We start from the raw sequence: 115,365 nt of genomic DNA, 5'->3' as shown, positions 1-115,365 counted from the left end.
ACCAATAGTTTGGTGGTTCGAGCCCACCCGGGAGCGGTGTTGTGGGATCTCAAATGTAACGTAAAAAGCCAAAGTTTTTCCACAATACCTGACGACCCTCTAATTTTTGGGCTTCTTTGGCGCAATGGTAAGCGCGTTCGGCTGTTAATTAATAGGTTGGTGGTTAGAGCCCACCCGGGAGAGGTGTAGTGGGGTCTCAGATGTAGCGTGAAAAGTCATAACTTTTCCACAATACCTGACAACCATTTATTTTCTGAGCTTCCGTGGCTCAATGGTTAGCGCGTTCGGCTGTTAACCAATAGGTTGGTTGTTCGAGCCCACCCGGGAGCGGTGTAGTGGGGTCTCAGATGTAGCGTGAAAAGTCATAACTTTTCCACAATACGTGACAAACATTTATTTTCTGAGCTTCCGTGGCTCAATGGTTAGCGCGTTCGGCTTGTTAACCAATAAGTTGGTGGTTCGAGCCCACCCGGGAGCGGTGTTATGGGATCTCAAATGTAACGTAAAAAGTCAGAGTTTTTCCACAATACCTGACGAACATTTAATTTTTGGGCTTCCGTGGCACAATGGTTAGCGCGTTCAGCTGTTAACCGAAAGGTTGGTGTTTCGAGCCCACCCGGGAGAGGTGTTGTGGGGTCTCAGATGTAGCGTGAAAAGTCATAACTTTTCCACAATACATGACAACCATTTAATTTCTGATCTCCGGTGGCTCAATGGTTATCGCGTTCGGCTGTTAACCAATAGTTTGGTGGTTCGAGCCCACCCGGGAGCGGTGTTGTGGGATCTCAAATGTAACGTAAAAAGCCAAAGTTTTTCCACAATACCTGACGACCATCTAATTTTTGGGCTTCCGTGGCGCAATGGTAAGCGCGTTCGGCTGTTAACCAATAGGTTGGTGGTTAGAGCCCACCCGGGAGAGGTGTAGTGGGGTCTCAGATGTAGCGTGAAAAGTCATAACTTTTCCACAATACCTGACAACCATTTATTTTCTCAGCTTCCGTGGCTCAATGGTTAGCGCGTTCGGCTGCTAACCAATAGGTTGGTTGTTCGAGCCCACCCGGGAGCGGTGTTATGGGATCTCAAATGTAACGTAGAAAGTCAGAGTTTTTCCACAATACCTGACGAACATTTAATTTTTGGGCTTCCGTGGCGCAATGGTTAGCGCGTTCAGCTGTTAACCGAAAGGTTGGTGGTTCGAGCCCACCCGGGAGAGGTGTTATGGGGTCTCAGATGTAGCGTGAAAAGTCATAACTTTTCCACAATACCTGACGACCATTTTTATTTTTGGGCTTCCGTGGCGCAATGGTTAGCACGTTCGGCTGTTAACCGAAAGGTTGGTGGTTCGAGCCCACCCGGGAGCGGTGTTAAGGGACCTCAAATGTAACGTAAAAAGTCAGAGGTTTTCCACAATACCTGACGAACATTTAATTTCTGATCTCCCTTGGCTCAATGGTTGTCGCGTTCGGCTGTTAACCAATAGGTTGGTGGTTCGAGCCCACCCGGGAGAGGTGACGTGGGGTCTCAGATGTAGCGTGAAAAGTCATAACTTTTTCACAATACCTGACATCCATTTAATTTCTGAGCTTCCGTGGCTCAATTGTTAGCGCGTTCGGCTGTTAACCAATAGGTTGGTGGTTCGAGCCCACCCGGGAGCGGTGTTATGGGATCTCAAATGTAACGTAAAAAGTCAGAGTTTTTCCACAATACCTGACGAACATTTAATTTTTGGGCTTCCGTGGCGCAATGGTTAGCGCGTTCAGCTGTTAACCGAAAGGTTGGTGGTTCGAGCCCACCCGGGAGAGGTGTTATGGGATCTCGAATGTAACGTAAAAAGTCAGAGTTTTTCCACAATACCTGACGAACATTTAATTTTTGGGCTTCCGTGGCACAATGGTTAGCGCGTTCAGCTGTTAACCGTAAGGTTGGTGTTTCGAGCCCACCCGGGAGAGGTGTTGTTGGGTCTCAGATGTAGCGTGAAAAGTCATAACTTTTCCACAATACATGACAACCATTTAATTTCTGATCTCCGGTGGCAAAATGGTTATCGCGTTCGGCTGTTAACCAATAGTTTGGTGGTTCGAGCCCACCCGGGAGCGGTGTTGTGGGATCTCAAATGTAACGTAAAAAGCCAAAGTTTTTCCACAATACCTGACGACCCTCTAATTTTTGGGCTTCTTTGGCGCAATGGTAAGCGCGTTCGGCTGTTAATTAATAGGTTGGTGGTTAGAGCCCACCCGGGAGAGGTGTAGTGGGGTCTCAGATGTAGCGTGAAAAGTCATAACTTTTCCACAATACCTGACAACCATTTATTTTCTGAGCTTCCGTGGCTCAATGGTTAGCGCGTTCGGCTGTTAACCAATAGGTTGGTTGTTCGAGCCCACCCGGGAGCGGTGTAGTGGGGTCTCAGATGTAGCGTGAAAAGTCATAACTTTTCCACAATACGTGACAAACATTTATTTTCTGAGCTTCCGTGGCTCAATGGTTAGCGCGTTCGGCTTGTTAACCAATAAGTTGGTGGTTCGAGCCCACCCGGGAGCGGTGTTATGGGATCTCAAATGTAACGTAAAAAGTCAGAGTTTTTCCACAATACCTGACGAACATTTAATTTTTGGGCTTCCGTGGCACAATGGTTAGCGCGTTCAGCTGTTAACCGAAAGGTTGGTGTTTCGAGCCCACCCGGGAGAGGTGTTGTGGGGTCTCAGATGTAGCGTGAAAAGTCATAACTTTTCCACAATACATGACAACCATTTAATTTCTGATCTCCGGTGGCTCAATGGTTATCGCGTTCGGCTGTTAACCAATAGTTTGGTGGTTCGAGCCCACCCGGGAGCGGTGTTGTGGGATCTCAAATGTAACGTAAAAAGCCAAAGTTTTTCCACAATACCTGACGACCATCTAATTTTTGGGCTTCCGTGGCGCAATGGTAAGCGCGTTCGGCTGTTAACCAATAGGTTGGTGGTTAGAGCCCACCCGGGAGAGGTGTAGTGGGGTCTCAGATGTAGCGTGAAAAGTCATAACTTTTCCACAATACCTGACAACCATTTATTTTCTCAGCTTCCGTGGCTCAATGGTTAGCGCGTTCGGCTGCTAACCAATAGGTTGGTTGTTCGAGCCCACCCGGGAGCGGTGTTATGGGATCTCAAATGTAACGTAGAAAGTCAGAGTTTTTCCACAATACCTGACGAACATTTAATTTTTGGGCTTCCGTGGCGCAATGGTTAGCGCGTTCAGCTGTTAACCGAAAGGTTGGTGGTTCGAGCCCACCCGGGAGAGGTGTTATGGGGTCTCAGATGTAGCGTGAAAAGTCATAACTTTTCCACAATACCTGACGACCATTTTTATTTTTGGGCTTCCGTGGCGCAATGGTTAGCACGTTCGGCTGTTAACCGAAAGGTTGGTGGTTCGAGCCCACCCGGGAGCGGTGTTAAGGGACCTCAAATGTAACGTAAAAAGTCAGAGGTTTTCCACAATACCTGACGAACATTTAATTTCTGATCTCCCTTGGCTCAATGGTTGTCGCGTTCGGCTGTTAACCAATAGGTTGGTGGTTCGAGCCCACCCGGGAGAGGTGACGTGGGGTCTCAGATGTAGCGTGAAAAGTCATAACTTTTTCACAATACCTGACATCCATTTAATTTCTGAGCTTCCGTGGCTCAATTGTTAGCGCGTTCGGCTGTTAACCAATAGGTTGGTGGTTCGAGCCCACCCGGGAGCGGTGTTATGGGATCTCAAATGTAACGTAAAAAGTCAGAGTTTTTCCACAATACCTGACGAACATTTAATTTTTGGGCTTCCGTGGCGCAATGGTTAGCGCGTTCAGCTGTTAACCGAAAGGTTGGTGGTTCGAGCCCACCCGGGAGAGGTGTTATGGGATCTCGAATGTAACGTAAAAAGTCAGAGTTTTTCCACAATACCTGACGAACATTTAATTTTTGGGCTTCCGTGGCACAATGGTTAGCGCGTTCAGCTGTTAACCGTAAGGTTGGTGTTTCGAGCCCACCCGGGAGAGGTGTTGTTGGGTCTCAGATGTAGCGTGAAAAGTCATAACTTTTCCACAATACATGACAACCATTTAATTTCTGATCTCCGGTGGCAAAATGGTTATCGCGTTCGGCTGTTAACCAATAGTTTGGTGGTTCGAGCCCACCCGGGAGCGGTGTTGTGGGATCTCAAATGTAACGTAAAAAGCCAAAGTTTTTCCACAATACCTGACGACCCTCTAATTTTTGGGCTTCTTTGGCGCAATGGTAAGCGCGTTCGGCTGTTAACCAATAGGTTGGTGGTTAGAGCCCACCCGGGAGAGATGTAGTGGGGTCTCAGATGTAGCGTGAAAAGTCATAACTTTTCCACAATACCTGACAACCATTTATTTTCTGAGCTTCCGTGGCTCAATGGTTAGCGCGTTCGGCTGTTAACCAATAGGTTGGTTGTTCGAGCCCACCCGGGAGCGGTGTAGTGGGGTCTCAGATGTAGCGTGAAAAGTCATAACTTTTCCACAATACGTGACAAACATTTATTTTCTGAGCTTCCGTGGCTCAATGGTTAGCGCGTTCGGCTTGTTAACCAATAAGTTGGTGGTTCGAGCCCACCCGGGAGCGGTGATATGGGATCTCAAATGTAACGTAAAAAGTCAGAGTTTTTCCACAATACCTGACGAACATTTAATTTTTGGGCTTCCGTGGCACAATGGTTAGCGCGTTCAGCTGTTAACCGAAAGGTTGGTGTTTCGAGCCCACCCGGGAGAGGTGTTGTGGGGTCTCAGATGTAGCGTGAAAAGTCATAACTTTTCCACAATACATGACAACCATTTAATTTCTGATCTCCGGTGGCTCAATGGTTATCGCGTTCGGCTGTTAACCAATAGTTTGGTGGTTCGAGCCCACCCGGGAGCGGTGTTGTGGGATCTCAAATGTAACGTAAAAAGCCAAAGTTTTTCCACAATACCTGACGACCATCTAATTTTTGGGCTTCCGTGGCGCAATGGTAAGCGCGTTCGGCTGTTAACCAATAGGTTGGTGGTTAGAGCCCACCCGGGAGAGGTGTAGTGGGGTCTCAGATGTAGCGTGAAAAGTCATAACTTTTCCACAATACCTGACAACCATTTATTTTCTCAGCTTCCGTGGCTCAATGGTTAGCGCGTTCGGCTGCTAACCAATAGGTTGGTTGTTCGAGCCCACCCGGGAGCGGTGTTATGGGATCTCAAATGTAACGTAGAAAGTCAGAGTTTTTCCACAATACCTGACGAACATTTAATTTTTGGGCTTCCGTGGCGCAATGGTTAGCGCGTTCAGCTGTTAACCGAAAGGTTGGTGGTTCGAGCCCACCCGGGAGAGGTGTTATGGGGTCTCAGATGTAGCGTGAAAAGTCATAACTTTTCCACAATACCTGACGACCATTTTTATTTTTGGGCTTCCGTGGCGCAATGGTTAGCACGTTCGGCTGTTAACCGAAAGGTTGGTGGTTCGAGCCCACCCGGGAGCGGTGTTAAGGGACCTCAAATGTAACGTAAAAAGTCAGAGGTTTTCCACAATACCTGACGAACATTTAATTTCTGATCTCCCTTGGCTCAATGGTTGTCGCGTTCGGCTGTTAACCAATAGGTTGGTGGTTCGAGCCCACCCGGGAGAGGTGACGTGGGGTCTCAGATGTAGCGTGAAAAGTCATAACTTTTTCACAATACCTGACATCCATTTAATTTCTGAGCTTCCGTGGCTCAATTGTTAGCGCGTTCGGCTGTTAACCAATAGGTTGGTGGTTCGAGCCCACCCGGGAGCGGTGTTATGGGATCTCAAATGTAACGTAAAAAGTCAGAGTTTTTCCACAATACCTGACGAACATTTAATTTTTGGGCTTCCGTGGCGCAATGGTTAGCGCGTTCAGCTGTTAACCGAAAGGTTGGTGGTTCGAGCCCACCCGGGAGAGGTGTTATGGGATCTCGAATGTAACGTAAAAAGTCAGAGTTTTTCCACAATACCTGACGAACATTTAATTTTTGGGCTTCCGTGGCACAATGGTTAGCGCGTTCAGCTGTTAACCGTAAGGTTGGTGTTTCGAGCCCACCCGGGAGAGGTGTTGTTGGGTCTCAGATGTAGCGTGAAAAGTCATAACTTTTCCACAATACATGACAACCATTTAATTTCTGATCTCCGGTGGCAAAATGGTTATCGCGTTCGGCTGTTAACCAATAGTTTGGTGGTTCGAGCCCACCCGGGAGCGGTGTTGTGGGATCTCAAATGTAACGTAAAAAGCCAAAGTTTTTCCACAATACCTGACGACCCTCTAATTTTTGGGCTTCTTTGGCGCAATGGTAAGCGCGTTCGGCTGTTAACCAATAGGTTGGTGGTTAGAGCCCACCCGGGAGAGGTGTAGTGGGGTCTCAGATGTAGCGTGAAAAGTCATAACTTTTCCACAATACCTGACAACCATTTATTTTCTGAGCTTCCGTGGCTCAATGGTTAGCGCGTTCGGCTGTTAACCAATAGGTTGGTTGTTCGAGCCCACCCGGGAGCGGTGTAGTGGGGTCTCAGATGTAGCGTGAAAAGTCATAACTTTTCCACAATACGTGACAAACATTTATTTTCTGAGCTTCCGTGGCTCAATGGTTAGCGCGTTCGGCTTGTTAACCAATAAGTTGGTGGTTCGAGCCCACCCGGGAGCGGTGATATGGGATCTCAAATGTAACGTAAAAAGTCAGAGTTTTTCCACAATACCTGACGAACATTTAATTTTTGGGCTTCCGTGGCACAATGGTTAGCGCGTTCAGCTGTTAACCGAAAGGTTGGTGTTTCGAGCCCACCCGGGAGAGGTGTTGTGGGGTCTCAGATGTAGCGTGAAAAGTCATAACTTTTCCACAATACATGACAACCATTTAATTTCTGATCTCCGGTGGCTCAATGGTTATCGCGTTCGGCTGTTAACCAATAGTTTGGTGGTTCGAGCCCACCCGGGAGCGGTGTTGTGGGATCTCAAATGTAACGTAAAAAGCCAAAGTTTTTCCACAATACCTGACGACCATCTAATTTTTGGGCTTCCGTGGCGCAATGGTAAGCGCGTTCGGCTGTTAACCAATAGGTTGGTGGTTAGAGCCCACCCGGGAGAGGTGTAGTGGGGTCTCAGATGTAGCGTGAAAAGTCATAACTTTTCCACAATACCTGACAACCATTTATTTTCTCAGCTTCCGTGGCTCAATGGTTAGCGCGTTCGGCTGCTAACCAATAGGTTGGTTGTTCGAGCCCACCCGGGAGCGGTGTTATGGGATCTCAAATGTAACGTAGAAAGTCAGAGTTTTTCCACAATACCTGACGAACATTTAATTTTTGGGCTTCCGTGGCGCAATGGTTAGCGCGTTCAGCTGTTAACCGAAAGGTTGGTGGTTCGAGCCCACCCGGGAGAGGTGTTATGGGGTCACAGATGTAGCGTGAAAAGTCATAACTTTTCCACAATACCTGACGACCATTTTTATTTTTGGGCTTCCGTGGCGCAATGGTTAGCACGTTCGGCTGTTAACCGAAAGGTTGGTGGTTCGAGCCCACCCGGGAGCGGTGTTGTGTAGTCTCAAAGGTTACGTAAAAAGAAAAGTTTTTCCACAATACCTGACGACCATTTATTTTTTGGGCTTCCTTGGCGCAATGGTTAGCTTGTTCGGCTGTTAACCGAAAGGTTGGTGGTTCGAGCCCACCCGAGAGAGGTGTTGTGGGGTCTCAGATGTAGCGTAAAAAGTCAAAACTTTTCCACAATACATGACAAACATTTATTTTCTGAGCTTCCGTGGCTCAATGGTTAGCGCGTTCGGCTTGTTAACCAATAAGTTGGTGGTTCGAGCCCACCCGGGAGCGGTGTTATGGGATCTCAAATGTAACGTAAAAAGTCAGAGTTTTTCCACAATACCTGACGAACATATAATTTTTGGGCTTCCGTGGCGCAATGGTTAGCGCGTTCAGCTGTTAACCGAAAGGTTGGTGGTTCGAGCCCACCCGGGAGAGGTGTTGTGGGGTCTCAGATGTAGCGTGAAAAGTCATAACTTTTCCACAATACCTGACAACCATTTAATTTTTGAGATTCCGTGGCTCAATGGTTAGCGCGTTCGGCTGTTAACCAATAGGTTGGTGGTTCGACCCACCCGGGAGCGGTGTTATGGGATCTCAAATGTAACGTAAAAAGACAGAGTTTTTCCACAATACCTGACGAACATTTAATTTTTGGGCTTCCGTGGCGCAATGGTTAGCGCGTTCAGCTGTTAACCCAAAGGTTGGTGGTTCTAACCCACCCGGGACAGGTGTTGTGGGGTCTCAGATGTAGCGTAAAAAGTCAAAACTTTTAAACAATACGTGACAAATATTTAATTTCTGAGCTTCCGTGGCTCAATGGTTAGCGCGTTCGGCTCTTAACCAATAGGTTGGTGGTTCGAGCCCACCCGGGAGCGGTGTTATGGGATCTCAAATGTAACGTAAAAAGTCAGAGTTTTCCTTAATACCTGACGACCATTTAATTTTTGGGCTTCCTTGGCGCAATGGTTAGCACGTTCAGCTGTTAACCGAAAGGTTGGTGGTTCGAGCCCACCCGGGAGCGGTGTTGTGTAGTCTCAAATTTTACGTAAAAGAAAAGTTTTTCCACAATACCTGACGACCATTTATTTTTTGGGCTTCCTTGGTGCAATGGTTAGCGCGTTCGGCTGTTAACCGAAAGGTTGGTGGTTCGAGCATACCCGGGAGAGGTGCTGTGGGGTCTCAGATGTAGCGTAAAAAGTCAAAACTTTTCCACAATACTTGACAAACATTTAATTTCTGAGCTACCTAGGCTCAATGGTTAGCGCGTTCGGCTGTTAAGCAATAGGTTAGTGGTTCGAGCCCACCCGGGAGCGGTGTTATGGGATCTCAAATGTAACGTAAAAAGTCTGAGTTTTTCCACAATACCTGCCGAGCATTTAATTTTTGGGCTTCGGTGGCGCAATGTTTAGCGCGTTCAGCTGTTAACCGAAAGGTTGGTGGTTCGAGCCCACCCGGGAGAGGTGTTGTGGGGTCTCAGATGTAGCGTGAAAAGTCATAACTTTTCCACAATACCTGACAACCATTAAATTTCTGAGCTTCCGTGGCTCAATGGTTAGCGCGTTCGGCTGTTAACCAATAGGTAGGTTGTTCGAGCCCACCCGGGAGCGGTGTTATGGGATATCAAATGTAACGTAGAAAGTCAGAGTTTTTCCACAATACCTGACGAACATTTAATTTTTGGGCTTCCGTGGCGCAATGGTTAGCGCGTTCAGCTGTTAACCGAAACGTTGGTGGTTCGAGCCCACCCGGGATAGGTGTTGTGGGGTCTCAGATGTAGCGTGAAAAGTCATAACTTTTCCACAATACCTGACAACCATTTAATATCTGAGCTTCCGTGGCTCAATGGTTAGCGCGTTCGGCTGTTAACCAATAGGTTGGTGGTTCGAGCCCACCCGGGAGCGGTGTTATGGTATCTCAAATGTAACGTAAAAAGTCATAATTTTTCCACATTACCTGACAACCATTTAATTTCTGAGCTTCCGTGGCTCAATGGTTAGCGCGTTCGGCTGATAACCGAAAGGTTGGTGGTTCGAGCCCACCCGGGAGCGGTGTTGTGTAGTCTCAAATGTAACGTAAAAAGAAAAGTTTTTCCACAATACCTGACGACCATTTAATTTTTGGCTTCCGTGGCGCAATGGTAAGCGCGTTCGGCTGTTAACCAATAGGATGGTGGTTCGAGCCCACCCGGGAGAGGTGTAGTGGGGTCTCAGATGTAGCGTGAAAAGTCATAACTTTTCCACAATACCTGACAACCATTTCATTTTTGAGCTTCCGTGGCTCATTGGTTAGCGCGTTCGGCTGTTAACCAATAGGTTGGTGGTTCGAGCCCACCCGGGAGCGGTGTTATGGTATCTCAAATGTAACGTAAAAAGTCATAATTTTTCCACATTACCTGACAACCATTTAATTTCTGAGCTTCCGTGGCTCAATGGTTAGCGCGTTCGGCTGATAACCGAAAGGTTGGTGGTTCGAGCCCACCCGGGAGCGGTGTTGTGTAGTCTCAAATGTAACGTAAAAAGAAAAGTTTTTCCACAATGCCTGACGACCATTTATTTTTTGGACTTCCTTAGCGCAATGGTTAGTGCGTTCGGCTGTTAACCGAAAGGTTGGTGGTTCGAGCCCACCCGGGAGAGGTGTTGTGGGGTCTCAGATGTAGCGTGAAAAGTCATAATTTTTCCACAATACCTGACAACCATTTCATTTCTGAGCTTCCGTGGCTCAATGGTTAGCGAGTTCGGCTGTTTACCAATATGTTGGTGTATCGAGCCCACCCGGGAGCGGTGTTATGGGATCTCAAATGTAACGTAAAAAGCAAAGTTTTTCCACAATACCTGACGACCATTTATTTTTTGGGCTTCCTTGGCGCAATGGTTAGCGCGTTCGGCTGTTAACCGAAAGGTTGGTGGTTCGAGCCCACCCGGGAGAGGTGTAGTGGGGTCTCAGATGTAGCGTAAAAAGTCAAAACTTTTCCACAATACTTGACAAACATTTAATTTCTGAGCTACCTAGGCTCAATGGTTAGCGCGTTCGGCTGTTAAGCAATAGGTTAGTGGTTCGAGCCCACCCGGGAGCGGTGTTATGGGATCTCAAATGTAACGTAAAAAGTCTGAGTTTTTCCACAATACCTGCCGAGCATTTAATTTTTGGGCTTCGGTGGCGCAATGTTTAGCGCGTTCAGCTGTTAACCGAAAGGTTGGTGGTTCGAGCCCACCCGGGAGAGGTGTTGTGGGGTCTCAGATGTAGCGTGAAAAGTCATAACTTTTCCACAATACCTGACAACCATTAAATTTCTGAGCTTCCGTGGCTCAATGGTTAGCGCGTTCGGCTGTTAACCAATAGGTAGGTTGTTCGAGCCCACCCGGGAGCGGTGTTATGGGATATCAAATGTAACGTAGAAAGTCAGAGTTTTTCCACAATACCTGACGAACATTTAATTTTTGGGCTTCCGTGGCGCAATGGGTAGCGCGTTCAGCTGTTAACCGAAACGTTGGTGGTTCGAGCCCACCCGGGATAGGTGTTGTGGGGTCTCAGATGTAGCGTGAAAAGTCATAACTTTTCCACAATACCTGACAACCATTTCATTTTTGAGCTTCCGTGGCTCATTGGTTAGCACGTTCGGCTGTTAACCAATAGGTTGGTGGTTCGAGCCCACCCGGGAGCGTTGTTAAGGGATCTCAAATGTAACGTAAAAAGTCAGTGTTTTTCCACAATACCTGACGAACATTTAATTTTTGGGCTTCCGTGGCGCAATGGTTAGCGCGTTCAGCTGTTAACCGAAAGGTTGGTGGTTCGAGCCCACCCGGGAGCGGTGTTATGGGATCTCAAATGTAACGTAAAAAGCAAAGTTTTTCCACAATACCTGACGACCATTTATTTTTTGGGCTTCCTTGGCGCAATGGTTAGCGCGTTCGGCTGTTAACCGAAAGGTTGGTGGTTCGAGCCCACCCGGGAGAGGTGATGTGGGGTCTCAGATGTAGTGTAAAAAGTCAAAACTTTTCCACAATACGTGACAATTATTTAATTTCTGAGCTTCCGTGGCTCAATGGTTAGCGCGTTCGGCTGTTTACCAATATGTTGGTGGTTCGAGCAAACCCGGGAGCGGTGTTATGGGATCTCAAATGTAACGTAAAAAGTCAGAGTTTTTCCACAGTACCTGACGAACATTTAATTTTTGGGCTTCCGTGGCGCAATGGTTAGCGCGTTCGGCTGATAACCGAAAGGTTGGTGGTTCGAGCCCACCCGGGAGCGGTGTTGTGTAGTCTCAAATGTAATGTAAAAAGAAAAGTTTTTCCACAATACCTGACGACCATTTAATTTTTGGGCTTCCGTGGCGCAATGGTAAGCGCGTTCGGCTGTTAACCAACAGGTTGGTGGTTCGAGCCCACCCGGGAGAGGTGTAGTGGGGTCTCAGATGTAGCGTGAAAAGTCATAACTTTTCCACAATACCTGACAAACATCTATTTTCTGTGTTTCCGTGGCTCAATGGTTAGCGCGTTCGGCTGTTAACCGAAAGGTTTGTGGTTCGAACAAACCCAGGAGCGGTGTTGTGTAGTCTCAAATGTAACGTAAAAAGAAAAGTTTTTCCACAATGCCTGACGACCATTTATTTTTTGGACTTCCTTGGCGCAATGGTTAGTGCGTTCGGCTGTTAACCGAAAGGTTGGTGGTTCGAGCCCACCCGGGAGAGAAGTTGTGGGGTCTCAGATGTAGCGTAAAAAGTCAAAACTTCAAATTCAAAAATTCAAAATTCAAATTCAAAAAATGTTTATTTTTTACTTTTCATTACATATACAGTTTGCTACGGGGCTAAGTCACATTGTGACTTGTAAGCCCCGTGCCTATCTGCTTAATTTAATATAACAATTTAATTTAATCAAATAAAAAATAGATTTAACAATGGTGTCTTATAATAATTCGTGTTAAAGATTCATGAAAAAAGAATTAATGAATATATGTTATATCCACTTAAAATTGAACAGTGGCATGGTATAATATAAAATATTTAACAATTGGTTATGCCAAAAGTGGCTTTATAAAAACAAATTAAATAAAAAAGTAAAGGTTTTACTATTTTTTTCTAATATTAGTGATTTAATAGTCTTTTTAAATCTAGTTAAAGTCGGTTTTGCTTGAATTTCAGGTGATATTGTGTTATATAATTTTATTCCCGTATAAAAGATAGACGTGAATTTTTTTGAGGTGTTACATTTAGGTAAATCTAATAGCTCTAGTGATCTAGTATGTCTATTTTACTGAGACCCCACAACACCTCTCCCGGGTGGGCTCGAACCACCAACCTTTCGGTTAACAGCTGAACGCGCTAACCATTGCGCCACGGAAGCCCAAAAATTAAATGTTCGTCAGGTATTGTGGAAAAACTCTGACTTTCTACGTTACATTTGAGATCCCATAACACCGCTCCCGGGTGGGCTCGAACAACCAACCTATTGGTTAACAGCCGAACGCGCTAACCATTGAGCCACGGAAGCTCAGAAATTAAATGGTTGTCAGGTATTGTGGAAAGATTATGACTTTTCACGCTACATCTGAGACCCCACAACACCTCTCCCGGGTGGGCTCGAACCACCAACCTTTCGGTTGGGCCACGGAAGCCCAAAAATTAAATGTTCGTCAGGTATTGTGGAAAAACACTGACTTTTTACGTTACATTTGAGATCCAATAACAACGCTCCCGGGTGGGCTCGAACAACCAACCTATTGGTTAACAGCCGAACGCGCTAACCATTGAGCCACGGAAGCTCAGAAATTAAATGGTTGTCAGGTATTGTGAGCATATAAATTATCTTTGCAAAAAATTATCTAACACATCCTATCTTATCAAACAAAGTAGTATGTTATTCCCAAGATGTATTCTATTCGAACTATACTATAGTATGTTCTATTCCTTATTGATATACGGCTTGGTCGCGTGGGGTAATACCTCTCAACACAACTTAAACAGAATCAATATCCTGCAAAAAAAATTCTCAGAAGTATTTATAACGTGAACTGGTTATCACATACAAAATATTACATGCAAAAAGTAAAACGTTAGACATATTTCAAATTATTAAGTATAATTATCTAATATTTATTCATAAAAATATTAATGGTGTACATAAACTATTTAATACAACATCCTCTAACATATTAACAAGAACAAACAATATTTTAGAATGCCCCCAATGCAAAACTTCAAAAAAGCTAAACTCAATCTTTTATGTAGGAGTAAAACTATACAACCAAGTTTATTTACTTATATGTGATACCAAATCCTTTGCTTTAGTTAAAAAAAACTTAAAGTTCATATACTTAATGGCAGTGTGTAATCATCTTTGATCTATTTGTTTATTTATTTTTTTATTTATATATTTATTTATTCCTGATTTTGATTGTTTTATTTAAAGAAAAACAATAACTCTTTTATATTTTATATTAAACGAAGTAAAAAAGTCATGCTTTACAAAAGATATTAAACTATATTCATGTATTTGCAAAACTTTATTTAAATTTTAATTTATATTTTTTTATGGTTATTCTCTTTCAATGTTCTTTATCTAATTTTGTTGTCCAATTGACGTTAATCTGAAGAAATTTAAGGAGGGCAATAAGTCGCTTGAAGACATGGTCCCTCCTCATGAGCTTTTGTACTAAACTATGCCAAATAAACTTTGAAACTTTGAAGTTATGACTTTTCACGCTTCATCTGAGACCCCACAACACCTCTCCCGGGTGGGCTCGAACCTTCAACCTTTCGGTTAACAGCCGAACGCGCTAACCATTGCGCCAAGGAAGCCCAAAAAATAAATGGTCGTCAGGTATTGTGGAAAAACTTTTCTTTTTACGTAACATTTGAGACTACACAACACCGCTCCCGGGTGGGCTCGAACCACCAACCTTTCGGTTAACAGCCGAACGCGCTAACCATTGCGACGGAAGCCCAAAAATTAAATGGTCGTCAGGTATTGTGGAAAAACTTTGACTTTTTACGCTACATCTGAGATCCCATAACACCGCTCCCGGGTGGGCTCGAACCACCAACCTATTAGTTAACAGCCGAACGCGCTAAACATTGAGCCACGGAAGTTCAGAAATTAAATGTTTGTCACGTATTGTGGAAAAATTTTGACTTTTTACGCTACATCTGAGACCCCACAACACCTCTCCCGCGTGGGCTCGAACCACCAACCTTTCGGTTAACAGCCGAACGCGCTAACCATTGCGCCGAGGAAGCCCAAAAAATAAATGGTCGTCAGGTATTGTGGAAAAACTTTTCTTTTTACGTTACATTTGAGATCCCATAACACCGCTCCCGGGTGGGCTCGGACCACCAACATATTGGTAAACAGCCGAACGCGCTAACCATTGAGCCACGGAAGCTCAGAAATTAAATGGTTGTCAGGTATTGTGGAAAAATTATGACTTTTCACGCTACATCTGAGACCCCCACAACACCTCTCCCGGGTGGGCTCGAACCACCAACCTTTCGGTTAACAGCCGAACGCGCTAACCATTGCGACGGAAGCCCAAAAATTAAATGGTCGTCAGGTATTGCGGAAAAACTCTGACTTTTTACGTTACATTTGAGATCCCATAACACCGCTCCCGGGTGGGCTCGAACCACCAACCTATTGGTTAACAGCCGAACGCGCTAACCATTGAGCCACGGAAGCTCAGAAAATAAATGTTCGTCAGGTATTGTGGAAAAACACTGACTTTTCACGCTACATCTGAGACCCCACAACACCTCTCCCGGGTGGGCTCGAACCACCAACCTTTCGGTTAACAGCTGAACGCGCTAACCATTGCGCCACGGAAGACCAAAAATTAAACGTCCGTCAGGTATTGTGGAAAAACTCTGACTTTTTACGTTACATTTGAGATCCCATAACACCGCTCCCGGGTTGGCTCGAACCACCAACCTATTGGTTAACAGCCGAACGCGCTAACCATTGAGCCACGGAAGCTCAGAAATTAAATGTTTGTCACATATTGTGGAAAAGTTTTGACTTTTTACGCTACATCTGAGACCCCACAACACCTCTACCGGGTGGGCTCGAACCACCAACCTTTCGGTTAACAGCCGAACGCGCTAACCATTGCGCCAAGGAAGCCCAAAAAATAAATGTTCGTCAGGTATTGTGGAAAAACTCTGACTTTCTACGTTACATTTGAGATCCCATAACACCGCTCCCGGGTGGGCTCGAACAACCAACCTATTGGTTAACAGCCGAACGCGCTAACCATTGAGCCACGGAAGCTCAGAAATTTAATGGTTGTCAGGTATTGTGGAAAAGTTATGACTTTTCACGCTACATCTGAGACCCCACAACACCTCACCCGGGTGGGCTCGAACCACCAACCTTTCGGTTAACAGCTGAACGCGCTAACCATTGCGCCACCGAAGCCCAAAAATTAAAGGCTCGGCAGGTATTGTGGAAAAACTTTTCTTTTTACGTAACCTTTGAGACTACACAACACCGCTCCCGGGTGGGCTCGAACCACCAACCTTTCGGTTAACAGCCGAACGCGCTAACCTTTGCGCCACAGAAGCCCAAAAATTAAATGGTCGTCAGGTATTGTGGAAAAACTCTGACTTTTTACGTTACATTTGAGATCCCACAACACCTCTCCCGGGTGGAATGGAACCACCAACCTTTCGGTTAACAGATGAACGCGATAACCATTGCGCCACGGAAGCACTCGTTTAGCCAACCCACCCTGTCGCACTCGTTTAGCTAACCCACCCTGTCGCACTCGTTTAGCTAACCCACCCTGTCGCACTCGTTTAGCTAACCCACCCTGTCGCACTCGTTTAGCTAACCCACCCTGTCGCACTCGTTTAGCTAACCCACCCTCTCACACTCCCTTAGCTAACCCACCCTGTCGCACTCGTTTAGCTAACCCACCCTGTCACACTCGTTTAGCTAACACACCCTGTCGCACTCGTTTAGCTAACCCAACCTGTCGCACTCGTTTAGCTAACCCACCCTGTCGCACTCGTTTAGCTAACCCACCCTTTCGCACTCGTTTAGCTAACCCACCCTTTCGCACTCGTTTAGCTAACCCACCCTGTCGCACTCGTTTAGCTAACCCACCCTGTCGCACTCGTTTAGCTAACCCACCCTTTCGCACTCGTTTAGCTAACCCACCCTGTCGCACTCGTTTAGCTAACCCACCCTGCCGCAATCGTTTAGCTAACCCACCCTGTCGCACTCGTTTAGCTAACCCACCCTGTCGCACTCGTTTACCCTCTGGTTCTACAAGAGATACAGGGATACCCTTTGAGTGTGTTATAGTCCAATTTGTCCGCCCATCCAACCATACTATAAACTTAGGGCTACGACAAGCATGGGCCGAGTAATTTAGCGAAATGTTCAAAAACATGCCATAACTCAGGTTCTACTAGAGATACGGGGATGTCCTTTGAGTATGTTATAGTCCAATTTGTTCCCCATCCAATGATACTAAAAACTTAGGGCGACGAAAAACTGGAGCCAAGTTATTAAGGAAAACGGTCAACTTAGTTTATCGTCTCACTTATTGTTATTATTTTAGCTATGATTTTTAACACTGCCCTTTGAAGGCCCATTACTCTTGTTCTATTAGAGATACGGGGATCTCCTTTGAATATGTTATAGCCCTTTTCGCTCCCCATACAATGGCTCTTTAAACTTGAGGCTACGTCAATGTCTTCGTCAACTTTTGTTAGTGTCTCACTTATTGTTATTAGGTTACTTTTCATTTTTAACAATAAATTTGGAGGCTCGTAACTCTAGTTTTACTAGAGATACGGGGATGTCCTTTGAGTATGTTATAGTCCAACTTGTCCCCCATCCAACCATACTAAAAACTTAGGGCTACGACAAACTATACAAACAAGGGATCAGAGGAACTGCAAGTGCGTGGCTAAAAAGCTACCTAGAAAATTGACAATGCTACACTAGAGTGGGAAGGGATTTATCTGCGCCAAGTCAATTAATGTCTGGAGTTCCGCAGGGCTCTATAATATCACCACTCTTATTTAATCTATTTATAAATGACCTCATAAAACAGGCACCGTCTGGTTACATGTTCATGTACGCAGATGACGCGCTCCTTTTATATAAATCGGCAAACCCAATAAATGCAATAGATCAATCAAACCACTACCTAGATAAGATATTGAAGTGGATCACAGATAATGGGCTTCTCCTTAATACAAAAAAGACGGAATGCATAATATTCCATAATTCTAGGAGAGCGATAGCTCTCTTAGATAAGACCTCATACCGACTTTAATGTATAAGGATGGTTTTTTGATTGGTTATAACTTTTTTTGTATCGTATTAACTGCTTTGAAAAAAATCCACAGAACTACAATTCGGGCCCTCAATATGTGGTTAAAATTTCAAGAAGATCCACCCATTAGTTTATTGTATAAAAAATAAAGTTGCTAAGGGTGGTTTTCATTTCCATAAAATTAATCAGCCCTTTTGGTGAAAAAGTTAAATTTTCCCATAGAAATAACATGGAGTTTTTTTCAAATTTAGCCATTTTGTCGCCACCTTTTTGAAATGAAATATTCGTTTGTTACGTTTGGGAACGGTTTTATATCAAAATTTAAACCTTTTTCTAGGACCATTTTTAAGGTTTTTGAGAAAAATTAATTTTAAGTATGTTTAATTTTAAATTTTAAAAACTACCCCAATCTGCGATATTTTAGCATGGATACGCTGTTTTATTGGTAATTATCAGCGCGACCAATATTGGCCTTTTTTTACGTATAGTTGCGTCATAATAATCCGATTGTTTTTTCTTAATGCCTTTTGGTTGAAATGGCCTATCGATAGTGAGATAAGACTGCTTTAATATTGCCGCCGTGACAAATTACCCCGTTTGTGGCCGCCATTTTTTTAAGGGGAAAAAAATTTGAGAGTGGGTCCTTTTTCGTTGCCATTTTCATATTTTTTGAGGATTTGCTCATGGATGGATTTTAAATATAATATAAAGTAGGTTTCAAGCTTTAATATAAGCCTAATTTCATAATTTTCCACCTTTTTATTGTCCCACAATCTATTTCTAAACTTGGCACTTTCTTTAAGGCGGTGAAATTGCGCTAAGCCTTGGCTTACCTTTAATTTTTGCCATTTATAAAAATGTTTACCTCTTGTTGTTACTTCGCCTTCTCGTATCGTCGTGTTTTCGCTCGTTCAGCCCTGAAAACAGCTGTAGTGACTCTGTTTGAGTCTGTTATTTACCAAAAATGTATGCGGTCAGTGTGTTGTTTTTGCATTTTAATGCTTCTAATCGTGGTGCACGTCGAGGTTTACGAATCCAACGTGTGTTGCGTAATGAAAATCAAGGGTGGATACTATATGATCTAATGATCTATGCTTTAAAAGGAATTTGACGGCGACAGTCATGCAAAAACGGTATTAGGCCTTGCCAAAAGTTGACTAAGCTGCTATAGTGAGCCTTCGTCAGTCAATGATATAAGAAATTGACCCTCGGATATCCTCTGACTAGGAGATGGTTATAAAGTTACTAACTCTCGATTTTGGAGGTAGATACTGTCTAGTGACACTTAAAGTAACGACTTAATCTTATAAACAGACTAACATCATAAGCCCATATCGTAAATTCACCGATGTTCATATCTAAGCTTACTTGAAATACCAATACCAATTTTTTTAACTCAATGAATCTTGAATATCAACATCAAAAATTATCTTCTGAAAGAGATATCTACTTATATTCCATTCAAATTTCTCGCAACATTTCAAATTAACGAATAGAAATGTGCAAATGAAGTTCTAACTGATTAATTGGGCAAATTGCTATATTGGTCACCATTACCGATCACAGATAGATTTGCGCCCTTCAGTAGTGTTTATTATGCTTGTGAAATGGTAAGCGAAATCTGTGATTAAAGTTTAAAATAGACATGAGCAAAAAGTGCTTCAAGTCATATCAACTCGATTACCGGATATCTAAATTTGACTAAAATTAACCAAATATTCTATTCATGGTTAAAAATCTTGTTTGAAGCAGCAAGCCATCTAATCCTTATTTACCTTCTTTTGAAAAAATAATAGGTTGATACCTCTTTCTGTAGATTATTCATTGATATTTCAGTTTCATTGAGTTTAAAAAAAATTAGTTCCACCATTGGTTAATTTTCAATATTGACCAATCAATAATCACAAATTTTAATAACTAAATTACAAAGACCAGTTCAAAACCATATTAGTTTTGAAACGATTAAATTATAATTTTAAACATATATACTAGTTAATTCCTCGTAGGTAATTAGTTTATTTCCTTAGTGAAATTAATGCTGAATATTATATACACAAAGTAAATAATAAATTAACTTCTAAAATTTAAATGTAAAGTGTGTGCATTATTTCCCAATTAATAAAAGATATCCACCTATTTTCATTCAAATTAATTACTAATTTTTGGATAATGGAGAGAAAATGTCGAGCTCTAATAGCGATATAGCTAAAATCAATCCCACTGGCTATTTATAATACAATATAACCTTTGCCCTATGTTTACTGTTTTGAATTTTATTTGTAAAATTTAAAACATAAAATAGTATTACAATTTTTTTAATTAAATAATTATTAATAAATTTCAATAAAATAAATACTGGTTAAATACATAACACTACTTTTTATTAAGTTTCTGAAATTATCAGAGCTAAATATCAAAGACACATATTTAATTGCTCTCATTTCGACACAACTGCAACCGTATAGATTCATTCATTTAATAACATTTCTCATTTCTAATTATTTAAATTCAAAGGGCTGTATTAACTTTTAAAGGTGAAAACCCAGCTGACTTAGAAGTAAAAAAATACCAGGCTGCCAGGCTGTCTCTTTACACAACAGAGTTGGCCATTCTCGCTTATGAGAAATGAATCCTTGTCATATGCATCTCTGGACTATAATAATAATAATAATGTTTATTGACGGGTAAAAAGAAAGCCAGAGGCTTATTGTGGCCCGACTCAGTTACAAACAAATTGAAAAAAAAAGTAATAAAAATAATAAATACATAAGAACGGAACAATGAGGTGAACAAAAGAAATAATAATAATAATAAAAAAAAAACAAATAAATTAAAAAACAAAACAAGTGTCGAACAACAGAACAGAGTGAAAAATAAATAAAAAACCAAAACACAAAAAAATACAATGATGCGACTCAGTGGACGAATTTGTCCAACCGGGCCTTGAACGCTTGTACGGACGAGTTCCGCTTCACCTCACTAGGGAGACCATTCCACGAGTTAATTACCCGTTGCGTGAAAAAGACACGCCGAGGTAGGGACGTACAGCGGAACTTGGAAAGAGTGGGCGCTCTCCTCCCAGTCCAGCGAACGGTAAAGAACGCATTGGCATCCACGTCGTAGTGGCCATGGACCAATTTGAAGGTTTCCACCAAATCCTGACGCAGCCGCCTATCAGCTAGGGACATAAGGCCCAGCCGTCTGAGGCGCTCCGGATAGGGCAAAGTTCGTAGGCCAGAAACAAGTTTTGTGGCCCTGCGCTGGACCCGTTCAACATTTTCAATGTCCCTGACGAGGTGGGGAGACCATATGCTTGAACAGTAGTCAAGATGAGGGCGGATGTAAGTTTTATATAGGACGCCGAATGACCTGACGCTAAAATGCGAAAAGGAGCGTTTTAAAATGTAAAGAGCACGGGAGCCACGGGCCGCCGCTACCCTACTATGGGTATCCCCCAGCATACCACCAGCCAACATAACCCCGAGGTCCCTCACAACAGACTGAGCCGCAATTGGCCTACCCGCCAAACGTTACTGAAAGCGAGGGTTATTTTTTCCGCAATGCAGGACCACGGATTTGGTGGGGTTGAAACTCATGCCGTTCGAGCTGGCCCACACCTCGAGAGCATCCACGTCCCGCTGCAGTGCGAGAGAGTCAGCAGTCGTGCGAATGCCGCGTCCAACCTTGGAATCGTCCGCAAACAGGCTCACAAACGAGTGTCGGATAGCACGCGGGAGGTCGTTGATGTAAACAATAAAGAGCGTGGGCCCCAGTACCGAACCCTGAGGCACACCACTGGCCACTTCACACCACGAGGAGTAAACACCCCGAAGAGCCACGCGCTGAAGCCGATGGCGGAGAAAGGCCGCAATCCAGGTCACAAGCGTGAAGGGCACGCCAAGCCATTCTAGTTTCCGAAGCAACAACGAATGCGGGACCGTGTCAAAAGCTTTGCGCAAATCAAGGTAGATTAAGTCGACCGAGGCTCCCGAATCGAGGCAACGGGAGGCGTTCTCAAGGGTGCTCAACAAGTTTGTGAAACACGACCGTTTCATCAAAAAACCAGGAGCTCCAGGACTCCCAACTGAATCAGGGTGGGAAATAGGGATTTTTTTAAAACTAGACATTGGGCCAGCGACCCCCTGCCCAGGAATAAATGAACTGGTCCATGACCATTGACCAGGGCGCGGCGTCTGCTAAACTAAAGAAGTGGGTAATTAAAATAGTTGAGATAATGTCTGGACCCTGGTTACCCTAGAATTTCCTTAGTGGTCCTGTGCTCACCCTTCGATTTAATTTTTAAACTGGTCATTTTCCCTGTGCCACCGCGTTATTTGCAACGCTGAACTGAAGATTTCTTTTGACCGGACCATAGCCTACTCAATCACGCGCAACACGTCGCAAGCTGCTTGCGCTATAGCGCGAGTCAGGGTGGGAAATAAGGATTTTTTTAAACTGGACATTAGGCCAGAGACCCTCCTGACTTGGAATAAATAAACTGGTCCGTGACAATTGGCCAGAGCACGTCGTCTGCTAAGCTAAGGAAGTGGATAATTAAAATATTAGAATTTTAATGTGTGGACTCTGGTTACCCTTGAATTTTTTAGTAGTCTCGTGGACCACTGACCCCCCTCCGATTTAATTTTTGAACTGTACCAGGCAATTTTTAAACTCGTCATTTGCCCTGTGTTACCGCCTCATTTCCCACGCTGGCGCGAGTTGCTTTGCGTTGTCGAGTGCGTGATGGAGCGGGCTATGCCTGGAGTCCCAACCCCCGTTACTTACTACCAAAATACCCACTAGCATAGCCCACTCGATCACGCTCTCTTTTCCCGGCTACATATTTTGAAGAGGGCACTTTTTAGGCGTATTTATTAACAATCTTGGATCACTTTTGTGGACTTTTAGGGTAGCCCTTATAAACTGAGTCGGCATTGCCCTGACTATTTTGTGTTTAAGGTTTTTAAGCTTAATATCAAACAGACGTTAGTTAATGCTACAAAAAAAGTTCGAAATTGATAATCTCGAAAATGCACTAATTTTAACTGTGCAGTTAAAATTAGTGCATTTTTGAAAATTTTGCACTATTAACCCTTGAACAGGAAAATTCCGACATTTGATTGATTTCGGAAAAATATTACTTTTTCCCCACAGAGCCTAAAACCAAACCTAAATCTCCCACGATGTGGGAAATTACCCACACATTGGCAACACTACTTTAAAAACTTAAAATAAGCACACTTTCGAGACATGTTCTGAACAAATTAGTGCTTAACCCTCTAATAGTACGACCACGGAGAATTGATGTAAACTGTAGTTGAAATATATTCATGTGCGACCTGCGGCACTGAATGGTCTCTAACCATTGTTTGAAACTAGAGAGAGAAATAGTGATCAGCATTAATCATGTCCTGAGCTATGAGAATGAACAGTATGACTGTTGACTGAAGTACACTAGACATTACATCATTTTGCATAACCACGAGTAAAAATCTAACTGTCCCTACTTAATTTTCCGCCATTGTTTTAAAACGTATCCACTGCGAAGCATACCGGGCACAAATGAGGGAACCTTTTAAAACTCAATGTCATACACGTACTCTCTCAAAAGTAATTAATGTAATGATAAAATGTTTTGGGGGAATGGAATTGTGCCCGAAAACCCGAGATAAGTAAATTTTTGAAATTGATTACCTGTAAAATAAGTTATTTCAACGGAAAACGGTAATGGAACGTTGTTTTTTCTTAAGCATGCCTTTAAGTTTCAATTAAAAAGAAAAATTAATATCTGATTCTTCAGACAAATGATAACCTCAGTCTTATCGATACTTTTTAGGACTTGATTCTAATCAAGACATTTTTGATTAATAGGGGTACAGATGTCAGTAGGGTACTAAATGGTATCGAACTTAATAAGGAAAAAATTAAAATAGTAGATAAATACAAATATCTAGGCCTATACTTTGATAAAGACCTATCCACAGCGCAACGGAAGCTCAAAAATTAAATGGTCTTCAGGTATAGTGGAGAAATTATGACTTTTCACGTTACTTATAAAACTTAACACCAACGTTCCCGGGTGGGCTTGAGCCACCAACCTTTCGGATAACAGCAGAACGCGCTAACCACAGCACCACGCAGGCCCAAAAATTAAATGGTCGTCAGGTATTGTCGAAAAACTTTTATATTTTGGGATTACATCTGACACCTCACAACACCGCTCCCGGGTGGGCTTGAACCACCAACCTATTGGTTAACAGCCGAACGCGCTAACCATTGAGCCACGGAAGCTCAGAAATTAAATGGTTGTCAGGTATTGTGAGCATATAAATTATCTTTGCAAAAAATTATCTAACACATCCTATCTTATCAAACAAGGTAGTATGTTATTCCCAAGATGTATTCTATTCGAACTATACTATAGTATGTTCTATTCCTTATTGATATACGGCTTGGTCGCGTGGGGTAATACCTCTCAACACAACTTAAACAGAATCAATATCCTGCAAAAAAGAGTTCTCAGAAGTATTTATAACGTGAACTGGTTATCACATACAAAATATTATATGCAAAAAGTAAAACGTTAGACATATTTCAAATTATAAAGTATAATAATCTAATATTTATTCATAAAAATATTAATGGTGTACATAAACTATTTAATACAACATCCTCTAACATATTAACAAGAACAAACAATATTTTAGAATGCCCCCAATGCAAAACTTCAAAAAAGCTAAACTCAATCTTTTATGTAGGAGTAAAACTATACAACCAAATTTATTTACTTATATGTGATACCAAATCCTTTGCTTTAGTTAAAAAAAAACTTAAAGTTCATATATTTAATGGCAGTGTGTAATCATCTTTGATCTATTTGTTTATTTATTTTTTTATTTATATATTTATTTATTCCTGATTTTGATTGTTTTATTTAAAGAAAAACAATAACTCTTTTATATTTTATATTAAACGAAGTAAAAAAGTCATGCTTTACAAAAGATATTAAACTATATTCATGTATTTGCAAAACTTTATTTAAATTTTAATTTATATTTTTTTATGGTTATTCTCTTTTAATGCTCTTTATCTAATTTTGTTGTCCAATTGACGTTAATCTTAAGAAATTTAAGGAGGGCAATAAGTCGCTTGAAGACTTGGTCCCTCCTCATGAGCTTTTGTACTAAACTATGCCAAATAAACTTTGAAACTTTGAAGTTATGACTTTTCACGCTTCATCTGAGACCCCACAACACCTCTCCCGGGTGGGCTCGAACCCCCAACCTTTCGGTTAACAGCCGAACGCGCTAACCATTGCGCCAAGGAAGCCCAAAAAATAAATGGTCGTCAGGTATTGGGGAAAAACTTTTCTTTTAACGTAACATTTGAGACTACACAACACCGCTCCCGGGTGGGCTCGAACCACCAACCTTTCGGTTAACAGCCGAACGCGCTAACCATTGCGAAGGAAGCCCAAAAATTAAATGGTCGTCAGGTATTGCGGAAAAACTCTGACTTTTTACGTTACATTTGAGATCCCATAACACCGCTCCCGGGTGGGCTCGAACCACCAACCTATTGGTTAACAGCCGAACGCGCTAACCATTGAGCCACGGAAGCTCAGAAAATAAATGTTCGTCAGGTATTGTGGAAAAACACTGACTTTTCACGCTACATCTGAGACCCCACAACACCTCTCCCGGGTGGGCTCGAACCACCAACCTTTCGGTTAACAGCCGAACGCGCTAACCATTGCGCCAAGGAAGCCCAAAAAATAAATGTTCGTCAGGTATTGTGGAAAAACTCTGACTTTCTACGTTACATTTGAGATCCCATAACACCGCTCCCGGGTGGGCTCGAACAACCAACCTATTGGTTAACAGCCGAACGCGCTAACCATTGAGCCACGGAAGCTCAGAAATTTAATGGTTGTCAGGTATTGTGGAAAAGTTATGACTTTTCACGCTACATCTGAGACCCCACAACACCTCACCCGGGTGGGCTCGAACCACCAACCTTTCGGTTGACAGCTGAACGCGCTAACCATTGCGCCACCGAAGCCCAAAAATTAAATGCTCGGCAGGTATTGTGGAAAAACTTTTCTTTTTACGTAACCTTTGAGACTACACAACACCGCTCCCGGGTGGGCTCGAACCACCAACCTTTCGGTTAACAGCCGAACGCGCTAACCTTTGCGCCACAGAAGCCCAAAAATTAAATGGTCGTCAGGTATTGTGGAAAAACTCTGACTTTTTACGTTACATTTGAGATCCCGTAACACCGCTCCCGGGTGTGCTCGAACAACCAACCTTTCGGTTAACAGCCGAACGCGCTAACCTTTGCGCCACGGAAGCCCAAAAATTAAATGGTCGTCAGGTATTGTGGAAAAACTCTGACTTTTTACGTTACATTTGAGACCCCACAACACCTCTCCCGGGTGGAATGGAACCACCAACCTTTCGGTTAACAGCTGAACGCGCTAACCATAGCGCAACGGAAGCTCAAAAATTAAATGGTCTTCAGGTATAGTGGAGAAACTATGACTTTTTACGTTACTTATAAAACTTAACACCAACGTTCCCGGGTGGGCTTGAGCCACCAACCTTTCGGATAACATCCGAACGCGCTAACCATTGCACCACGCAGGCCCAAAAATTAAATGGTCGTCAGGTATTGTGGAAAAACTTTTATATTTTGGGTTACACCTGACACCTCACAACACCGCTCCCTAGTGGGCTTGAACCACCAACCTTTCGGCTAACAGATGAACGCGATAACCATTGCGCCACGGAAGCACTCGTTTAGCCAATCCACCCTGTCGCACTCGTTTAGCTAACCCACCCTGTCGCACTCGTTTAGCTAACCCACCCTGTCGCACTCGTTTAGCTAACCCACCCTCTCGCACTCGTTTAGCTAACCCACCCTGTCGCACTCGTTTAGCTAACCCACCCTGTCGCACTCGTTTAGCTAACACACCCTGTCGCACTCGTTTAGCTAACCCAACCTGTCGCACTCGTTTAGCTAATCCACCCTGTCGCACTCGTTTAGCTAACCCACCCTGTCGCACTCGTTTAGCTAACCCACCCTTTCGCACTCGTTTAGCTAACCCACCCTGTCGCACTCGTTTAGCTAACCCACCCTGCCGCAATCGTTTAGCTAACCCACCCTGTCGCACTCGTTTAGCTAACCCACCCTGTCGCACTCGTTTAGCTAACCCACCCTGTCGCACTCGTTTACCCTCTGGTTCTACAAGAGATACAGGGATACCCTTTGAGTGTGTTATAGTCCAATTTGTCCGCCCCTCCAACCATACTATAAACTTAGGGCTACGACAAGCATGGGCCGAGTAATTTAGCGAAATGTTCAAAAACATGCCATAACTCAGGTTTTACTAGAGATACGGGGATGTCCTTTGAGTATGTTATAGTCCAATTTGTTCCCCATCCAATGATACTAAAAACTTAGGGCGACGAGAAACTGGAGCCAAGTAATTAAGGAAAACGGTCAACTTAGTTTATCGTCTCACTTATTGTTATTATTTTAGCTATGATTTTTAACACTGCCCTTTGAAGGCCCATAACTCTTGTTCTATTAGAGATACGGGGATATCCTTTGAATATGTTAAAGCCCTTTTCGCTCCCCATACAAGGGTTCTTTAAACTTGAGGCTACGTCAATGTCTTCGTCAACTTTTGTTAGTGTCTCACTTATTGTTATTAGGTTACTTTTCATTTTTAACAATAAATTTGGAGGCTCGTAACTCTAGTTTTACTAGAGATACGGGGATGTCCTTTGAGTATGTTATAGTCCAACTTGTCCCCCATCCAATCATACTAAAAACTTAGGGCTACGACAAACTATACAAACAAGGGATCAGAGGAACTGCAAGTGCGTGGCTAAAAAGCTACCTAGAAAATTGACAATGCTACACTAGAGTGGGAAGGGATTTATCTGCGCCAAGTCAATTAATGTCTGGAGTTCCGCAGGGCTCTATAATATCACCACTCTCATAAAACAGGCACCGTCTGGTTACATGTTCATGTACGCAGATGACGCGCTCCTTTTATATAAATCGGCAAACCCAATAAATGCAATAGATCAATCAAACCACTACCTAGATAAGATATTTAAGTGGATCACAGATAATGGGCTTCTCCTTAATACAAAAAAGACGGAATGCATAATATTCCATAATAGGGGTACAGATGTCAGTAGGGTACTAAATGGTATCGAATTTAATAAGGAAAAAATTAAAATAGTAGATAAATACAAATATCTAGGCCTATACTTTGATAAAGACCTATCCACAGCGCAACGGAAGCTCAAAAATTAAATGGTCTTCAGGTATAGTGGAGAAATTATGACTTTTCACGTTACTTATAAAACTTAACACCAACGTTCCCGGGTGGGCTTGAGCCACCAACCTTTCGGATAACAGCAGAACGCGCTAACCATTGCACCACGCAGGCCCAAAAATTAAATGGTCGTCAGGTATTGTCGAAAAACTTTTATATTTTGGGTTACATCTGACACCTCAAAACACCGCTCCCGGGTGGGCTTGAACCACCAACCTATTGGTTAACAGCCGAACGCGCTTACCATTGCGCCACGGAAGCCCAAAAATTAAATGGTCGTCAGGTATTGTGGAAAAACTTTGGCTTTTTACGTTACATTTGAGATCTCGCAACACCGCTCCCGGGTGGGCTCGAACAACCAACCTATTGGTTAACAGCCGAACGCGATAACCATTGCGCCACGGAAGCCAAAAATTAAATGGTCGTCAGGTATTGTGGAAAAACTTTGGCTTTTTACGTTACATTTGAAATCCCTTAACACCGCTCCCGGGTGGGCTCGAACCACCAACCTATTGGTTAACAGCCGAACGCGCTAACCATTGAGCCACGGAAGCTCAGAAATTAAATGTTTGTCACGTATTGTGGAAAAGTTTTGACTTTTTACGCTACACCTGAGACCCCACAACACCTCTCCCGGGTGGGCTCGAACCACCAACCTTTCGGTTAACAGCTGAACGCGCTAACCATTGCGCCACGGAAGCCCAAAAATTAAATGTTCGTCAGGTATTGTGGAAAAACTCTGACTTTCTACGTTACATTTGAGATCCCATAACACCGCTCCCGGGTGGGCTCGAACAACCAACCTATTGGTTAACAGCCGAACGCGCTAACCATTGAGCCACGGAACTCAGAAATTAAATGGTTGTCAGGTATTGTGGAAAAGTTATGACTTTTCACGCTACATCTGAGACCCCACAACACCTCTCCCGGGTGGGCTCGAACCACCAACCTTTCGGTTAACAGCTGAACGCGCTAACCATTGCGCCACGGAAGACCAAAAATTAAACGTTCGTCAGGTATTGTGGAAAAACTCTGACTTTTTACGTTACATTTGAGATCCCATAACATCGCTCCCGGGTGGGCTCGAACCACCAACCTATTGGTTAACAGCCGAACGCGCTAACCATTGAGCCACGGAAGCTCAGAAATTAAATGTTTGTCACGTATTGTGGAAAAGTTTTGACTTTTTACGCTACCTCTGAGACCCCACAACTTCTCTCCCGGGTGGGCTCGAACCACCAACCTTTCGGTTAACAGCCGAACGCGCTAACCATTGCGCCAAGGAAGTCCAAAAAATAAATGGTCATCAGGTATTGTGGAAAAACTTTTCTTTTTACGTTACATTTGAGACTACACAACACCGCTCCCGGATGGGTTCGAACCACCAACCTTTCGGTTAACAGCCGAACGCGCTAACCATTGAGCCACGGAAGCTCAGAAATTAAATGGTTGTCAGGTATTGTGGAAAAACTCTGACTTTCTACGTTACATTTGAGATCCCATAACACCGCTCCCGGGTGGGCTCGAACAACCAACCTATTGGTTAACAGCCGAACGCGCTAACCATTGAGCCACGGAAGCTCAGAAATTTAATGGTTGTCAGGTATTGTGGAAAATTTATGACTTTTCACGCCACATCGTAGACCCCACAACACCTCTCCCGGGTGGGCTCGAACCACCAACCTTTCAGTTAACAGCTGAACGCGCTAACCATTGCGCCACCGAAGCCCAAAAATTAAATGCTCGGCAGGTATTGTGGAAAAACTCAGACTTTTTACGTTACATTTGAAATCCCATAACACCGCTCCCGGGTGGGCTCGAACCACCAACCTATTGGTTAACAGCCGAACGCGCTAACCATTGACCCACGGAAGCTCAGAAATTAAATGTTTGTCACGTATTGTGGAAAAGTTTTGACTTTTTACGCTACATCTGAGACCCCACAGCACCTCTCCCGGGTATGCTCGAACCACCAACCTTTCGGTTAACAGCCGAACGCGCTAACCATTGCGCCAAGGAAGCCCAAAAAATAAATGGTCGTCAGGTATTGTGGAAAAACTTTTCTTTTTACGTAACATTTGAGACTACACAACACCGCTCCCGGGTGGGCTCGAACCACCAACCTTTCGGTTAACAGCTGAGCGCGCTAACCATTGCGCCACGGAAGCCCAAAAATTAAATGGTCGTCAGGTATTGTGGAAAACTCTGACTTTTTACGTTACATTTGAGATCCCATAACACCGCTCCCGGGTGGGATCGAACCACCAACCTATTGGTTAACAGCCGAACGCGCTAACCATTGAGCCACGGAAGCTCAGAAAATAAATGGTTGTCAGGTATTGTTGAAAACTTATGACTTTTTACGCTACATCTGAGACCCCACAACACCTCTCCCGGGTGGGCTGAAACCACCAACCTTTCGGTTAACAGCCGAACGCGCTAACCATTGAGCCACGGAAGCTCAGAAATTCAATGGTTGTCAGGTATTGTGGAAAACTTATGACTTTTTACCCTACATCTGAGACCCCACAACACCTCTCTTGGGTGAGCTTGAACAACCAACCTTTCGGTTAACAGCTGAACGCGCTAACCATTGCGCCACGGAAGCCCTAAAATTAGATGTTCGTCAGGTGTTGTGGAAAAACAATGACTTTTTACGTTACATCTGAGACCTCACAATACCGCTCCCGGATGGGCTCGAACCAACAACCTTTCGGTTTACAGCCGAACGCGCTAACCATTGCGCCACGGAAGCCCAAAAATTAAATGGTCTTCAGGTATTGTGGAAAAACTTTGACTTTTTACGTTACTTATAAAACTTAACACCAACGTTCCCGGGTGGGCTAGAACCACCAACCTTTCGGTTAACAGCTGAACGCGCCAACCCTTGCGCCACGGAAGCCCAAAAATTAAACGTTCGTCAGGAATTGTGGAAAAACTATGACTTTTTACCTTACTTATCAAACTTTTACGTCACATCTGAGACCTCACAATACCGCTCCCGGATGGGCTCGAACCAACAACCTTTCGGTTTACAGCCGAACGCGCTAACCATTGCGCCACGGAAGCCCAAAAATTAAATGGTTGTCAGGGATTGTGGAAAAACACGGACTTTTTACGTTACATCTGAGACCTCACAACACCGCTCCCGGGTAGGCTCGAACCACCAACCTTTCGGTTAACAGCCGAACGCGCTAACCATTGAGCCACGGAAGCTCAGAAATTCAATGGTTGTCAGGTATTGTGGAAAACTTATGACTTTTTACCCTACATCTGAGACCCCACAACACCTCCCTTGGGTGAGCTTGAACAACCAACCTTTCGGTTAACAGCTGAACGCGCTAACCATTGCGCCACGGAAGCCCAAAAATTAGATGTTCGTCAGGTGTTGTGGAAAAATAATGACTTTTTACGTTACATCTGAGACCTCACAATACCGCTCCCGGATGGGCTCGAACCAACAACCTTTCGGTTTACAGCCGAACGCGCTAACCATTGCGCCACGGAAGCCCAAAAATTAAATGGTCTTCAGGTATTGTGGAAAAACTATGACTTTTTACGTTACTTATAGAACTTAACACCAACGTTCCCGGGTGGGCTTGAGCCTCCAACCTTTCCGATAACAGACGAACGAGCTGAAAATGCGCCACAGAAGCCCGGAAATTGAAAGGTCGTCAGGTATTGTGGAAAAACTTTGACTTTTTACGTCACATCTGAGACCTCACAACACCGCTCTTGGATGGGCTCGAACCACCAACCTTTCGGTTAACAGCTGAGCGCGCTAACCATTGCGCCACGGAAGCCCAAAAATTAAATGGTCGTCAGGTATTGTGGAAAACTCTGACTTTTTACGTTACATTTGAGATCCCATAACACCGCTCCCGGGTGGGATCGAACCACCAACCTATTGGTTAACAGCCGAACGCGCTAACCATTGAGCCACGGAAGCTCAGAAAATAAATGGTTGTCAGGTATTGTTGAAAACTTATGACTTTTTACGCTACATCTGAGACCCCACAACACCTCTCCCGGGTGGGCTGAAACCACCAACCTTTCGGTTAACAGCCGAACGCGCTAACCATTGAGCCACGGAAGCCCAAAAATTAAATGGTCTTCAGGTATTGTGGAAAAACTATGACTTTTTACCTTACTTGTCAAACTTTTACGTTACATCTGAGACCTCACAACATCGCTCCCGGGTGGGCTCGAACCACCAACCTTTCGGTTAACAGCCGAACGCGCTAACCATTGAGCCACGGAAGCTCAGAAATTCAATGGTTGTCAGGTATTGTGGAAAACTTATGACTTTTTACCCTACATCTGAGACCCCACAACACCTCTCTTGGGTGAGCTTGAACAACCAACCTTTCGGTTAACAGCTGAACGCGCTAACCATTGCGCCACGGAAGCCCTAAAATTAGATGTTCGTCAGGTGTTGTGGAAAAACAATGACTTTTTACGTTACATCTGAGACCTCACAATACCGCTCCCGGATGGGCTCGAACCAACAAACTTTCGGTTTACAGCCGAACGCGCTAACCATTGCGCCACGGAAGCCCAAAAATTAAATGGTCTTCAGGTATTGTGGAAAAACTTTGACTTTTTACGTTACTTATAAAACTTAACACCAACGTTCCCGGGTGGGCTAGAACCACCAACCTTTCGGTTAACAGCTGAACGCGCCAACCCTTGCGCCACGGAAGCCCAAAAATTAAACGTTCGTCAGGAATTGTGGAAAACTTATGACTTTTTACGCTACATCTGAGACCCCAAAACACCTCTCCCGGGTGGGCTGAAACCACCAACCTTTCGGTTAACAGCCGAACGCGCTAACCATTGAGCCACGGAAGCCCAAAAATTAAGTGGTCTTCAGGTATTGTGGAAAAACTATGACTTTTTACCTTACTTATCAAACTTTTACGTCACATCTGAGACCTCACAATACCGCTCCCGGATGGGCTCGAACCAACAACCTTTCGGTTTACAGCCGAACGCGCTAACCATTGCGCCACGGAAGCCCAAAAATTAAATGGTTGTCAGGGATTGTGGAAAAACACGGACTTTTTACGTTACATCTGAGACCTCACAACACCGCTCCCGGGTAGGCTCGAACCACCAACCTTTCGGTTAACAGCCGAACGCGCTAACCATTGAGCCACGGAAGCTCAGAAATTCAATGGTTGTCAGGTATTGTGGAAAACTTATGACTTTTTACCCTACATCTGAGACCCCACAACACCTCCCTTGGGTGAGCTTGAACAACCAACCTTTCGGTTAACAGCTGAACGCGCTAACCATTGCGCCACGGAAGCCCAAAAATTAGATGTTCGTCAGGTGTTGTGGAAAAATAATGACTTTTTACGTTACATCTGAGACCTCACAATACCGCTCCCGGATGGGCTCGAACCAACAACCTTTCGGTTTACAGCCGAACGCGCTAACCATTGCGCCACGGAAGCCCAAAAATTAAATGGTCTTCAGGTATTGTGGAAAAACTATGACTTTTTACGTTACTTATAAAACTTAACACCAACGTTCCCGGGTGGGCTTGAGCCTCCAACCTTTCCGATAACAGACGAACGAGCTGAAAATGCGCCACAGAAGCCCGGAAATTGAAAGGTCGTCAGGTATTGTGGAAAAACTTTGACTTTTTACGTCACATCTGAGACCTCACAACACCGCTCTTGGATGGGCTCGAACCACCAACCTTTCGGTTAACAGATGAACGCGATAACCATTGCGCAACGGAAGCCCAAAAATTAAATGGACGTCAGGTATTGTGGAAAATTTATGACTTTTTACGCTACATCTGAGACCCCACAACACCTCTCTTGGGTGAGCTTGAACCACCAACCTTTCGGTTAACAGCTGAACGCGCTAACCATTGCGCCACGGAAGCCCAAAAATTAGATGTTCGTCAGGTATTGTGGAAAAACAATGACTTTTTACGTTACATCTGAGACCTCACAATACCGCTCCCGGATGGGCTCGAACCAACAACCTTTCGGTTTACAGCCGAACGCGCTAACCATTGCGCCACGGAAGCCCAAAAATTAAATGGTCTTCAGGTATTGTGGAAAACTATGCCTTTTTACGTTACTTATAAAACTTAACACCATCGTTCCCGGGTGGGCTTGAGCCACCAACCTTTCCGATAACAGACGAACGAGCTGAAAATGCGCCACAGAAGCCCGGAAATTGAATGGTCGTCAGGTATTGTGGAAAAACTTTGGCTTTCTACGTTACATCTGAGACCTCACAACACCGCTCCTTGATGGGCTCGAACCACCAACCTTTCAGTTAACAGCCGAACGCGCTAACCATTGTGCCACGGAAGCTCAGAAATTCAATGGTTGTCAGGTATTGTGGAAAAATTATGACGTTTTACCCTACATCTGAGACCCCACAACACCTCTCTTGGGGGAGCTTGAACAACCAACCTTTCGGTTAACAGCTGAACGCGCTAACCATTGCGCCACGGAAGCCCAAAAATTAGATGTTCGTCAGGTGTGTTGGAAAAACAATGACTTTTTACGTTACATCTGAGACCTCACAATACCGCTCCCGGATGGGCTCGAACCAACAACCTTTCGGTTTACAGCCGAACGCGCTAACCATTGCGCCACGGAAGCCCAAAAATTAAATGGTCTTCAGGTATTGTGGAAAAACTATGACTTTTTACGTTACTTATAAAACTTAACACCAACGTTCCCGGGTGGGCTTGAGCCTCCAACCTTTCCGATAACAGACGAACGAGCTGAAAATGCGCCACAGAAGCCCGGAAATTGAAAGGTCGTCAGGTATTGTGGAAAAACTTTGACTTTTTACGTCACATCTGAGACCTCACAACGCCGCTCTTGGATGGGCTCGAACCACCAACCTTTCGGTTAACAGATGAACGCGATAACCATTGCGCAACGGAAGCCCAAAAATTAAATGGACGTCAGGTATTGTGGAAAATTTATGACTTTTTACGCTACATCTGAGACCCCACAACACCTCTCTTGGGTGAGCTTGAACCACCAACCTTTCGGTTAACAGCTGAACGCGCTAACCATTGCGCCACGGAAGCCCAAAAATTAGATGTTCGTCAGGTATTGTGGAAAAACAATGACTTTTTACGTTACATCTGAGACCTCACAATACCGCTCCCGGATGGGCTCGAACCAACAACCTTTCGGTTTACAGCCGAACGCGCTAACCATTGCGCCACGGAAGCCCAAAAATTAAATGGTCTTCAGGTATTGTGGAAAACTATGCCTTTTTACGTTACTTATAAAACTTAACACCATCGTTCCCGGGTGGGCTTGAGCCACCAACCTTTCCGATAACAGACGAACGAGCTGAAAATGCGCCACAGAAGCCCGGAAATTGAATGGTCGTCAGGTATTGTGGAAAAACTTTGGCTTTCTACGTTACATCTGAGACCTCACAACACCGCTCCTTGATGGGCTCGAACCACCAACCTTTCAGTTAACAGCCGAACGCGCTAACCATTGTGCCACGGAAGCTCAGAAATTCAATGGTTGTCAGGTATTGTGGAAAAATTATGACGTTTTACCCTACATCTGAGACCCCACAACACCTCTCTTGGGGGAGCTTGAACAACCAACCTTTCGGTTAACAGCTGAACGCGCTAACCATTGCGCCACGGAAGCCCAAAAATTAGATGTTCGTCAGGTGTGTTGGAAAAACAATGACTTTTTACGTTACATCTGAGACCTCACAATACCGCTCCCGGATTAGCTCGAACCAACAACCTTTCGGTTTACAGCCGAACGCGCTAACCATTGCGCCACGGAAGCCCAAAAATTAAATGGTCTTCAGGTATTGTGGAAAAACTATGACTTTTTACGTTACTTATAAAACTTAACACCAACGTTCCCGGGTGGGCTTGAGCCTCCAACCTTTCCGATAACAGACGAACGAGCTGAAAATGCGCCACAGAAGCCCGGAAATTGAAAGGTCGTCAGGTATTGTGGAAAAACTTTGACTTTTTACGTCACATCTGAGACCTCACAACGCCGCTCTTGGATGGACTCGAACCACCAACCTTTCGGTTAACAGATGAACGCGATAACCATTGCGCAACGGAAGCCCAAAAATTAAATGGACGTCAGGTATTGTGGAAAATTTATGACTTTTTACGCTACATCTGAGACCCCACAACACCTCTCTTGGGTGAGCTTGAACCACCAACCTTTCGGTTAACAGCTGAACGCGCTAACCATTGCGCCACGGAAGCCCAAAAATTAGATGTTCGTCAGGTATTGTGGAAAAACAATGACTTTTTACGTTACATCTGAGACCTCACAATACCGCTCCCGGATGGGCTCGAACCAACAACCTTTCGGTTTACAGCCGAACGCGCTAACCATTGCGCCACGGAAGCCCAAAAATTAAATGGTCTTCAGGTATTGTGGAAAACTATGCCTTTTTACGTTACTTATAAAACTTAACACCATCGTTCCCGGGTGGGCTTGAGCCACCAACCTTTCCGATAACAGACGAACGAGCTGAAAATGCGCCACAGAAGCCCGGAAATTGAATGGTCGTCAGGTATTGTGGAAAAACTTTGGCTTTTTACGTTACATCTGAGACCTCACAACACCGCTCCTTGATGGGCTCGAACCACCAACCTTTCAGTTAACAGCCGAACGCGCTAACCATTGTGCCACGGAAGCTCAGAAATTCAATGGTTGTCAGGTATTGTGGAAAAATTATGACGTTTTACCCTACATCTGAGACCCCACAACACCTCTCTTGGGGGAGCTTGAACAACCAACCTTTCGGTTAACAGCTGAACGCGCTAACCATTGCGCCACGGAAGCCCAAAAATTAGATGTTCGTCAGGTGTGTTGGAAAAACAATGACTTTTTACGTTACATCTGAGACCTCACAATACCGCTCCCGGATGGGCTCGAACCAACAACCTTTCGGTTTACAGCCGAACGCGCTAACCATTGCGCCACGGAAGCCCAAAAATTAAATGGTCTTCAGGTATTGTGGAAAAACTATGACTTTTTACGTTACTTATAAAACTTAACACCAACGTTCCCGGGTGGGCTTGAGCCTCCAACCTTTCCGATAACAGACGAACGAGCTGAAAATGCGCCACAGAAGCCCGGAAATTGAAAGGTCGTCAGGTATTGTGGAAAAACTTTGACTTTTTACGTCACATCTGAGACCTCACAACACCGCTCTTGGATGGGCTCGAACCACCAACCTTTCGGTTAACAGATGAACGCGATAACCATTGCGCAACGGAAGCCCAAAAATTAAATGGACGTCAGGTATTGTGGAAACACTCTGACTTTTTACGTTACATCTGAGACCTCACAATACCGCTCCCGGATGAGCTCGAACCAACAACCTTTCGGTTAACAGCCGAACGCGCTATCCTTAGCGCCACGGAAGCTCAAAAATTAAATGGTCTTCAGGTATTGTGGAAAAACTATGACTTTTTACGTCACATCTGAGACCTCACAACACCGCTCCTTGATGGGCTCGAACCACCAAGCTTTCAGTTAACAGCCGAACGCGCTAACCATTGCGCAACGGAAGCCCAAAAATTAAATGTTCGTCAGGTATTGTAGAAACACTCTGACTTTTTACGTTACATCTGAGACCTCACAATACCGCTCCCGGATGAGCTCGAACCAACACCTTTCGGTTTACAGCCGAACGCGCTATCCTTAGCGCCACGGAAGCTCAAAAATTAAATGGTCTTCAGGTATTGTGGAAAAACTATGACTTTTTACGTTACTTATAAAATTTAACACCAACATTCCCGGGTGGGCTTGAGCCACCAACCTTTCCGATTACAGACGAACGAGCTGAAAATGCGCCACAGAAGCCCGGATATTGAATGGTCGTCAGGTATTGTGGAAAAACTTTGGCTTTTTACGTCACATCTGAGACCTCACAACACCGCTCCTTGATGGGCTCGAACCACCAACCTTTCAGTTAACAGCCGAACGCGCTAACCATTGCGCAACGGAAGCCCAAAAATTAAATGTTCGTCAGGTATTGTAGAAACACTCTGACTTTTTACGTTACATCTGAGACCTCACAATACCGCTCCCGGATGAGCTCGAACCAACAATTTCGGTTAACAGCCGAACGCGCTATCCTTAGCGCCACGAAAGCTCAAAAATTAAATGGTCTTCAGGTATTGTGGAAAAACTATGACTTTTTACGTTACTTATAAAATTTAACACCAACGTTCCCGGGTGGGCTTGAGCCTCCAATCTTTCCCATAACAGACGAACGAGCTGAAAATGCGCCACAGAAGCCCGGAAATTGAAAGGTCGTCAGGTATTGTGGAAAAACTTTGACTTTTTACGTCACATCTGAGACCTCACAACACCGCTCTTGGATGGTCACGAACCACCAACCTTTCGGTTAACAGCTGAACGCGCCAACCATTGCGCCACGGAAGCCCAAAAATTAACCGTTCGTCAGGTATTGTTTAAAAACACGGACTTTTTACGTTACATCTAAGACCTCACAACACCGCTCCCGGGTGGGCTGGAACCACCAACCTTTCAGTAAACAGATGAACGCGATAACCATTGCGCCCCGGAAGCCCAAAAATTAAATGGACGTCAGGTATTGTGGAAAACTTATGACTTTTTACGCGACATCTGAGACCCCACAACACCTCTCATGGGTGGGCTCGAACCACCAACCTTTCGGTTAACAGCTGAACGCGCCAACCATTGCGCCACGGAAGCCCAAAAATTAAACCTTCGTCAGGTATTGTGGAAAAACACTGACTTACTACGTTACATCTGAGACCTCACAACAACGCTCTTGGATAGGGTCGAACACCAAACTATCGGTTAAAAGCCGAACGTGCTAACCATTGAGCCACGGAAGCTCTGAAATTAAATGGTCGTCAGGTATTGTGGAAAACTTATGACTTTTACGCTACATCTGAGACCCCACAACACCTCTCCTGGGTGGGCTCGAACCACCAACCTTTCGGTTAACAGATGAACGCGATAACCATTGCGCAACGGAAGCCCAAAAATTAAATGGTCTTCAGGTATTGTGGAAAAACTTTGACTTTTTAAGTTACTTATAAAACTTAACACCAACGTTCCCGGGCGGGCTGGAACCACCAACCTTTCGGTAAGCAGATGAACGCGATAACCATTGCGCCTCGGAAGCCCAAAAATTAAATGGACGTCAGGTATTGTGGAAAAACTTTGACCTTTTACGTCACATCTGAGACCTCACAACACCGCTCCCGGGTGGGCACGAACCACCAACCTTTCGGTTAACAGCGGAACGCGCTAACCATTTAGCCACGGAAGCTCAGAAATTAAACCTTCGTCAGGTATTGTGGAAAAACACTGACTTATTACGTTACATCTGAGACCTCACAACAACGCTCTTGGATGGGCTCGAACCACCAAACTACCGGTTAAAAGCCGAACGCGCTAACCATTGAGCCACGGAAGCTCTGAAATTAAATGGTCGTCAGGTATTGTGGAAAAACTTTGACTTTTTACGTAACATCTGAAACCTCACAGCACCTCTCCTGGGTGGGCTCGAACCACCAACCTTTCGGTTAACAGATGAACGCGATAACCATTGCGCAACGGAAGCCCAAAAATTAAATGGTCTTCAGGTATTGTGGAAAAACTTTGACTTTTTAAGTTACTTATAAAACTTAACACCAACGTTCCCGGGCGGGCTGGAACCACCAACCTTTCGGTAAGCAGATGAACGCGATAACCATTGCGCCACGGAAGCCCAAAAATTAAACGTTCGTCAGGTACTGTGGAAAAACACTGACTTATTACGTTACATCTGAGATCTCACAACAACGCTCTCGGATGGGCTCGAACCACCAAACTATCGATTAAAAGCCGAACGCGCTAACCATTGAGCCACGGAAGCTCTGAAATTAAATGGTCGTCAGGTATTGTGGAAAAACTTTGACTTTTTACGTAACATCTGAAACCTCACAGCACCGCTCCTGGGTGGGCTCGAACCACCAACCTTTCGGTTAACAGATGAACGCGATAACCATTGCGCAACGGAAGCCCAAAAATTAAATGGTCTTCAGGTATTGTGGAAAAACTTTGACTTTTTACGTAACATCTGAAACCTCACAGCACCGCTCCGGGGTGGGTTCGAACCACCAACCTTTCGGTTAACAGATGAACGCGACAACCATTGCGCAACGGAAGCCCAAAAATTAAATGGTCTTCAGGTATTGTGGAAAAACTTTGACTTTTTACGTTACTTATAAAACTTAACACCAACGTTCCCGGGTGGGCTGGAACCACCAACCTTTCAGTAAACAGATGAACGCGATAACCATTGCGCCCCGGAAGCCCAAAAATTAAATGGACGTCAGGTATTGTGGAAAACTTATGACTTTTTACGCGACATCTGAGACCCCACAACACCTCTCATGGGTGGGCTCGAACCACCAACCTTTCGGTTAACAGCTGAACGCGCCAACCATTGCGCCACGGAAGCCCAAAAATTAAACCTTCGTCAGGTATTGTGGAAAAACACTGACTTACTACGTTACATCTGAGACCTCACAACAACGCTCTTGGATAGGGTCGAACCACCAAACTATCGGTTAAAAGCCGAACGTGCTAACCATTGAGCCACGGAAGCTCTGAAATTAAATGGTCGTCAGGTATTGTGGAAAACTTATGACTTTTACGCTACATCTGAGACCCCACAACACCTCTCCTGGGTGGGCTCGAACCACCAACCTTTCGGTTAACAGATGAACGCGATAACCATTGCGCAACGGAAGCCCAAAAATTAAATGGTCTTCAGGTATTGTGGAAAAACTTTGACTTTTTAAGTTACTTATAAAACTTAACACCAACGTTCCCGGGCGGGCTGGAACCACCAACCTTTCGGTAAGCAGATGAACGCGATAACCATTGCGCCTCGGAAGCCCAAAAATTAAATGGACGTCAGGTATTGTGGAAAAACTTTGACCTTTTACGTCACATCTGAGACCTCACAACACCGCTCCCGGGTGGGCACGAACCACCAACCTTTCGGTTAACAGCGGAACGCGCTAACCATTTAGCCACGGAAGCTCAGAAATTAAACCTTCGTCAGGTATTGTGGAAAAACACTGACTTATTACGTTACATCTGAGACCTCACAACAACGCTCTTGGATGGGCTCGAACCACCAAACTACCGGTTAAAAGCCGAACGCGCTAACCATTGAGCCACGGAAGCTCTGAAATTAAATGGTCGTCAGGTATTGTGGAAAAACTTTGACTTTTTACGTAACATCTGAAACCTCACAGCACCTCTCCTGGGTGGGCTCGAACCACCAACCTTTCGGTTAACAGATGAACGCGATAACCATTGCGCAACGGAAGCCCAAAAATTAAATGGTCTTCAGGTATTGTGGAAAAACTTTGACTTTTTAAGTTACTTATAAAACTTAACACCAACGTTCCCGGGCGGGCTGGAACCACCAACCTTTCGGTAAGCAGATGAACGCGATAACCATTGCGCCTCGGAAGCCCAAAAATTAAATGGACGTCAGGTATTGTGGAAAAACTTTGACCTTTTACGTCACATCTGAGACCTCACAACACCGCTCCCGGGTGGGCACGAACCACCAACCTTTCGGTTAACAGCGGAACGCGCTAACCATTTAGCCACGGAAGCTCAGAAATTAAACCTTCGTCAGGTATTGTGGAAAAACACTGACTTATTACGTTACATCTGAGACCTCACAACAACGCTCTTGGATGGGCTCGAACCACCAAACTATCGGTTAAAAGCCGAACGCGCTAACCATTGAGCCACGGAAGCTCTGAAATTAAATGGTCGTCAGGTATTGTGGAAAAACTTTGACTTTTTACGTAACATCTGAAACCTCACAGCACCGCTCCTGGGTGGGCTCGAACCACCAACCTTTCGGTTAACAGATGAACGCGATAACCATTGCGCAACGGAAGCCCAAAAATTAAATGGTCTTCAGGTATTGTGGAAAAACTTTGACTTTTTAAGTTACTTATAAAACTTAACACCAACGTTCCCGGGCGGGCTGGAACCACCAACCTTTCGGTAAGCAGATGAACGCGATAACCATTGCGCCTCGGAAGCCCAAAAATTAAATGGACGTCAGGTATTGTGGAAAAACGTTGACCTTTTACGTCACATCTGAGACCTCACAACACCGCTCCCGGGTGGGCACGAACCACCAACCTTTCGGTTAACAGCGGAACGCGCTAACCATTTAGCCACGGAAGCTCAGAAATTCAATGGTTGTCAGGTATTGTGGAAAACTTAGGACTTTTTACGCTACATCTGAGACCCCACAACACCTCTCCTGGGTGGGCTCGAACCTCCAAACTTTCGGTTAACAGATGAACGCGATAACCATTGCGCAACGGAAGCCCAAAAGTTAAATGGTCTTCAGGTATTGTGGAAAAACTTTGACTTTTTACGTTACTTATAAAACTTAACACCAACGTTCCCGGGTGGGCTGGAACCACCAACCTTTCAGTAAACAGATGAACGCGATAACCATTGCGCCCCGGAAGCCCAAAAATTAAATGAACGTCAGGTATTGTGGAAAACTTATGACTTTTTACGCGACATCTGAGACCCCACAACACCTCTCATGGGTGGGCTCGAACCACCAACCTTTCGGTTAACAGCTGAACGCGCCAACCATTGCGCCACGGAAGCCCAAAAATTAAACCTTCGTCAGGTATTGTGGAAAAACACTGACTTATTACGTTACATCTGAGACCTCACAACAACGCTCTTGGATGGGCTCGAACCACCAAACTATCGGTTAAAAGCCGAACGCGCTAACCATTGAGCCACGGAAGCTCTGAAATTAAATGGTCGTCAGGTATTGTGGAAAAACTTTGACTTTTTACGTAACATCTGAAACCTCACAGCACCGCTCCTGGGTGGGCTCGAACCACCAACCTTTCGGTTAACAGATGAACGCGATAACCATTGCGCAACGGAAGCCCAAAAATTAAATGGTCTTCAGGTATTGTGGAAAAACTTTGACTTTTTACGCTACATCTGAGACCCCACAACACCTCTCCTGGGTGGGCTCGAACCACCAACCTTTCATTTAACAGCTGAACGCGCCAACCATTGCGCCACGGAAGCCCAAAAATTAAACGTTCGTCAGGTACTGTGGAAAAACACTGACTTATTACGTTACATCTGAGATCTCACAACAACGCTCTCGGATGGGCTCGAACCACCAAACTATCGGTTAAAAGCCGAACGCGCTAACCATTGAGCCACGGAAGCTCTGAAATTAAATGGTCGTCAGGTATTGTGGAAAAACTTTGACTTTTTACGTAACATCTGAAACCTCACAGCACCGCTCCTGGGTGGGCTCGAACCACCAACCTTTCGGTTAACAGATGAACGCGATAACCATTGCGCAACGGAAGCCCAAAAATTAAATGGTCTTCAGGTATTGTGGAAAAACTTTGACTTTTTACGCTACATCTGAGACCCCACAACACCTCTCCTCGGTGGGCTCGAACCACCAACCTTTCATTTAACAGCTGAACGCGCCAACCATTGCGCCACGGAAGCCCAAAAATTAAACGTTCGTCAGGTACTGTGGAAAAACACTGACTTATTACGTTACATCTGAGATCTCACAACAACGCTCTCGGATGGGCTCGAACCACCAAACTATCGATTAAAAGCCGAACTCGCTAACCATTGAGCCACGGAAGCTCTGAAATTAAATGGTCGTCAGGTATTGTGGAAAAACTTTGACTTTTTACGTAACATCTGAAACCTCACAGCACCGCTCCTGGGTGGGCTCGAACCACCAACCTTTCGGTTAACAGATGAACGCGAAAACCATTGCGCAACGGAAGCCCAAAAATTAAATGGTCTTCAGGTATTGTGGAGAAACTTTGACTTTTTACGTAACATCTGAAACCTCACAGCACCGCTCCGGGGTGGGTTCGAACCACCAACCTTTCGGTTAACAGATGAACGCGACAACCATTGCGCAACGGAAGCCCAAAAATTAAATGGTCTTCAGGTATTGTGGAAAAACTTTGACTTTTTACGTTACTTATAAAACTTAACACCAACGTTCCCGGGTGGGCTGGAACCACCAACCTTTCAGTAAACAGATGAACGCGATAACCATTGCGCCCCGGAAGCCCAAAAATTAAATGAACGTCAGGTATTGTGGAAAACTTATGACTTTTTACGCGACATCTGAGACCCCACAACACCTCTCATGGGTGGGCTCGAACCACCAACCTTTCGGTTAACAGCTGAACGCGCCAACCATTGCGCCACGGAAGCCCAAAAATTAAACCTTCGTCAGGTATTGTGGAAAAACACTGACTTATTACGTTACATCTGAGACCTCACAACAACGCTCTTGGATGGGCTCGAACCACCAAACTATCGGTTAAAAGCCGAACGCGCTAACCATTGAGCCACGGAAGCTCTGAAATTAAATGGTCGTCAGGTATTGTGGAAAAACTTTGACTTTTTACGTAACATCTGAAACCTCACAGCACCGCTCCTGGGTGGGCTCGAACCACCAACCTTTCGGTTAACAGATGAACGCGATAACCATTGCGCAACGGAAGCCCAAAAATTAAATGGTCTTCAGGTATTGTGGAAAAACTTTGACTTTTTACGCTACATCTGAGACCCCACAACACCTCTCCTGGGTGGGCTCGAACCACCAACCTTTCATTTAACAGCTGAACGCGCCAACCATTGCGCCACGGAAGCCCAAAAATTAAACGTTCGTCAGGTACTGTGGAAAAACACTGACTTATTACGTTACATCTGAGATCTCACAACAACGCTCTCGGATGGGCTCGAACCACCAAACTATCGGTTAAAAGCCGAACGCGCTAACCATTGAGCCACGGAAGCTCTGAAATTAAATGGTCGTCAGGTATTGTGGAAAAACTTTGACTTTTTACGTAACATCTGAAACCTCACAGCACCGCTCCTGGGTGGGCTCGAACCACCAACCTTTCGGTTAACAGATGAACGCGATAACCATTGCGCAACGGAAGCCCAAAAATTAAATGGTCTTCAGGTATTGTGGAAAAACTTTGACTTTTTACGCTACATCTGAGACCCCACAACACCTCTCCTCGGTGGGCTCGAACCACCAACCTTTCATTTAACAGCTGAACGCGCCAACCATTGCGCCACGGAAGCCCAAAAATTAAACGTTCGTCAGGTACTGTGGAAAAACACTGACTTATTACGTTACATCTGAGATCTCACAACAACGCTCTCGGATGGGCTCGAACCACCAAACTATCGATTAAAAGCCGAACGCGCTAACCATTGAGCCACGGAAGCTCTGAAATTAAATGGTCGTCAGGTATTGTGGAAAAACTTTGACTTTTTACGTAACATCTGAAACCTCACAGCACCGCTCCTGGGTGGGCTCGAACCACCAACCTTTCGGTTAACAGATGAACGCGATAACCATTGCGCAACGGAAGCCCAAAAATTAAATGGTCTTCAGGTATTGTGGAGAAACTTTGACTTTTTACGTAACATCTGAAACCTCACAGCACCGCTCCGGGGTGGGTTCGAACCACCAACCTTTCGGTTAACAGATGAACGCGACAACCATTGCGCAACGGAAGCCCAAAAATTAAATGGTCTTCAGGTATTGTGGAAAAACTTTGACTTTTTACGTTACTTATAAAACTTAACACCAACGTTCCCGGGTGGGCTGGAACCACCAACCTTTCAGTAAACAGATGAACGCGATAACCATTGCGCCCCGGAAGCCCAAAAATTAAATGGACGTCAGGTATTGTGGAAAACTTATGACTTTTTACGCGACATCTGAGACCCCACAACACCTCTCATGGGTGGGCTCGAACCACCAACCTTTCGGTTAACAGCTGAACGCGCCAACCATTGCGCCACGGAAGCCCAAAAATTAAACCTTCGTCAGGTATTGTGGAAAAACACTGACTTACTACGTTACATCTGAGACCTCACAACAACGCTCTTGGATAGGGTCGAACCACCAAACTATCGGTTAAAAGCCGAACGTGCTAACCATTGAGCCACGGAAGCTCTGAAATTAAATGGTCGTCAGGTATTGTGGAAAACTTATGACTTTTACGCTACATCTGAGACCCCACAACACCTCTCCTGGGTGGGCTCGAACCACCAACCTTTCGGTTAACAGATGAACGCGATAACCATTGCGCAACGGAAGCCCAAAAATTAAATGGTCTTCAGGTATTGTGGAAAAACTTTGACTTTTTAAGTTACTTATAAAACTTAACACCAACGTTCCCGGGCGGGCTGGAACCACCAACCTTTCGGTAAGCAGATGAACGCGATAACCATTGCGCCTCGGAAGCCCAAAAATTAAATGGACGTCAGGTATTGTGGAAAAACTTTGACCTTTTACGTCACATCTGAGACCTCACAACACCGCTCCCGGGTGGGCACGAACCACCAACCTTTCGGTTAACAGCGGAACGCGCTAACCATTTAGCCACGGAAGCTCAGAAATTAAACCTTCGTCAGGTATTGTGGAAACACACTGACTTATTACGTTACATCTGAGACCTCACAACAACGCTCTTGGATGGGCTCGAACCACCAAACTACCGGTTAAAAGCCGAACGCGCTAACCATTGAGCCACGGAAGCTCTGAAATTAAATGGTCGTCAGGTATTGTGGAAAAACTTTGACTTTTTACGTAACATCTGAAACCTCACAGCACCTCTCCTGGGTGGGCTCGAACCACCAACCTTTCGGTTAACAGATGAACGCGATAACCATTGCGAAACGGAAGCCCAAAAATTAAATGGTCTTCAGGTATTGTGGAAAAACTTTGACTTTTTAAGTTACTTATAAAACTTAACACCAACGTTCCCGGGCGGGCTGGAACCACCAACCTTTCGGTAAGCAGATGAACGCGATAACCATTGCGCCTCGGAAGCCCAAAAATTAAATGGACGTCAGGTATTGTGGAAAAACTTTGACCTTTTACGTCACATCTGAGACCTCACAACACCGCTCCCGGGTGGGCACGAACCACCAACCTTTCGGTTAACAGCGGAACGCGCTAACCATTTAGCCACGGAAGCTCAGAAATTAAACCTTCGTCAGGTATTGTGGAAACACACTGACTTATTACGTTACATCTGAGACCTCACAACAACGCTCTTGGATGGGCTCGAACCACCAAACTACCGGTTAAAAGCCGAACGCGCTAACCATTGAGCCACGGAAGCTCTGAAATTAAATGGTCGTCAGGTATTGTGGAAAAACTTTGACTTTTTACGTAACATCTGAAACCTCACAGCACCTCTCCTGGGTGGGCTCGAACCACCAACCTTTCGGTTAACAGATGAACGCGATAACCATTGCGCAACGGAAGCCCAAAAATTAAATGGTCTTCAGGTATTGTGGAAAAACTTTGACTTTTTAAGTTACTTATAAAACTTAACACCAACGTTCCCGGGCGGGCTGGAACCACCAACCTTTCGGTAAGCAGATGAACGCGATAACCATTGCGCCTCGGAAGCCCAAAAATTAAATGGACGTCAGGTATTGTGGAAAAACTTTGACCTTTTACATCACATCTGAGACCTCACAACACCGCTCCCGGGTGGGCACGAACCACCAACCTTTCGGTTAACAGCGGAACGCGCTAACCATTTAGCCACGGAAGCTCAGAAATTCAATGGTCGTCAGGTATTGTGGAAAAACTTTGACTTTTTACGTAACATCTGAAACCTCACAGCACCGCTCCTGGGTGGGCTCGAACCACCAACCTTTCGGTTAACAGATGAACGCGATAACCATTGCGCAACGGAAGCCCAAAAATTAAATGGTCTTCAGGTATTGTGGAAAAACTTTGACTTTTTACGTAACATCTGAAACCTCACAGCACCGCTCCGGGGTGGGTTCGAACCACCAACCTTTCGGTTAACAGATGAACGCGACAACCATTGCGCAACGGAAGCCCAAAAATTAAATGGTCTTCAGGTATTGTGGAAAAACTTTGACTTTTTACGTTACTTATAAAACTTAACACCAACGTTCCCGGGTGGGCTGGAACCACCAACCTTTCAGTAAACAGATGAACGCGATAACCATTGCGCCCCGGAAGCCCAAAAATTAAATGGACGTCAGGTATTGTGGAAAACTTATGACTTTTTACGCGACATCTGAGACCCCACAACACCTCTCATGGGTGGGCTCGAACCACCAACCTTTCGGTTAACAGCTGAACGCGCCAACCATTGCGCCACGGAAGCCCAAAAATTAAACCTTCGTCAGGTATTGTGGAAAAACACTGACTTACTACGTTACATCTGAGACCTCACAACAACGCTCTTGGATAGGGTCGAACCACCAAACTATCGGTTAAAAGCCGAACGTGCTAACCATTGAGCCACGGAAGCTCTGAAATTAAATGGTCGTCAGGTATTGTGGAAAACTTATGACTTTTACGCTACATCTGAGACCCCACAACACCTCTCCTGGGTGGGCTCGAACCACCAACCTTTCGGTTAACAGATGAACGCGATAACCATTGCGCAACGGAAGCCCAAAAATTAAATGGTCTTCAGGTATTGTGGAAAAACTTTGACTTTTTAAGTTACTTATAAAACTTAACACCAACGTTCCCGGGCGGGCTGGAACCACCAACCTTTCGGTAAGCAGATGAACGCGATAACCATTGCGCCTCGGAAGCCCAAAAATTAAATGGACGTCAGGTATTGTGGAAAAACTTTGACCTTTTACGTCACATCTGAGACCTCACAACACCGCTCCCGGGTGGGCACGAACCACCAACCTTTCGGTTAACAGCGGAACGCGCTAACCATTTAGCCACGGAAGCTCAGAAATTAAACCTTCGTCAGGTATTGTGGAAACACACTGACTTATTACGTTACATCTGAGACCTCACAACAACGCTCTTGGATGGGCTTGAACCACCAAACTACCGGTTAAAAGCCGAACGCGCTAACCATTGAGCCACGGAAGCTCTGAAATTAAATGGTCGTCAGGTATTGTGGAAAAACTTTGACTTTTTACGTAACATCTGAAACCTCACAGCACCTCTCCTGGGTGGGCTCGAACCACCAACCTTTCGGTTAACAGATGAACGCGATAACCATTGCGAAACGGAAGCCCAAAAATTAAATGGTCTTCAGGTATTGTGGAAAAACTTTGACTTTTTAAGTTACTTATAAAACTTAACACCAACGTTCCCGGGCGGGCTGGAACCACCAACCTTTCGGTAAGCAGATGAACGCGATAACCATTGCGCCTCGGAAGCCCAAAAATTAAATGGACGTCAGGTATTGTGGAAAAACTTTGACCTTTTACGTCACATCTGAGACCTCACAACACCGCTCCCGGGTGGGCACGAACCACCAACCTTTCGGTTAACAGCGGAACGCGCTAACCATTTAGCCACGGAAGCTCAGAAATTAAACCTTCGTCAGGTATTGTGGAAACACACTGACTTATTACGTTACATCTGAGACCTCACAACAACGCTCTTGGATGGGCTCGAACCACCAAACTACCGGTTAAAAGCCGAACGCGCTAACCATTGAGCCACGGAAGCTCTGAAATTAAATGGTCGTCAGGTATTGTGGAAAAACTTTGACTTTTTACGTAACATCTGAAACCTCACAGCACCTCTCCTGGGTGGGCTCGAACCACCAACCTTTCGGTTAACAGATGAACGCGATAACCATTGCGCAACGGAAGCCCAAAAATTAAATGGTCTTCAGGTATTGTGGAAAAACTTTGACTTTTTACGTAACATCTGAAACCTCACAGCACCGCTCCGGGGTGGGTTCGAACCACCAACCTTTCGGTTAACAGATGAACGCGACAACCATTGCGCAACGGAAGCCCAAAAATTAAATGGTCTTCAGGTATTGTGGAAAAACTTTGACTTTTTACGTTACTTATAAAACTTAACACCAACGTTCCCGGGTGGGCTGGAACCACCAACCTTTCAGTAAACAGATGAACGCGATAACCATTGCGCCCCGGAAGCCCAAAAATTAAATGGACGTCAGGTATTGTGGAAAACTTATGACTTTTTACGCGACATCTGAGACCCCACAACACCTCTCATGGGTGGGCTCGAACCACCAACCTTTCGGTTAACAGCTGAACGCGCCAACCATTGCGCCACGGAAGCCCAAAAATTAAACCTTCGTCAGGTATTGTGGAAAAACACTGACTTACTACGTTACATCTGAGACCTCACAACAACGCTCTTGGATAGGGTCGAACCACCAAACTATCGGTTAAAAGCCGAACGTGCTAACCATTGAGCCACGGAAGCTCTGAAATTAAATGGTCGTCAGGTATTGTGGAAAACTTATGACTTTTACGCTACATCTGAGACCCCACAACACCTCTCCTGGGTGGGCTCGAACCACCAACCTTTCGGTTAACAGATGAACGCGATAACCATTGCGCAACGGAAGCCCAAAAATTAAATGGTCTTCAGGTATTGTGGAAAAACTTTGACTTTTTAAGTTACTTATAAAACTTAACACCAACGTTCCCGGGCGGGCTGGAACCACCAACCTTTCGGTAAGCAGATGAACGCGATAACCATTGCGCCTCGGAAGCCCAAAAATTAAATGGACGTCAGGTATTGTGGAAAAACTTTGACCTTTTACGTCACATCTGAGACCTCACAACACCGCTCCCGGGTGGGCACGAACCACCAACCTTTCGGTTAACAGCGGAACGCGCTAACCATTTAGCCACGGAAGCTCAGAAATTAAACCTTCGTCAGGTATTGTGGAAACACACTGACTTATTACGTTACATCTGAGACCTCACAACAACGCTCTTGGATGGGCTCGAACCACCAAACTACCGGTTAAAAGCCGAACGCGCTAACCATTGAGCCACGGAAGCTCTGAAATTAAATGGTCGTCAGGTATTGTGGAAAAACTTTGACTTTTTACGTAACATCTGAAACCTCACAGCACCTCTCCTGGGTGGGCTCGAACCACCATCCTTTCGGTTAACAGATGAACGCGATAACCATTGCGAAACGGAAGCCCAAAAATTAAATGGTCTTCAGGTATTGTGGAAAAACTTTGACTTTTTAAGTTACTTATAAAACTTAACACCAACGTTCCCGGGCGGGCTGGAACCACCAACCTTTCGGTAAGCAGATGAACGCGATAACCATTGCGCCTCGGAAGCCCAAAAATTAAATGGACGTCAGGTATTGTGGAAAAACTTTGACCTTTTACGTCACATCTGAGACCTCACAACACCGCTCCCGGGTGGGCACGAACCACCAACCTTTCGGTTAACAGCGGAACGCGCTAACCATTTAGCCACGGAAGCTCAGAAATTAAACCTTCGTCAGGTATTGTGGAAACACACTGACTTATTACGTTACATCTGAGACCTCACAACAACGCTCTTGGATGGGCTCGAACCACCAAACTACCGGTTAAAAGCCGAACGCGCTAACCATTGAGCCACGGAAGCTCTGAAATTAAATGGTCGTCAGGTATTGTGGAAAAACTTTGACTTTTTACGTAACATCTGAAACCTCACAGCACCTCTCCTGGGTGGGCTCGAACCACCAACCTTTCGGTTAACAGATGAACGCGATAACCATTGCGCAACGGAAGCCCAAAAATTAAATGGTCTTCAGGTATTGTGGAAAAACTTTGACTTTTTAAGTTACTTATAAAACTTAACACCAACGTTCCCGGGCGGGCTGGAACCACCAACCTTTCGGTAAGCAGATGAACGCGATAACCATTGCGCCTCGGAAGCCCAAAAATTAAATGGACGTCAGATATTGTGGAAAAACTTTGACCTTTTACATCACATCTGAGACCTCACAACACCGCTCCCGGGTGGGCACGAACCACCAACCTTTCGGTTAACAGCGGAACGCGCTAACCATTTAGCCACGGAAGCTCAGAAATTCAATGGTCGTCAGGTATTGTGGAAAAACTTTGACTTTTTACGTAACATCTGAAACCTCACAGCACCGCTCCTGGGTGGGCTCGAACCACCAACCTTTCGGTTAACAGATGAACGCGATAACCATTGCGCAACGGAAGCCCAAAAATTAAATGGTCTTCAGGTATTGTGGAAAAACTTTGACTTTTTACGTAACATCTGAAACCTCACAGCACCGCTCCGGGGTGGGTTCGAACCACCAACCTTTCGGTTAACAGATGAACGCGACAACCATTGCGCAACGGAAGCCCAAAAATTAAATGGTCTTCAGGTATTGTGGAAAAACTTTGACTTTTTACGTTACTTATAAAACTTAACACCAACGTTCCCGGGTGGGCTGGAACCACCAACCTTTCAGTAAACAGATGAACGCGATAACCATTGCGCCCCGGAAGCCCAAAAATTAAATGGACGTCAGGTATTGTGGAAAACTTATGACTTTTTACGCGACATCTGAGACCCCACAACACCTCTCATGGGTGGGCTCGAACCACCAACCTTTCGGTTAACAGCTGAACGCGCCAACCATTGCGCCACGGAAGCCCAAAAATTAAACCTTCGTCAGGTATTGTGGAAAAACACTGACTTACTACGTTACATCTGAGACCTCACAACAACGCTCTTGGATAGGGTCGAACCACCAAACTATCGGTTAAAAGCCGAACGTGCTAACCATTGAGCCACGGAAGCTCTGAAATTAAATGGTCGTCAGGTATTGTGGAAAACTTATGACTTTTACGCTACATCTGAGACCCCACAACACCTCTCCTGGGTGGGCTCGAACCACCAACCTTTCGGTTAACAGATGAACGCGATAACCATTGCGCAACGGAAGCCCAAAAATTAAATGGTCTTCAGGTATTGTGGAAAAACTTTGACTTTTTAAGTTACTTATAAAACTTAACACCAACGTTCCCGGGCGGGCTGGAACCACCAACCTTTCGGTAAGCAGATGAACGCGATAACCATTGCGCCTCGGAAGCCCAAAAATTAAATGGACGTCAGGTATTGTGGAAAAACTTTGACCTTTTACGTCACATCTGAGACCTCACAACACCGCTCCCGGGTGGGCACGAACCACCAACCTTTCGGTTAACAGCGGAACGCGCTAACCATTTAGCCACGGAAGCTCAGAAATTAAACCTTCGTCAGGTATTGTGGAAAAACACTGACTTATTACGTTACATCTGAGACCTCACAACAACGCTCTTGGATGGGCTCGAACCACCAAACTATCGGTTAAAAGCCGAACGCGCTAACCATTGAGCCACGGAAGCTCTGAAATTAAATGGTCGTCAGGTATTGTGGAAAAACTTTGACTTTTTACGTAACATCTGAAACCTCACAGCACCTCTCCTGGGTGGGCTCGAACCACCAACCTTTCGGTTAACAGATGAACGCGATAACCATTGCGCAACGGAAGCCCAAAAATTAAATGGTCTTCAGGTATTGTGGAAAAACTTTGACTTTTTAAGTTACTTATAAAACTTAACACCAACGTTCCCGGGCGGGCTGGAACCACCAACCTTTCGGTAAGCAGATGAACGCGATAACCATTGCGCCTCGGAAGCCCAAAAATTAAATGGACGTCAGGTATTGTGGAAAAACTTTGACCTTTTACGTCACATCTGAGACCTCACAACACCGCTCCCGGGTGGGCACGAACCACCAACCTTTCGGTTAACAGCGGAACGCGCTAACCATTTAGCCACGGAAGCTCAGAAATTAAACCTTCGTCAGGTATTGTGGAAAAACACTGACTTATTACGTTTCATCTGAGACCTCACAACAACGCTCTTGGATGGGCTCGAACCACCAAACTATCGGTTAAAAGCCGAACGCGCTAACCATTGAGCCACGGAAGCTCTGAAATTAAATGGTCGTCAGGTATTGTGGAAAAACTTTGACTTTATACGTAACATCTGAAACCTCACAGCACCGCTCCTGGGTGGGCTCGAACCACCAACCTTTCGGTTAATAGATGAACGCGATAACCATTGCGCAACGGAAGCCCAAAAATTAAATGGTCTTCAGGTATTGTGGAAAAACTTTGACTTTTTAAGTTACTTATAAAACTTAACACCAACGTTCCCGGGCGGGCTGGAACCACCAACCTTTCGGTAAGCAGATGAACGCGATAACCATTGCGCCTCGGAAGCCCAAAAATTAAATGGACGTCAGGTATTGTGGAAAAACTTTGACCTTTTACATCACATCTGAGACCTCACAACACCGCTCCCGGGTGGGCACGAACCACCAACCTTTCGGTTAACAGCGGAACGCGCTAACCATTTAGCCACGGAAGCTCAGAAATTCAATGGTTGTCAGGTATTGTGGAAAACTTATGACTTTTTACGCTACATCTGAGACCCCACAACACCTCTCCTGGGTGGGCTCGAACCTCCAAACTTTCGGTTAACAGATGAACGCGATAACCATTGCGCAACGGAAGCCCAAAAGTTAAATGGTCTTCAGGTATTGTGGAAAAACTTTGACTTTTTACGTTACTTATAAAACTTAACACCAACGTTCCCGGGTGGTCTGGAACCACCAACCTTTCAGTAAACAGATGAACGCGATAACCATTGCGCCCCGGAAGCCCAAAAATTAAATGAACGTCAGGTATTGTGGAAAACTTATGACTTTTTACGCGACATCTGAGACCCCACAACACCTCTCATGGGTGGGCTCGAACCACCAACCTTTCGGTTAACAGCTGAACGCGCCAACCATTGCGCCACGGAAGCCCAAAAATTAAACCTTCGTCAGGTATTGTGGAAAAACACTGACTTATTACGTTACATCTGAGACCTCACAACAACGCTCTTGGATGGGCTCGAACCACCAAACTATCGGTTAAAAGCCGAACGCGCTAACCATTGAGCCACGGAAGCTCTGAAATTAAATGGTCGTCAGGTATTGTGGAAAAACTTTGACTTTTTACGTAACATCTGAAACCTCACAGCACCGCTCCTGGGTGGGCTCGAACCACCAACCTTTCGGTTAACAGATGAACGCGATAACCATTGCGCAACGGAAGCCCAAAAATTAAATGGTCTTCAGGTATTGTGGAAAAACTTTGACTTTTTACGTAACATCCGAAACCTCACAGCACCGCTCCGGGGTGGGTTCGAACCACCAACCTTTCGGTTAACAGATGAACGCGATAACCATTGCGCAACGGAAGCCCAAAAATTAAATGGTCTTCAGGTATTGTGGAAAAACTTTGACTTTTTACGTTACTTATAAAACTTAACACCAACGTTCCCGGGTGGGCTGGAACCACCAACCTTTCAGTAAACAGATGAACGCGATAACCATTGCGCCCCGGAAGCCCAAAAATTAAATGGACGTCAGGTATTGTGGAAAACTTATGACTTTTTACGCGACATCTGAGACCCCACAACACCTCTCATGGGTGGGCTCGAACCACCAACCTTTCGGTTAACAGCTGAACGCGCCAACCATTGCGCCACGGAAGCCCAAAAACTAAACCTTCGTCAGGTATTGTGGAAAAACACTGACTTACTACGTTACATCTGAGACCTCACAACAACGCTCTTGGATAGGGTCGAACCACCAAACTATCGGTTAAAAGCCGAACGTGCTAACCATTGAGCCACGGAAGCTCTGAAATTAAATGGTCGTCAGGTATTGTGGAAAACTTATGACTTTTACGCTACATCTGAGACCCCACAACACCTCTCCTGGGTGGGATCGAACCTCCAACCTTTCGGTTAACAGATGAACGCGATAACCATTGCGCAACGGAAGCCCAAAAATTAAATGGTCTTCAGGTATTGTGGAAAAACTTTGACCTTTTTCGTCACATCTGAGACCTCACAACACCGCTCCCGGGTGGGCACGAACCACCAACCTTTCGGTTAACAGCGGAACGCGCTAACCATTTAGCCACGGAAGCTCAGAAATTCAATGGTTGTCAGGTATTGTGGAAAAACACTGACTTACTACGTTACATCTGAGACCTCACAACAACGCTCTTGGATGGGCTCGAACCACCAAACTATCGGTTAAAAGCCGAACGCGCTAACCATTGAGCCACGGAAGCTCTGATAATATATGGTCGTCAGGTATTGTGGAAAAACTTTGACTTTTTACGTAACATCTGAAACCTCACAGCACCGCTCCGGGGTGGGTTCGAACCACCAACCTTTCGGTTAACAGATGAACGCGATGACCATTGCGCCTCGGAAGCCCAAAAATTAAATGGTCTTCAGGTATTGTGGAAAAACTTTGACTTTTTAAGTTACTTATAAAACTTAACACCAACGATCCCGGGTGGGCTGGAACCACCAACCTTTCGGTAAGCAGATGAACGCGATAACCATTGCGCCTCGGAAGCCCAAAAATTAAATGGACGTCAGGTATTGTGGAAAAACTTTGACCTTTTACGTCACATCTGAGACCTCTCAACACCGCTCCCGGGTGGGCTCGAACCACCAACCTTTCGGTTAACAGCGGAACGCGCTAACCATTTAGCCACGGAAGCTCAGAAATTCAATGGTTGTCAGGTATTGTGGAAAACTTATGACTTTTTACACTACATCTGAGACCCCACAAGTCATAACTTTTCCACAATACCTGAAAACCATTTAATTTCTGAGCTTCCGTGGCTCAATGGTTAGCGCGTTCGGCTGTTAACCAATAGGTTGGTTGTTCGAGCCCACCCGGGAGCGGTGTTATGGGATCTCAAATGTAACGTAAAAAGTCAGAGTTTTTCCACAATACCTGACGACCATTTTATTTTTGGGCTTCCGTGGCGCAATGGTTAGCGCGTTCGGCTGTTAACCGAAAGGTTGGTGGATCGAGCGCACCCGGGAGCGGTGTTCTGTAGTCTCAAATGTAACGTAAAAAGAAAAGTTTTTCCACAATACCTGACGAACATTTAATTTTTGGGCTTCCGTGGCGCAATGGTTAGCGCGCTCAGCTGTTAACCGAAAGGTTGGTGGTTCGATCCCACCCGGGAGAGGTGTTGTGGGGTCTCAGATGTAGCGTGTAAAGTCATAACGTTTCCACAATACCTGACAACCATTTAATTTCTGAGCTTCCGTGGCTCAATGGTTAGCGCGTTCGGCTCTTAACCAATAGGTTGGTGGTTCGAGCCCACCCGGGAGCGGTGTTAAGGGATCTCAAATGTAACGTAAAAAGTCAGAGTTTTTCCACAATACCTGACGAACATTTAATTTTTGGGCTTCCGTGGCGCAATGGTTAGCGCGCTCAGCTGTTAACCGAAAGGTTGGTGGTTCGAGCCCACCCGGGAGAGGTGTTGTGGGGTCTCAGATGTAGCGTGTAAAGTCATAACGTTTCCACAATACCTGACAACCATTTAATTTCTGAGCTTCCGTGGCTCAATGGTTAGCGCGTTCGGCTGTTAACCAATAGGTTGGTTGTTCGAGCCCACCCGGGAAAGGTGTTATGGGATCTCAAATGTAACGTAAAAAGTCAGAGTTTTTCCACAATACCTGACGACCATTTTATTTTTGGGCTTCCGTGGCGCAATGGTTAGCGCGTTCGGCTGTTAACCGAAAGGTTGGTGGTTCGAGCCCACCCGGGAGCGGTGTTGTGTAGTCTCAACGGTTAAGTAAAAAGAAAAGTTTTTCCACAATACCTGACGACCATTTATTTTTTGGGCTTCCTTGGCGCAATGGTTAGCTTGTTCGGCTGTTAACCGAAAGGTTGGTGGTTCGAGCCCACCAGAGAGAGGTGTTGTGGGGTCTCAGATGTAGCGTAAAAAGTCAAAACTTTTCCACAATACGTGACAAACATTTATTTTCTGAGCTTCCCTGGCTCAATGGTTAGCGCGTTCGGCTGTTAACCAATAAGTTGGTGGTTCGAGCCCACCCGGGAGCGGTGTAATGGGATCTCAAATGTAACGTAAAAAGTCAGAGTTTTTCCACAATACCTGACGAACATTTAATTTTTGGGCTTCCGTGGCGCAATGGTTAGCGCGTTCAGCTGTTAACCGAAAGGTTGGTGGTTCGAGCCCACCCGGGAGAGGTGTTGTGGGGTCTCAGATGTAGCGTGAAAAGTCATAACTTTTCAACAATACCTGACAACCATTTAATTTCTGAGCTTCCGTGGCTCAATGGTTAGCGCGTTCGGCTGTTAACCAATAGGGTGGTTGTTCGAGCCCACCCGGGAGCGGTATTATGGGATCTCAAATGTAACGTAGAAAGTCAGAGTTTTTCCACAATACCTGACGAACATTTAATTTTTGGGCTTCCGTGGCGCAATGGTTAGCGCGCTCAGCTGTTAACCGAAAGGTTGGTGGTTCGAGCCCACCCGGGAGAGGTGTTGTGGGGTCTCAGATGTAGCGTGTAAAGTCATAACGTTTCCACAATACCTGACAACCATTTAATTTCTGAGCTTCCGTGGCTCAATGGTTAGCGCGTTCGGCTGTTAACCAATAGGTTGGTTGTTCGAGCCCACCCGGGAGCGGTGTTATGGGATCTCAAATGTAACGTAAAAAGTCAGAGTTTTTCCTCAATACCTGACGACCATTTTATTTTTGGGCTTCCGTGGCGCAATGGTTAGCGCGTTCGGCTGTTAACCGAAAGGTTGGTGGTTCGAGCCCACCCGGGAGCGGTGTTGTGTAGTCTCAAAGGTTACGTAAAAAGAAAAGTTTTTCCACAATACCTGACGACCATTTATTTTTTGGGCTTCCTTGGCGCAATGGTTAGCTTGTTCGGCTGTTAACCGAAAGGTTGGTGGTTCGAGCCCACCAGAGAGAGGTGTTGTAGGGTCTCAGATGTAGCGTAAAAAGTCAAAACTTTTCCACAATACGTGACAAACATTTATTTTCTGAGCTTCCGTGGCTCAATGGTTAGCGCGTTCGGCTGTTAACCAATAAGTTGGTGGTTCGAGCCCACCCGGGAGCGGTGTTATGGGATCTCAAATGTAACGTAAAAAGTCAGAGTTTTTCCACAATACCTGACGAACATTTAATTTTTGGGCTTCCGTGGCGCAATGGTTAGCGCGTTCAGCTGTTAACCGAAAGGTTGGTGGTTCGAGCCCACCCGGGAGAGGTGTTGTGGGGTCTCAGATGTAGCGTGAAAAGTCATAACTTTTCAACAATACCTGACAACCATTTAATTTCTGAGCTTCCGGGGCTCAATGGTTAGCGCGTTCGGCTGTTAACTAATAGGTTGGTTGTTCGAGCCCACCCGGGAGCGGTATTATGGGATCTCAAATGTAACGTAGAAAGTCAGAGTTTTTCCACAATACCTGACGAACATTTAATTTTTGGGCTTCCGTGGCGCAATGGTTAGCGCGCTCAGCTGTTAACCGAAAGGTTGGTGGTTCGAGCCCACCCGGGAGAGGTGTTGTGGGGTCTCAGATGTAGCGTGTAAAGTCATAACGTTTCCACAATACCTGACAACCATTTAATTTCTGAGCTACCGTGGCTCAATGGTTAGCGCGTTCGGCTGTTAACTAATAGGTTGGTTGTTCGAGCCCACCCGGGAGCGGTGTTATGGGATCTCAAATGTAACGTAAAAAGTCAGAGTTTTTCCTCAATACCTGACGACCATTTTATTTTTGGGCTTCCGTGGCGCAATGGTTAGCGCGTTCGGCTGTTAACCGAAAGGTTGGTGGTTCGAGCCCACCCGGGAGCGGTGTTGTGTAGTCTCAAAGGTTACGTAAAAAGAAAAGTTTTTCCACAATACCTGACGACCATTTATTTTTTGGGCTTCCTTGGCGCAATGGTTAGCTTGTTCGGCTGTTAACCGAAAGGTTGGTGGTTCGAGCCCACCAGAGAGAGGTGTTGTGGGGTCTCAGATGTAGCGTAAAAAGTCAAAACTTTTCCACAATACGTGACAAACATTTATTTTCTGAGCTTCCGTGGCTCAATGGTTAGCGCGTTCGGCTGTTAACCAATAAGTTGGTGGTTCGAGCCCACCCGGGAGCGGTGTTATGGGATCTCAAATGTAACGTAAAAAGTCAGAGTTTTTCCACAATACCTGACGAACATTTAATTTTTGGGCTTCCGTGGCGCAATGGTTAGCGCGTTCAGCTGTTAACCGAAAGGTTGGTGGTTCGAGCCCACCCGGGAGAGGTGTTGTGGGGTCTCAGATGTAGCGTGAAAAGTCATAACTTTTCAACAATACCTGACAACCATTTAATTTCTGAGCTTCCGGGGCTCAATGGTTAGCGCGTTCGGCTGTTAACTAATAGGTTGGTTGTTCGAGCCCACCCGGGAGCGGTATTATGGGATCTCAAATGTAACGTAGAAAGTCAGAGTTTTTCCACAATACCTGACGAACATTTAATTTTTGGGCTTCCGTGGCGCAATGGTTAGCGCGCTCAGCTGTTAACCGAAAGGTTGGTGGTTCGAGCCCACCCGGGAGAGGTGTTGTGGGGTCTCAGATGTAGCGTGTAAAGTCATAACGTTTCCACAAGACCTGACAACCATTTAATTTCTGAGCTTCCGTGGCTCAATGGTTAGCGCGTTCGGCTCTTAACCAATAGGTTGGTGGTTCGAGCCCACCCGGGAGCGGTGTTAAGGGATCTCAAATGTAACGTAAAAAGTCAGAGTTTTTCCACAATACCTGACGAACATTTAATTTTTGGACTTCCGTGGCGCAATGGTTAGCGCGTTCGGTTGTTAACCGAATGGTTGGTGGTTCGAGCGCACCCGGGAGCGGTGTTCTATAGTCTCAAATGTAACGTAAAAAGAAAAGTTTTTCCACAATACCTGACGAACATTTAATTTTTGGGCTTCCGTGGCGCAATGGTTAGCGCGTTCAGCTGTTAACCGAAAGGTTGGTGGTTCGAGCCCACCCGGGAGAGGTGTTGTGGGGTCTCAGATGTAGCGTGAAAAATCATAACTTTTCCACAATACCTGACAACCATTTAATTTCTGAGCTCCCGTGGCTCAATGGTTGTCGCGTTCGGCTGTTAACCAATAGGTTGGTGGTTCGAACCCACCCGGGAGAGGTGACGTGGGGTCTCAGATGTAGCGTAAAAAGTCAAAACTTTTCCACAATACGTGACAACCATTTAATTTCTGAGCTTCCGTGGCTCAATGGTTAGCGCGTTCGGCTGTTAACCAATAGGTTGGTGGTTCGAGCCCACCCGGGAGAGGTGACGTGGGGTCTCAGATGTAGCGTGAAAAGTCATAACCTTTCCACAATACCTGACAACCATTTAATTTCTGAGCTTCCGTGGCTCAATGGTTAGCGCGTTCGGTTGTTAACCAATAGGTTGGTGGTTCGAGCCCACCCGGGAGCGGTGTTAAGGGACCTCAAATGTAACGTAAAAAGTCAGAGTTTTTCCACAATACCTGACGAACATTTAATCTTTGGGCTTCCGTGGCGCAATGGTTAGTGCGTCCAGCTGTTAACCGAAAGGTTGGTGGTTCGAGCCCACCCGGGAGAGGTGTTGTGGGGTCTCAGATGTAGCATGAAAAGTCATAACTTTTCCCCTATACGTGACAACCATTTAATTTCTGAGCTCCCGTGGCTCAATGGTTGTCGCGTTCTGCTGTTAACCAATAGGTTGGTGGTTCGAGCCCACCCGGGAGAGGTGTTGTGGGGTCTCAGATGTAGCGTGAAAAGTCATAACTTTTCCACAATACCTGACAACCATTTAATTTCTGAGCTTCCGTGGCTCAATGGTTAGCGCGTTCGGCTGTTAACCAACAGGTTGGTTGTTCAAGCCCACCCGGGAGCGGTGTTAAGGGATCTTAAATGTAACGTAAAAAGTCAGAGTTTTTCCACAATACCTGACGAACATTTAATTTTTGGGCTTCCGTGGCGCAATGGTTAGCGCGTTCAGCTGTTAACCGAAAGGTTGGTGGTTCGAGCCCACCCGGGAGAGGTGTTGTGGGGTCTCAGATGTAGCGTGAAAAGTCATAACTTTTCCACAATACCTGACAACCATTTAATTTCTGAGCTTCCGTGGCTCAATGGTTAGCGCGTTCGGCTGTTAACCAACAGGTTGGTTGTTCAAGCCCACCCGGAAGCGGTGTTAAGGGATCTCAAATGTAACGTAAAAAGTCAGAGTTTTTCCACAATACCTGACGAACATTTAATTTTTGGGCTTCCGTGACGCAATGGTTAGCGCGTTCAGCTGTTAACCGAAAGGTTGGTGGTTCGAGCCCACCCGGAAGAGGTGTTGTGGGGTCTCAGATGTAGCGTAAAAAGTCAAAACGTTTCCACAATACGTGACAACGATTAAATTTCTAAGCTTGCGTGGCTAAATGTTTAGCGCGTTCGGCTGTTAACCAATAGGTTGGTGGTTCGAGCCCACCCGGGAGCGGTGTTAAGGGATCTTAACTGTAACGTAAAAAGTCAGAGTTTTTCCACAATACCTGACGAATATTTAATTGTTGGGCTTCCGTGGCGCAATGGTTAGCGCGTTCGGTTGTTAACCGAAAGGTTGGTGGTTCGAGCGCACCCTGGAGCGGTGTTGTGTAGTCTCAAATGTAACGTAAAAAGAAAAGTTTTTCCACAATACCTGACGAAAATTTAATTTTTGGGCTTCCGTGGCGCAATGGTTAGCGCGTTCAGCTGTTAACCAAAAGGTTGGTGGTTCGAGCCCACCCGGGAGAGGTGACGTGGGGTCTCAGATGTAGCGTGAAAAGTCATAACTTTTCCACAATACCTGACAACCATTTAATTTCTGAGCTTCCGTGGCTCAATGGTTAGCGCGTTCGGCTGTTAACCAATAGGTTGGTGGTTCGAGCCCACCCGGGAGCGGTGTTAAGGGACCTCAAATGTAAAGTAAAAAGTCAGGGTTTTTCCACAATACCTGACGAACATTTAATTTTTGGGCTTCCGAGGCGCAATGGTTAGCGCGTTCAGCTGTTAACCGAAAGGTTGGTGGTTCGAGCCCACCCGGGAGAGGTGACTTGGGGTCTCAGATGTAGCGTAAAAAGTCAAAACTTTTCCACAATACGTGACAACCATTTAATTTCTGAGCTTCCGTGGCTCAATGGTTAGCGCGTTCGGCTGTTAACCAATAGGTTGGTGGTTCGAGCCCACCCGGGAGAGGTGACGTGGGGTCTCAGATGTAGCGTGAAAAGTCATAACTTTTCCCCTATACGTGACAACCATTTAATTTCTGAGCTCCCGTGGCTCAATGGTTGTCGCGTTCGGCTGTTAACCAATAGGTTGGTGGTTCGAGCCCACCCGGGAGAGGTGACGTGGGGTCTCAGATGTAGCGTAAAAAGTCAAAACTTTTCTACAATACGTGACAACCATTTAATTTCTGAGCTTCCGTGGCTCAATAGTTAGCGCGTTCGGCTGTTAACCAATAGGTTCGTGGTTCGAGCCTACCCGGGAGCGGTGTTAAGGGATCCTAAATTTAACGTAAAAAGTCAGAGTTTTTCCATAATACCTGACGAACATTTAATTTTTGGGCTTCCGTGAAGCAATGGTTAGCGCGTTCGGTTGTTAACCGAAAGGTTGGTGGTTCGAGCGCACCCAGGAGCGGTGTTGTGTAGTCTCAAATGTAACGTAAAAAGAAAAGTTTTCCACAATACCTGACGAACATTTAATTTTTGGGCTTCCGTGGCGCAATGGTTAGCGCGTTCAGCTGTTAACCGAAAGGTTGGTGGTTCGAGCCCACCCGGGAGAGGTGACGTGGGGTCTCAGATGTAGCGTAAAAAGTCAAAACTTTTCCACAATACGTGACAACCATTTAATTTCTGAGCTTCCGTGGCTCAATGGTTAGCGCGTTCGGCTGTTAACCAATAGGTTGGTGGTTCGAGCCCATCCGGGAGAGGTGACGTGGGGTCTCAGATGTAGCGTGAAAAGTCATAACTTTTCCCCTATACGTGACAACCATTTAATTTCTGAGCTCCCGTGGCTCAATGGTTGTCGCGTTCGGCTGTTAACCAATAGGTTGGTGGTTCGAGCCCACCCGGGAGAGGTGACGTGGGGTCTCAGATGTAGCGTAAAAAGTCAAAACTTTTCCACAATACGTGACAACCATTTAATTTCTGAGCTTCCGTGGCTCAATGGTTAGCGCGTTCGGCTGTTAACCAATAGGTTGGTGGTTCGAGCCCACCCAGGAGCGGTGACGTGGGGTCTCAGATGTAGCGTGAAAAGTCATAACTTTTCCCCTATACGTGACAACCATTTAATTTCTGAGCTCCCGTGGCTCAATGGTTGTCGCGTTCGGCTGTTAACCAATAGGTTGGTGGTTCGAGCCCACCTGGGAGAGGTGACGTGGGGTCTCAGATGTAGCGTAAAAAGTCAAAACTTTTCCACAATACGTGACAACCATTTAATTTCTGAGCTTCCGTGGCTCAATGGTTAGCGCGTTCGGCTGTTAACCAATAGGTTGGTGGTTCGAGCCCACCCGGGAGAGGTGACGTGGGGTCTCAGATGTAGCGTGAAAAGTCATAACTTTTCCCCTATACGTGACAACCATTTAATTTCTGAGCTCCCGTGGCTCAATGGTTGTCGCGTTCGGCTGTTAACCAATAGGTTGGTGGTTCGAGCCCACCCGGGAGAGGTGACGTGGGGTCTCAGATGTAGCGTAAAAAGTCAAAACTTTTCTACAATACGTGACAACCATTTAATTTCTGAGCTTCCGTGGCTCAATAGTTAGCGCGTTCGGCTGTTAACCAATAGGTTCGTGGTTCGAGCCTACCCGGGAGCGGTGTTAAGGGATCTTAAATGTAACGTAAAAAGTCAGAGTTTTTCCATAATACCTGACGAACATTTAATTTTTGGGCTTCCGTGAAGCAATGGTTAGCGCGTTCGGTTGTTAACCGAAAGGTTGGTGGTTCGAGCGCACCCAGGAGCGGTGTTGTGTAGTCTCAAATGTAACGTAAAAAGAAAAGTTTTCCACAATACCTGACGAACATTTAATTTTTGGGCTTCCGTGGCGCAATGGTTAGCGCGTTCAGCTGTTAACCGAAAGGTTGGTGGTTCGAGCCCACCCGGGAGAGGTGACGTGGGGTCTCAGATGTAGCGTAAAAAGTCAAAACTTTTCCACAATACGTGACAACCATTTAATTTCTGAGCTTCCGTGGCTCAATGGTTAGCGCGTTCGGCTGTTAACCAATAGGTTGGTGGTTCGAGCCCATCCGGGAGAGGTGACGTGGGGTCTCAGATGTAGCGTGAAAAGTCATAACTTTTCCCCTATACGTGACAACCATTTAATTTCTGAGCTCCCGTGGCTCAATGGTTGTCGCGTTCGGCTGTTAACCAATAGGTTGGTGGTTCGAGCCCACCCGGGAAGGTGACGTGGGGTCTCAGTTGTAGCGTAAAAAGTCAAAACTTTTCTACAATACGTGACAACCATTTAATTTCTGAGCTTCCGTGGCTCAATAGTTTGCGCGTTCGGCTGTTAACCAATAGGTTCGTGGTTCGAGCCTACCCGGGAGCGGTGTTAAGGGATCTTAAATGTAACGTAAAAAGTCAGAGTTTTTCCATAATACCTGACGAACATTTAATTTTTGGGCTTCCGTGAAGCAATGGTTAGCGCGTTCGGTTGTTAACCGAAAGGTTGGTGGTTCGAGCGCACCCAGGAGCGGTGTTGTGTAGTCTCAAATGTAACGTAAAAAGAAAAGTTTTCCACAATACCTGACGAACATTTAATTTTTGGGCTTCCGTGGCGCAATGGTTAGCGCGTTCAGCTGTTAACCAATAGGTTCGTGGTTCGAGCCTACCCGGGAGCGGTGTTAAGGGATCTTAAATGAAACGTAAAAAGTCAGAGTTTTTCCACAATACCTGAGGAACATTTAATTTTTGGGCTTCTGTGAAGCAATGGTTAGTGCGTTCAGCTGTTAACCGAAAGGTTGGTGGTTCGAGCCCACCCGGGAGAGGTGTTGTGGGGTCTCAGATGTAGCGTAAAAAGTCAAAACTTTTCCACAATACGTGACAACCATTACATTTCTAAGCTTGCGTGGCTAAATGTTTAGCGCGTTCGGCTGTTAACCAATAGGTTGGTGGTTCGAGCCCACCCGGGAGCGGTGTTAAGGGATCTTAAATGTAACGTAAAAAGTCAGAGTTTTTCCACAATACCTGACGAATATTTAATTGTTGGGCTTCCGTGGCGCAATGGTTAGCGCGTTCGGTTGTTAACCGAAAGGTTGGTGGTTCGAGCGCACCCTGGAGCGGTGTTGTGTAGTCTCAAATGTAACGTAAAAAGAAAAGTTTTTCCACAATACCTGACGAACATTTAATTTTTGGGCTTCCTTGGCGCAATGGTTAGCGCGTTCAGCTGTTAACCAAAAGGTTGGTGGTTCGAGCCCACCCGGGAGAGGTGACGTGGGGTCTCAGATGTAGCGTGAAAAGTCATAACTTTTCCACAATACCTGACAACCATTTAATTTCTGAGCTTCCGTGGCTCAATGGTTAGCGCGTTCGGCTGTTAACCAATAGGTTGGTGGTTCGAGCCCACCCGGGAGCGGTGTTAAGGGACCTCAAATGTAACGTAAAAAGTCAGAGTTTTTCCACAATACCTGACGAACATTTAATTTTTGGGCTTCCGTAGCGCAATGGTTAGCGCGTTCAGCTGTTAACCGAAAGGTTGGTGGTTCGAGCCCACCCGGGAGAGGTGACGTGGGGTCTCAGATGTAGCGTAAAAAGTCAAAACTTTTCCACAATACGTGACAACCATTTAATTTCTGAGCTTCCGTGGCTCAATGGTTAGCGCGTTCGGCTGTTAACCAATAGGTTGGTGGTTCGAGCCCATCCGGGAGAGGTGACGTGGGGTCTCAGATGTAGCGTGAAAAGTCATAACTTTTCCCCTATACGTGACAACCATTTAATTTCTGAGCTCCCGTGGCTCAATGGTTGTCGCGTTCGGCTGTTAACCAATAGGTTGGTGGTTCGAGCCCACCCGGGAGAGGTGACGTGGGGTCTCAGATGTAGCGTAAAAAGTCAAAACTTTTCCACAATACGTGACAACCATTTAATTTCTGAGCTTCCGTGGCTCAATAGTTAGCGCGATCGGCTGTTAACCAATAGGTTCGTGGTTCGAGCCTACCCGGGAGCGGTGTTAAGGGATCTTAAATGTAACGTAAAAAGTCAGAGTTTTTCCACAATACCTGACGAACATTTAATTTTTGGGCTTCCGTGAAGCAATGGTTAGCGCGTTCGGTTGTTAACCGAAAGGTTGGTGGTTCGAGCGCACCCGGGAGCGGTGTTGTGTAGTCTCAAATGTAACGTAAAAAGAAAAGTTTTCCACAATACCTGACGAACATTTAATTTTTGGGCTTCCGTGGCGCAATGGTTAGCGCGTTCAGCTGTTAACCGAAAGGTTGGTGGTTCGAGCCCACCCGGGAGAGGTGTTGTGGTGTCTCAGATGTAGCGTGAAAAGTCATAACTTTTCCACAATACCTGACAACCATTTAATTTCTGAGCTTCCGTGGCTCAATGGTTAGCGCGTTCGGCTGTTAACCAACAGGTTGGTTGTTCAAGCCCACCCGGGAGCGGTGTTAAGGGATCTCAAATGTAACGTAAAAAGTCAGAGTTTTTCCACAATACCTGACGAACATTTAATTTTTGGGCTTCCGTGACGCAATGGTTAGCGCGTTCAGCTGTTAACCGAAAGGTTGGTGGTTCAAGCCCACCCGGGAGAGGTGTTGTGGGGTCTCAGATGTAGCGTAAAAAGTCAAAACTTTTCCACAATACGTGACAACCATTAAATTTCTAAGCTTGCGTGGCTAAATGTTTAGCGCGTTCGGCTGTTAACCAATAGGTTGGTGGTTCGAGCCCACCCGGGAGCGGTGTTAAGGCACCTTAAATGTAACGTAAAAAGTCAGAGTTTTTCCACAATACCTGACGAATATTTAATTGTTGGGCTTCCGTGGCGCAATGGTTAGCGCGTTCGGTTGTTAACCGAAAGGTTGGTGGTTCGAGCGCACCCTGGAGCGGTGTTGTGTAGTCTCAAATGTAACGTAAAAAGAAAAGTTTTTCCACAATACCTGACGAACATTTAATTTTTGGGCTTCCGTGGCGCAATGGTTAGCGCGTTCAGCTGTAAACCGAAAGGTTGGTGGTTCGAGCCCACCCGGGAGAGGTGACGTGGGGTCTCAGATGTAGCGTAAAAAGTCAAAACTTTTCCACAATACGTGACAAACATTTAATTTCTGAGCTTCCGTGGCTCAATGGTTAGCGCTTTCGGCTGTTAACCAATAGGTTGGTGGTTCGAGCCCACCCGGGAGCGGTGTTAAGGGACCTCAAATGTAACGTAAAAAGTCAGAGTTTTTCCACAATACCTGACGAACATTTAATTTTTGGGCTTCCGTGGCGCAATGGTTAGCGCGTTCAGCTGTTAACCAAAAGGTTGGTGGTTCGAGCCCACCCGGGAGAGGTGACGTGGGGTCTCAGATGTAGCGTGAAAAGTCATAACTTTTCCACAATACCTGACAACCATTTAATTTCTGAGCTTCCGTGGCTCAATGGTTAGCGCGTTCGGCTGTTAACCAATAGGTTGGTGGTTCGAGCCCACCCGGGAGCGGTGTTAAGGGACCTCAAATGTAACGTAAAAAGTCAGGGTTTTTCCACAATACCTGACGAACATTTAATTTTTGGGCTTCCGAGGCGCAATGGTTAGCGCGTTCAGCTGTTAACCGAAAGGTTGGTGGTTCGAGCCCACCCGGGAGAGGTGACTTGGGGTCTCAGATGTAGCGTGAAAAGTCATAACTTTTCCCCTATACGTGACAACCATTTAATTTCTGAGCTCCCGTGGCTCAATGGTTGTCGCGTTCGGCTGTTAACCAATAGGTTGGTGGTTCGAGCCCACCCGGGAGAGGTGACGTGGGGTCTCAGATGTAGCGTAAAAAGTCAAAACTTTTCCACAATACGTGACAACCATTTAATTTCTGAGCTTCCGTGGCTCAATAGTTAGCGCGATCGGCTGTTAACCAATAGGTTCGTGGTTCGAGCCTACCCGGGAGCGGTGTTAAGGGATCTTAAATGTAACGTAAAAAGTCAGAGTTTTTCCACAATACCTGACGAACATTTAATTTTTGGGCTTCCGTGAAGCAATGGTTAGCGCGTTCGGTTGTTAACCGAAAGGTTGGTGGTTCGAGCGCACCCGGGAGCGGTGTTGTGTAGTCTCAAATGTAACGTAAAAAGAAAAGTTTTCCACAATACCTGACGAACATTTAATTTTTGGGCTTCCGTGGCGCAATGGTTAGCGCGTTCAGCTGTTAACCGAAAGGTTGGTGGTTCGAGCCCACCCGGGAGAGGTGTTGTGGGGTCTCAGATGTAGCGTGAAAAGTCATAACTTTTCCACAATACCTGACAACCATTTAATTTCTGAGCTTCCGTGGCTCAATGGTTAGCGCGTTCGGCTGTTAACCAACAGGTTGGTTGTTCAAGCCCACCCGGGAGCGGTGTTAAGGGATCTCAAATGTAACGTAAAAAGTCAGAGTTTTTCCACAATACCTGACGAACATTTAATTTTTGGGCTTCCGTGACGCAATGGTTAGCGCGTTCAGCTGTTAACCGAAAGGTTGGTGGTTCAAGCCCACCCGGGAGAGGTGTTGTGGGGTCTCAGATGTAGCGTAAAAAGTCAAAACTTTTCCACAATACGTGACAACCATTAAATTTCTAAGCTTGCGTGGCTAAATGTTTAGCGCGTTCGGCTGTTAACCAATAGGTTGGTGGTTCGAGCCCACCCGGGAGCGGTGTTAAGGCACCTTAAATGTAACGTAAAAAGTCAGAGTTTTTCCACAATACCTGACGAATATTTAATTGTTGGGCTTCCGTGGCGCAATGGTTAGCGCGTTCGGTTGTTAACCGAAAGGTTGGTGGTTCGAGCGCACCCTGGAGCGGTGTTGTGTAGTCTCAAATGTAACGTAAAAAGAAAAGTTTTTCCACAATACCAGACGAACATTTAATTTTTGGGCTTCCGTGGCGCAATGGTTAGCGCGTTCAGCTGTAAACCGAAAGGTTGGTGGTTCGAGCCCACCCGGGAGAGGTGACGTGGGGTCTCAGATGTAGCGTAAAAAGTCAAAACTTTTCCACAATACGTGACAAACATTTAATTTCTGAGCTTCCGTGGCTCAATGGTTAGCGCTTTCGGCTGTTAACCAATAGGTTGGTGGTTCGAGCCCACCCGGGAGCGGTGTTAAGGGACCTCAAATGTAACGTAAAAAGTCAGAGTTTTTCCACAATACCTGACGAACATTTAATTTTTGGGCTTCCGTGGCGCAATGGTTAGCGCGTTCAGCTGTTAACCAAAAGGTTGGTGGTTCGAGCCCACCCGGGAGAGGTGACGTGGGGTCTCAGATGTAGCGTGAAAAGTCATAACTTTTCCACAATACCTGACAACCATTTAATTTCTGAGCTTCCGTGGCTCAATGGTTAGCGCGTTCGGCTGTTAACCAATAGGTTGGTGGTTCGAGCCCACCCGGGAGCGGTGTTAAGGGACCTCAAATGTAACGTAAAAAGTCAGGGTTTTTCCACAATACCTGACGAACATTTAATTTTTGGGCTTCCGAGGCGCAATGGTTAGCGCGTTCAGCTGTTAACCGAAAGGTTGGTGGTTCGAGCCCACCCGGGAGAGGTGACTTGGGGTCTCAGATGTAGCGTAAAAAGTCAAAACTTTTCCACAATACGTGACAACCATCTAATTTCTGAGCTTCCGTGGCTCAATGGTGTTATAAAGCACATCCTTATTTAGTTTAAAATACTTTATTTAGATTAAAATATCAACTTGGTTCTTTATTGTTATCTAACTTCTCTAGTCTAGTTACATTGTAAAAGTGCTCTCTCGTCTTAACAAGATCGTCGGCTTCCACTTAATGTGGTCACGTGTTCTAACCTAGTTCGGTTCAGTTCTAAACTGTAACATCTTTCTTTCTTTATAAATTTTAAACATTTCTAAATTTATAATTTTAATATTAACATTTTTTTTTTTTTTTTTTTTTTTTTTTGTAAAGTCTTATTGATAACGTTTGGGCGGGATACTTGGTCTACCACTTCTTGTTGCTGGGAATGACTGCGTTGAGATATTAGAACTTGTAAATGCCGATCTTTGCGGAGGTCCTTTATGTATGATCAGAGACCTAAGTATGTCCGTTGCTCCTTCTCTTGATGTTGCTTGTATAGGTGAAGATACCATGTTTTTATCTTTAGGTTTAGGACATGGCAAATTACCAGGTAGTGATGAAGGTATATGTACCAGCGTTACATTTGGGTGTTTCACTGATGTGGTGCTTTGTTGTTGTTGTGGTCTATCATGTATTTGTAGTGCACGATGTCCTTGTCTCAGTGTTGGTTCCTTTTGTTTCTGTTGTAAAACGTCCGGATCCTCTTGCATTTGCTCCTGATTTTGGTAGCGGTTAGTAATTTCCCTCTGTTCCGGTTCCTTTTCCTTGTTAATTGGAATTTGTGTTCTGTTTATATTTAATTTTGTTGTTGCCATTGGTGACTTTGTTTCGTTCGTGGGTGTTACTATGCGAGTATGTGTCCATTTATGAGTATTTTGAAGTCTTCCAGCGCTCCTTGAAGCTATATTGGTTCTGGGGCGTAAATGAATTCTTGTTCTGCGATAAATCTGTCCTTGTGGAGTTATTATCGTATATGAGTTAGGTTCGGGACCAATTTTCTTGATTACTGCTGGTAGCCAGTTTCTGTGGCTCGCAAAGTATAGCACTTCTTGTCCTTGTTGTAAAACTGGTAGATTTTTTGTTGAACGTGAGTTGTATTGGTTAGTCATTTCTTTTTGATGTAGCTTTAATGTATTCCTGGCTTGTTGCAGATTATATTTTGGTTGTAGAGTTTCGGTTGTTGTTGTTAATGGTGTTCGAATTCTACGTCCCATGCATAATTCCGCTGGGGAAGGCAGGTCCAGTTTCGGCGTAGTGCGATAGTTTAATAGAACTTGTTGCAAATCTCTTCCATCCTGTTGTGCTTTTACCAACGAATTTTTTATGGTTTGAATGGATCTTTCAACCATACCGTTAGATTGCGGGTAATATGGTGAGGATGTGATGTGTTCTACCGACCATTGTTCCATGGCTTGAGCAAATTCCCGAGAAGCAAATGGAGGTCCATTATCGGATATGAGGCGTTGCGGGGCGCCATGACGTGAAAACTGACAAGTTAGGAATTTAATTACTGAGTTTGCATTTGTGGATCCCATTTCTTGAGCTTCAATATATTTAGAAAAATAGTCCACTAGAAGAATATAATTTTGTGATCCTAATTTAAATAGGTCAACGCCTACTACTTCCCATGGGAGATTCGGTAAGGGATGTGGAGTCAGTGGAATTTTTTGATTTGCTCTAGCTCGATTATTACAAATTGGGCATGCGCGAATGAATTCAGTTAAATCTTGAGTAATCGTTGGCCAGAATACATTGATTTTGGCTTTTGCGAGGCATGAATTTATACCTTGATGCGTCCCATGTATGTCCTTCATAGTTTGTGTCCTCATTGCTGTTGGTATGACCAATGTGGTTCCCCGATAAAGCAGATCTCGAACAGTATGTAATTCATCTTGGTGAGGCCAGTACGGTTTGAGTTCCGAACTTAGTGCTTTATTGGTGCGAGGCCATCCCGTTTTTGACATCTCTTGAATCTTGGTTAATATAGGATCTTCAGCGGTAGCCTTTTTGTATTTTTCGTGATTGCTTGTGGATAGTGCTGTGATAGCGTGAATCGCTGTATGTGGTCCTTCCAAGTTATCCGTGTTAATGAGTACATGTTTTTGAGGAGTTCGGGATAGCATGTCAGCTATATGAAGTTGCTTGCCAGGTACATATATCAGTGTGACTTGGTATCGGAATAATCTCATTAGGAGTCTCTGCAGCCTTGGTGATATCAGATGCAATGGTTTCTTTGAAATTCCAATGAGTGGGTTGTGATCTGTATGTACGGTGATGGCGGTACCAGCGATGAAATAATGAAAATGCTCACAAGCGAAGACAATAGCCAGGAGCTCTTTTTCAATTTGAGCGTAGCGTGATTGTGTTGAATTAAAACTTGTTGATGCATATTCAACTGGGTGGCCTTCTTGCATTAAAACCGCTCCTACCCCGATTTGACTGGCCTCCACTGATAAGACTATTTTGGCTTTCGGATTGAAAAAAGCCAAAACTGGGGCTGTGGAGGCGAATTTCTTCAGTTGATCGTAATGGTGCTGGTGATCAGGTTCCCATTGAAATAGTGCATCTTTCTTCAGAAGGTTGCGTAGAGGAGCTGTATGGCGGTTGGCATCTGGTATAAATTTGGCTATATAGTTTATCATCCCCAGAAAGCTTTGGAGGGCTGGTTTGTCTGTTGGTGAAGGAAGCAAACTGATAGCTGCCACTTTGGCGGGGTCAGGTGTGATGCCAGAAGCATTGATGTGATGGCCCAAATATTTTATTGCAGGTACGGCTAGTTGCATTTTTGTGGAATTGAATTTTAGGCCGTAAGTTAAAGCACGATCCAGAATTGTTATGAGTCTTGCTGTATGTTGCTTCTCATTAGTGCTAGCGATCAGAAAATCATCAGTGGAGATGTGAACGTCAGGGAAATCTGATACTGGGTATAAAGAACGCATGGCATGTTGACAGATTTCTGTTCCAGTCACAATACCATAAGGGAGCCTGGTGAAACGAAATCTTCCATAAGGTGTTGCAAAAGTACATAATTTGGAGCTAGTTTCTGTGAGTTTTATTTGCCAAAAAGCGCTCATTGCATCCAGAACCGTGAAAATGCGTGATCCTCTTAATTTTGAAAATATTTCTTGGTTGGTTGGTAAGGGGTATGGCTGTCGTTTAATCGAGTTGTTTAGTTTTCGAGGATCAAGGCAGATGCGTACACGAATTTCAGCAGGATCTTGAGTGGGTTTTGGCACCACAACCATAGGGTGAACCCATTCAGTTGGCTCGACAACAGGTACAATAATACCCTGTTCTTGCATCCGCTGTAGTTCTTTTTGGACAGCTGCTTGGTATGCTATCGGTATCTGGTGGGCAGCAGAGATTGATGGTGTGGTATTCGGCTTGAGTTGAATAGAGTATTCGCCTGGAAGCAAGCCAATTTGATCAAAACATTCATGGTATTGTTTTAAAACTTCTTCTATTGCAGGGCTAGCAGATGCTTGTACTTGTGTTGAATGTGGCAGTATCGATGTCGATTGTATTCCCATTATCTGTTGTTCATTTAGTGCTTGCCATCTCGGCAAGACCGGGCTAAGTGGTTGATATTGGTGAATGATTAGTCCCAGTTGAGTTGCTGCTTGCGCTCCTAATATAGGGGTGCGATTTTCCTTCGTAATGTAGAATGGGAATATAGACATCGCGTTGGTTGAAGCGCATGGTATATTCGTAACGCCCATGATAGGGACTGAGTGACCTGAATAAGCTGTGATTGTGTATAATGGCGGTTGTATAGGTGGTTGTTGTGGAAGGGCCTTGTACATCTGTTCGGTAATTATGTTTACTTGAGAGCCAGTATCCACTTTAAAAATTGTTGGAGCATCGAATAAGTATATTTCATCATAGATCTGATCGGGTTGTTGCGATAATGCTTCTATGGTGAGCGGTGATTGCTTTGGTAGTTCTTCAGAATTGTTAGGATGGGTTGTCAGGCAGTAGGTGCTGTACTGTAGAATTTCATCGTGTGGTGTGGGATCATAACACGTGAATGGGTCCCCATAGTCACCATTGGAAGGTTGAGTCTCATAGTTCGAGTAGGGATCATGGAGTTGAGAATCGTCATTAGGTTCATATTCTTGGTTTGGTATGTGTGGTTCTTCTGTGTTCAGTGCATGCGACGAGCGACATCGGGTGGCCCAGTGACCTCGGACGCCACATTTCAGACACGACGAGGTTTGTGCAGGGCAAGGACGTGACGGGTGTTGCATGCCGCATCGAGAACACCGATTTGAGTATGAAGAGTTCTGTGGTAACGGTGAATAGTGATGTGGTCGTGAAGAATGTCCTGCACGCTGATTATGTTGTACGTTGCGAGGGGTAAAACGGTTAGAATGAGCTGACGATGGCGGCTGTCTGTATTGAGAGCGAGTAAAAGGACGGAACCTTTGTGAGCTGCCGCAACGTTGTAGAGCGTCGAGTGTATTTGGGGGTTGAGATTGAGAGGGAGCCATAGCACCGGCATATACCCCCGAAATTTCATCAGCTTGACAGATCTGTATGGCTTCTTGAAGTGTTAGACGAGGAATAGACAGAAGGCGTTTTCTTGTGAGTTCTTGTTTAATTCCCATGACTATCATGAGTGTGATGAGATCATCAAGAAGGGCCCCTAAGGCACAGTTCTGGGCCTTGGTTTTGAGATCGATGAGAAATTCATCAAAAGTTTGGTTGTCGGCCTGTTTTGTGCATATAAACACGTAGCGGAGATACGTGACGTTTTTATAAGGTTCATAATACCTATCGAAGGCGGCGAAGATCACTGATAGGGTACGTGCATCATCTATTTCTGGTATAGTGAGTGTATTGTAGATGCGACGCCCGGAGGTGCCCAGTATGTGCAAGAAAATGGCACGTTGTCGCGCTACTGGTTCAGCGTCGAGGTTGGAGGCGACCGCATAAATCTCGAAGCACTCTTTATATTCTCGCCAGGCCGAGGCTGGATCAGGGCCAGGAACAAATTGAGCCGGGCCTTTGAAAGTCGTCATTGCAAAGTTAGGCCTATACGGAGGCCGGGAGAGAAAGGCAATTGACAAACAAACGCGTGAAAGTCCGTAGAACCTCTATCACCATGTTATAAAGCACATCCTTATTTAGTTTAAAATACTTTATTTAGATTAAAATATCAACTTGGTTCTTTATTGTTATCTAACTTCTCTAGTCTAGTTACATTGTAAAAGTGCTCTCTCGTCTTAACAAGATCGTCGGCTTCCACTTAATGTGGTCACGTGTTCTAACCTAGTTCGGTTCAGTTCTAAACTGTAACAAATGGTTAGCGCGTTCGTATGTTAACCAATAGGTTGGTGGTTCGAGCCCACCCGGGAGAGGTGACGTGGGGTCTCAGATGTAGCGTGAAAAGTCATAACGTTTCCCCTATACGTGACAACCATTTAATTTCTGAGCTCCCGTGGCTCAATGGTTGTCGCGTTCGGCTGTTAACCAATAGGTTGGTGGTTCGAGCCCACCCGGGAGAGGTGACGTGGGGTCTCAGATGTAGCGTAAAAAGTCAAAACTTTTCTACAATACGTGACAACCATTTAATTTCTGAGCTTCCGTGGCTCAATAGTTAGCGCGTTCGGCTGTTAACCAATAGGTTCGTGGTTCGAGCCTACCCGGGAGCGGTGTTAAGGGATCTTAAATGTAACGTAAAAAGTCAGAGTTTTTCCATAATACCTGACGAACATTTAATTTTTGGGCTTCCGTGAAGCAATGGTTAGCGCGTTCGGTTGTTAACCGAAAGGTTGGTGGTTCGAGCGCACCCAGGAGCGGTGTTGTGTAGTCTCAAATGTAACGTAAAAAGAAAAGTTTTCCACAATACCTGACGAACATTTAATTTTTGGGCTTCCGTGGCGCAATGGTTAGCGCGTTCAGCTGTTAACCAAAAGGTTGGTGGTTCGAGCCCACCCGGGAGAGGTGACGTGGGGTCTCAGATGTAGCGTGAAAAGTCATAACTTTTCCACAATACCTGACAACCATTTAATTTCTGAGCTTCCGTGGCTCAATGGTTAGCGCGTTCGGCTGTTAACCAATAGGTTGGTGGTTCGAGCCCACCCGGGAGCGGTGTTAAGGGACCTCAAATGTAACGTAAAAAGTCAGGGTTTTTCCACAATACCTGACGAACATTTAATTTTTGGGCTTCCGTGACGCAATGGTTAGCGCGTTCAGCTGTTAACCGAAAGGTTGGTGGTTCAAGCCCACCCGGGAGAGGTGTTGTGGGGTCTCAGATGTAGCGTAAAAAGTCAAAACTTTTCCACAATACGTGACAACCATTAAATTTCTAAGCTTGCGTGGCTAAATGTTTAGCGCGTTCGGCTGTTAACCAATAGGTTGGTGGTTCGAGCCCACCCGGGAGCGGTGTTAAGGCACCTTAAATGTAACGTAAAAAGTCAGAGTTTTTCCACAATACCTGACGAATATTTAATTGTTGGGCTTCCGTGGCGCAATGGTTAGCGCGTTCGGTTGTTAACCGAAAGGTTGGTGGTTCGAGCGCACCCTGGAGCGGTGTTGTGTACTCTCAAATGTAACGTAAAAAGAAAAGTTTTTCCACAATACCTGACGAACATTTAATTTTTGGGCTTCCGTGGCGCAATGGTTAGCGCGTTCAGCTGTTAACCGAAAGGTTGGTGGTTCGAGCCCACCCGGGAGAGGTGACGTGGGGTCTCAGATGTAGCGTAAAAAGTCAAAACTTTTCCACAATACGTGACAAACATTTAATTTCTGAGCTTCCGTGGCTCAATGGTTAGCGCTTTCGGCTGTTAACCAATAGGTTGGTGGTTCGAGCCCACCCGGGAGCGGTGTTAAGGGACCTCAAATGTAACGTAAAAAGTCAGAGTTTTTCCACAATACCTGACGAACATTTAATTTTTGGGCTTCCGTGGCGCAATGGTTAGCGCGTTCAGCTGTTAACCAAAAGGTTGGTGGTTCGAGCCCACCCGGGAGAGGTGACGTGGGGTCTCAGATGTAGCGTGAAAAGTCATAACTTTTCCACAATACCTGACAACCATTTAATTTCTGAGCTTCCGTGGCTCAATGGTTAGCGCGTTCGGCTGTTAACCAATAGGTTGGTGGTTCGAGCCCACCCGGGAGCGGTGTTAAGGGACCTCAAATGTAACGTAAAAAGTCAGGGTTTTTCCACAATACCTGACGAACATTTAATTTTTGGGCTTCCGAGGCGCAATGGTTAGCGCGTTCAGCTGTTAACCGAAAGGTTGGTGGTTCGAGCCCACCCGGGAGAGGTGACTTGGGGTCTCAGATGTAGCGTAAAAAGTCAAAACTTTTCCACAATACGTGACAACCATCTAATTTCTGAGCTTCCGTGGCTCAATGGTTAGCGCGTTCGTATGTTAACCAATAGGTTGGTGGTTCGAGCCCACCCGGGAGAGGTGACGTGGGGTCTCAGATGTAGCGTGAAAAGTCATAACGTTTCCCCTATACGTGACAACCATTTAATTTCTGAGCTCCCGTGGCTCAATGGTTGTCGCGATCGGCTGTTAACCAATAGGTTGGTGGTTCGAGCCCACCCGGGAGAGGTGACGTGGGGTCTCAGATGTAGCGTAAAAAGTCAAAACTTTTCTACAATACGTGACAACCATTTAATTTCTGAGCTTCCGTGGCTCAATAGTTAGCGCGTTCGGCTGTTAACCAATAGGTTCGTGGTTCGAGCCTACCCGGGAGCGGTGTTAAGGGATCTTAAATGTAACGTAAAAAGTCAGAGTTTTTCCATAATACCTGACGAACATTTAATTTTTGGGCTTCCGTGAAGCAATGGTTAGCGCGTTCGGTTGTTAACCGAAAGGTTGGTGGTTCGAGCGCACCCAGGAGCGGTGTTGTGTAGTCTCAAATGTAACGTAAAAAGAAAAGTTTTCCACAATACCTGACGAACATTTAATTTTTGGGCTTCCGTGGCGCAATGGTTAGCGCGTTCAGCTGTTAACCAAAAGGTTGGTGGTTCGAGCCCACCCGGGAGAGGTGACGTGGGGTCTCAGATGTAGCGTGAAAAGTCATAACTTTTCCACAATACCTGACAACCATTTGATTTCTGAGCTTCCGTGGCTCAATGGTTAGCGCGTTCGGCTGTTAACCAATAGGTTGGTGGTTCGAGCCCACCCGGGAGCGGTGTTAAGGGACCTCAAATGTAACGTAAAAAGTCAGGGTTTTTCCACAATACCTGACGAACATTTAATTTTTGGGCTTCCGAGGCGCAATGGTTAGCGCGTTCAGCTGTTAACCGAAAGGTTGGTGGTTCGAGCCCACCCGGGAGAGGTGACTTGGGGTCTCAGATGTAGCGTAAAAAGTCAAAACTTTTCCACAATACGTGACAACCATCTAATTTCTGAGCTTCCGTGGCTCAATGGTTAGCGCGTTCGTATGTTAACCAATAGGTTGGTGGTTCGAGCCCACCCGGGAGAGGTGACGTGGGGTCTCAGATGTAGCGTGAAAAGTCATAACGTTTCCCCTATACGTGACAACCATTTAATTTTTGAGCTCCCGTGGCTCAATGGTTGTCGCGTTCGGCTGTTAACCAATAGGTTGGTGGTTCGAGCCCACCCGGGAGAGGTGACGTGGGGTCTCAGATGTAGCGTAAAAAGTCAAAACTTTTCTACAATACGTGACAACCATTTAATTTCTGAGCTTCCGTGGCTCAATAGTTAGCGCGTTCGGCTGTTAACCAATAGGTTCGTGGTTCGAGCCTACCCGGGAGCGGTGTTAAGGGATCTTAAATGTAACGTAAAAAGTCAGAGTTTTTCCATAATACCTGACGAACATTTAATTTTTGGGCTTCCGTGAAGCAATGGTTAGCGCGTTCGGTTGTTAACCGAAAGGTTGGTGGTTCGAGCGCACCCAGGAGCGGTGTTGTGTAGTCTCAAATGTAACGTAAAAAGAAAAGTTTTCCACAATACCTGACGAACATTTAATTTTTGGGCTTCCGTGGCGCAATGGTTAGCGCGTTCAGCTGTTAACCAAAAGGTTGGTGGTTCGAGCCCACCCGGGAGAGGTGACGTGGGGTCTCAGATGTAGCGTGAAAAGTCATAACTTTTCCACAATACCTGACAACCATTTAATTTCTGAGCTTCCGTGGCTCAATGGTTAGCGCGTTCGGCTGTTAACCAATAGGTTGGTGGTTCGAGCCCACCCGGGAGCGGTGTTAAGGGACCTCAAATGTAACGTAAAAAGTCAGGGTTTTTCCACAATACCTGACGAACATTTAATTTTTGGGCTTCCGAGGCGCAATGGTTAGCGCGTTCAGCTGTTAACCGAAAGGTTGGTGGTTCGAGCCCACCCGGGAGAGGTGACTTGGGGTCTCAGATGTAGCGTAAAAAGTCAAAACTTTTCCACAATACGTGACAACCATTTAATTTCTGAGCTTCCGTGGCTCAATGGTTAGCGCGTTCGTATGTTAACCAATAGGTTGGTGGTTCGAGCCCACCCGGGAGAGGTGACGTGGGGTCTCAGATGTAGCGTGAAAAGTCATAACGTTTCCCCTATACGTGACAACCATTTAATTTCTGAGCTCCCGTGGCTCAATGGTTGTCGCGTTCGGCTGTTAACCAATAGGTTGGTGGTTCGAGCCCACCCGGGAGAGGTGACGTGGGGTCTCAGATGTAGCGTAAAAAGTCAAAACTTTTCTACAATACGTGACAACCATTTAATTTCTGAGCTTCCGTGGCTCAATAGTTAGCGCGTTCGGCTGTTAACCAATAGGTTCGTGGTTCGAGCCTACCCGGGAGCGGTGTTAAGGGATCTTAAATGTAACGTAAAAAGTCAGAGTTTTTCCATAATACCTGACGAACATTTAATTTTTGGGCTTCCGTGAAGCAATGGTTAGCGCGTTCGGTTGTTAACCGAAAGGTTGGTGGTTCGAGCGCACCCAGGAGCGGTGTTGTGTAGTCTCAAATGTAACGTAAAAAGAAAAGTTTTCCACAATACCTGACGAACATTTAATTTTTGGGCTTCCGTGGCGCAATGGTTAGCGCGTTCAGCTGTTAACCAATAGGTTCGTGGTTCGAGCCTACCCGGGAGCGGTGTTAAGGGATCTTAAATGAAACGTAAAAAGAAAAGTTTTTCCACAATACCTGACGAACATTTAATTTTTGGGCTTCCGTGGCGCAATGGTTAGCGCGTTCAGCTGTTAACCAAAAGGTTGGTGGTTCGAGCCCACCCGGGAGAGGTGACGTGGGGTCTCAGATGTAGCGTGAAAAGTCATAACTTTTCCACAATACCTGACAACCATTTAATTTCTGAGCTTCCGTGGCTCAATGGTTAGCGCGTTCGGCTGTTAACCAATAGGTTGGTGGTTCGAGCCCACCCGGGAGCGGTGTTAAGGGACCTCAAATGTAACGTAAAAAGTCAGAGTTTTTCCACAATACCTGACGAACATTTAATTTTTGGGCTTCCGTAGCGCAATGGTTAGCGCGTTCAGCTGTTAACCGAAAGGTTGGTGGTTCGAGCCCACCCGGGAGAGGTGACGTGGGGTCTCAGATGTAGCGTAAAAAGTCAAAACTTTTCCACAATACGTGACAACCATTTAATTTCTGAGCTTCCGTGGCTCAATGGTTAGCGCGTTCGGCTGTTAACCAATAGGTTGGTGGTTCGAGCCCATCCGGGAGAGGTGACGTGGGGTCTCAGATGTAGCGTGAAAAGTCATAACTTTTCCCCTATACGTGACAACCATTTAATTTCTGAGCTCCCGTGGCTCAATGGTTGTCGCGTTCGGCTGTTAACCAATAGGTTGGTGGTTCGAGCCCACCCGGGAGAGGTGACGTGGGGTCTCAGATGTAGCGTAAAAAGTCAAAACTTTTCCACAATACGTGACAACCATTTAATTTCTGAGCTTCCGTGGCTCAATAGTTAGCGCGATCGGCTGTTAACCAATAGGTTCGTGGTTCGAGCCTACCCGGGAGCGGTGTTAAGGGATCTTAAATGTAACGTAAAAAGTCAGAGTTTTTCCACAATACCTGACGAACATTTAATTTTTGGGCTTCCGTGAAGCAATGGTTAGCGCGTTCGGTTGTTAACCGAAAGGTTGGTGGTTCGAGCGCACCCGGGAGCGGTGTTGTGTAGTCTCAAATGTAACGTAAAAAGAAAAGTTTTCCACAATACCTGACGAACATTTAATTTTTGGGCTTCCGTGGCGCAATGGTTAGCGCGTTCAGCTGTTAACCGAAAGGTTGGTGGTTCGAGCCCACCCGGGAGAGGTGTTGTGGGGTCTAAGATGTAGCGTGAAAAGTCATAACTTTTCCACAATACCTGACAACCATTTAATTTCTGAGCTTCCGTGGCTCAATGGTTAGCGCGTTCGGCTGTTAACCAACAGGTTGGTTGTTCAAGCCCACCCGGGAGCGGTGTTAAGGGATCTCAAATGTAACGTAAAAAGTCAGAGTTTTTCCACAATACCTGACGAACATTTAATTTTTGGGCTTCCGTGACGCAATGGTTAGCGCGTTCAGCTGTTAACCGAAAGGTTGGTGGTTCAAGCCCACCCGGGAGAGGTGTTGTGGGGTCTCAGATGTAGCGTAAAAAGTCAAAACTTTTCCACAATACGTGACAACCATTAAATTTCTAAGCTTGCGTGGCTAAATGTTTAGCGCGTTCGGCTGTTAACCAATAGGTTGGTGGTTCGAGCCCACCCGGGAGCGGTGTTAAGGCACCTTAAATGTAACGTAAAAAGTCAGAGTTTTTCCACAATACCTGACGAATATTTAATTGTTGGGCTTCCGTGGCGCAATGGTTAGCGCGTTCGGTTGTTAACCGAAAGGTTGGTGGTTCGAGCGCACCCTGGAGCGGTGTTGTGTAGTCTCAAATGTAACGTAAAAAGAAAAGTTTTTCCACAATACCTGACGAACATTTAATTTTTGGGCTTCCGTGGCGCAATGGTTAGCGCGTTCAGCTGTTAACCGAAAGGTTGGTGGTTCGAGCCCACCCGGGAGAGGTGACGTGGGGTCTCAGATGTAGCGTAAAAAGTCAAAACTTTTCCACAATACGTGACAAACATTTAATTTCTGAGCTTCCGTGGCTCAATGGTTAGCGCTTTCGGCTGTTAACCAATAGGTTGGTGGTTCGAGCCCACCCGGGAGCGGTGTTAAGGGACCTCAAATGTAACGTAAAAAGTCAGAGTTTTTCCACAATACCTGACGAACATTTAATTTTTGGGCTTCCGTGGCGCAATGGTTAGCGCGTTCAGCTGTTAACCAAAAGGTTGGTGGTTCGAGCCCACCCGGGAGAGGTGACGTGGGGTCTCAGATGTAGCGTGAAAAGTCATAACTTTTCCACAATACCTGACAACCATTTAATTTCTGAGCTTCCGTGGCTCAATGGTTAGCGCGTTCGGCTGTTAACCAATAGGTTGGTGGTTCGAGCCCACCCGGGAGCGGTGTTAAGGGACCTCAAATGTAACGTAAAAAGTCAGGGTTTTTCCACAATACCTGACGAACATTTAATTTTTGGGCTTCCGAGGCGCAATGGTTAGCGCGTTCAGCTGTTAACCGAAAGGTTGGTGGTTCGAGCCCACCCGGGAGAGGTGACTTGGGGTCTCAGATGTAGCGTAAAAAGTCAAAACTTTTCCACAATACGTGACAACCATCTAATTTCTGAGCTTCCGTGGCTCAATGGTTAGCGCGTTCGTATGTTAACCAATAGGTTGGTGGTTCGAGCCCACCCGGGAGAGGTGACGTGGGGTCTCAGATGTAGCGTGAAAAGTCATAACGTTTCCCCTATACGTGACAACCATTTAATTTCTGAGCTCCCGTGGCTCAATGGTTGTCGCGTTCGGCTGTTAACCAATAGGTTGGTGGTTCGAGCCCACCCGGGAGAGGTGACGTGGGGTCTCAGATGTAGCGTAAAAAGTCAAAACTTTTCTACAATACGTGACAACCATTTAATTTCTGAGCTTCCGTGGCTCAATAGTTAGCGCGTTCGGCTGTTAACCAATAGGTTCGTGGTTCGAGCCTACCCGGGAGCGGTGTTAAGGGATCTTAAATGTAACGTAAAAAGTCAGAGTTTTTCCATAATACCTGACGAACATTTAATTTTTGGGCTTCCGTGAAGCAATGGTTAGCGCGTTCGGTTGTTAACCGAAAGGTTGGTGGTTCGAGCGCACCCAGGAGCGGTGTTGTGTAGTCTCAAATGTAACGTAAAAAGAAAAGTTTTCCACAATACCTGACGAACATTTAATTTTTGGGCTTCCGTGGCGCAATGGTTAGCGCGTTCAGCTGTTAACCAAAAGGTTGGTTGTTCGAGCCCACCCGGGAGAGGTGACGTGGGGTCTCAGATGTAGCGTGAAAAGTCATAACTTTTCCACAATACCTGACAACCATTTAATTTCTGAGCTTCCGTGGCTCAATGGTTAGCGCGTTCGGCTGTTAACCAATAGGTTGGTGGTTCGAGCCCACCCGGGAGCGGTGTTAAGGGACCTCAAATGTAACGTAAAAAGTCAGGGTTTTTCCACAATACCTGACGAACATTTAATTTTTGGGCTTCCGTGACGCAATGGTTAGCGCGTTCAGCTGTTAACCGAAAGGTTGGTGGTTCAAGCCCACCCGGGAGAGGTGTTGTGGGGTCTCAGATGTAGCGTAAAAAGTCAAAACTTTTCCACAATACGTGACAACCATTAAATTTCTAAGCTTGCGTGGCTAAATGTTTAGCGCGTTCGGCTGTTAACCAATAGGTTGGTGGTTCGAGCCCACCCGGGAGAGGTGACGTGGGGTCTCAGATGTAGCGTAAAAAGTCAAAACTTTTCTACAATACGTGACAACCATTTAATTTCTGAGCTTCCGTGGCTCAATAGTTAGCGCGTTCGGCTGTTAACCAATAGGTTCGTGGTTCGAGCCTACCCGGGAGCGGTGTTAAGGGATCTTAAATGTAACGTAAAAAGTCAGAGTTTTTCCATAATACCTGACGAACATTTAATTTTTGGGCTTCCGTGAAGCAATGGTTAGCGCGTTCGGTTGTTAACCGAAAGGTTGGTGGTTCGAGCGCACCCAGGAGCGGTGTTGTGTAGTCTCAAATGTAACGTAAAAAGAAAAGTTTTCCACAATACCTGACGAACATTTAATTTTTGGGCTTCCGTGGCGCAATGGTTAGCGCGTTCAGCTGTTAACCAAAAGGTTGGTTGTTCGAGCCCACCCGGGAGAGGTGACGTGGGGTCTCAGATGTAGCGTGAAAAGTCATAACTTTTCCACAATACCTGACAACCATTTAATTTCTGAGCTTCCGTGGCTCAATGGTTAGCGCGTTCGGCTGTTAACCAATAGGTTGGTGGTTCGAGCCCACCCGGGAGCGGTGTTAAGGGACCTCAAATGTAACGTAAAAAGTCAGGGTTTTTCCACAATACCTGACGAACATTTAATTTTTGGGCTTCCGTGACGCAATGGTTAGCGCGTTCAGCTGTTAACCGAAAGGTTGGTGGTTCAAGCCCACCCGGGAGAGGTGTTGTGGGGTCTCAGATGTAGCGTAAAAAGTCAAAACTTTTCCACAATACGTGACAACCATTAAATTTCTAAGCTTGCGTGGCTAAATGTTTAGCGCGTTCGGCTGTTAACCAATAGGTTGGTGGTTCGAGCCCACCCGGGAGCGGTGTTAAGGCACCTTAAATGTAACGTAAAAAGTCAGAGTTTTTCCACAATACCTGACGAATATTTAATTGTTGGGCTTCCGTGGCGCAATGGTTAGCGCGTTCGGTTGTTAACCGAAAGGTTGGTGGTTCGAGCGCACCCTGGAGCGGTGTTGTGTACTCTCAAATGTAACGTAAAAAGAAAAGTTTTTCCACAATACCTGACGAACATTTAATTTTTGGGCTTCCGTGGCGCAATGGTTAGCGCGTTCAGCTGTTAACCGAAAGGTTGGTGGTTCGAGCCCACCCGGGAGAGGTGACGTGGGGTCTCAGATGTAGCGTAAAAAGTCAAAACTTTTCCACAATACGTGACAAACATTTAATTTCTGAGCTTCCGTGGCTCAATGGTTAGCGCTTTCGGCTGTTAACCAATAGGTTGGTGGTTCGAGCCCACCCGGGAGCGGTGTTAAGGGACCTCAAATGTAACGTAAAAAGTCAGAGTTTTTCCACAATACCTGACGAACATTTAATTTTTGGGCTTCCGTGGCGCAATGGTTAGCGCGTTCAGCTGTTAACCAAAAGGTTGGTGGTTCGAGCCCACCCGGGAGAGGTGACGTGGGGTCTCAGATGTAGCGTGAAAAGTCATAACTTTTCCACAATACCTGACAACCATTTAATTTCTGAGCTTCCGTGGCTCAATGGTTAGCGCGTTCGGCTGTTAACCAATAGGTTGGTGGTTCGAGCCCACCCGGGAGCGGTGTTAAGGGACCTCAAATGTAACGTAAAAAGTCAGGGTTTTTCCACAATACCTGACGAACATTTAATTTTTGGGCTTCCGAGGCGCAATGGTTAGCGCGTTCAGCTGTTAACCGAAAGGTTGGTGGTTCGAGCCCACCCGGGAGAGGTGACTTGGGGTCTCAGATGTAGCGTAAAAAGTCAAAACTTTTCCACAATACGTGACAACCATCTAATTTCTGAGCTTCCGTGGCTCAATGGTTAGCGCGTTCGTATGTTAACCAATAGGTTGGTGGTTCGAGCCCACCCGGGAGAGGTGACGTGGGGTCTCAGATGTAGCGTGAAAAGTCATAACGTTTCCCCTATACGTGACAACCATTTAATTTCTGAGCTCCCGTGGCTCAATGGTTGTCGCGTTCGGCTGTTAACCAATAGGTTGGTGGTTCGAGCCCACCCGGGAGAGGTGACGTGGGGTCTCAGATGTAGCGTAAAAAGTCAAAACTTTTCTACAATACGTGACAACCATTTAGTTTCTGAGCTTCCGTGGCTCAATAGTTAGCGCGTTCGGCTGTTAACCAATAGGTTCGTGGTTCGAGCCTACCCGGGAGCGGTGTTAAGGGATCTTAAATGTAACGTAAAAAGTCAGAGTTTTTCCATAATACCTGACGAACATTTAATTTTTGGGCTTCCGTGAAGCAATGGTTAGCGCGTTCGGTTGTTAACCGAAAGGTTGGTGGTTCGAGCGCACCCAGGAGCGGTGTTGTGTAGTCTCAAATGTAACGTAAAAAGAAAGGTTTTCCACAATACCTGACGAACATTTAATTTTTGGGCTTCCGTGGCGCAATGGTTAGCGCGTTCAGCTGTTAACCAAAAGGTTGGTGGTTCGAGCCCACCCGGGAGAGGTGACGTGGGGTCTCAGATGTAGCGTGAAAAGTCATAACTTTTCCACAATACCTGACAACCATTTAATTTCTGAGCTTCCGTGGCTCAATGGTTAGCGCGTTCGGCTGTTAACCAATAGGTTGGTGGTTCGAGCCCACCCGGGAGCGGTGTTAAGGGACCTCAAATGTAACGTAAAAAGTCAGGGTTTTTCCACAATACCTGACGAACATTTAGTTTTTGGGCTTCCGAGGCGCAATGGTTAGCGCGTTCAGCTGTTAACCGAAAGGTTGGTGGTTCGAGCCCACCCGGGAGAGGTGACTTGGGGTCTCAGATGTAGCGTAAAAAGTCAAAACTTTTCCACAATACGTGACAACCATCTAATTTCTGAGCTTCCGTGGCTCAATGGTTAGCGCGTTCGTATGTTAACCAATAGGTTGGTGGTTCGAGCCCACCCGGGAGAGGTGACGTGGGGTCTCAGATGTAGCGTGAAAAGTCATAACGTTTCCCCTATACGTGACAACCATTTAATTTCTGAGCTCCCGTGGCTCAATGGTTGTCGCGTTCGGCTGTTAACCAATAGGTTGGTGGTTCGAGCCCACCCGGGAGAGGTGACGTGGGGTCTCAGATGTAGCGTAAAAAGTCAAAACTTTTCTACAATACGTGACAACCATTTAATTTCTGAGCTTCCGTGGCTCAATAGTTAGCGCGTTCGGCTGTTAACCAATAGGTTCGTGGTTCGAGCCTACCCGGGAGCGGTGTTAAGGGATCTTAAATGTAAAAAGTCAGAGTTTTTCCATAATACCTGACGAACATTTAATTTTTGGGCTTCCGTGAAGCAATGGTTAGCGCGTTCGGTTGTTAACCGAAAGGTTGGTGGTTCGAGCGCACCCAGGAGCGGTGTTGTGTAGTCTCAAATGTAACGTAAAAAGAAAAGTTTTCCACAATACCTGACGAACATTTAATTTTTGGGCTTCCGTGGCGCAATGGTTAGCGCGTTCAGCTGTTAACCAAAAGGTTGGTGGTTCGAGCCCACCCGGGAGAGGTGACGTGGGGTCTCAGATGTAGCGTGAAAAGTCATAACTTTTCCACAATACCTGACAACCATTTAATTTCTGAGCTTCCGTGGCTCAATGGTTAGCGCGTTCGGCTGTTAACCAATAGGTTGGTGGTTCGAGCCCACCCGGGAGCGGTGTTAAGGGACCTCAAATGTAACGTAAAAAGTCAGGGTTTTTCCACAATACCTGACGAACATTTAATTTTTGGGCTTCCGAGGCGCAATGGTTAGCGCGTTCAGCTGTTAACCGAAAGGTTGGTGGTTCGAGCCCACCCGGGAGAGGTGACTTGGGGTCTCAGATGTAGCGTAAAAAGTCAAAACTTTTCCACAATACGTGACAACCATTTAATTTCTGAGCTTCCGTGGCTCAATGGTTAGCGCGTTCGTATGTTAACCAATAGGTTGGTGGTTCGAGCCCACCCGGGAGAGGTGACGTGGGGTCTCAGATGTAGCGTGAAAAGTCATAACGTTTCCCCTATACGTGACAACCATTTAATTTCTGAGCTCCCGTGGCTCAATGGTTGTCGCGTTCGGCTGTTAACCAATAGGTTGGTGGTTCGAGCCCACCCGGGAGAGGTGACGTGGGGTCTCAGATGTAGCGTAAAAAGTCAAAACTTTTCTACAATACGTGACAACCATTTAATTTCTGAGCTTCCGTGGCTCAATAGTTAGCGCGTTCGGCTGTTAACCAATAGGTTCGTGGTTCGAGCCTACCCGGGAGCGGTGTTAAGGGATCTTAAATGTAAAAAGTCAGAGTTTTTCCATAATACCTGACGAACATTTAATTTTTGGGCTTCCGTGAAGCAATGGTTAGCGCGTTCGGTTGTTAACCGAAAGGTTGGTGGTTCGAGCGCACCCAGGAGCGGTGTTGTGTAGTCTCAAATGTAACGTAAAAAGAAAAGTTTTCCACAATACCTGACGAACATTTAATTTTTGGGCTTCCGTGGCGCAATGGTTAGCGCGTTCAGCTGTTAACCAAAAGGTTGGTGGTTCGAGCCCACCCGGGAGAGGTGACGTGGGGTCTCAGATGTAGCGTGAAAAGTCATAACTTTTCCACAATACCTGACAACCATTTAATTTCTGAGCTTCCGTGGCTCAATGGTTAGCGCGTTCGGCTGTTAACCAATAGGTTGGTGGTTCGAGCCCACCCGGGAGCGGTGTTAAGGGACCTCAAATGTAACGTAAAAAGTCAGGGTTTTTCCACAATACCTGACGAACATTTAATTTTTGGGCTTCCGAGGCGCAATGGTTCGCGCGTTCAGCTGTTAACCGAAAGGTTGGTGGTTCGAGCCCACCCGGGAAAGGTGACTTGGGGTCTCAGATGTAGCGTAAAAAGTCAAAACTTTTCCACAATACGTGACAACCATTTAATTTCTGAGCTTCCGTGGCTCAATGGTTAGCGCGTTCGTATGTTAACCAATAGGTTGGTGGTTCGAGCCCACCCGGGAGAGGTGACGTGGGGTCTCAGATGTAGCGTGAAAAGTCATAACGTTTCCCCTATACGTGACAACCATTTAATTTCTGAGCTCCCGTGGCTCAATGGTTGTCGCGTTCGGCTGTTAACCAATAGGTTGGTGGTTCGAGCCCACCCGGGAGAGGTGACGTGGGGTCTCAGATGTAGCGTAAAAAGTCAAAACTTTTCTACAATACGTGACAACCATTTAATTTCTGAGCTTCCGTGGCTCAATAGTTAGCGCGTTCGGCTGTTAACCAATAGGTTCGTGGTTCGAGCCTACCCGGGAGCGGTGTTAAGGGATCTTAAATGTAACGTAAAAAGTCAGAGTTTTTCCATAATACCTGACGAACATTTAATTTTTGGGCTTCCGTGAAGCAATGGTTAGCGCGTTCGGTTGTTAACCGAAAGGTTGGTGGTTCGAGCGCACCCAGGAGCGGTGTTGTGTAGTCTCAAATGTAACGTAAAAAGAAAAGTTTTCCACAATACCTGACGAACATTTAATTTTTGGGCTTCCGTGGCGCAATGGTTAGCGCGTTCAGCTGTTAACCAATAGGTTCGTGGTTCGAGCCTACCCGGGAGCGGTGTTAAGGGATCTTAAATGAAACGTAAAAAGAAAAGTTTTTCCACAATACCTGACGAACATTTAATTTTTGGGCTTCCGTGGCGCAATGGTTAGCGCGTTCAGCTGTTAACCAAAAGGTTGGTGGTTCGAGCCCACCCGGGAGAGGTGACGTGGGGTCTCAGATGTAGCGTGAAAAGTCATAACTTTTCCACAATACCTGACAACCATTTAATTTCTGAGCTTCCGTGGCTCAGTGGTTAGCGCGTTCGGCTGTTAACCAATAGGTTGGTGGTTCGAGCCCACCCGGGAGCGGTGTTAAGGGACCTCAAATGTAACGTAAAAAGTCAGAGTTTTTCCACAATACCTGACGAACATTTAATTTTTGGGCTTCCGTGGCGCAATGGTTAGCGCGTTCAGCTGTTAACCGAAAGGTTGGTGGTTCGAGCCCACCCGGGAGAGGTGACGTGGGGTCTCAGATGTAGCGTAAAAAGTCAAAACTTTTCCACAATACGTGACAACCATTTAATTTCTGAGCTTCCGTGGCTCAATGGTTAGCGCGTTCGGCTGTTAACCAATAGGTTGGTGGTTCGAGCCCACCCGGGAGAGGTGACGTGGGGTCTCAGATGTAGCGTGAAAAGTCATAACTTTTCCCCTATACGTGACAACCATTTAATTTCTGAGCTCCCGTGGCTCAATGGTTGTCGCGTTCGGCTGTTAACCAATAGGTTGGTGGTTCGAGCCCACCCGGGAGAGGTGACGTGGGGTCTCAGATGTAGCGTAAAAAGTCATAACTTTTCCACAATACGTGACAACCATTTAATTTCTGAGCTTCCGTGGCTCAATAGTTAGCGCGATCGGCTGTTAACCAATAGGTTCGTGGTTCGAGCCTACCCGGGAGCGGTGTTAAGGGATCTTAAATGTAACGTAAAAAGTCAGAGTTTTTCCACAATACCTGACGAACATTTAATTTTTGGGCTTCCGTGAAGCAATGGTTAGCGCGTTCGGTTGTTAACCGAAAGGTTGGTGGTTCGAGCGCACCCGGGAGCGGTGTTGTGTAGTCTCAAATGTAACGTAAAAAGAGAAGTTTTCCACAATACCTGACGAACATTTAATTTTTGGGCTTCCGTGGCGCAATGGTTAGCGCGTTCAGCTGTTAACCGAAAGGTTGGTGGTTCGAGCCCACCCGGGAGAGGTGTTGTGGGGTCTCAGATGTAGCGTGAAAAGTCATAACTTTTCCACAATACCTGACAACCATTTAATTTCTGAGCTTCCGTGGCTCAATGGTTAGCGCGTTCGGCTGTTAACCAACAGGTTGGTTGTTCAAGCCCACCCGGGAGCGGTGTTAAGGGATATCAAATGTAACGTAAAAAGTCAGAGTTTTTCCACAATACCTGACGAACATTTAATTTTTGGGCTTCCGTGACGCAATGGTTAGCGCGTTCAGCTGTTAACCGAAAGGTTGGTGGTTCGAGCCCACCCGGGAGAGGTGTTGTGGGGTCTCAGATGTAGCGTAAAAAGTCAAAACTTTTCCACAATACGTGACAACCATTAAATTTCTAAGCTTGCGTGGCTAAATGTTTAGCGCGTTCGGCTGCTAACCAATAGGTTGGTGGTTCGAGCCCACCCGGGAGCGGTGTTAAGGGATCTTAAATGTAACGTAAAAAGTCAGAGTTTTTCCACAATACCTGACGAATATTTAATTGTTGGGCTTCCGTGGCGCAATGGTTAGCGCGTTCGGTTGTTAACCGAAAGGTTGGTGGTTCGAGCGCACCCTGGAGCGGTGTTGTGTAGTCTCAAATGTAACGTAAAAAGAAAAGTTTTTCCACAATACCTGACGAACATTTAATTTTTGGGCTTCCGTGGCGCAATGGTTAGCGCGTTCAGCTGTTAACCGAAAGGTTGGTGGTTCGAGCCCACCCGGGAGAGGTGACGTGGGGTCTCAGATGTAGCGTAAAAAGTCAAAACTTTTCCACAATACGTGACAAACATTTAATTTCTGAGCTTCCGTGGCTCAATGGTTAGCGCTTTCGGCTGTTAACCAATAGGTTGGTGGTTCGAGCCCACCCGGGAGCGGTGTTAAGGGACCTCAAATGTAACGTAAAAAGTCAGAGTTTTTCCACAATACCTGACGAACATTTAATTTTTGGGCTTCCGTGGCGCAATGGTTAGCGCGTTCAGCTGTTAACCAAAAGGTTGGTGGTTCGAGCCCACCCAGGAGAGGTGACGTGGGGTCTCAGATGTAGCGTGAAAAGTCATAACTTTTCCACAATACCTGACAACCATTTAATTTCTGAGCTTCCGTGGCTCAATGGTTAGCGCGTTCGTATGTTAACCAATAGGTTGGTGGTTCGAGCCCACCCGGGAGAGGTGACGTGGGGTCTCAGATGTAGCGTGAAAAGTCATAACTTTTCCCCTATACGTGACAACCATTTAATTTCTGAGCTCCCGTGGCTCAATGGTTGTCGCGTTCGGCTGTTAACCAATAGGTTGGTGGTTCGAGCCCACCCGGGAGAGGTGACGTGGGGTCTCAGATGTAGCGTAAAAAGTCAAAACTTTTCTACAATTAATAAAAACTGTCTTTGTACACAAAGACGCGAAAAAGTAAGAGATAAGTGTAGAAAATTAATTGTTTGAAGTAACAGATATTCAAATTTTCATTTTTGAAGACGTGATTATAAAACATCAATTATTTTAAAAAATTTCTTATCTTAGTTTTTTTCACCAAAATTCCTTAAGTTAAATATTTTATCCTTAAACATGTGCATCATTTTAGAAGTAGAAAACTTATGCATTTTATTTATTTTTAAAATTTAGAGTTAGTTTGAGTATTCGGGCCTATAAGGAGAATAAACTGGCAGAAAATTGTTTATAGCAGACAGAATAAAACAAGCATGAAAACTTAACAAAACGTGTTCGTTTATTTTGAAGTTTTCGAGGTTTCAAAAATTGACGTGTTGTATATCTCTCAAAAGATCACAATCAAGCTACAGATCCTTTTGACTCTAATAACTACATCACAGTCAAAGGGCGAATGTAATTCTCGGTTCGCAATATTTTCAATTTTTAAATATAAAAATAAATATTTCTAGCTCTATTTTTCAGATATCCGAGTATTTGAACTTCCTCGAAGCAAATGTTTCTCGAAAATAAACAGTAGTATCAAGGTAGTTTCTCTGAAATTTTTGTGAAAAAAACTAAGATAAGAAATTTTTTCAAATAATTGATGTTTTATAATCACGTCTTCAAAAATGAAAATTTGAATATCTGTTACTTCAAACAATTAATTTTCTACACTTATCTCTTACTTTTTCGCGTCTTTGTGTACAAAGACAGTTTTTATTAATATCTGTAACTTCAGTCTTAATATGAATTGAAACTGTTCAGAAACTAGTATTTTAAAACGTATACTGAAAAGCAGGCGCTCCATTTAAGTCTTGTGGTGTTGCGCGTTTATTAGTTACCGCGTTTGAACTTGATTGCTTCAACGCCCAGTCCAACTCAAATTGCCTTCCCGTCGTTTTCACGTGCAAAGCACAGTGGATGCAATAATACAAATAGATTCGTAGACCTGTGCACAAAAACAATCTATACACCTGTGCACAAACATATTCCATAGACCTGCGCTGGGTGACCACATTTCCTAAATTTTATAATTTTTCCTATTTTCGGATGTCTTCCTATTAGTTCCTATAATTTCGATTATTTTCCTATATTTTCCTATTTTTTGAAATTGTAGATATTTTGTGCGCTCTCACTTTTGGTTTTGTTATATATCACCAAAGCTATGGAAGCCTCTAAAAATATTTGTAACGGAAGTCTGTGATGTTTTAAATTTATAGCATATGTTTCTAAGATTACGTTTCATAAGTATGACACTTCCTATATTTCAAAACGCTAGAGACTTAATGAGAGCTAGTTCGAGAACGACGCAAGAATTGACTACACGCGATTTTCTACTCCATCTTCCTATTTAGTCTGTACTAAGCCTTTGACAGGGCCTCATCAGGCGTCGCTTTACGAGAATCTATGACGTTTCATTTACGTCACTTCGAGACAAGCTCTCAGTTAACAGTGACAAATTTATGTAACATATCTTACGAACTTATGGTTATAACAAAACCAAAGCTCCTTTGTAAATCTTGTTTTATTACTTTCAAAGCATTTGCAACCTATATTTTGCTATTTTTTCAAGAGTAGTTCTCTTGTCTTTTCCTGTTTTTTTAATTATACATCTATAAATCAAAGTCCTGACTGACTGACAGACTGACTGATAATCATCGCCCAGCCCAAACCGCTGGCCCCAGAAGGCTGAAAATTTGGAGGAACGTTACTCGTAAGTAGTAGGCGCGTACTAAGAACGATTTTTCCAATCCGCCGCCATCTTCATAAATGGCGCCCAGAAGTGTAACAAATCTTCTCTTTGTAAGAAAGTCCGCGAGTTTCAACCGATTTCACAAATATTTAGTACACTGGATTCCTTTAACCTATAGACGAGCTGAATGGTCTTTCCGGATCGATTTGTTGCCATCATTTGAAATGGCGGCCAGATATTTAAAAACCTTTCTTTATAGAATGTCTGTGTGTAATGTAATAAAAAATGTCCCAACGAGCTGAGGGGCGATGCCGAGTGCCTTCGCTCCTAGGATGCTACAAAAATATTAGTCGAATCAGTAAAATGTACCCATACTTGATGGAAGTTCTAACTACACTCAAGCGATGCCGCGGGTAACAGCTAGTCTTTTATAATTTCCTGTAAATTTCCTATTTTCCTATAACTATTACAAGGTTATTTGTGGTCACCATGAGTAAACAAACATATTTCGTAGATAACATAGACTTGTGAAAACACATGTCATATAATTGTGTACAAACTGATCCCGTAGACTTGTGCACAAACAGATCCCTTAGAATTGTGCACAAACTGATGTAATAGACTTGCGCACAAAATGATGTCATAGACTTGCGCACACACTGATGTCATAGACTTACGCACAAACAGATGTCATAAACTTGTGCAAAAAGAGATGATATATACCTGTACACAAAAAGATTCCATGGGCCTCAGCAGAAAAAAATTCCATACCCCTATGCTCAAAAATATGCTCAAGAATATCTCGTACACCAGTGCACAAAAATACTGCATATCCATATGCACTAAAATATCCCGTATCCATTTGCAGAAAAATGTTGCAGACCTGTGTACAAACAGATGCAGTGGCCTTTGCAAAAACAGATTCCTTAGGCCTCTGCACAAACCGATTCAGTAGGCCTGTGCACAAAAATATTCCGTAGACCTAAGCACTAAAATATTCCGTAGACCTGTGCACAAACAGATACCGTAGACATGTGCACAAACAGATTCCGGAGACTTGTACACAAACGGAAGTCACAGGGTTGTGCACGAACAGATGTCATAGACTTGCGCAAAAAATACATCATAGACTTGCGCAAAAAGAGATGTCATGGATATGTGCACATCAGATTCCATGGACTAGTGCAAAAACAGAAGTCTTAGACTCGTTTACAAACAGAAGTCTTAGACTTGTTTACAAACAGAAGTCTAAGGCTTGTTTACAAACAGAAGTCATAGACCTGAATACATAAAGATTCCATAGACCTGTTTACAAAAAGATTTCATACCCATTTGCACAAAACAATTCCATACCCAATAGCACAAAACGATTCCATACCCATTTGCCCAAAACGATTCCATAGACCTGTGCACAAAAATATTCCATAGACCTGTGCCCAAAAAATATGCCGTAGGCCTGTGCACAAACAGATGCCGTAGACCTGTAAAGAGACAGATTCCGTAAACCTATGTACAAACAGATACCGGAGATCTGTGCACAGATTCCGTAGCCATGTGCACAAACAAATTCCGTAGACTTGTACACAAGTGGAAGTCACAGGCTTGTGCACAACAGATGTCATAGACATGTTCAAACCAGATTCCATATCTTTGTGCACAAACAGAAGTCATAGACCTGTGCACAAAAAACATTCTATAGACTTGTGCACATCAAGTTTCCATAGACCTGTGCACAAAAGATCTCATGGAGATGCGCATAAAAGATTTCATGGAACTGTACACAAAACATTATATAGGCTTGTGCACATAAAGATTCCTTAGACCTGTGTACATAAAGATTTCATACCCATAGCACAAAACTATTCCATAACCATTTGCACAGAAATATTTCCTAGACCTGCGCACAAATATATTTCATAAAACTGTGCACAAAAAGATTCCATTTACCTATGCACAAAATATTCTATTGGCTTTTGTATAAACATGTGACATAGACCTGTGTACAAAAATAATCCATGGACCTGTGCACAAAAACATGCCTTGGACCTGTTCAGAAACATTCCATACCCCTATATGCTCAAAAATATTTCACACCCATTTGCACAAACATTTTCCGTAGACCCGTGCACAAACAGAGTCCGTAGACTAGCGCATAAACAGATTCCATAGATTTCCGCACAAATATATTACGTAGACTCGTGCACAAATAGATTCCACAGACTTGTACACAAACGGAAGTCACACGGTTTTGCACAATCCGATGTTATAGACTTGTGCACAAACAGATGTCATATGCTTGTGTAAAAACTGATTTCATATACTTGCTCAAAAAGAGATGTCATCGACATTTGCACAAGAGATTTCGTAGACTTGTGCACATAAAGATTCTTCAGACTTGTGCACAAACATATTTTGTAGACCTGTACACACAGAAATACCATAGACGTGTGCAAAAATAGATGTCAAATATTTGTGCAAAAACACATCCCTTAGACTTTTGCACAAACTGATGCCATAGACTTGTGCAGAATCATATGTCCTAGACCGGTGTACAAAATATTCTATAGATTTGTGCACAAACATGAGTCATATACCTGTACACAAAAAATATTTCGCGGACTTCTGCACAAAAACATTCCATATACCTGTGCACAAAAATATTCGGTATCCATTTTCACAAAAACATTCCATAACCCTATGCTCAAAAATTTTCCTTACCCATTTGCACAAAAATATCACGTACACCTGTGCACAAAAATATCACGTACACCTGTGCACAAAAATATCACGTACACCTGTGCACAAAAATATCACGTACACCTGTGCACAAAAATATCACGTACACCTGTGCACAAAATATCACGTACACCTGTGCACAAAAATATCACGTACACCTGTGCACAAAAATATCACGTACACCTGTGCACAAAAATATCACGTACACCTGTGCACAAAAATATTCGGTATCCATTTTCACAAAAATATTTCGTACACCTGTGCACAAAAATATTCCAAATCCATTTTCACCATAATATTCCGTACACCTGTGAACAAAAACAGTTCGTAAACCTGTGCACAAAAATATTCCAAATCCATTTTCACCTATAATATTCCGTACACCTATGCAAAAAAATTATTCCGTACACCTATGCATAAAAATATTTCGTACACTTGTGCACAAATAAAAATCACGGGCTTGTGCACAAAAAAATGTCGTAGACTCGCGCAAAAAGAGATGTTATAGACATGTGCACATCAGATTCCATAGAGTTATGCACAAACATTTTCAATACCCCTATGCTCAAACAGATTTCAAACCCTTATGCTCAAAAAGATTCCATACCCATTTGCACAAAAATAATCCGTAGACCCGTGCTCAAAAATATTCCGTAGACCCTTGCTCAGACAGAGGTCACTCGCGTGTGCACAAACAGATGTCATAGACTTGTGAATAAACAGATGTTATAGACTTGTGCCCAAAGAGATGTTATAGACTTGTTCACACACAGGTGTTACAGACTTGTTCACACACAGGTGTTATAGAATTGCTCACAAACAGGTGTTAAAGAATTGCTCACAAACAGGTGTTATAGACTTGTTCACAAACAGATGATTTAGACTTGTGCACAAACGGATGTTTTAGTCTTGTGCACAAACAGATGTTTTAGACTAGAGAGTAAGGATGACGGTATAGAACCAAAAATTTTACCCCCCTTCCTTCCCCCCCCCTTTCGGGGGGGGGGGGTAAAATTTTTGGTTCTATACCGTCATCCCGGGGGTTGGGGGGGATGGGGGGGGATTGATGCCGTCACGTGATGGTGTTGGGGGGGGGGATGGGGGGGATTGATGACGTCACGTGATGGTGTTGGCGGGAAATTTGAATTTATTTTTAGTGTATTGGTATGACGTCACGGCTAATTTTTTGATAACGTCACGTGGCTGGTACCTGTAGGGATAGGCTTATGCTCGGCTTATGCTATTGTAGATCCTTGTAGGCTTATCCTATGGTTGATCCTGAAAGATAGGCTTATGATAGGTTATTCTAGGCTTATTATTATTATTATGAATCGGGTTTTTAGTCAAAAACGTTTAATGAACACAATCAATTCCAATTAATTCGCGAATGTACGCGTCGTTATTTAAGCAAATGTAGAATAAATTATATAATTGTAGTTTACGCGTCAAGTTTTTGTCACGAACCAAGTTACAAAAATCTTCGAAAATGCTCGAAGGAACTATACACGCCGCTAGGAAATTTTTTACACGGTCGTAATCATTGTGAGACATAGTACCGCGACTTACATAATATTTTTGATATATATCATTCATGCGTTTTACAATAGCTTCGTACATGCATTTAATAACTTCGGCTTGATCATTTAAAAGCTTGAAGTGAAATCTCATAAAACTAAATTTCTCGTTCAGTTTCCCTGCTTCGGCCTTTGTTAGAGTGAATACACTGCCATCGTCGAATACTATACTCCCCTCCATAACGGTTATTTTTATTTTCAAGTTCAAGTAACGATAATTACCCAGGTCGCCACTTTCCAAAGCTGAATAGATCTCCGTCCACTCCTCCATAAATTCCTTCAAAACGTCTTCCGAGATTATAACAATAGTCCCGTCCTTTTTTGTAAAAAGTAAGCTTGGCTCGAATCCATTTACACCGAAAACGGCATAGCAATCAGCCCCAAGTCTAACACGGGCGTTCACGCGGTAATCTAAAACACGACCTCCTACTTTGGTGGTCATTCTTACGGCAGGTCCTTACGGTTTAAAAGCTGACGACTGAATGATTTTTATTGCGTGATTTTCTTGAGTGCGTAGTTGATAATTACCCTGAGGGTATATTGACTGATGCTTTTCTTTTTTTTATTGCCCTTTATGGGCTACATACACGATGGTTTAGGACCTTAAAAGGGGGCGAGGGTACACCATTTGTATTGTTGTCAATGGAATCTGAGTGATTTATGACTCACACAAACGTGTTAAGACATTCCATCGGCTTTTTATTTATACGTAATATTTATACGTAACCATGGTCAGACGGGTCTATGGCCATAAAAAGGGACAGAACTTGAACAAAAGAATTTATCCCCATCCGTTTTTATTTTTACTATAAAGACGTGTCTTAATGGGTTTAGTGGCATGGTTGAACCAGTTGTATTGTTATGAATTGAATCTATTTTCGGATTTATTGCTTTGTTAGTCGGTGACTCTTCCTACCACGAAACATTTAATTGTTTCCAGGTGTTTGCCCGTAAGGCATTATCCGGACAGGTCTCAACATGTTATGTCTTTGTTGAGTTACCCGAAATTAAAGTAATATTTTTAAAATACCAAAATGCAAATTCAACTAGGAATACAGTTACGAGGATGAAAGTAACGGCCACTATTTTCCCTGGCTTTGAAAGAGCTTCGCGAATTAACGTCTGCTTAGTAACAGCATCCATTACAATCTAACCTTTCATCCCCTTATTTGGGATATAAATAGCGTCTGATTTGGTCAGGACCTCATTTGATTGTTAGACACCGCCAGGATAAGATGAATCGAGAAATTACACGTCTAGAAACGTTTGGCGCATTTGCGAGTACGTTTGTAAAACCGTCAGAACTAGCCCGTCATGGGTTTTACTATTTAAGTTCGGGGACGGACGCTGTTAAATGCCATTTTTGTGACTTAACGCTACGAGGATGGGAACCTAACGACATTGTTTTCGAAGAGCATCAGAAATTCAAGGCAGACTGTCCACTACTTCAAGGATTACCAACAAATAACATACCTATATTCATCCAAAACCCATTGACTAAAGACATGCCGCCAAACAGAAAGTACAGAGATGTCCCTCAAGAAGAGTGGGAGAAAGAAAAAGTCATTCCGCCAACCCAACCCATACCAACAACACTTACTACGAATGACGATATTGTACTAAGAATTAAACGCGTTAATCTCGAGAAAGCTATAATTGAAATGTTTATTCAAGAACTTTTGCGACATGAAAGTTAGATACTATTATTGTAATATATTCCATACCTTATTACGTTTCTAAATTATAAAAGAACCAATCAAAAAAACTTGAAATGTAACTCGAAATAAATATAATTTTTTCCTTAATTTGTTCTTTGTATTGCTATTATACCTACTACAGTCTTGACAAAACCTTTTCAGTGGTTATAGTGTATGATGTTACTTAGCTTTTCTCAACACATTTCGTGTTAAAAGTAAAACGTTTTTGAACATTTACATTGCATTGTACACACACGAAACGCGTCATTTAAATTTTTTAAAATCCCATAGGAATACATGTGAAATTGAATAATCCACCGACACGAAATCATTCATGTACGTGGCAATTGACTGACACGAAAAGCGTCATTTGAAAAAAACATTTCAAATGTTTAAAGCGTTGAAATAAATTCTAACTAAATTTATCAAAATCATTCCTATTTTCAGTCTTGAGAGTTCCTCAAAATTATTTATGGCTTTTAGGGATGGGGGGGGGGGGAATGACCTCGGGTCCCTGAGATGCGTGGGAATTTATTTTTCTTTGATTGGGCCACCCCACAGGTTGGTTTATGACCTTGAAAAGGGGGGCTGAACAAAAGCATCTATTCCCTTTGTCTTTCTGGGTCATTTCAAGACTTCTATGGCTTTTAAAAGGGGCTGAACTTGAACAAAAGAATTTATTTTGTCAATTCTTTAATTGGACCCCACACCAGGTGCTTTAGTACCTTAAAAGGGGGCGTGGTCGAAACAGTTGTATTGTTATCAATGGAATTTATATTTAGAGTGTTTTATGACTAGCCCAAACGTGTTAAGACATGTTTATGACATTGAGGGGATATATTTTTTTTTAATTGTATCACGAAAGTATAAAACGGCGGATCACTCTAGGCTACTCATCAGTTTACTTCTGACCGCTGTTGATGCAAGCCAAGAAATCTTCTGCTCCCAAACAAAACTTGTGAGTTATTCCGTGCCCATATCTTAGTGCTTTAGTATTTTTAACTTAGTTTTTATACGTGTTTTAGTATTTTAGCTTAGTTTTTACAAGTGTTTTAGTATTTAACTCGTAGTATTACAAGTGTTTTCAATTTAACTTAGTTTTTTTTTATAAGTACTCTCAATTGTTTATAAGTATTTTCATTTTTTTTTTATAAGAACTTTCAATTTTTATAAGTACTTTATTGTTTTAGTATTGGACTGTTTTTTTTATAAGTACTTTAAATTTTTTTAAAAGTACATTACTGTTTTATTGTTTTAGTATTAGTGTTTTAGTATATTTTTGTGTTTTAGTATTATTATTTAGGCCTATTCAGATTTATTATTAGTATTTTGTGGTATTTGTATTTTTAAATTATCGCAATGGCCAACTCTAATGTAGAAATTGAACTCCCTATTGAAGATGATAGTTTTTTAGGCGACTTTCCAGACTCGTTAGAAATAGCCTTTTTAAATGCCGATGACACGTTTATGGCAAACTATTCTACACCCCCGTCTCCCACCCTGTCTAGGGCAAACAATAGCCCTCTTCATCCTTTGTCCCCTCTGGAAGAGGCGTTTCAAAACGACGACGTTTCTTTCTTAGATGGTTATACTACCCCTCCTATAGCTCCATCTCAGAACGAGTCAATGGATGAAGGGGAAGGACAGGTAGGGGGTGGGGTTCTTACTCCTCCACCTCCACCCCCATCTCCGCTAGTTGCACCACCAGGTGTAAACGTACTTTCTAGCGGGGTAGTGTCCTTCCCCAATTTTAATCTTGATGGATGGGAAATGGAAGTACAGTTTAACAATAACATCGTCGAATCTGTAAGCGACTTCCTAGAATACGTTTTGGACGATTGTTTACCCGATGACATGATTGCAATTTCAATGACAAGCATTAGTAATCCAGGCATTCAAACCGCGGACTTTAGTTTTAGAAGAAGAGACCAAATAGATATTGGATTTATATTAGAAGTAGTTGCGGATAAGGCTTACAATTCTGAAGGGGGGTCAAAGTTTTTTCTCGGTCCTATAGGAATAAACATACAGCGCGTGAGGTTGCCCCAAGGCGCCTACCGTTCGAAACGGCTAGGAATTTGTAGTTTCGAGACTTTTGCCAGGGAGAAAAAATGCATTGTTCAGATCAAGAACAACGATCGCCTATGTCTCCCTTATTCTCTAGTTTTTGCTAGAATACACAGGGATCATACATTGCATCCCCTTGACAAAAGCCTCGAGGCGGATTTCAAAACACTATGTCGTCCCACTATTAGGAAAAAGGCAGGAGAGAGGCTTAGGAAGATGGCGGAGGAATTAGCCGTGGCAGCGGAAATACCATTGGACGAATGCTCGGGGGCGGGTGCTCTACCTCGATTTCAATCATACTTGGTTGAATACCAAATAATAGTATTTACAGTTAGAGCAAACGTCCCCTACCGTATTTTCGGAGAACCAAATTTCATTCCAGGTGCCGATGGTAATCCAAAGCCGCGGCTATACCTTTTTAACTATGAAAATCATTTTGACGTCATCACTAAACCTAAACCTCTCTTCAATTTTCATTATTTCTGCGAGAGGTGCCTTGTGGGATATAACAACTTAGACTTTACTCACGCTTGCAACAAGTATTGTTATTCCTGTCAGAGGGCCGAAGATTGCGAGGGGGTGGAAATAAGATGCGGGACCTGTCATCGCGATTTTAGGGGGCAAGAATGCTTTGAGGCCCATAAGGCTAGTGGAAGCAAAACCCTATCAGTCTGCCAAAGGGTTTTTAATTGCCCCCGTTGCGCAAAAACAATAGATATGGGGAAACGCAAGTCACTTCACAACTGCGGGGAAGTCTATTGCGTAATCTGCAATAAATTCAACCCACACCCCCACTATTGTTTCATGCAGGTTACCGACTCTAAAGCCCGCCCTGCGGCTAAAAAAGCTAAGACCCATCCTTCGGTTACTATCTTTTATGATCTCGAATGTGTTCAAAATACCCCAGACCCTTCAAACCCTAATGCTTTCCTACACACTCCTATCTTATGTATTTCTCAAAAAATCTGTGATCAATGCATTCTCGAGAAATCTGATCAATTTACTTGCGCCACCTGCGGCCCTCGAGAACGGGTGTTTCTCGGGAATGATCCTGTTCTGGATTTTTTAAATTATCTTCAAGAATTCCACAATTCTCCCAAAATAACCGTTATAGCACATAATGCGAAGGGTTACGATTTACAATTTCTGTACAAAGCCATGTTAGCCATCAAAGCGTGGCGCCCTCAAGTGATAATGACGGGAACGAAGATTATGCAAATTCGATATGAGAATTTGACATTTATAGATAGTTTAAATTTCATCCCATCCCCCTTATCTAGCTTTGTTTCCACTTTTGGCTTAGACCCTAGTTTAAATAAGGGATATTTCCCGCACTTGCTCTTCAACTTTGTTCCCGAACACGTGTTTGATCCAAAAGATCCTACGAGTACAAATTATGTCTTGAGGGAAAGCATGCCTCTTTTAGAATCTTACGCGCCAGACAGGCTAACCGAAAAACAACGTTCGGTTTTAATTACATGGTACAACGAGCAAGTTGAAGCCAAAAAAGGTTTCAACTATGTTGAAGAGTTGATACATTATTGCCGTTTGGACGTTAGGATTTTAAGAGAGGGGTGCTTAAAGTACAGGGAGATTTTTGAGAAGATTGCGGACGTTAACCCTTTTAACACTGCCGTGACAATTGCCGGGCTTTGCAACGCCGTTTTCAGGAAGGACCACCTAGCGCCAAATTCAATTGGAATTGTTCCACCTCACGGCTATAGAATGAAAGACCCTCAATCTAAAGTAGCCATCGAGTGGCTGAGGTGGGAAGCCCATAAGCGCGGGGTCATAATTAAGTCGGCTTTTAACGGTTCCGAACCTAAAATTTTGAACATTAAAGTCGACGGGCTTCTAGTAGACGATCTTGGCGCAGATCAAAAGGTCGTCTACCAATTCCAAGGTTGTTTTTGGCACGGGTGTAGAGCCTGTTTCCCGGTAAACAGAGACCTGGTTTTGCACGGTGACGTCACCCAAACTTTACACTCCCGCTATACTGATACTTTGAACTGTAATAAGAGGCTTAGGGAGCTGGGGTATAAGGTAATCGAAATGTGGGAATGCGAATTCCACAAATTGAGGGAGCAAAAGCCCGAAATTAACACCTTTCTATCTTCCATCCATATCCAAATCGACGCGTGGGAACCACTTAATCCCCGTAACGCATTTTTCGGGGGGCGTACTTCCGCTCTTTGTCTTCATCACAAGGTTAAGCCGGGAGAGGAGATTCGATATGTCGACGTCACTAGTCTATATCCATGGTGTAACAAATACGGTAAACTACCTTACGGCCACCCTACGATCTTGACAGACAACTTCCCACCCATTAACGAGATTGAAGGTTTTATTAAACTGGATATCCTGCCCCCTCGTAACCTCTTCCACCCCGTTTTACCCCAAAAGATCGGGGGGAAATTGTGCTTTGCCCTGTGTCAGCTGTGCGCTGAAAACAAATATCAGGGGGATTGCACACATTCCGACGAGGAAAGAGTTATTAGGGGGACGTTTGTGGCGGACGAAGTCCATTTAGCAGTTAGAAAGGGTTACGTGGTTGTTAAAATCCACGAAGCCTGGTCGTACAAAATATCTCAGTACGACCCCTTAACTAAATCAGGCGGGCTTTTTAACAATTACGTCAACTGCTTTCTGAAGCTAAAACAGGAAAGTAGCGGCTGGCCTTCTGACGTAGTAACCCAAGCGCAGAAAGATCAATACGTAGCCGAGTACTACGAAAAGGAAGGGGTAAAACTTGATCCTAGCTGTATCGAGAAGAACGCTGGCAAGCGTACCATCGCCAAACTGTGTTTGAATTCGTTTTGGGGCAAATTTGGTGAGAGGACTCGCCTTGACAGGGTAGAAGTCTTCGATGATCCACAGAAGTTCTTTAACTTGTTCTATGACCCAGCAATTGAGGTCAAGACGTTGATACCAGTTAGCGACGACATTTGCGTTGCTAAGTGGTGTTATATCAACGAGATTGACCCAATTAATAAAAATGTCAGTGTTCCGATCGCAGCCTACACCACGGCCATGGCTCGGATTAAGCTTTATTCCTACTTAGACCGCTTGGGTGAGTCTGTTTTATATACAGACACTGATTCGATACTGTACGTTTACACACCAGGGGGCGTAGAAATCGAAACTGGGAATTTCCTCGGTGAAATGACCAATGAGCTTGAAAAGTACGGACCCCAGGCCTACATCGAAGAATATGCGAGTGGTGGATGTAAGAACTACGCATACCGAGTTGTGAACCCTGATACCGGATCGACAGCCGTCGAGATGAAGGTTAAGGGGTTCCGACTTAACCATACCACCAAAGATTTGGTTAACATGGATAGGTTAATGGGGCTTATAGGCATTTACGAACCGCCGGCGGAACCAATCCAAGTACCAATCCCCAAGCAAATACGCCGAAAGGCTGATCACACTGTTATAAGTGTCGACCAGTCCAAGGTTTACAGAACTGTGGTGGATAAGGTCAGATTGATTGAAGATTTCCGCACGCTACCTTACGGTTATCGAGTTTGAGCACATTCGACAGTATCTGTTTCTGTGAGGGGTCTCTTCTTTTTTTTTATTTATTTATTTATTTATTTATTTATTTATTTATTTATTTATTTATTTATCTAGTCAGTCCCGGTGATATTTATTTATATATTTATTTATCTAGTCGGCATGTATATAAAGTCTAGCCATATTGTTTTTTTATCAATATTATCAATTAGTCATTTTCGTCTCGGTGAAATGTCCTGTGATTAACTAATTTTTTCGTCAATGCTTCCTTAAATATCCCATGTATTTTCGAAATTGCAATTGTTCATTTTCGTGTCGATCTCTTCTATATATATATATATACAAACACTTTACAATCTTTATCTCATTAGTTCGTTGAAAGTCAAAGTGTAAGGTCATGTATCCTTTCTACCATCCTTTTAACATGGTTATAGCAGGCCCGTCTCAAAGCGGGAAAACTCAATTAGTTTTAAAAATATTAGAGAACAGGGAAGCCATGTTTGCCCCTAATATAAGCGAAATACATTGGTTCTACGGTGAATGGCAACCTTTTTTCGAAAGTTTGAGAAAATTTGTGGTTTTCAAACAAGGTATGCCAGATTTATCAGAATATACCGGCGGTAAGCCTTGCCTTTTAATCATCGATGACTTGATGACCGAGAACAAAGGAGAAGTTGGTTCTCTTTTTACCAAGGGAACGCATCATCGCAACTTGAGTGTAATTTATATCGTCCAAAACGTATTCCATCGATCCAAAGACTCTAGAGATGTTTCTTTGAACGCTCATTATCTTATACTTATGAAATCTCCTAGAGACAAATTGCAAAGTTCAATAATAGCTAGACAAATGTTTGCCGATAAATGGCGTTTCGCTGTTGACGCCTACCGTGACGCTACTAGTTTACCTTTCGGATATTTATTATTCGATCTACACCAAAGATGCCCCGAGAATCATAGACTTAGGACAGGAATATTTCCCGACAACCCTTGCGAAGTTTACATCCCCAAATAATTATAATAGTAGATGGGTGTTTAGCCATCTCTTCATTTAGTCACTATGCCTTATGCCGTTCGGTCACAAAGAAATTTGCTCTCCGTTATTGCCAAATCCCCTCGAAAACAACGTAGAATCATTTTACGTAACGCCAAGAAGCCCTTAATTGACGCAATCGCAGAGTGTGTTGAAAATACTTTACACGGTAACGTTAAATTAAATAAAAGTCAGAAGGCTAGATTAGCTAGGCATTCCGCAAAACTTAGAAAAATTGCTAATAAGAGAATATCTTGGAAAACAAAACGTGATATATTAGTTCAGGAAGGTGGTAGTTTCTTTTCTTTCCTTTTCCCTCTAGTTTCCTCTATTATCGGCGCTATAACAGGAGGTAGTCAGTAAAAATGCAGTACGCTCAGAAAATGCTCCTTGTCCCTAGCTCTACCTTTAAAAGCGACCCGTTCCCACACCCCCAACAACAAGTAGTTTCGGAATTGGACAATGAAATGAATGTTATTTTAGCTCGTAAAGATTTAGACGAAGCTTCAAAATGGCGCTTATACGAACAGACTGTACAGAGATATAATAATTTACATAATATCGCTAGGCAACCTATACCCACGGCCCCCCAACCAACATCCAACTATTTTAACTTGGCTTGGTTAGACGATATCCCCCTTAAATATATAGGGCATGTACAAAGTATCGTTGATCAGTTGTCCACTACCCCTGAAAAGCTTAGGTGGACAGATAGTGGGGAAGTTATAGTTAATGATTCATTAATACCCGGCTCGAATATTAGAGATATAGCTTTAGAATTTGTTAAGCCTTCCTCTAACAAAGACCCAAAACCTAGAGGTTTTTACGCATTTACAAACCTACTTTCTAGTTTTTCCCCTCTAACCTCGTATACAATACCCCAACAAATTAAAATCAAAAGAACTAGAGCTCCCAAAGTTAGTGTCAAGGTAGCAGCTAAAAAACTTAAATCTGAGAATAGTCTTGAGGCATCAGCTAAAAAACTTAAATCTGAGAAAAGTCTTAAGACAGCAGCTAAAAAACTTAAAACCGAGTCTCCGAAATGGACAGCGTACGTAAAATCTCCAAAATTTTAGAAGGTATCTACTTTAACCCTTCCCACCCTGCCAGTTTCGGGGGTGCTGAAAAATTATATTTAGCAGTGAAATTAAAGGGTATTAGTAAGAAACAGGTACTAGATTGGTTAAAGGGAAAAGACGCGTACACTCTACATAAGAGAGTTTTTAGAAATTTTAAAAGAAACAAGGTGGTTGTAACTAACATAGGAGATCAATATCAGGCGGATTTGAACGACATGCGTTCTTTGAGTCAGTACAACGACGGGTACAAATACATATTAACCGTAATAGATTGCTTTAGCAGAAAAGCCTGGGCCGTACCTTTAAAATCCAAAAGCGGTGTTGAAACGGTTGAGGCTTTTAAGTCTGTCTTTAGAGAGAGGGTTCCTAGGAAACTACAAACGGATAAGGGTACTGAATTTAGAAATTCCCAATTACAAGGATACTTGAAGGAGAAAGGGGTTATATTTTTTACAACTGAGAATGACGATATAAAAGCGTGTATGGTAGAAAGATTAAATCAAACTTTAAAGTCACGCATGTACAGGTATTTTACAGAAAAGAATACCAATAGATATATAGATGTTCTAGATGACCTGGTTAAGGCTTACAATAACTCGGTGCATTCCGCGATAAAAATGACTCCTTTGGAAGTTACTGGTACCAATGTCCTTCAGGTTTTTAAAAATGTTTACGGAAAGTACTATAGCGAAAAGAAAGTTTACGGGAAAAAATTAAAGGTGGGCGAATACGTCCGAGTAAGTAGAAATAAGATGATTTTTGAAAAAGGGTACGAGCGAACGTACACAATAGAGGTTTTTAAAATAGTGGGAAAAATATACAGACGCCCTCCGGTATTCAAACTAGAAGATTTAAACGGGGAACCAATAAAGGGGGTGTTTTACGGGATGGAACTTCAGTCGGTAGCTAGACCCGAGACGTACAAGATCGAGAAAGTAATTCGCAAGCGTACTAGTAGAGGACAAAAGGAGCTCTTTGTAAAGTGGCTAGGCTATCCCCCTTCTATGAATTCTTGGATTCCGGCTAAAGATGCAGTCTCCCTTTTACCTAACGCTCCCCAGCAACGCTAGCATGAAAATTTATGACAACAACAAGACGTCTTCGTACACTACCAAGTTGCCCCAGGCTATAGAGCTGATCGGGGATGACTGGGAGGTTGCTCTAGTAGAAGTTTTGTACCCAATGTCCTTTTTTAACATACCCAGTGAGGAAGGTCATGTGCAGGTGGTCTCGCATGAAAATAAAAAAGGTCGGGACGGAAAATCACAGCCTATTGTTAAAGCCGAGGCCTTTATAGTTCCCGGGGGTTATTACAAATCATTGGAAGCCCTACTTAAACAAATAGCTTCCGGGTTAAACGGCTTTCAATACGGTTCAAAGTTTAAATTTGATTCGGATCCCCTCTCTGATTACATTTCTTTAACTATTCAACCTAACGGTATCTTGGCTCTTTCTCCCACTTTGAAAAGGATATTAGGATTTAAAACCCCAAAAGGCCAAAGTACGTCTTTCTCTTGCCCTTCAGATAAAACCAGCCAATCGTATAGAAGCTCTGTTCCCGCTAATTTAAATTATTATATTCCCGACCAATTGTTTATTTATTCCGATATAGTAGCTAATGAATTTATAGGCGATACGGTAGCCCCGCTACTTCGTATAGTAGGCGTAGACAGCGAAAAACCTCACGGTTCGACTATAACTAAATCATTTAACTCTCCCCATTACGTTAAAGTTGCTAAACGTTACTTTGATACTATAGACATTGATATAAGGAATAGTTTAGGCCAAGCCGCGTCATTCGAGTTTGGAACGTCGACCTGTAAACTACACTTTAGACCATGCCAAAACCCCAAACATTAGAGTCTCGTTGCGAGTATAGGAGGTATTATTTAGATCAGGTAGGGGGTGGAGGGGTGTCAAAAGTATTTGTCGGGACCCCCCACCAAAAAGGTCACGGGATTGGGAGCGCCCTGAAAGGGTTATTTAGATGGGCACGCCCCTTATTAATTAGAGGTGCAAAGTATCTGGCACCTAGAGCCATTAGTACGGGACAAAAGATTCTTGGTGACGTAATGCAAGGTCAGAATGTGAAAAGTGCCGCGAAAAAGAGATTGCAGGAAACTTATGAGAACATGACTGCTGCACAGCAAGGTTCAGGATTAAAGATAAAGAGACGCAAAGTTAAACGCCTGTCAGTTTATCACCGTCATTCAAAGCAGACGCCACGCGATATATTTAGCTCCTGAAAAAAATCATGTTTTCTCTCCAAGCTCTTAAGAGTGAATTGGACATTTTTGCCCCTGTGCCGATTCAAACTAGTGTCGAACATGCTCAAGGTGTATGGGCCAAACCCTTGGCGGCCATTGGTGATAGCTCTACCCTCGAATACCTCATCTCGGGCAATGGAGATAGCTACATCGATGTAGCCCACACCATGCATTACAACAAAGTCAAAATCACCAACGAAGATGGAAGTGATCTTCCTGATGCCGCCGTGGTAGCTTTCGTAAACAACGCTGGCCACGCATTGTGGAGAACTTGCGATGTTTTCTTGAACAATACCCGAGTTTCTTCAGCCGCTCAAAACTACGCCTTCACGTCTTTTATCGAAACTGTCTCAAATTACGGACCCGCGGCCAAAAAATCTCACCTCATGATGGCCGGATGGGAAAAGGACGAAGCCGGAAAGTTTGACGACTTTTCAAATAAAGGTTTCGTCGCCCGAATGGCTAAAACTGCTAAATCGGCCGTGATTGAATTTTTTACACCCGTGTTTAGTGACGTGTTTAATATTCCCGAATATCTCTTAAACGGGGTGGACCTTAAAGTCGTGTTTACTCGCAACAAGGACGAGTTTGCCTTAATGTGTGAAGAAACAGCCACTCTCAAAAACTGTAAAGTCAAGATACTAGACGCAGCACTAGCGGTACGTAAAGTTAAACTCAGTCCTAAAATATTGTTAGCGCATGAAGCCGCGCTTAATAACGGTACTGCCAAATATAATTTTACGCGCACCGAACTTAAAACTAAAACTATCTCTACCGGAAGTAGCACCGAGAGTTTTAACAATATATATCTAGGCCCTCAGCCTAATCGCGTCATTATTGGAATAGTTTCCAACGCGGCGTTCAAGGGCAGTTACGCTCTGAATCCCTTTAACTTTAAAACTTGGGATTTAAATTTTTTGTCTCTGTATCTCGATAACGAACAAATACCTTCGAAACCGTTGACTCCTGATTTCGCTAAAAACTTGTATATACAAGCTTATCAAACATTGTTCGCGGGCACGGGTATTCATTATAAAGACGACGGTAACGATATTACTCCCGACGAGTTTGCCAACGGCTTAACTCTGTACGCTTTTGATCTGACACCGGACCTATCGGCTAGCGAAACAAACCACTGGAACCCCGTTAAGCAAGGACAATTAAGATTGGACATGGGATTCGCTAAACCTTTGCCCGAAGCCGCAGTCTGCATTGTATACGCCGAATTTCAAAGCATGATTCAAATCGATAAAAATAGAAACGTAATTGTAGATTATTAAAAATGTCAGCAACTACCACCGTAGACTTGATTCTCGCTTTATCAGATACGCCCAACTTTTTGGGTGTTTTCGCGTCAAATAGGTTACCCAAGGTTACCAAATATCCCGCATCGTTAATTATAAATTTAGATCAGCACTATGAAAAGGGGTCTCACTGGGTATCGGTCTTTATAGACGGAGCTCGTGTAGGCTATTATTTCGATAGCTACGGTTTGCCACCATTTCTGCCTAGTATAAGAAGATTTTTATCTTTAAACTGCCGAAAATGGACTTTTGGTAAACGACATCTTCAGAGGCTAGAAAGTAGCGTATGCGGGCAGTATAGCGCCCTCTATCTTATTCATAGAAGTAAGAAGAAAAGTACGAAAGCTTTCCTAAAAGCTTTTACCGCAAATCGAAAAATTAACGATATGAAAATTGCTAAACAATTTCAAAATCATATACGGCGACTAAAAAAGTGTAAAAGGAGCTTATTAACAGACCGTGTGGTTGCCTGGTGGTAATGCGTCCAGCTCTGTGTTGTTTCAACAACATTTGAGTTTCCATTCCAGGGTTCGACTTCCTACCAACGGCGCTTTATTAGTCCGGTATAGAAAAAAAAAAAAATCATCTGCAGATACGGCTTGAATCAAGTTTAAGGAGGAGGTTTTTTTAAATATTTAACTAATTTATTACTATTTTAACTTAATTATGTATGTTATTATCACGTTAATTAAATGTTCTTTGATTTAAAATCTGATTTTAATAATAATAATAAGATTAGAACAACCTAGCATAAGCCTATCTTTCAGAATCTACCATAACATAAGCCTACCAGGATCTACCATAGCATAAGCCTACAATAGCATAAGCCTATCCCTACAGGTACCAGCCACGTGACGTCATCAAAAATTAGCCGTGACGTCATCAAGAAAACCACCACCAGGTGGCTCAACAATTCAAATTTCCCGCCAACACCATCACGTGACGTCATCAATCCCACCCCCAATCCCATTCCCCCCCCCCCGCCAACACCATCACGTGACGGCATCAATCCCCCCCCCATCCCCCCCAACCCCCGGGATGACGGTATAGAACCAAAAATTTTACCCCCCCCCCCGAAAGGGGGGGGGGAAGGAAGGGGGGTAAAATTTTTGGTTCTATACCGTCATCCTTACTCTCTTAGACTTGTGCATAAACAAATGTTATTGACTTGTGCCAAAATAGAAATGAGCAAATAAGATTCCAAAGACCTGTGCACATTCAGAGGTCGTAGACCTTTGCACAAACAGAAGTCGTAGACCTGTGCAAATAAAGATTTTTCACTTGGGCACATAAAGATTCTTCAGACTTGTGTGCACATAAAGATTCTTCAGACTTGTGTGCACATAAAGATTCTTCAGACTTGTGTGCACATAAAGATTCTTCAGACTTGTGTGCACATACAGATTCTTCAGACTTGTGTGCACATAAAGATTCTTCAAACTTGTGCACATAAATATGCCATAGACCCATGAACAAAAAATTCCATAGACCTGTGCACAGAAGATTCCATACTCCTATACTCAAAAGGATTCCATGCTGATTTGCACAAAAACATTCCGTAGACCTGTTTAAAACCATATTCCATAGGCCTGTGCACGAAAAGATTCCATAGCCCTGGAAACAAAAATATTCCGCTGACCTGTGCACAAAAAGATTGCATAGGCCTCTGCACAAAGAGATTTTATACCCCTTTGCACAAAAATATTCTGTAGGTCTGTGCTTAGACAGATTCCGTAGACTTGTACACAAACAGATGTTATAGTTTAGACTCGTGTAAAAATTTAATTACCTATAATTGGTAATTATCTTTAATTGCTTATTTTGTTTAATTAAATTTAATCTGTACTTCGCAACTAAATTAGTTGGACGCGTAAAAGTTATAATGACAATTAAGCTAGCTAATTTGATTATCTGCAGTAAAACGACGTAAGTCCTAGAATGACTGTCTTCATTACTTAACCCAAGCAAAAAAGTCTTAAGTTCCACAGTTTAAAGGTAAACCACGTAATTCGGAGCAGGTACTTAAAACTATTAAAAACAATACTTATACTTTGTTTTTCTTAATGAAACAAAAATTGGCGCCCACTTTAAAAATGGGGCTTTCATTTAAGACCATTTTCAAATCTATCAAACGTATAGTTATTTTTGTAAGGGTAGTTACAAAATGGGTAAGTTTGGAAAATTTCCCATGTTATTTCTATGGAGATTCTCTAGTTTTTCGCCAAAATCTGTGATTAATTTTATGGAACTGAAAACCACCCTTAGCAACTTTGTGCATTATAAAATAAACTATTGGATGGATCATCTTGAAATATTTACCACATATTAAGGGCCCGGATGTTAGTTCAGTAGAAACATTTCAAAACAATCAACTTAATACGAAAAAAGTTAAATCCAATCCAAAAACCTTCCCTATACATTAGAGCCGTCATCAGGCCTTATCTAAGGGAGCTACCGCTCCCTCAGAATACGTGACAACCATTTAATTTCTGAGCTTCCGTGGCTAAATGTTTAGCGCGTTCGGCTGTTAACCAATAGGTTGGTGGTTCGAGCCCACCCGGGAGCGGTGTTAAGGGATCTTAAATGTAACGTAAAAAGTCAGAGTTTTTCCACAATACCTGACGAATATTTAATTGTTGGGCTTCCGTGGCGCAATGGTTAGCGCGTTCGGTTGTTAACCGAAAGGTTGGTGGTTCGAGCGCACCCTGGAGCGGTGTTGTGTAGTCTCAAATGTAACGTAAAAAGAAAAGTTTTTCCACAATACCTGACGAACATTTAATTTTTGGGCTTCCGTGGCGCAATGGTTAGCGCGTTCAGCTGTTAACCGAAAGGTTGGTGGTTCGAGCCCACCCGGGAGAGGTGACGTGGGGTCTCAGATGTAGCGTAAAAAGTCAAAACTTTTCCACAATACGTGACAAACATTTAATTTCTGAGCTTCCGTGGCTCAATGGTTAGCGCTTTCGGCTGTTAACCAATAGGTTGGTGGTTCGAGCCCACCCGGGAGCGGTGTTAAGGGACCTCAAATGTAACGTAAAAAGTCAGAGTTTTTCCACAATACCTGACGAACATTTAATTTTTGGGCTTCCGTGGCGCAATGGTTAGCGCGTTCAGCTGTTAACCAAAAGGTTGGTGGTTCGAGCCCACCCGGGAGAGGTGACGTGGGGTCTCAGATGTAGCGTGAAAAGTCATAACTTTTCCACAATACCTGACAACCATTTAATTTCTGAGCTTCCGTGGCTCAATGGTTAGCGCGTTCGGCTGTTAACCAATAGGTTGGTGGTTCGAGCCCACCCGGGAGCGGTGTTAAGGGACCTCAAATGTAACGTAAAAAGTCAGGGTTTTTCCACAATACCTGACGAACATTTAATTTTTGGGCTTCCGAGGCGCAATGGTTAGCGCGTTCAGCTGTTAACCGAAAGGTTGGTGGTTCGAGCCCACCCGGGAGAGGTGACTTGGGGTCTCAGATGTAGCGTAAAAAGTCAAAACTTTTCCACAATACGTGACAACCATTTAATTTCTGAGCTTCCGTGGCTCAATGGTTAGCGCGTTCGTATGTTAACCAATAGGTTGGTGGTTCGAGCCCACCCGGGAGAGGTGACGTGGGGTCTCAGATGTAGCGTGAAAAGTCATAACTTTTCCCCTATACGTGACAACCATTTAATTTCTGAGCTCCCGTGGCTCAATGGTTGTCGCGTTCGGCTGTTAACCAATAGGTTGGTGGTTCGAGCCCACCCGGGAGAGGTGACGTGGGGTCTCAGATGTAGCGTAAAAAGTCAAAACTTTTC

General features: G+C 44.4%; 2 protein-coding genes and 21 non-coding genes across 23 annotated transcripts; 8 read left to right on the top strand and 15 right to left on the bottom strand.

Annotated features, from left to right (window-relative positions):
* The first annotated feature begins 8,349 nt into the window (after positions 1-8,349).
* Positions 8,350-8,422, top strand: TRNAK-CUU (transfer RNA lysine (anticodon CUU)). Its single transcript has one exon. It is a non-coding gene; the product is annotated as a tRNA-Lys (tRNA).
* A 1,100-nt stretch (positions 8,423-9,522) lies between these two features.
* Positions 9,523-9,595, top strand: TRNAI-GAU (transfer RNA isoleucine (anticodon GAU)). The gene has a single exon. It is a non-coding gene; the product is annotated as a tRNA-Ile (tRNA).
* Positions 9,596-9,961: 366 nt separating this feature from the next.
* On the top strand, positions 9,962-10,034 carry TRNAI-GAU (transfer RNA isoleucine (anticodon GAU)). Its single transcript has one exon. It is a non-coding gene; the product is annotated as a tRNA-Ile (tRNA).
* Positions 10,035-11,722: 1,688 nt separating this feature from the next.
* Positions 11,723-11,795, top strand: TRNAI-GAU (transfer RNA isoleucine (anticodon GAU)). The gene has a single exon. It is a non-coding gene; the product is annotated as a tRNA-Ile (tRNA).
* An 8,948-nt stretch (positions 11,796-20,743) lies between these two features.
* Positions 20,744-22,140, bottom strand: LOC149704118 (uncharacterized). Its single transcript, XM_089867187.1, has 3 exons — positions 22,113-22,140; positions 21,363-21,912; positions 20,744-21,203 (listed from the first exon to the last, which is right to left on the bottom strand). Exons 1-3 carry the CDS (start codon positions 22,138-22,140, stop codon positions 20,744-20,746), a joined length of 1,038 nt encoding a protein of 345 aa, XP_089723313.1.
* Positions 22,141-25,816: 3,676 nt separating this feature from the next.
* Positions 25,817-25,886, bottom strand: TRNAD-GUC (transfer RNA aspartic acid (anticodon GUC)). The gene has a single exon. It is a non-coding gene; the product is annotated as a tRNA-Asp (tRNA).
* A 4,978-nt stretch (positions 25,887-30,864) lies between these two features.
* On the bottom strand, positions 30,865-30,937 carry TRNAY-GUA (transfer RNA tyrosine (anticodon GUA)). The gene has a single exon. It is a non-coding gene; the product is annotated as a tRNA-Tyr (tRNA).
* Positions 30,938-31,178: 241 nt separating this feature from the next.
* On the bottom strand, positions 31,179-31,251 carry TRNAY-GUA (transfer RNA tyrosine (anticodon GUA)). The gene has a single exon. It is a non-coding gene; the product is annotated as a tRNA-Tyr (tRNA).
* Positions 31,252-31,619: 368 nt separating this feature from the next.
* Positions 31,620-31,692, bottom strand: TRNAY-GUA (transfer RNA tyrosine (anticodon GUA)). Its single transcript has one exon. It is a non-coding gene; the product is annotated as a tRNA-Tyr (tRNA).
* A 974-nt stretch (positions 31,693-32,666) lies between these two features.
* Positions 32,667-32,739, bottom strand: TRNAY-GUA (transfer RNA tyrosine (anticodon GUA)). Its single transcript has one exon. It is a non-coding gene; the product is annotated as a tRNA-Tyr (tRNA).
* A 388-nt stretch (positions 32,740-33,127) lies between these two features.
* Positions 33,128-33,200, bottom strand: TRNAY-GUA (transfer RNA tyrosine (anticodon GUA)). Its single transcript has one exon. It is a non-coding gene; the product is annotated as a tRNA-Tyr (tRNA).
* A 368-nt stretch (positions 33,201-33,568) lies between these two features.
* On the bottom strand, positions 33,569-33,641 carry TRNAY-GUA (transfer RNA tyrosine (anticodon GUA)). Its single transcript has one exon. It is a non-coding gene; the product is annotated as a tRNA-Tyr (tRNA).
* A 514-nt stretch (positions 33,642-34,155) lies between these two features.
* On the bottom strand, positions 34,156-34,228 carry TRNAY-GUA (transfer RNA tyrosine (anticodon GUA)). The gene has a single exon. It is a non-coding gene; the product is annotated as a tRNA-Tyr (tRNA).
* Positions 34,229-34,741: 513 nt separating this feature from the next.
* On the bottom strand, positions 34,742-34,814 carry TRNAY-GUA (transfer RNA tyrosine (anticodon GUA)). Its single transcript has one exon. It is a non-coding gene; the product is annotated as a tRNA-Tyr (tRNA).
* Positions 34,815-35,328: 514 nt separating this feature from the next.
* On the bottom strand, positions 35,329-35,401 carry TRNAY-GUA (transfer RNA tyrosine (anticodon GUA)). The gene has a single exon. It is a non-coding gene; the product is annotated as a tRNA-Tyr (tRNA).
* Positions 35,402-35,914: 513 nt separating this feature from the next.
* TRNAY-GUA (transfer RNA tyrosine (anticodon GUA)) lies at positions 35,915-35,987 on the bottom strand. Its single transcript has one exon. It is a non-coding gene; the product is annotated as a tRNA-Tyr (tRNA).
* Positions 35,988-36,501: 514 nt separating this feature from the next.
* On the bottom strand, positions 36,502-36,574 carry TRNAY-GUA (transfer RNA tyrosine (anticodon GUA)). Its single transcript has one exon. It is a non-coding gene; the product is annotated as a tRNA-Tyr (tRNA).
* Positions 36,575-37,087: 513 nt separating this feature from the next.
* Positions 37,088-37,160, bottom strand: TRNAY-GUA (transfer RNA tyrosine (anticodon GUA)). Its single transcript has one exon. It is a non-coding gene; the product is annotated as a tRNA-Tyr (tRNA).
* A 20,091-nt stretch (positions 37,161-57,251) lies between these two features.
* TRNAK-CUU (transfer RNA lysine (anticodon CUU)) lies at positions 57,252-57,324 on the top strand. Its single transcript has one exon. It is a non-coding gene; the product is annotated as a tRNA-Lys (tRNA).
* A 3,305-nt stretch (positions 57,325-60,629) lies between these two features.
* On the top strand, positions 60,630-60,702 carry TRNAK-CUU (transfer RNA lysine (anticodon CUU)). Its single transcript has one exon. It is a non-coding gene; the product is annotated as a tRNA-Lys (tRNA).
* Positions 60,703-68,113: 7,411 nt separating this feature from the next.
* Positions 68,114-68,186, top strand: TRNAY-GUA (transfer RNA tyrosine (anticodon GUA)). The gene has a single exon. It is a non-coding gene; the product is annotated as a tRNA-Tyr (tRNA).
* Positions 68,187-70,021: 1,835 nt separating this feature from the next.
* TRNAY-GUA (transfer RNA tyrosine (anticodon GUA)) lies at positions 70,022-70,094 on the top strand. Its single transcript has one exon. It is a non-coding gene; the product is annotated as a tRNA-Tyr (tRNA).
* Positions 70,095-71,060: 966 nt separating this feature from the next.
* On the bottom strand, positions 71,061-75,749 carry LOC149704100 (uncharacterized). The gene has a single exon (XM_089867186.1). It carries the CDS (start codon positions 75,747-75,749, stop codon positions 71,061-71,063), a length of 4,689 nt encoding a protein of 1,562 aa, XP_089723312.1.
* Positions 75,750-115,365: the final 39,616 nt, after the last annotated feature.

The sequence above is a fragment of the Phalangium opilio genome, unplaced genomic scaffold (assembly GCF_054372755.1).
Source record: "Phalangium opilio isolate 3A_F unplaced genomic scaffold, DU_Popi_V2 ptg000017l_1, whole genome shotgun sequence".
NCBI classification, from domain to species: Eukaryota; Metazoa; Arthropoda; class Arachnida; order Opiliones; family Phalangiidae; genus Phalangium; species Phalangium opilio.
This window is presented reverse-complemented; position numbering and strand designations above follow the sequence as displayed.

Coding starts and splice junctions, on each gene's coding strand:
- LOC149704118 (XM_089867187.1), bottom strand. CDS start 22,140: ATGACCAGTTTAAAAATTAAATCGAAGG. Junction 21,913..22,112: donor TTTAAAAATTAAATCGAAGG/GTGAGCACAGGA, acceptor ACCCTGATTCAG/TTGGGAGTCCTGGAGCTCCT. Junction 21,204..21,362: donor AAAAATAACCCTCGCTTTCA/GTAACGTTTGGC, acceptor TTCGCATTTTAG/CGTCAGGTCATTCGGCGTCC.
- LOC149704100 (XM_089867186.1), bottom strand. CDS start 75,749: ATGACGACTTTCAAAGGCCCGGCTCAATTTGTTCCTGGCCCTGATCCA.